This window comes from Euleptes europaea, chromosome 11, assembly GCF_029931775.1.
Source record: "Euleptes europaea isolate rEulEur1 chromosome 11, rEulEur1.hap1, whole genome shotgun sequence".
NCBI lineage: Eukaryota > Metazoa > Chordata > Lepidosauria > Squamata > Sphaerodactylidae > Euleptes > Euleptes europaea.
In genome coordinates this window covers 67,712,934-67,824,863 of record NC_079322.1, presented here as the reverse complement: position 1 = coordinate 67,824,863, position 111,930 = coordinate 67,712,934, and the positions used below count along the sequence as shown (strand labels likewise).

Genomic DNA, 111,930 nt, shown 5'->3' with positions numbered 1-111,930 from the left:
AACTCAATACAGATGAAAGCTTTGTCAATGACCCAGAGAGAATGTATTGAAGCTCCAGTAACAAGGGAAGAAATACAAGAAGCAATACTGAGACAAAAAACGGATAAAACACCTGGACCAGATGGAATTACTGCACTATTTTATAGAACTTTTAGTGACAATTTAGTTGGATTTTTTGGTTCACTTTACAATGCAATTTTGGACGAGGGAACATCCCCGGAGACTTGGTCACACGCATTTATATCACTGATACCCAAAGAAGGAAGAGATCCAGAAAAAACATCTAATTACAGACCTATATCGCTCTTAAATGTGGATTACAAAATTTTTGCTTCGGTTTTGGCATGTAGGATAAAGCAATTTATTAAGGATCTTATACATGAGGACCAAGCAGGTTTTATACCAGGAAGGCAAATAAAAGACAATGTAAGAATTTTACTAGATTCACTGGAATATTATGACCATAATATTCAACAAACTGCGGCTTTTGTATTTTTGGATGCAGAAAAAGCCTTTGATATGGTCTCTTGGAACTTTTTGAAACGGATTTTCGATAAATTGAATTTTGGAGATCGTTTTCAGAAAGGTATATCGGCTATTTATACCTCCCAACAAGCTAAAATTTTGGTTAATGAATCAATGTCAGATAACTGCCAAATCACGAAAGGGACTAGACAGGGATGTCCCTTGTCTCCACTTTTATTTTTGTTGGTGTTGGAACCGCTATGTGTGAAACTAAGAAGTATGGAGGACATCCGCGGGCTAAGAATTAAAAAACATGAATTTAAGTTGAGAGCATTCGCGGATGACCTACTGCTAATTTTGGAAAACCCAACACAGTCAATGAATATACTTCAGGAGACTTTGGATGATTTTGGAAAAGTATCAGGCTTTAAAGTGAATCAAGAAAAAACAAAGATAATATTTAAAAATTTATCGGAAATACAACAACAGGAATTTATATCATATACTGGCTGGGAGAAAGCTAACAAAGTTAAATACCTGGGAATTTGGATCACTGCAAAGAATAAAGATCTGTTAACCAACAATTACCTCAAGTTATGGGGTAAGATTAAAACTGATATGATTATATGGTCAAACAAAAAATTGTCATTAATGGGACGTATCTCAATGATCCAAATGAATGTCTTACCGAGGATGCTCTTCTTATTCCAAAATTTACCAATAATATCACAAACAAAATATTTTGAAACTTGGAGGAAAGACATTTCAAACTTCATCTGGCAAGGAAAAAAACCAAGGACTGCTTATAAATACTTGGTGGATCTAAAAACTAGAGGAGGTTTAGCACTGCCTAACTTTCAACTCTATGCTGAAGCGGTAGCTTTAGTATGGCTAAAAGACTGGATGAATTTGTCAAATGTACGTTTGCTAGACTTGGAAGGTTATAATAACTTAAGTGGATGGCATGGTTATTTGTGGTATGATAAAATTAAATTACAAGCAACATTCCGTAATCATATAATCAGGTCCTCTCTACTTCGTATTTGGATGAGATATAAACACATTTTGGAACCAGAAACACCGATGTGGATATCGCCCCAAGAAATGCTAACTTTGCGCCCACTTAGACCAGACAAATTTATTACTTATCAAGATCTAACTAATTGGGAAGGAAAGAAATGCTCACTAAAAGACTTTCAACTGCTTAAGGATGATTTACAATGGCTTCAATATTACCAAATCAAATCAGTTTTTGTACAAGATGCAAAAAAAGGTTTCTCTAAAGAAAAATCTCCTTTTCAAAGGATTCTACTAGACAATAATACAAAGCTGATTTCTAAAATGTATAATCTCCTTTTAACAATATACTGTGAGCAGGACACGATTAAACCAACTATGATCGATTGGGCTCAAAATGTGGGACATGATATTGTTTTAAATAAATGGGAAAGATTATGGTCTAAAGATTTAAAAGGAATAAAAGCACAGTCAGTGCGAGAAAACATCTATAAAATGATGTATAGATGGTATCTAACACCCAAGAAAATTGCAAAGATTTATAAAACGATGTCCCCTACTTGTTGGAAATGTAACAAAGAAATTGGTTCCTTTTATCACATGTGGTGGACCTGTGACAAAGCCAAAGACTTCTGGGACATGATTTATAACGAACTGAGATTAATACTACAAAAGAATATATCCAAAACACCAGAAATGATGTTATTGAGTATGATTCCAGACGACTTGGCAACACAAAGAACCTTTTTGATATATGCCACAACAGCTGCGAGACTGCTTTATGCAGCGAAATGGAAAGGGCTAGAAACTCCAGAGAAAAAAGACTGGATTGTTAAAATGTTTGAAGTGGCAGAAATGGCAAAACTCACAGCTATTCTAAATGAAGAAAATGACGTTTGGTTTTTGGGGGAATGGGGGGCGTGGATGCATTATTGTGAATATGAGTTAAAATTGGGAAGAATGGAAGAATATTTTCTAATCTGATCCAGAGGATTATTTTTGATTTTTTTTTTATATTGAATAAGCATAATTATATTTACTAACAGATTATGGTTTTTTATATATGGTATTGATATTTTATCAAGATTAGATTACCTATGACGGGAGGAACTTTTTATTAAGAGGCAGATAGAGGTGATGGGGAAGTCAAAAAATTTTCCATTTCTTTTTTTCTTTTTTCTTTTCTCTTTTTTATTATATGATATGGAATTATAACAACTTTAGGTTAGAATTGAAATTCGATATTGTTATAGATGTTGTTTAATGCAATGGAAAATTTCTATCATAAAACCCAATAAAATTTATATATAAAAAATAAAACAAAACGTATCGAACAGATTAATGTTAGTGGTAAATTAAGGGAGACATAAGCATCATTATACACAGCAGCATTATAAACGGGACGTGTGTAACAGCTGAGACATAAAATGAATTGATTGGTAAAGGATTAGGAAGAACATACACAAATGAGCTTGTAAAAGTGAAAGCATAAGATAAACTGAAATGGCTGTTCTAGGCTGCTGTTTATAATGTTAAGAACTTTTTTGGGGCAAAGAATGTAGGATAATGTTTATCTTTTAGAGGTGTCCATCACACACATCTTGGATCAAGCAATGGATTTCAGTTAGGTTTTTCAGCAGCACAGCATAGCTGTAGTTCAGCAGTTCAGCACAGCTCAGGGTAGTGTATATGGTTCTGCTCATTTCCATTCTATCGCCACAACAACCCTGTGAGGTAGGTTAGGCTGAGAAATAATTTCCCAGCAGTACCCAGTAAGTTTCAGGGCAAGGGGGGACTTACACTTAGGTCTCTCTGGGCCTAGTCCAATACTCTCTGCTACCTTGCACTAGCAATGAGGTGCAGGGGCTACACTGTAGAGCACGAGGTAGGAGGGTCAGCAGAAACTGGAGACCTCTCTCTGACTCTCGAGAGTCTTCTTGGATCCATACTAAAATTGTTTCAAGAAGAGTGCACCAATGGGGAGGAAACCAGCCACATAAATGTCTTATGGAATCTTACACTTCTCATAAAAAATATATATTTAAATCCATGTGAATTCCCTGCAAAATGTTTGTTTTATACACATATTTTTTGCATGAAATATTATCTGGTTGTGATGGATGAAGAACCTACGGAGAGCCAGCCATACCACATTTAAACTAATGAGACTGTGGACCACAAAGTGCAGATTCCCATCACTCTATTTCAAGGAATAGTTTTTGTACTCAATACTGTTGAAATTTGGCAGAACAAAATATGGGCTGGTGTCCTGGTGAAGTAAGTGCTCCCTTCATGCCATAACTTCTCTGATTAAGGCTAAAAAAAATTAACCAGGAATAATGACTAGCTGTATAAATAGGCAGGGTTTGCACTGAAGACTTCCCCAAGGTGACTAGGTATTTTCAGGTAATGCACATAAGGTCTTTTACTAGTCCTTATTTAGATATTACTTGATGCGTGTTTTTCCTTAGAGAAATCAGAATACTCAAGTACAGATACTAATAATAGTGAGTATCAAACCAATTTAAAAATCAACTAAACTGGAGAGCTGTTCAGTGTACTTGACCAACAAAAACTCTATGACATCACTTCCCTCCCCAATCCCAAACCTTACCGTCCCCAAGCTCCACCCTCCAGGTCTCTAGGAATCTCCCAACCCAGAGTTGGCAACTCTTAGCTAATGCCTAGGGTTGCCAGGTCCCTCTTCGCCACTGGCAGGTTTTTGGGATGGAGCCCGAGGAGGGCAGGGTTTGGGGAGGGACTTCATTGTCATAGAGTCCAATTGCCAAAGCGGCCATTTTCTCCAGGTGAACTGATCTCTATCAGCTGGAGATCAGTTGTAATAGCAGGAGACTGCCAGCTAGTACCTGAAGGTTGGCAACCCTACTAATGCCTCACCCACAGCCCAACCTAAAGTGGCTCTTCTGTGAATTCTGATACCGGGGGCGATGCCGGACTGAACACACTTCTTTTGTCTCTAGGTTTGAGGTGTGTCTGTGGGAAGTGGTATGCTTACAGAAAGCCACATTCTCCATCAACCCAAAGAGCCACATCGCTTATGAATGCCCTGTGTGCCACCCCATCAAATACACGTACAATAAGATATAAGTATTAATATTAGATGTATGACTGTATTTTTCATCACAGTACCTCTGAGCGTGTAGGCTTGTCTCTCCCTACACTTGTTGAAACTTAGCCAGCTCTTTGATATCTGGCTTGGAAGTCCGAGTTATGACACAAAGCAGCGTGCAAGACTTCTCCAGAAGTCTTTTTTGGATTAGATGTTGAAAGAAAAAAAATGCTTACCTATGTTAAAAGTTCAAATTGAAGTCTAGTGCTACAAGAGACAGGGTGGTTAGAACTTCTCTTTGTGCTAAGGGGGAGGGAATCATTTGCCATCTGCAAGTCCCACAGCAGCATTGCCCACTTTCCTGAAAAATGGGATGGGTGTCTTGTTGGGGAATGGTGCTCAGAAGGGTCACATGGAGCTGGCATGTCAGAGCATCAAATGTGGCTTCTGGGCCATCCAGTATCACTGACCTAGGGCCTTCCACTTGCCAACCCCTACTAGCTTTAAGGTTGCCAACCTCCAGGTACTAGCTGGAGATCTCCTACTATTACAACTGATCTCCAGCCAATAGAGATCAGTTCCCCTGGAGAAAATGGCTGCTTCGGCAATTGGACTCTATGGCATTGAAGTCCCTCCCCAAACCCCACCCTCCTCAGGATCTGCCCCCAAAACCTCCCACCAGTGGCAAAGGAGGACCTGGCAACCCTATTTAGTAAGCTGGAAATGAGATGGTGTCTTCTTAATTCATCAGGGGGAAAAGTGTGAAATGGCTTTTGTCCTCTAAACTCCCCTCAACATTGGGCAACAAGGGTGCGTGTGCTATTTTGTGTTTGCTGAAGCCTGTGGATTCTCTCAGCAACTCTTGGCTTGGGACACAAAACACCCTTGTTGAGCCTTGAACTAATTTGGTTGCACCTGAAGGAAATTCAGCACGGCTCAATTAAATGTGACACGAGATAAGAATAACTGAGCTCCATGAGGCCAAATGCCTCCTTTAAATTCATTTACTTCACCTCTGCATCTGTGGGATCGATGAACATCATGGGGAAGCCAAATGTGTGGAATGCATGGACACTTTTTCTTGAACGTCCTTCCTCATGTTTCAGTTGGGCCGATGAGAACCGGCTCTCTGTCAAAGAGCTGAAATGTCGCAAATCTCTCCGCTTGAGTTGAATTCTAGAAATCCCCATGCATCTTGCCGCCTCTGGCGTTCTGGTAACCCTTCAATTTATGAGGTAAAAAAAGTTCCCCCCGCAAGAGCGCCACAGTATACCCATTTATTATTTAGAAAAGACGTGGTCAGAGGCGACAACAGAAGTAAACACCGCCGGGTTCCCTTCTTTCAAGATTGCAGACATGGCACGCTTGTATTTATAAAAACCTGTCCGCTCCGTGTCTTTTCCTTTGCAATGGCTGAATAAGGACAGAAGGTTAAAGCAAGACACACAAAAAAGTCCCTTTCAGTTTATGCCTTTTATGGTGATTAAAAAGGGAGCGCGTCAGACTTTTTTTTTCTGGCCTTGTTCAGTCTGAATTTGTAGTCAGGACATAGATATTATAAACTGGTATTACACTAAGAATATTTACATAGCCCGTTAAAGTTCCAGTAATATTTATAATTTGATGTACTCGACTTTAGGTAGCAGTGTATTTTGAAGCATTATGTATATATCGGGCATGATGCACAAAAATAAAATTTTGATTTGAGATTGGGATGACCAGTTTTGATTACCCTGCATTGCAGCAGGCCTCTCAGAATTAGCAGCCGTTTGTGTTTGGTGTGAGGGAAAGTGTTTTGATCTTATCACAATCCTTACTGCCAGTTTAGTTTAAATTCGACAAGCCGAGGTGGCATTTTCTCCTTCACGGCAAATTAAAACAACATGCCAACTCAGCCCGAAAAGTCGAATTGGATTAGTTGATTCCGCTGTCGGTTGGGGACGAGATGCACAAAAGCATCATGACGCATTGGGGCGGCTGAACTATCCCTACACCAGTACACACAGCGGTCCCTAGCAAACCCCACCTATGCCTGGCATCAGATATACTCCTTCTACTGGCACCATGAATAGCGTTCCTGTCTAGAAAAAAATATGTCCTGTCGCTTTAATGCAGTGGTTCCCCACCTTTTTTTGACCAGGGACCACTAGGACTTTTTTGTTTGGTGCAGGGACCCTAAGGTTCAAAATAAAAATTCCGAGAATTTGAAAATAAACTTTAATCATAACTGTTAGTTAAACATTAAACTTAGAATAATATTTGAATATATATATTTTATAATAGAGAACTTTTAATTGAAAATATTAATTTATTATGGGTTTATAACTTTGTTTCGCGGACCTTAATTTAGTTCTCGTGGACCCCTGGGGGTCCACGGACCCCCGGTTGGGAGCCAGTGCTTTAATGGGATGCTATTTACTTCCATGTCATGGGAAGCTTTGCCAGCCCATTTCCACACATTATGCCTCTTTTAAAGGGACATTTTTTCTCCAGGCCTTTTGGCAATCTTAGGCCATTTATGCATGGTTGTTTTACCTGAGGGTCATTGCTCGCTGGACCCACACCTTCCTGTTGGGAATCTATGCACCAGCAATCTCCAAGCTCAAATCAAGTCCCCGCCCCTTCAGATGCTGCTTTGCAATCGGCTTACTTTGTAGTGCTTGCTGTGAGAGAACACCCCCCCCAAACCCAATTGCCAAATAAAGCATTTTAAGAAGGAAAAACAATAAAAAGGAGCACTCTGAAATAGGGGGGAGAAACCCAACCCTCATTTTTAAAAAGCCTTCTGCTCAGAAACAGCTCCCTGGAAGCAGGAAGCATTTGAATCCCTGTTTACACACTGCTTTGTAATTGGTGGCATGCTTTCTGTGGTAGAAACTAAGCTTGAGTGTCCCGCGCTTTGTATTATGCATGGGATTTTCCCCAGGCTGAGCTCAGGGGAGAGGTAAGAATTGGGTTAACAGAGGGACGGAAAGGTCTGGGATTTGTGAGGGCTGGCGGTGAGGTCAACTCTAATGGACGGAAAACTCATGCATAACTCCAAGGAACAACCAAGACAGATGGAGGCGAATGTGAAAGTACCCATGCATAAACCACCTTAGTGAAGAATAGGCAAAGCAGTTTTCCCACACATCCCCATAGACTGAAAAATAGAGCATTGTAGCTCCTGGCTGAAGAGGTTTTGCAGCTACCACTCTGTCACGGAAGCATTGCTAGAACTATGGCTGAACCAGCTGTGCTTGGGACGCCAATTATGCTTGTAGGTCACTAGGCTGGTGGGACCCTGGTGATCAGCATCAGTGCGGCATTTTACTGTCTTGGAAAAGCATCACCATTTCGTTCTGCTGGATGCAGAAATTGGGTATCCACCCTCTGATGTGGTAGCTTAAGCCATTTTATTTAGGTTGTCTCAAGAGATCTATGGCCTGGTTAGGCCTTGTCAGATCTCAGAATCTAAGTAGGGTCAGCTCTGGATAGGAGACCACCAAGGGAGTCCAGGGTTGCTATGCAGAGGCAGACAATGGCAAAACACCTGTGAATGTCTCTTGCCTTGAAAACCCCATGAGGCCGCCATAAATCAGCGGCAACTCAACGGCCAAAAAAAGGGGGTGTGTCTATATTTTCTGCAGCTGTTCAACCTCTCCTCTGTATTGAAAAGTGCCTTTCTCAGACACTACTGAAACCATCCCCCTCCCTAGTATTTCATCTTTATTTCTTCATGCCATGGTTGGGTACAATTCTTTACCCTTCTCTCCTATATTCCTGTGCTTCGTTTTGTTTCCAGATTTTTACAAAGGGCCCTCGAAACAGAATTTGGTGCATGCAGTAAATGCTAATAAAATACAATTTATGAAGAAAGGTTTAAAGCATGTTCCACTGGGTGAAGAAACCCCCCCTCAAAAGCTCTATGACTAAACCAGAATGTTCCTTTCTTCCGAAATAGTAGACTTGACAAGCAAACAACTTGAAATCCCAGACATATTTTCTTGTTGCTTATTCTAGATTGCATTTTTATGTTTCCACAATCCTCCAAATCTATCATTGTATCACTTAAAGAGTTCTGGTATGTTTTGATACTATTTTAGCTGTATGCAGTTTTGGATGTTGTTTGATCATATTTGTCTGACATATGATGGATCGTATTTTGGATAATTGGAGGTAAGGCAACATGGTATAGCCCCATCTCATCAGACCTCAGAAGCTAAGAAGGGTCAGTACTTGGAAGGGTGACCACCAAGGAAAACTCTGCAGAGGAAGGCAATAGCAAACCACCTATGCTTCTCACTTGCCTTAAAAGCCCCTTGTTGAGGTCACCACAAGTCAGCTGCGACCTGACATCAATTGCACACAAATTTTGGATAGGCAGTCCCATAATTTGTTTCATTGAGCATTCCTTTACAGGGTATTTTCTGTTCCACTGATATTTGCTGTTTCTCTGTTTGGCTTGTGACCCAAGTCCTGTCCCTGCCACGGATTGGAGAGGGGCTGTGGCTCAGTGGTAGAGCATCTGCTTGGCATGCAGAAGGTCCCAGGTTCAATCCCCGGCATCTCCAGTGAAAGGGACTAGGCAAGTAGGTGATGTGAAAGACCTCTGCCTGAGACTCTGGAGAGCCGCTGCCGGTATGAGTAGACAATATTGACTTTGATGCACCAAGGGTCTGATTCAGTATAAGGCAGCTTCATGTGATTTATTGTGTGAGGCCATGGGCTAAGTCTCCAGTCTTAGATTTCTATTTGTAATTTGGGAATAACAGAAACCAAAGGCACTGAACTGTCCAGAGGTCAAGCCCAGTAAAGATGGCAAAGTACTGTGCATATTAGAAGTGCAACTGAAATAATTAATTCCAGGGATACAGACATTCTGCAGTAACAGAGAAACACAGGTCCATTTGATGTATGACATGAACAAAGATGTGTATATTTTACATACAAAAATCAATAAAATTCTGTGCTAGTAACAGCTGAACTCTGCAACTAATTTATATATTTAAACAAATAAGCATATATTTACTAAAATATTTTGCCCTTTTTTTGTTTTGCTGCTGTAGGTTATGGGAAGTGTCAAGTGGGAAGCCAATATGGCATAGCGAGTCAGAGATGGGGCTCAACTAGATGGGATGGTAACCATTTTGAGACTGCCGTTTTCTTTCAAAAATGCCACGGAGGCCCAATCCTGAAAGCCTTCCCTGATGGTACGCTGGATTTATGGTGACCCAGGCAGTTTTTCCTTGGCTGAGCAGGCTTGTAAATGGCACAGGATGGGGGCGGGGAGACAGGTCCCAGTGGCAGTGGAGGTGATGGGCAGGGCTTGCTGGGTGATAAGGAAGCAGCCAGGAGACAGGGATGCCCTCACATCTCGTTGAGCCCTAAGACGAGGGAGTCTGGAGAGCTGAAATCTCCCAGTCAGCCACTAGATAATCTTGGGCCAATCATTCTTTCAGCCTAACCTACCACACAGGGTCGTTGTGGGGATAAAATGTGGGCAGCGTGGTGTAGTGGTTAAGAGCAGTGGACTCTGGAGAACTGGGTTTGATTCCCCACTTCGCCACATGAGCGGCAGACGCTAATCTGGTGAACTGGGTTTGTATCCCCACTCCTACACATGAAGCCTGCTGGATGACCTTGGGCTAGTCTCTCTCAGCCCCACCTACCTCACAAGGGTATCAGTTGTGGGGAGGGGGAGGGAAGGTGATTGTAAGCCAGTTTGATTCTTCCTTAACTGGTAGAGAAAGTCGGCATATAAAAACCAATTCTTCTTCTTTTAGGAAGGATGGATGAAAATGAGACAGATGAAACGACAGAAGAATTGTCCTCTAAGCAGTGCAATTCCGACTACAGATTTTTGCTTCTGAGACTTCACCAGTTTTAAAAGTGGCCTTACACTTTCACCTCCATGGTCCTTGCCTGACTGGGACCCATGCCCAGCAAGTCTGCTCAGGAAGTAGCAAACATGGCCCAGGATATGACCTGGCATGCATTGGTAGCATGATGTGATATCACTGTATCACTACAATAAGGCCAAAGTTTGGGTTTAGCTAAATCCAGGCAGGGAAGGGGGATCCTAGGCAGACATAATCCAGAAAAACAATCCGGAGTCTGAAACAGCAGGTAAAGTGGACCTCTGGAAGAAAGATCCAGTAAATCCAGATTATTTTCAGACTGAGTCACTGATCTCTAAACCAAAGGCAACCAATGCAAATTCATTAAAGATGTATGTCCTGGGGATGAATCTTGGTATTAAAACAAATACTAGAGCTCAGCTTTTTGAAAAAAGGTATTTTGCATTGCGCTGGGCCATCCCCATGTCCCGACATGTAGACAAAACAGAATATAAACTATACATTTTAGAAAATATCACATCGACTGAGCTATACACAAAAATCCATTGTCTAGTCTTTAGCTGGCTCCCACATGGCTTATATCACCGAGGTTTCTGTCTGAAGAGAAAACTGCGTTGCTGAATTACGATGCAATTGTGAAATGCTTTCTGAGCCATTTCTAGAAATGGAAGAACTGTGAAGTTTGTAATCTCGACCCATTCTTTGATTCAAACACCAACTCCGCCATTTTCTTTTCAGTTCAGCTTGTACCTAAATGTAAACAAAGCAAACAGGCAGGGAGATTATTAGTGTCGTGTTTGTAGCATGAAAAGTGTGCTCCGTTGGTAAAAAAAATAAAACCAAAGACTCTGGGAAGAACCGATAGCACTGGCGTCTTTATACCATGACAGTAATATTGTCTAAGGGCACTTTCACGCATGCCGAATAATGCACTTTCGATCCACTTTCAGTGCACTTTGCAGCTGGATTTTACTGTGTGAAATGGCAAAATCCACTTGCAAACAATTGTTAACGTGCATTGAAAGTGGATTGAAAGTATGACATATGAAAGTGCCTTAATCGTTCCTTTTGTGGAGGAACTATTGAGACATATGATATCGATAGGGGATCTGACCTCTGAGCCTGTTCTAGAACAGCCGCCACTGTGCCGGTGACCTGCTGAGAATCCCTAGCCCTTTCCCGTATTACCTAGTGTCATGCAAGGGCATCAGCCAACAGAGTTCCATGGAAATGGATGGGGAATTCCTATGGCTTGCTTCTTCAGCTGCAGTAGCAAAAGACTCGCACATATATCAAATAAGATGGAGGAAAAGATTAACAGGGAAGGCTCCCGAAGAATGACAAGCAATCCCCTATCACCTCCATTCCTAGAACCTCCCTACTTAGAATTAGTAAAGTACTTCAAGAGCAGTAAAATACTTCAAGAGCAGTTCTGAGAATACCCAATAGTTGCTGGAATCACGCTGTGAGCATTTTGTAATCAATGGTGCCAAACGTTGCAGAATTAGGTCAATAGGGTGCAACTATGCTTATTAATATCTAGGCAGGGATTTTTGACAAGGGCTACAAATGCGACAACCTTCATCAAAAAGGTGGGCTGCCTGCATCCGTACTGATTTGGTCAGTGTCCTGGGTAGCTTTGGGTTGGTCAAACACATGATATATCAAACAACACCCCTCACATGAACACATGAAGCTGCCTTATACTGAATCAGACCCTTGGGCCATCAAAGTCAGTATTGTCTACTCAAACCAGCAGCAGCTCTCCAGGGTCTCAGGCAGAGGTCTTTCGCATCACCTATTCACCTAGTCCCTTTAATTGGAGGTGCCAGGGATTGAACCTGGGACCTTCTGCATGCCAAGCAGATGCTCTACCACTGAACCACAGCCCCTCCTCTCGCTTTTATTGCTTCTGTTAGTAATTATCACAAGGTGGTAAATATAAACTTACTTCACTGTTCAGAAAACAATACAGGACAGCGACGACTAGGCCCTGTAAATACAAAATAGGAATGAGTGAAAACATAACAATAAACAGTATTAGTAAAAAAAAAAAAAATTGAACATGAGAAGGCTTACAAGTTACCTGAAATGATCCCAGACATAACTCGAAAATGATTTGATAGTTATGGGAAATGGGGATAGGAAAGACCGCAAACACCATGTAGTGAACTCCAAAAAGCGGGATAAGCAGCAACGTTGATTTTGCGAGTCTCCTGGAAAACAACCCGGAAGTATCAGAGCTCAGCTGAGCTCCTGTTGACCTCTGTTTGCAAAAACAGGCCCAGATGTAACCACAAAGCTTCACTCACTTGTACTGGGACTGTTCATTGCCTCCAACATCTGGTGATCTCAGTTTCTGTAGTAAAATTCTGATAATGCTAATGAAGAGTATAAAATTTACCTACAAAAAAAAGCAGCATTGTCTATTAGTAATTTCGTTTACTCCCCTTACTAAACCATCCACCAGCCAAGCTACAGCATGCTCTGCTTTTAAAGAAAAAACTTCTTATGGTATGAAAAGCAAGATTTGAACCCAGTAGCACCTCGGAGACAAACAAGATTTTCAGGGTATAGACCCGGAAATTATGCTATTGGGACTAATATCACCAACTACTGAGAAAGATACAATAGAACTATTCTACTATATGACAACAGCTGCCAGAGTTGTATCTGCGACAAAGTGGAAACAAGAAGAAACCCCAAAAATAGATACTTGGCAAGAGAAAGTGGCTGAATACGCAGTGATGGCCAAATTGACACATTTGCTGAACAAAAGACAAATGAAGAATGGCAAAGAAAATGGAAAGCTTACTATGAATACGTAAAATTGTAATGTTTAAAAATAGCAAACAACTCAATAGTTTAGTAACAATCTAACAGTATAGTATGATATTATAGCTACCATATTTAAGCGATATATAAATGACTAGTAAACTAATAAAATATGTAAACTAATAAAATATGTAAACAAGTAGCACAGTAACATAAAATTATAAGCCAAAATAATTAAGAAGTTCCCTTTCTCAAGTATTCAATGTAGGTGATACAATGAAAGGTTTTTTGGCTACCGACGAGTACTAACAAGTATATCTACAAACACAGATCTATAGTGAGGATAACCTAGAATAAATACTAACAGACATAAGATTCAGAGCTGAATGAGGCACAGTTGATTTTATGTTAGGTTTTTATGTCAGATTTTGTATTTATGTTATGTGTTACGTGTTATTTTATTGTTTGTATAACCTTATAAAGGTAAAGGTAAAGATCCCCTGTGCAAGCACCTGACCCATGGGGTGACGTCACATCCCGACGTTTCCAAGGCAGACTTTGTTTACGGGGTGGTTTGCCAGTGCCTTCCCGTCATCTTCCCTTTACCCCCAGCAAGCTGGGTACTCATTTCACCGACCTCGGAAGGATGGAAGGCTGAGTCAACCTTACCTTATAAGTTCAAATTTAAAAAAAAATTCAGGGTATAAGCTTTCAAGAGTCAAAGCTCCTTCAGCCCTTGAATCTAGCTCTTCTACTGTGGACCAACACAGCTACCCTCTGAAACTATTCTTATGGTATTTATGATAGTAAACATTTTGATAAGTAACAAGGTAAAAACTCAACTTCCTTAGCCTAATACATGCTCAGTTTTTATTCATAAAGAATCTCATAACATCAGCTGATCGTCGTCTCATGGTGCAGAGCCCACTGATGCACCTCTATGCTGGAAAGCATTTCTCCCTTGCAAGGCTGATTCCTGGTAAGTTTTTAGGAAGCTTGTTGAAACATTTTTATTCCACCAGACATTTGAAAGCATGGAAGAGATATTGTATGATGCTCTCCTGAACCACTACATCTACATTTTTATTAATTATATTTTTTGGGGGGGTTACGTTTCACTTTTTCCATTACAACAATGCTGCTGCTCTAATTCTAGAGACGGACATAGATAAATTATGGATAATTTCTAAATAGAAGAACAAGGAGATATTAGGTTATTGCAGCACCAGAGGAGCTTAAAGAAGGGTAAAACCATCAAGTGTTTTGATAAGAATATGGTGTAATTTATATTAAACATTCCAAGGAGATGAACGAAGAGGTATTCAAATTTTTAAATGATCTCTAACAAGTCAGTAGAGTTTAATCTTGCTTGTTATTTACAATAAGACTTTGGAGAGTTCTCATAGGTCAGGAGGGTGGACTACGTCGAGGCAGCAACCACCATAACCAGCATTTAGGAATGGGTTTTATAACTCTTGTTGTTACAGAATTGTTTAATTATCATGGCTTTGTATTGATTTTGAATCTATTGTAAGCCACCTTGGGGATCAAAAAGTCAGGGTAACAACATAAGAAAGAAATTAATAGTTTGTAACAACAGAAATGTCAAAGCCCTGTGAGGTTTTCAGCTCACAATTTTGCCAAACCAAAATGGCATGTTCGTGGAAACTTAAGAACAAGGAATAAGAAAAGAGGATGCTGGTAGATCGCATTGGTGCCAAGCTCTGGTAGTGCTTCCAGAGAACAGCCTGGTCCAGGACATCTCCAATTAAAAAGATCAGGGGAGGCTATAAGATGTGGACAGCACGAAGTGTCGAAGCTTGCCAACAAGGTGCCTGAGGCCAAAATGCTATTAGGAAATGTTTCTAACATGCTGATGCAGAGAGATGTTTGCAGCGTCAGATGTAAATAACTCAGCATGTTGTGGTGGTTAGAATGTCAGACTAGAAGTTGGGACATCTAGGTACTAGGGTTGCCTGGTTCCCGCCCCCCCGGCCACCAGTGGGAGGGGGGTAGGGTTGCCAGCTCCAGGTTGGGGTACTCCTGGAGATTTGGGGGGGGGGTGGAGCCTAGGGAGGACAGGGACCTCAGTAGGGTACAATGCTATAAAGTCTACCCTGCAACACATCCATTTTCTCCAGGGGAACTGATCTCTGTAGTTTGGAAATGAGCTGTAATTCCAGGGGATCCCCCAGTCCCACCTGTCGAGGCTGGCGTCCCTACTGGGTTCAAATGCCCAATCAGCCATCATGGTCACTGAGAGACCTTGGGCTAGTCACTCTGTCTCAGCCTGATCTATCTCACATGATGGTCGTGAGGACAAAATGCAGGGGAAACCCATGTATGCCGCTCTTAGCTCCCTGGAAGAAAGGTGGAATAAAAATGGATTGACCATTTCATAGTATTACCAAAGAACTAAGTGGCCATATAAATACAACCTCACAATGAGTCATTCATAATCCAGTTGAAAATAGAGGCAGAATTGATGTTTACTTGTGCGACTGGTATTCTGGCCATCAAATTTTATGGACACCAGTTTCCTGACAAAAATTGCCACCCATGAGTGGCTGAGGAAAACTTACAGGTGGCCACAAATTTTTCCCTACTGGGGGTAAAAGCAACTTGGGATTGGTGATTTTTATGAGAAAAGAGCACAAAGGGAAAGAGTTAAGTAACTCTCTCTTTAAACAACAATCCCCCCACCTCACTGTTGCATTTTGTTAAAAAAAATTAGTCAGGAAAAATCACATCTAATTCTGCCCCAACTACAGAAAAGTTTTATTATGAAGTGATAATGAACTAGCAGTTAACACTTTTTGGCAATTTTGCCTAGTTCTCACTAGCTAACATATGAAGGGAGTTACACAACAATTAATTTGGATACAGTGATAACTTTTGTGGATGGTATCGCTTACAGTAAAACGCTTGTTAAATCGTTAAGTTAATTAACTTACATGTGCTTCTTTAGTACATGGTGATTGTGCATTGCTATCTCACATGTTTCTCACTAGCAGCAGGTGGTGTGGTAAGTCAATGTGTGAACTGCGCCGCTTTAGTCTGTACATAGAATAGCTTTTCAAAAAAAAAACCCTCTCATTTTGTGGGAATTTTAAAATGTATTTTGTTGTTTTAATGTGTCATTCTTTTAAACTGATATTATACTGTCAGCCGCCTTGAGGCAAATTCATAAATGAAGTTACTAAATAATGAATGAAAACAATATACTTTGCCTAGATTAATGGAAGCATGCAGACAGGGTGTAGACGTAATAAGCCGAGAACTACTGTGCAAAGCTGAAGCATGAAAATAATTCATACGCAATGTTGAATTTACTTACTAAAATGGAAATTAGGATTGGTAATTTTATAACCCACCAAGGACCACTGTGCTCGTTGGTATCCCAGCAGCTATAAGAAACGGGGGGAAATAAAACATGTTACTCCTCAATTGTCCTGAAAGGGTCTATAATAAATAAACACTTGAGACAAACATTAAGGCACTGTCCTACAGTTCATTTAAGAGAATACATTAAAGTCTAGGGAAAATGAGGGGAAAAAAGATCAGGAAATGATAAAATTAAACTAGCAACACTAGAAAGATACAGCCACAGTTTTAGCATTTTTACTGGTGAAAGGAAGGGTTCTACTGGAATGTCTGGCAGGTATGACCTTGAGGTCACGGTGTCTGCACCAGCATCAGAAACTCCAGGCACTGATGTTTGTTCACATGAAGACCCTTCTCACACAATTTCAAGCAAGTGACTATCTGGTGGAGGTAGGGATGCCAGGCAGCCAATATAAGGGCTGTGGACAGGGATTTGGGGGGTGGGCGACACCGACTGCAGCATCGCATCACTTCTGGTAAAGTGACATGGGTAGCTCTAGGAATCACTGGAAACTATGGTTTTACCAGCGATTCCTAGAGGTACACTGCTCATGGCAGCGGGCAACAGGAGTGGAGGATGGGGAATTCCCCACCCTGACAGGGGGTAACCCTAGGTGGAGGGGAGGTGTGGATTGCACCTGTTTCAACATTTCTGTCACTAAGCTACGACTTTTCCCATAGTTACAGCTGAGTAGGACATAGTTTTTGTCTATAGTACAATGTTCAATATAGGGCAACCGATATTAACTGCTGAAAGGTTATGGTTCAGTTACCTGTCATTCTCTCTTCCCAACCTCAGTGCTCCAGAAAGTGGTTTCATATACAATTTTATGTTTCAAATAATGCTAACATTCTAAGAGTTGGTGACTTTGGGCAGAGGACAAGTGCAAAAATGTCCTGTAATAGCAAAATTTTGAAATTTGCTCCTTGTTTGGTACTTACCCAGTGTCCTCTAAATAGATCCTAGATATTATCCACATGATTATGAACACTGTAGGGATTCCTGGGGGGGTGGGAGACAGAATGGGAAAAGGAGAGCCATGTGGAATTATGATTGTGTAATGTAACAGATTAACAATGCAAAACACATTGTAGTGTATGCGAACTAACTGCAAAGCGTGGCAGATCAGCCTAAGATAAAGCACACAATTTTCAGTCACGTTGTTTGGCACAATGGCCTTTCTCCAGCAAAGGTTCCTTCCTAAGCATGGGAGGGAGTCAGCTGAGGGAGGGAGACGCAGGACAGATCTGTTAGATTAAGCATCTTTTCCTTGCCCGTTGCTTCTCCTCTTCCAATGGTTCCTTAGCCATGCCACTTTTTAAGATAGTCAACAGAGACTGCATTCTTAGATCAAGATCTCTGCTGAATGTCATCTGGTTTGCCTAACAGTATACCACAGTAAAACCATAGCAGTCTTTCTTCATCGATTGCTAACAGATATGCTCTGTTAAGAAACAGGGAAGATTGTTGGCTCCCTCTCATTATACAGTCGATTTTGGATGTGTATATACAGGTTGAGTATCCCTTATCCGGACTGCTTGGGACCAGAAGTGTTCGGTATTTAAGATCTTTCCGTATTTGGAAATATTTGCACATGCATCATGAAAGATCTTGGGGATGGGACCCAAGTCCAAACACGAAATTCACTTATGTTTAACATACACTTTATACACATAGCCTGAATGTAATTTTAAACAACATTTTAAATAATTTTGTGTACACTGAACCATCAGAAAACAAACTGGCGTGCTGCTGAGGGCCTGTAATGCCTGCATGCTGGCTCAAAAAGTCTGGTTTTCGGGTCAGTCCGGATATCCGATGTCCAGATAAGGGATACTCAACCTGTAGTAGTAAAGAACTGACAGCAGAAGGATGCTGTTGTCTGCGAAAACATACAGGAAGGAGTGGATACAATGCCAAACATAATTTTCTGGGATAGGAGAGGAAGATTCTGCAGCATTCCTTCCTTCACTAGACTTCATGTCCCTCCACCTCAGTTTCCTATACCATGACAGTCTTGCCTCTTCATTGGAACCAACAGCAGCTACAGTGAACACATGAATCTCCTTTATGTGAAGATAGACTATTGATCTATCTAGGGCTGGATTAAGTCATACCGAGGCGCTAAGGCTATGTCAACTTTAAGAAGCCTCACAGCATTACCAATTTTTGGGGTAATTTAGTTGTTTTAGAGGTTTTTTAAGGCCCTAAGGCATCGCTCACTTAGCTTGTGCATAAATATCTCTGGGTCTAATCTTATCCAGTACTGTGTCTGCTAACTGGCAGTTTCATACCTGCCCTACAATGGGAGATCCTTTAACTGGAGGTGCCAAGGATTGCATCCGGGACCTTCTGCATGCTAAAGCATGTGTTCTACCACTGAGCTACAGGCCCTCTCCACTACCCCAATCCCACATAAGTACTCAACTTGCACGAAGACTCCTATTCCTAGAACTATGTGCCCACGAATCCTCCAGGAGTCCTGTGCCCCTTCAGGAAGCTGGCCCAACAACCTGAACACCTAGGCCAACAGTCCATAAGTTGTAATTCAACAAGCAAAATGTCACCCACCAGGAAATCCACCAGGGATGTAATTCATTTTCTGGCTTTCTACCTCCCAAGACTGCAAAACAGCACCCTGGTAGGCCATAATACATGACAGTTGTTTGCTAGGATAACGAGGACCCCAAATAATGCACAGTTGGGTACAGAGAGAAAAAGAAACATGTATTGGATCTTCTTACCCCATCCAATAAGGAGATAGATGGTGAAGTGTCTGATTGGAGAGAATATGACCATGAGGAGGATGTGGAGATAAAGTCCTTCAACTAAGAGCCAATAAAAGTTGGCCATTACACAGTACTGGAAAAATATCAAGCTAGCCTTGCAGCCGATCTGGAAAGTTACAAACCACATATGAAACATTTTTGCAAAAGCAATCACCATAACACAGTAAATGGCTTCCTTTGTTGAAAACTAATTTTTGATCGATATAAACTCTGACATGAGAGGCTTCTTCTTTCATGAACTTTTCTATTGGTAGCCTATTTTTTGGTCCCGATTCAAAATATAACTTTTAAAAAAAGAGTAAATGAAATCTAAGGGCAAGTGCTTCTCAGATTCCATTTAGAATGATGAATTCGGTATGGTCTCTTAAAGCTGTGGCATATTATATTGTTGTTTTATGCCTGTCTCCCACATATCCTGTGCTCCTTTTAAGGCAAATATAATCCATGCGAAAAAACAAACAAACAGTAAACATGCCACCATCAATGAGGTTAGGCAGATAATATTCAGGACCACCAATTAACCTGGAGTAATTCAGTTTATAGAACATGCTGTCATATTTTAAAGCTAGCTTATTCCAGAGCTGTTGCACCAGCAGCAAAAATAACTCTAAGGAACGCACCATTCTGAATGTTCGTCCTGATTGTTATGTAACTAAACAAGGAATAGCTCCTCAGTGCAGGTCTGGCGTTTCCTGGACAAGACTGCAGCATGGTGGTTTATACCAGTTTATCTAAAGTGATACCAGCAGTAGGGATAAAAATTGCAGTCAGAGAACAAGCAAAACTCCTTTCTAAATTAGCTGGGGGTGGGGAGTCGCTCCTTTCTAAATTAATCAGCTGGAATCTAAAAGGTTCCTCAAATTGCTGTCACGGGGCTTATTCGTGGGAAATTGATCAGGCAATCAAATTTAATTAAGGGAAGGATTTAGGAAAGGACTGGAATAGCATGCTTTTCCTCCGTGCAGAAATGTTGGGTTTTATTGGTTCTACTGATCAAAGGAAGAGCATGAATGTCCAAGAAACAATATTTACCGTATATACTCGCGTATAAGCCGAGTTTTTCAGCCCAAAAAAAAGGCTGAAAAAGCCGGCCTCGGCTTATACGCGGGTCAATACGGGAGGGGAGGGAGGAGGGAGGAGGGAGGAGGGAGGGAGCAACTTACCGCCGCCATCGCTGCCGGGCCCATGCGGCTTCCCCCAGCCAGGAGCGCCCTGTGAGGGCCTCCTGCGGCCGCTGCAAGGCTGCGCGGCCGCCGCCGGGCGCACCTGGCTCCCCCCGCCCTGGAAGGGCCAGGGGAAGCCGGCAGCCGAGCGCTCCTGCCTCCCCCCGCCCTGGAAGGGCCAGGGGAAGCCGGCAGCCGGGCGCTCCTGCCTCCCCCCGCCCTGGAAGCCTCCTGTGGGGGGCCCGCCGCCGCCACCACCGCCTTCGCCGGGAGCCCTGTCAGGTAAGCCTGCGGGGGGGGAGGGGTTATAAGCCGACCCTCGGCTTATACGCGGGTGCCTAATTTTTCCCCATTTTTGGGGAGAAATTAGGCACCTCGGCTTATACGCGGGTCGGCTTATACATGGGTATATACGGTATGTGATGGTTGAGCAGGTCTTGGACAGCAGATTTGCTCAGAAGTGGCATATTATACAGTAGGTTATTTAATCTCTTAAAACAACAGTCCCCATACATTTGTTTCTTTACACGCACTAGTTTATCTTCCACCTTCTAGATATCTACCCCACTTTATCACTGTATATTTATTGGTGGTGGAAAGGGCTGTCAAGTCACAACTGACTTATGGCAACCCCGTAGGGTTTTCAAGGCAAGAGATGTTCGGAGGTGGTTTGCCATGGCCTGCCTCCGTGTGGGATGAAAGAGTTCTGAGAGAACTGTGACTGGCCCAAGTTCACCCAGCAGGCTTCATGTGGAGGAGTGGGGAATCGAATCCAGTTCACCAGATTAGAGTCTGCCTCTCTTAACCACTACACCAGGCTGGCTCTTCATATATTTATTACAACCATTTAATTCAGGAAGTGCTTTACAATTGTATCAATCTTCCAAATTCTGTAAAATGGGTCATTATTACTTTTATTTTTAAAACGGATTGCTGAGTTGGCAATTTGCCCAATGCCAGAGAATGATAGTGGTGGACCTCAATGACAGTGGTGGAACTCATTCCAATTCAACTCCAAGTCTCTATACCTATCTGGTACACCATCCTCTATTTTAGGCAAGTTCCAGTCATTCTTCCGTGTATTCCCTTTTGTTTCCCATATTCCATTAACTCTGGTTGGCTTGGTGGAATCTTCTTATAGTATCTGTCCCTCTATTTTATCTTGGCATCAACCTTCTCTACCTCCCTGTGAGTCTTCCAAAATCCCTTCTTATGCACTTTGAATTCTGGCTGGTTCTTTTCCTTGGCAGCTCAAGACCTTTGCCAGGTTACCTGCTAGGTCCACCTTATTTGTGCCTCCAGGTCCTATCTCACAAGCAGCATCAGAATTAATGCACCTTGTCTATCATCAATACGATGTTCCACGACCCCCATGCGACAGAGGTGGAGAAATATTTAACAACTGATTTCCTTACCAAAGACGGTTGTTCCTCTGGGCAATGACCTGGGCTGGTGTTGGAATAGAGGACCTCATCCTTGACTAAAACAGAGATTGCTCTTAGAATGAAAGACAGGAACAAATTCAAATGTATGTAGTTCCGAGTGCAGTGAAGTTTCCTACATGTAGAAAGACAGGAATTGTAGTTTTCGAGACAGATGTGCTGTTGAAGATTCTTTTGCTTAATCTATGAGTGTTTCATAGGGCAATTAAGTAATAACGCTGCCATGGTAGCCCTCTTTCAGCATTTCTTCTCTGCATTTAATTGATATGGGGCTGCACAATCTGTGGCCGTGAGTCACCTTTGCAAAACCTGCAGACTCCCTCTCTGCAAAAAAAAAAAATCCCCCTAAATGTTTTATTTAATTTTTTAAACAAAATATTTATACTCTGCCTTTATCTTCACAAACGGAACAGCAATAGCTACAGGACAGAGGCACAGTAAGTGTCCAGCAAATTAAAATACAGAGTTAAAAGCCAGAACATGGAGGTGTGTGTGTGTGTATGTGCCATCAAGTCACAACCGTAGGGTTTTCAAGGCAAGAGATGTTCAGAGGTGGTTTGCCATTGCCTGCCTCCACGTGGGCTGAGAGGGTTCTGAGAGAACCGTGGTAATGGCCCAAGGTCATCCAGCAGGTTTCACGTGCAGGAGTGGGAACTCGAACCCGGTTCACCAGATTAGAGTCCGCAGCTCTTAACCACTACACCATGTTGGCTCATAAAGCCTGTGTGTAAAGTGCCGTCACGTTGCAGCCGACTTATGGCGACCCAATAGGGTTTTCAAGGCAAGAATGTCTCACTGACATTCAGTTTTCTGTGTTCAGGCAATCTCTTTTTCCAGAGAGTCCACCATGCAAGCCCCCACTGGTAGTCCAAAATTGCTGAGCTGAGAGACAGGTGGACCATCTCAACTGCTATCTGTGGGAACTAGATCTTGTCAACCTGAATAGGGCTGCAATCCTAAGAACACGTTCCCAGGAACAAGCCCCAGTTAATAAAACGGACTTCTTTGTAAGCAGACCTGCTTAGGATTGTTTTCTTAAAGCGTCAACATTTTTGGTTCCCGTTTCAGGGTCACAGTGGAAGATCCCCCCATCTTCCTTATGTGCAATAAATCAAGAGAAGAGTAGGAGGAAGAAGAGTTGGTTTTTACATGCCGACTTTCTCTATCACTTAAGGAAGAATCAAACCAGTTTACAATCACCTTCCCTTCCCCTCCCCACAACAGACATCTTGTGAGGTAGGTGAGGCTGAGAGAGAACGAAGAGAACTGTGACTAGCCCTAGGTCACCCAGCTGGCCTCATGTGTAGGAGTGGCGAAACCAACCTGGTTCACCAGATTAGCGTACACCGTTCATGTGGAGAAGTGGGGAATCAAACCCGGTTCTCCAGATTTGAGTCCACCGCTCCAAACCACCACTCTTAACCACTACACCATGCTGGCTACATTACAAGAATAGTGGCACTTAAATTCATGCACCTGGTACATGTAAAGAAGTGGGGGAAACCCACCTGATATACAAATGGAACTAATATGATAAAGAATTTCCCCCAGAGGTTAAAAGGCATGCTTTTCTATGCACTGTCTCTAATCTGACTGGAAGTACTATCCAGGACCAAGATCCTTTCATTCTCAGATATGGTTCACACATGTATGTGTATCACTTTGTTTTCCATCACTTGATGATATATGTGAACCTTCTCCCTTGAAACCTACTGTGTTTGAAAGAGTGTAGCCTTCTATAACTAAAAGATGCATTTCCAGTTTCTTCATAAATTCTGCTTCTTTTCTTTGACTCCTTTGTCTTTGGCAAGTCTTCAGAAATCAAGACGAGATATGCAGAAATAATTGTCTCTTCCCATTTTCAGGAATACTTACCTAAAAAGGCAAAGAATTATACTTCCAGTAGTCAGAGCAACGAGAGAGGCGCTGTGCCCAAGTGTGTAAATTGATTTCACCAGAACATAGAAAGTCTATGAAGGAAAAGAAATGCCATTCGTCAGTGGCTAAGGAGGGCATAAATAAGGCATTCGCGAAGAGTGAACTGCTTTAAGTAAAGCCTAGATATTATGGTCAGAATGACATTTGTGTCTTCCATATGTAGATCCAATGATCTCCACTCTACTCATTGGAGGCATGAAAGACCTTCCCATTATGGTTTACCTTCCCATTATGAGTAATGGCCAGGCACACTTCAATGCACTTGGTGGTAGTTGGTCATTTATGCATGGGAGTTTTACCTGAGGTTTGTTGCTCGCTGGACCCACACCTTCCTGTTGAGAATCTATGCACCAGCAGTTTCCAAGCTCAAATCAAGTCCCTGCCCCTTTAAGTGCTGCTTTGTAATTGGCTTACTTTGTAGTGCTTGCTGTGAGAGAAAATCCCACCCCCAAAACCCAATTGACAAATAAAAAAGCATTTTAAGAAAAAAAAAGCAATCTGAAAGGAGGGTGGGGGGAGAAATCCAAACCTCGTTTTTAAAAAGCCTTTCTTCTGCTCAGAAAGAGCTCCCAGGAAGCATTTGAATCCCTGCCTCTTTACACACTGCTTTGTAATTGGCTGCATGCTTTCTGTGATAGAAACCATGCTTGGGTGTCCCGTGCTTTGCATTATGCATAGAGATTTCACCTAGGCTGAGCTCAGGGGAAAGGGAAGAATCTGGTTAACCGAGGAACGGGAAGGTCCGGGATTTGTGAGGGCTGGCAGCAAAGTCATCTCTAATGGATGAAAAACTGACGCATAACTCCAAGGAACAACCGAGACAGACCGGGGGCAAACGTGCATGAAAGTACCCATGCATAAACGACCGTTGTCTGAAGGATGGTTGGGATGGCGCAAAGGAAAAAGTTCCATTATGCCCTATGGGGACTCCCTGTCATAAACAGAGGAGATCACTTGCCCATTATGGAAGGTGGAAGAGTCTGAGATTATAGGAGATGAAAAAGGTTACAATAATTGAGACAGAAATATGCATGTGTGAAATAAGTCAATACAGCAGAACACTGGACACAGGGTTGCAAAGGAAATTCTTGAAAACAGAACAAATTAGGTAAAAGTTAATTTTTGTACTGACATATCTGCCAGCATTCCAGGCATAAATGTCCTACCAAATGTGCTACTAAAATGCTGAGCTGTCGTTTAATGCTATTGTGCTGGTTTGGTGGACTGCGAGCTCCATTTTATTGTGCTGGTTTGGTGAACTGTGCACTCCGTTTTAATCATTTACTTGACAGCATCTCAAATAAAGCTCTGCACATGAACGGTGGAAACAACTGACACCCCTGCATCTTTCCCTCTTTTCTCTCATGTTTCATAACAATTGCCTGTCCTTTTTCTCTTCTCCTGCAGTTCACTTTCCCCTGCTACAGATATTTATGAAAAAACAACAAGTTAAGTACACATGTTAAGTACAACACAGGACAGCTGCCAAAAACGGCATCCTAGTATAAAATCCCCCACCTTTACACGATAGCATCCTTGTATTGTATCGTTATCGTACGCACTCTGGAATCCCATCACTAGCCTACACCAGCAGAGGCGGGGGGTCATACAACATGATCCAACATGCTATGGGACAAAACTTGACACGGGGATGTCAATTTATGGTGGCAGCTCTGTAGTGTGTAGTACTACTGTTGACTGTATAATGATCCACCTTCTTCACTTATAGAACAGTGCATGCTGAGAGGAAGGAAGGAAGGAAGGAGAGTTGGTTTTTATATGCTGACTTTCTCTACCACAAGGAAGAATCAAACCAGCTTACAATCACCTTCCCTTTCCCTCCCTACAACAGACACTCTGTGAGGTAGGTGGGGCTGAGAGAGTGTGACTAGCCCAAGGTCATCCAGCTGGCTTTAGGTGGCGGCGTGGGGAAACAAATCCAGTTTATGAGATTAGCCTCTTCTGCTCATGTGGAGGAGTGGGGAATCAAACCCGGTTCTCCAGATTAGAGTCCACCACTCCAAACCACTGCTCTTAACCACTACACCACGCTGGCTCTCCAAGGAAGGAAGGAAGGAAGGAAGGAAGGAAGGAAGGAAGGAAGGAAGGAAGGAAGGAAGGAAGGAAGGAAGGAAGGAAGGAAGGAGGGAGGGAGGGAGGGAGGGAGGGAAGGAAGGAAGGAAGGAAGGAAGGAAGGAAGGAAGGAAGGAAGGAAGGAAGGAAGGAAGGAAGGAAGGAAGGAAGGAAGGAAGGAAGACTTCAAGGGGGAAAAAACAGGGATGCATGATGTTGGTAGAGACGCAAGTATATAACCACATTTTCCCCAAAATTAATTCTACAATTTTTCAATTGACAAACGTCCAATGATTGTTTTGGGCTCCCATGCTGCACCAGCAACATCTGAAGGAAACGGGTCACATGGACAGGGTCAGCAACATGCTTACTTTTGATAAGCCAGTAAGGTGCCAATTTAGGATAAGAGAAGAACAGACAATGGGCTAATAAAGGATGGCCACTGGGGCCACGTGTTTCCAAAAATACATATCCCTATGGTGTTAAGTGTTGCTAATTATCAAGTAAATGTAATGTCTATAATTGTGGGTGTAAAGCTGTTTCTCCTCCTATGAACACCTTCGTAGGATTGGGGCCCAGTGATTTGGAAGTCCTTCCAGACTTCTGCATGTTCTAATTTTTAAAATTATATATTACATTCTGTCTAAGAACCTTGCGGTGTTTAAACCAAACTCTGCTAGACTTCACTGAGCAGACTGTCCAAAAGTGCATTTATTTCACTTGTTTCTTATGGGAAAAAAATCTAGTCATGTGCAAGAGAGTCCACACAGCTTTCTATTAATATGGTTGCTGGCCATAATATGCTAAAGTTAGCTCGCTTGAGTTTTTGACAGGATGTTATTTCCACTTCAGAGCACATTTCTCACTTCTGTTTAACAAGACCCAAAAAAAATCGTTAGACAAAAGGTTAATTTGTTGCTGCAAGGAATATGAAGCCTACCAGAGTTTGTGACATTCAGATCGCTCTGGAGTGAGCAATGCAGTTTTTATTAAGAGCAGGAGAGAAACGGATTGACACTAAGCCATGGCCTGATACACCAAGTAGTATGATTGATATGATTTTACCAAGGACATCACCTTTCTGCCATTACACCCAGCTATTCAAAACCACTGCCCACAATAAGTAACACCTCCTATAAAGCTGTTTTATATAAAGCTGTCATATATTAAGCTATTTCATTATAGCATTCTTTACCTTGGGTGTAAGATTTTACAAATTAAATGTGGGGGAGGGGCTGCATGGCAGTTCTACGCCATGATTGGCCCAAGCAGAAATCAATACAGCTAGGCCAGAAGTGATACAGCACTGCTGTGGGTGGGACAACCACCTCCCACCCACTGTTGGAGATTTTTAAAGCACAGCTAGAAACAGGGCCTCAGGTCTCCCTTGGTCACTTATGCATGGTCGGTTTACCCTCCTTCATTCCCTGTTTCAGCCAGGATCAAAGTAACCCGGGTTGGGTCAAACTGTATGTACTGGCTGGAATGATCAGGGATAAAAACCAGTGCTAATGGAGGCATGAATAGAAAAGCAGTCTCCCAAGTTCAAATCAAGTCCCACCCCTTTAATTGCTGCTCTGTAATTGGCTCACTGAAGAACTATATAGACGAGATGAAAGGATAAAAGATTATTTCCAAGAAGAATCTTTTGAAGAAGAACCTACAGTTTTAGAAAGTGAAGTGAAAGCTGCATTGAGAGCTATCGGGAGAAACAAATCACCAGGAGCAGATGGGATATCAATAGAGCTATTCCAAGCCACAGAAACGGAGTCCATCAAATCTTGACAAGAATATGCCAACAGATATGGAAAACAAAACAATGGCCCACAGATTGGAAATGATCCATTTACATTACAATTCCCAAAAAAGGAGACATCAACTATTGCAGTAACTATTGGACCATTGCATTAACTTCTCATGCAAGTAAAGTGATGCTCAAAATCTTACAGCAAAGGCTGTTGCCATATATGGAAAGAGAAATGCCTGATGTTCAAGCTGGTTTCAGAAAAGGAAGAGGCATTAGAGATCATATTGCAAATATACGCTGGTTACTGGAGCATAAGAGAAAATTTCAGAAGAAAATCAGCTTGTCTTTCATAGATTACAGCAAAGCTTTTGACTGTGTGGATCATGAAAAGCGATGGCTGGTTTTAAAGGAAATGGGTGTGCCACTACATCTGATCGTTTTGATGCGCAACCTGTACTCTGGACAAGAGGCCACAGTTAGAACAGAATATGGAGAAACGGAATGGTTTCCAATTGGCAAAGGTGTCAGACAAGGATGTATTTTATCTCCCTATCTCTTCAATCTATATGCAGAACATATAATTACGAAAACTGGATTAGATTTAGATGACGGTGGAGTGAAAATTGGAGGGAGGAACATTAATAATTTGAGATATGCTGATGACACTACATTATTGGCAGAAAATAGTGAAGATTTGAAACGACTAGTGCTGAAAGTTAAAAGAGAAAGTGCCAAAGCAGGACTACAGCTGAACATCAAGAAAACAAAAGTAATGACTACAGGAGAATTACACAACTTTAAGGTTGACAATGAGGAAATTGAAATTGTTCAAGACTTTCTATTCCTTGGCTCCACCATCAACCAAAAGGGAGACTGCAGCCAAGAAATCAGAAGGAGATTGAGACTGGGAAGGGCAGCCATGAAGGAGCTAGAAAAGATTTTGAAGTGTAAGGATGTGTCACTGGCCACCAAGACTAGATTAATTCATGCCATCGTATTCCCTATTACTATGTATGGGTGTGAAAGCTGGACAGTGAAGAAAGCTGATAGGAAGAAAATAGATTCCTTTGAAATGTGGTGTTGGAGGAGAGTGTTACGGATTCCGTGGACTGCCAAAAAAACAAATCAGTGGATTATAGATCAAATCAAGCCTGAAATGACCCTAGAAGCTAAAATGACTAAACTGAGGCTATCGTATTTTGGTCATGTCATGAGACGACAAGAGTCCCTGGAAAAGACAGTCATGCTAAAAAAAGTTGAGGGCAGCAGGAAAAGAGGAAGACCCAACAAGAGATGGATTGACTCAATAAAGGAAGCCACAGCCTTCAATTTGCAAGATCTGAGCAAGGCTGTCAAAGATAGGACATTTTGGAGGACTTTCATTCATAGGGTCGCCAGGAGTCGGAAGCGACTTGACGGCACTTAACACACACATACAATTGGCTCACCTCGTGAGAGAACATTTCCTTCCCCCCAGACCCTTAAGTGGTAGAGAAAGTCTGCATATAAAAACCAACTCCTCCTACCCCCCACAATTTTCTCTGCCTTTAAGGAGTCTCAAATTGGTTTACAATCAATCCATCCTGACTATTCAGCACTGAATGGAATGCAGGTTGATGTTGTCTTATTTAATTCAACAAAGAAGAAGAAGAGTTGGTTTTTATATGCCAACTTTCTCTACCACTTAAGGGAGAATCAAACTGTCTTACAATCACCTTCCCTTCCCCTCCCCACCACAGACACCCTGTGAGGTAGGTGGGGCTGAGAGAGCTGTGACTAGCCCAAGGTCACCCAGCTGGCTTCACGTGTAGGAGTGGGGAAACAAATCCAGTTCACCAGATTAGCCTCCGCCGCTCACGTGGAGGAGTGGGGAATCAAACCCGGTTCTCCAGATCAGAGTCCACCGCTCCAAACCACCGCTCTTAACCACTACACCTGGTTAACACAGATATATACGTAAGCAAAAACCATCACTATTCAAATGCTGCATCTTCCTTCTACTCTGGACTAACAAGGTCCATGTCTTTAGAAAACCTGCTTGCCTTATGCAACACAAAGAACCAATAACAATTGTTTCATTACTTTGTTTCAGAGATAAGAAGTCTCACAAAAGTATTTATTCCAATGTTTGACTTCTCATTAGCATTTTCACTCTCCTACAATTCAAGTTTTAAAGCCAAGAATATGTAATTAAATATTCCATTTCTCCCTGTCCTAGTAAAGCAGAACATCAAGAATAATAAAGACACAGGATTTGACAGGGAAGACCTAAATCCATAGCAATGAGACAGGAAGCACCTCACTGTTGGATCAGCATGCTGGTGTAATAAACAAACTACAGCGTTGGTCACGAAACAGAACTAGGCAGGATGGCAGATCAGATCCTACACAGTACTGTTTAGCGACCATCTGAGATGGTGACAAATAAGCATTGGAAGGGGAAAAACTGGCCAACATTTTCCATAGGCTATATATAGGCATGCTTTGGAATGTATTTGTCATAAGAACATAAGAAAAGCCATGCTGGATCAGACCAAGGTCCATCAAGTCCAGCAGTCTGTTCACACTGTAGTCAGCCAGGGGCCTCTAGGAAGCCCACAAACAAGACAGCTGCAGCAGCAGCATCCTGCCTGTGCTCCACAGCTCCTAATATAATAGCCATGAATACCCCTCTCTTCCATGAACATGTCCACTCCCCTCTTAAAGCCTTCCAAGTTGCCAGCCATCGCCACATCCTGGGGCAGGGAGTTCCACAATTTAACTGTGTGTTGTGTGAAGAAATACTTCCTTTTGTCTGTTTTGAATCTCTCACCCGCCATGGAGCAATAGGCGGGGAGACAGTCTTAATTTGTTTCTTATCTTAAATTCATAATAAGGCTGCAGTTTCTATGCATTAATTAATCTAGTGTAATGCAGCGTCCATTGTTCATAGAGCTCGAAAATTCCCACGAGGCTGCAAGTTTTCTGAAAATGTTAACATCTCAGAAGAAATATATAACTGCTTAGCAGCTGGAAGAACCGGAATGTTTCCGGTGAGTTTTATTGAGAACTTTTGTTATTGTTAGCCTTTTAAAGTCCCTTAATTAATGAAATCCACACTTGAGGTTATTTTGTTTTTAAAAAGCTTGTATTTGTGTGTTTAATTAGAAAGTAGCCATTCTTTAAAATGGAAAAAGCTTTAAAAGCCTGCAGGCAGCTGCTAACTGCATATACAAGAAGCATGCTGGATTTTGACAGGTCGGAATGAGAAAGTCCAGAAGGGAGCTAATTTTAGTTGTTCTAGCTCACAAGAGAAACAACTCTCTGCCAAAAAGGTCTAAATGATCTATTTAGGAAGGGGGGGGGTGTCACAGGTACAAAGGCATGCACAAAACATGACGTATTCATGCTCTTGAGCACAGATACAACTAACTGCAGTTCTATACACATCCAAACCTCCTTTGCACATAAGCGCTTTTTTGTTCTTCCTTGTGGAGAAGGATGCTCCAGTACACACCAGATTCTCATGTGCACAGTATAAGGGAGTGGGGGAACCCTAGCACATGTGAACCATTGGAGCTGCATTGAAACTAATATATTTGTGGTCTTTACTTTTTAAGTTGCTCTGCCTTTCAGAAAATCAGGCTGTTGGTATAGTATACCACCTGCCATATTTTAAATTATTTTATATAGCAGCCATGTCATGATTTTTAAGGCAGCTGATCTTTCCCTTTTCAGAAGCAACTCAGACCAATCAATAAACTAGCTGAGCTGGCATACTTAAATTTTACCTGAATCCCGGCCTACTTGTTTAATGGGGTGGGATTGGTTCAAATCACTGATTTCTAGTTTAGCTTGTTATTTATTAGGGTATTATCAACCTTAATAGAGCCCCGTGGCCCAGAGTGGTAAGCTGCAGTACTGCAGTCCAAGCTCTGCTCACGACCTGAGTTCAATCCCAACGGAAGTTGGTTTCAAGTAGCCGGCTCAAGGTTGACTCAGCCTTCCATACTCCCGAGGTTGGCAAAATGAGTACCCAGCTTGCTGGGGGTAAAGGGAAGATGACTGGGGAAGGCACTGGCAAACCACCCCGTAAACAAAGTCTGCCTAGGAAACGTCAGGATGTGACGTCACCCCATGGGTCAGGAATGACCCGGTGCTTGCACAGGGGACCTTTACCTTTATTATCAACCTTAGTCCCCCCGCCCCAAGATCAAATATCATGTCACATTTTAACTTTGAACAAATGTTATTTGTACTCCATGAATTCCAAATACTGGATTTTCTTTTTAACTTGTATGTGACAATAGCATTTGCTTATTTTTTCCAAGAGTCTCTATTTATCTGTTTTATGTCTTCTGTTGTCCTCATTCACTGCTTAAAATGTATCTTTTATTAAATAAATCTTATTAAAAGTTTTTTTTAAAAAATATTCGCAGACCACAAGTTCTAGATTCTTAATCATACTCAGGCCTAGCTCTCACATGCAGCGAAATGAAGTTCCTGAGATGATGGAATGGAGGAAGGAGGCGGAAGACCCCTTTTGGGATGCTTCATTGTGTGAAAAGCTCCCTGCAAACAGAAAAGCAGCTCACCAAGCCAAGAGAGGTGGCAGAACCTTTTACCCCTGCTGTGCTGCTTTTCTGTTAGCACAGAGTCTTTTGTGTGAACATCTTTCAAAGCGGGAATCCAACACAGGTAGTCTGTAGTGAAACACATTCTACATCCTCACCTCTCATTGTTCAACATCTATAAACAAGGTGGCAGAGTCATTCCACAAATGACAGAGCATTCTGGATGTGGCATGCCCCTAAATTCACTAAAACCAACCAAACAAACAAACTCTTGCATGGAAAAGCAGTGTGAGAGCTGTGCTGCACCTTTCATCTTGATGAGCTAGTTTTCTTCATACAAGACACTTTTGTATGGGGGGAAGCTTTCAAAATGCAATTCTGTGCCTGTTGTCTGAAGCGATACACTCCAAACTCCACCCCTCAGTCTATCGCCTCATTCTGTGTAATGTATAGAACCCCGCTTGGAAAAATTGGCCATTCAAAAGCATGAGAGTGCCTCCTGAATTCCTATGTGCAATATAATGCCGGAACCCACACATCCCCATTCTGGTAAGATTCAAACGCACCACAGTCCATGTACACAGGACCTCACAGTAGACACAAACTGCAAGTCGAATGTTACGTTAGAAAGTAGATGCCTGAAGTGCTTCTGAAATCCCACCCACCCTGCTGAATTGCCTTTTGCGGTGACCCCTTTTAGGCCAGGGGGAATAACTACAGCCACAGTCCCAAGGGTAAAATCCCAATGAATTTTCCTGGAACCAGGCCCAATGGATTTCACCCACACAATTCTCTTCAGGAAAAAAAAAATTAGCGTAGTATGAAAATTGATAATAAGTTCTGTTATTTGCACTGAGGTCTCCTTTTCAAGTAAATTTACCCAATGTAATATTATAACATGCACGATCTATTATATACATGCAAAATGCAGGAGCATGCATGTGTTCCCACATACAATATGTGGTATGTGTATAAACTGGATCACACCAACTTTTCAACAAGTGAAAAGGGACCACCAACAAAGGCGCTCTCTCTCACACACCCACACACCCACACACAGGTGAAGTATCTTTTATCCAGAATGCTTGGGACTAGAAGTGTTCCGTATTTCAGATCTTTCTGTATTTTGGAATAGTTGCATATACTTAATGAGATATCTTGGGGGTGGGACCCAAGTCTAAAGACGAAATTCATTTATGTTTTATACATGTTTTATACACATAGCCTGAATGTAACTTTAAATGATAATTCTGTGTACATTGAATCATCAGAAAGCAACTTGGCGCGTTGCTAAGGGCCTGTGAGTAATGTCCGCATGTCATCTCAAAATGTTAATATTTCGGATCTTTCCATATTTTGGATGCCTGGATAAGGGATACTCAATCTTGCAGGGGGCATTTTGTTTTCCCCACTCCCACTATTTCTTCTTTCCTTTCCCCAAAAGCCCCCATAGCCTCTCCCCTTTCCCTGCTTTCTTCTCTCTTTAGCTAAGTTCAAGTTTGTTCAATTTTATTGCATGGGGCCAAAGGGCATTACAAAGATTAACAATAAAAATTTAAAAATACTATAAAACTGGGAGGCTTATCGCACCAGCAATTTACAGCATATTATCATCGTGCTCGGTGTGTGTGTTTTGGATGCGTATTCTTCATTTCCGATCGCAATGTGCCTGTTCAGACTGCTCCCAAGACGGCATATCGTCACATTGCAAGGAGGAGCGTGGGGGAGCACTGTGTCATGTCTACGTCGCTGATGCTTCCCCGCCTCCCCTCCCCTTTTTCCCCCACGCATGCACAATATCATTGATCAGAAGGAGCGCTGTACGCCATTAAGAATTGCCTCATTTGCACGGCAGGGAAACCCTAATCACAACCTATGCAGGCCTTCCCCCCAAAAAACCCCCCAAAATGAGCCATTCCTTGCACAGTGCTAATCACAGAGCTGCCCCTCAAGCCCACGAACCGTTTAAAAATTCCACTTCAAGGACATTCCATATGAGGGAAATGTTTGATTGGGACCCTGCACAAATAAAAATGGTTGATCTAATGTTCCAATGTTCCCGTGTTCCTTTGTAAGACCACAAGCACTTGGAGGGGGGATTAAGTAACAATAATAATTGGTGGATCCAAACGGGAGGGGAGGGGGAAGGTGGGATGGGAGGAGAAAGGCTTTTCATTGGGTGTTGCAAAAAAAGGGGAGGAGAACTGAATAGCGTATGTAACTGAACGCACCCCTTGGTTGCCGGTTTTGAAACGACATAACGAAATACATCGTGGTATAGGCGTTTTGGGGAAAAACAGATGTCTGGCGCTTCCAAAGCAATTCCAAGCCGAAATGGGAGGTAGGGCTGTCAATTCGATTTGTCCCGAACCGAAAAACAGCCGAATTTCCCGATTTGGCAGTTTTTAGTTCGGATGGTACCGAACTCAAAAAAGGCGGGAAAACGGGGAGCCGAATTCAGCGAGTTCATGGTGTTCGGTGAATAAATTTGGCAAATTCGGGTTCGGCGCAGCAGCATAACCGTCAGTTAGTAAGCAGCATTTCCCCCCGGCCAATCGGTGGCCAAGCTGGGTCTTCTTCTGGCCAATCAGTCGCAATTGAGTGCATGAGCCCAGCTGCTGCGCGGCCCGGCCAGGGAGAGAAAGAGAGAGTATCTGTTTGTGTGAGAGAGAAATCCCCGTGGGGGGGTGCTTGTGCACATTTGCTCCTTTCCGTGGCTGCAGGGGGCACATTTTGGGGGGTACAGCCCCCAAACTTTCAGCGTAGCTTCAGAGGAGCCTTCTTGCAAGAATCCCCAAGTTTTGTAAAGATTGGATCAGCGGGGGCTGAGATATGGGCCCCGAAAGGGGTCCCCCCTTAATGTGCATTTTTATTCCATTTACAGCACACATTCGCTCCTTTCCGTGGCTGCAGGGGGCACATTTTTGGGGGTACAGCCCCCAAACTTTCAGCGTAGCTTCAGAGGAGCCTTCTTGCAAGAATCCCCAAGTTTTGTAAAGATTGGATCAGCGGGGGCTGGGATATGGGCCCCGAAAGGGGTCCCCCCTTAATGTGCATTTTTATTCCATTTACAGCACACATTCGCTCCTTTCCGTGGCTGCAGGGGGCACATTTTTGGGGGTTCAGCTCCCAAACTTTCAGCGTAGCTTCAGAGGAGCCTTCTTGAAAGAATCCCCAAGTTTTGTAAAAACTGGATCAGCGGGGGCTGAGATATGCCCCCCCTTTCCCTATTGGGATGAATGGGATCAGCCGATCCTGTGTGTATCTCGACAGCGGCAAATCCAAGGCAAAACCTCCGGTGCTTAAATAGAACCATATTGGATTACCCAGTCCTCCAAGTCCCTCCTGATAGAACAGAAGACATCCACAGTAAGACCCCTTTTGGGGCTTTAATCTATAATTTTTCTCCTGTGTGTGTGTGTGTGTGTGTGGGGGGGGAAAGCAGTTTCTGTGAGTGGGGGGGAAGCCGTTCTGTCTGGGGTGAGTTGCCCCCTCGAGTCTCTCGCTCCCTGGTTTGAGGGGTTTTTTTCAGTTGTCTGTCCTCAGGTTTTCCCTCATTCATAAGATCGGTTAGGTCTATTTTGATGCTTGCTCAAAAATTGTTTTCAAATTGTGACTTAAAGAATGCATTTGCCTGGTCCTGAGTCTGATGCAAAAGGGGAAATTCCATCCCCTCCTGCTCCTTATGCTTAGCTAGCATGCCTCTGTCCCTTTCCATGGTTTGCAAACTCCCAGGCGTCAGGAGTTGCTTTGCATGGTTGCAAACGTGTTGCTTTGCATGGCTGTGTTGCTTTGCATGGTTTGCAAACTTCTTTGCACCTGCCCCACCCTTGCTCCCCGCAGCTCAGCTGTTTGTCGGGGCTAGGAGCTTCGAGTGGGCGGCAAGGTCTGCTAATTGCAAATGCACATTAAGGAGGGGGGATCCCTTTCAGGGCCCATATCTCAGCCCCCGCTGATCCAATCTTTACAAAACTTGAGGGTTATTGCAAGAAGGGTCCTTTGAAGCTACGCTGAAAGTTTGGGACCTCTACCCCCAAAAATGCCCCCCCGGAGCCGCGGAAAGGTGCGGTTGTGATTTTAATGGCTTGATTCGGCCGAATTTTCCCCCGAACTCCGGACCTCATGCCGAATTGCACGGACCCAAAGCGGGGGAGTTCGGACTTCGGCATTTCCCAAATTAAAATGGGCCGAATTTTGCCAAATCCAAATTTTACCGAATTTTTTTTCCCAACAGCCCTAATGGGAGGTCTGAGGTGCGATCTAACCTGGATAACACGTTTTTTAAATGTAGTATATACTGAGTGTGTTAGGCCCCTGGGTTGCAGTCAAATATTGTTAAAAGTTGCATTTTAGTAACAATTTAGGTCTCAAGGGGTATGTTTCTCGAATTCACAGGATCTTATTAGAATACTAAACATATTACATTTTTAAAATACAATTTAACGTTCAAGGTCGTCTGGGATCTGACTGAAAGTATAATGACAGAAAAACCACTCATGGCTTTGAATCAAGGCAGCAGAATTAAAGAAACCCAAGATAAGAGTCGGTTGTAAATTTAATCCCATGTTATAACGTTATTTTGAAGGACTGTCTTGATAGAATTCACGTTTAAAAATAAAAAATCCCGCTTCACATCAACATCATGTAAATGGTATTTGCAGTTCAATTCTATTCAGTTTTATGGCATAGGGCCTGGATTTTCTTTGCAGCTAAAGCAAAGAGAGCAACCTTACAAGAGACCACTGGCTCCGCATTTGCAACGAGAAGTAAAACTTTCTCCATCACAGTGCATAGGCCTAAATTGGCTAAAATTGTATCTCATTTTTTTTTTTGCCTTGGTACAAGGTATAATGGGCAGAGACCAGCAAATAATGGCAGAGGTCTTCAGGTTCTGAACCTCGCAAATACGCAGACGTTGGGCGACTGGTAGATGGTTATAATGTTCTTCGAGCCTGGCAGTTTGCGTGGTTTGAAAACGAATAGATGTAAAAGCTGATCGTAATTTTTAAAATGTAATCATAGACAGGTAGTGTACCCTAGAATGGCCTAATATAATTAGTTTATACCACAATGAGAATTGGATCCTAATATGATTTGCCTGTCGAGTGCTGCGTCATACCTATGTATCTGGGCCCTACAGTTAAAGTCCTTGGTCTCCTTAGCACCCATCAGACAAACTACCTTTTATCATCTCCCCATCTTCAGCTATATTTATTATTTACTTCATTTATACTTGACCTTTCTCCACACTGGGGACCCAAAGCAGCTTACATCATTCTCCTCTCCTCCATTTTATCCTCACAACAAACCTCTGAGGTAGATTAGGCTGAGCATGTGTGACTGGCTCAAAGTCACTGAGTAAGCTCTTACGTTACAGTAGGGTTTGAGACCTGAGTCTTCAAGATCCTAATTTGAAACTCCTAACACAGTGGCTTTTGTGGGATAGCTGATGTTGAACCGTGGCAAGCAGCAGGGCCTGGCTGAGTCATGCCAGTCAGGTGATAGCAAATCTCCCAGTGGTTGCTGCCTGGCCTAGCCCCAATAAGTCCCCGCTCAAAGGGCAAAATAGCCTTAAAAGGCCGTGCCCCCTCCACTGGCCTTTTATTGACAAAAACCAAGGCTTGAATGCTGGCAATACTAGTGTGGTCACCTAGCAACAGCCTCTGAGGGCACTCATCTCTTAAAGCTACACATGCTGCTTCTATAATTGGGGGTGGTGTTAATCCCCAATACATTTTTTCTTAGATTTCAGATTTTTCTGCAAATCTGGGGCTTTTCTCAGGTTTGTTAAAAAATGTTTTGTTGGTTCATGGCTCCAGTCCCTAGTTTTAAAAATCCACAGATGGGGGCAAGTTGAGAATTAGATATATTGATATATATAGACACACACACACAGGGTGGTTTGGATCTGTGGTGAAATTTACCATGATACCAGAAAAGCTCTGTACAGTTAAGTCAGCTGTGCCATTGACCCTGTTGCTTCGGCATAGACATAGCCTATGGGGCAAAACAATAAGCTCTAAAACATGCTGACCACCGTTCTGGCCTTCCTATTGTTTCTGTGACCAATTCAAGGTGCTGGTTACAATCCAAAAAATCTGGGTGGATAAGGTCCAACATCTGTAGGAGACTACCTCCTCTGTTGTTCAATTAAGATCTCTAAGACATAGTTACAGAAACAATGTTTATGCTGGCTTTCCAGCAGCTGTAGCTATGGGTGTAGCTCCAGCATTCATGTTTAATTGACTTTAATTGTTTATTTTAATTAATATTTCTAATATCACTGGCTTCCAGCTTGGAAGGGATTGGGAGGATTAGAAATGGAAAATAATCAAGCAAATCCAAAGGAACACTGCTGTGCATTTTCTGCACTGGATTTTTCTTTCCCATGGAATGGAAACATCAAGCACGTTGTAGGGAGCATTGTTCTTCAACTCTGTTGAACTTGAACTGGCTGTCTTACCGTGCTGCTCTCATCAATGTCTGTAAATCCACAAGCAAGCAGAAAATCTGGAAATATGTCTGTCCAACCTTTCCTCGTACACTTTTTGCTAATATTTCCTAAAAACAAAACAAAAACGTAATGCATCAACATCCGGCAGTTGTCCTCAGCAAAGTTTTTTACATAAAGCTCGCAGGACTTCTGATCCTCAGCTGGCTAGTTAGGAGATTGTCAAAACTTTGTCCATTTCCATTTATTTACTAGCTCCTTTGACCAAAGGTCTTGAGCTTAACCATAACAATAATACATAATACAACAACACATAATCAATTTACAACACCCAACGTATACTTAAGGTTAAGTCAAAACTTTGTCTCACCTGTCCAATTCAAAACCCTACAGCCTATCCACGAGCATTGCCCTTAGAGATATACTTTGTGCAAACCTGTGTGTGTGTGTTAAGTGTCGTCAAGTCGCTTCCGACTCATGACGACCCTATGAATCAATGTCCTCCAAAACGTCCTATCTTTAACATCCTTGCTCAGGTTTTGCAAATTGAGGACTGTGGCTTCCTTTATAGAGTCAACCCATCTCTTGTTGGATCTTTCTCTTTTCTTGCTGCCTTCAACTTTTCCCAGCATGATTGTCTTTTCCAGTGACTCTTGTCTTCTCATAATGCGATCATAATACGATAGCCTCAGTTTAGTCATTTTAGCTTCTAGGGCCAGCTCAGGCTTGATTTTATCTATAACCCACTGATTTGTTTTTTTGGCAGTCCAGGGTATCTGTCTAAAACCCTCCTCCAACACCACATTTCAAAGGAATCTACTTTCTTCCTATCAGCTTTCTTCATTGTCCAGCTTTCACACCCATACATAGTAATAGGGAATACTATGGCATGAATTAGCTTGGTCTTGGTTGCCAGTGACACATCCTTACACTTAATGTGCAAACCTATCCCCCAAAATCCCCACTACAGTACCAAATACCTACTCTAGATCACTGTGTATTGGGGCAGAGTGAGGCTTCAATTTATTGCAAAAGGCCCAGGTTGGCTGCTGCTCCGGAGGGCCCCTGGTCACCTGCAGCAAACCTGGCTGAGGCCCACCAGAACCAGCAGCACTGCAGCTCCACTTGACTCAACCTCGGCCCATCAGTGTCGCCGCTCACCAGATCCAAGTTGAACAGCCCCTGGGGTTCAGGTAGTGTCAAAGGGGCTGAACAGTTTGGAGTTTGCCTGGACCATTTTAACATCCCAATTCGCCCCTGCTGAGATGTTTGTCAGCAACAACCCAGAATGCTGCTATACAATATTTTAAAAATCACTCGGCGGGGGCTCTGTCGGCCTCCATCTTTTGAGAAGACTAATTTGCGGCTATAAATGTGCGTGATGGAAAGGTAATTTGAATAAAATTGTTGCCATAAAAAAAAAACACCTCTCATCCCTCTCCATCATTATTTAAGGTGATACTGCATGATCTATAGCATGGTTATAAAAACCTTCAGGGACAGATAACCAGCTAGGCAGATAAATTGACTATGGAGCAGCAACCCTTAAAAAAAAAAATTCTGCTTGTAATGGATTTTTAAAAAGCTTAGAGGAGGGGGAGCAGGGATGAGGGAGAAGTTATCAAATGCAGAGCATGTTGGAAGGTTTCCCCATTATCCTTCCAGAAGACACAAGGAAATTCCTTGGAACTCAAACATACCACTGGGCACTGGTCAATATGCGATACTAAAAGAAGCCTGCTTAACTACTGTGAAGTTGAGGGCCTGGTTCAGAAATAATCTGCTTAGGGTACATTTAAGTAGAGGTCCACACGACCTGTGAGCAGCCAATCCAGATGTAGTTTGCCAGGCAGTGCCAATTCTAAATCTGGGTGAGTGGGTGGGTAGATCCAGGGGCGATGCCCCCAGCAGGTCTCCCTATCTCAGTGAGCCCACTTCCATACCTCTGCTCATTCCCTTTCCCTTCTTCCTGTTGCCCAAAGGGAGGTGGACAGAGGTAGATGTTAATTCTCCTTACTCTGGTCACAGCGAATTCACTGGAAGGCCTGGTTCATACACGCAAGAACATGTATGAACCAGGCTTTCCAGTGAATTCGCTGTGCTGACCTGTGTTGTTGTTGAAGAAGAAGCAGAGGAAGAAGAAGAGTAGGAGTAGGAGTTGGTTTTTATATGCCGACTTTCTCTACCACTTAAGGGAGAATCAAACCGACTTACAATCACCTTCCCTCCCCCTCCTCACAACAGACATCTTGTGAGGTAGGTGGGGCTGAGAGAGCTCTAAGAGCTGTGACTAGCCTAAGGTCACCCAGCAGGTGTCATGTGTAAAAGCAGGGAAACCAACCCGGTTCACCAAATTAGTGTCTGCTGCTCATGTGGAGGAGTGGGAAATCAAACCTGGTTCTCCAGATTAAAGTCCACCACTCGAAACCACCGCTCTTAACCACTACACCACGCTGGCTCTCCTTGCAAACAGAAAACCAGAACAGGATGCAAAAGCTGGGTTAGAACCCTTCCTCCTTTTCTATCTAAAGCAAGATGCTTTTTTTGGGGGGGGGGGTTGATTTGGAATCCAGCACCTACAGTATGAAGTAGTGTGGTCCAACCCATCATTTCCACATTCTACCACCTGATTCTCCTGCATTTATACATAAGGTCCTTGTTAGTGCCTACCTGTAGCGAAATGACACCGTTAACCCTTTTTTAAGTGATGGTTCTGCCCACCTTGAGATACTAACAGTGCAGTCCCTTTAAGTGCCATTGCCTTCAGCGGACTTAGAAGGATGTAACTCTGCTCTGAACACATGAACACATAAAGCTGCCTTATACTGAATCAGATCCTTGGTCCATCAAAGTCAGTATGGTCTACTCTTACTGGCAGCGGCTCTCCAGGGTCTCAGGTAGAGGTCTTTCACATCACCTACTCGGCCAGTCCCTTTAACTGGAGATGCCGGGGATTGAACCTGGGACCTTCTGCATGCCAAGCAGATGCTCTACCACTGAGCCATGGCCCCTCCCCTATGCTTTGGATGGCAATGCAAGACTTATAACAACCTGAATTTCAGATGCGTTTACTTTCAATATATACTCAACACATCACCAAATTCAAAACAAACTCTTGTGAGCCAAATGATTTTGAAGTTCTTGACACTGTCACAAATGCATGAAGTTGCCCCACCCACCCCCTCCCCACAGTAAAACACTGATTCCCCAATATAAAGAACTTGAAATACCTGGTTTGCTGAAAAAATGGCTAAATAGCTTTGGACAAGGGACTGTCACGATTTCTCCAATTTCTGCAGAGTGCCAGCAAGTTATGTTATCCCAGGTGCCAACACATCCTGGAAGAATAAGTAGAAAGCATACCCTTGAGTAACATTAATTGTGTGTGTGTGTGTGGGGGGGGGGAAACCACTGAGCTGCTAATATCCTTGAGGCCAGAAGAAATAAGCCATTTACAGAAGGGGAGGAGTCATCCTTCTGCTCATGTTTCAGACCAGATGTGATTACTTCACAAGGAGCTACTGAATTCAAATTTATCAACAGGTTTAATTCTAATGAGCAGGAGTTAAACAGAATGAATACCTTTCTTGACCCACTAAAGACGTTTACCTAGTTATATTAAGCCATTTTATTGCCGATGACAGGTGTTTTGAATGGTCACGGTGTTAGTCTTGTATGCTTTGGAAATTTTGCATGGAAGCGTCACAAACATACTTTTTTTTTTCATTTCATGGCCTTTTAACCCACTCTTCACATGTCTTTCTCTTTTGGTACATGTGTGTGTACATCTTACTGACTTTATGCACCAGATGATGTGGGATCTAACTAGGGTTGCCAGCTTTGGCCTGGGAAATTCCTGGAAATTTGGGGGCAGTACCTATAGAGGGGGCAGTCTGGGGAGGAACTGCACCTAGAATCGATGATATAATACAGAGTTCGCCCTCTGGAGCTGCCGTTTTCTCCAGGGGAACTGACCTCTGTAGTCTGAAGATCACTTCTAATTCCAAGAGAATTCCAGGCCCCACCTGGAGGTTGGCAACCCTAGCTCTCGCCCATAAAACCTTATGCTTCAATGAATCCAGTAATCAAAACATTACAGGAAGATTTCTCAATAAAAAGACAATATATAGCCAACTGAGGGCAGTTTTACAAACCAATCACTGTAAATTCACCCCTTGTTTATTACCCTCAGGACCTTGTCAAGGCTATCTCTTATTTGCACTTTTGATTGCCAAATAAATAGGAAATTAAAGGTATCCCAGTGTAGAATAAAGAATATAAAATAAGTTTATATGCAGATGATTCTATGCCATCAGTAAAAAAACCCATAAAAAAGCAGTTTAAAAATTCTGATTGTTGTGAATATGGCTCAGTCTCAGGAGGATACCAGCTTAATAAATCTGAGCTGTTTCGATGTTTGAAAATATGTTTGTTTTCAAAAATAAAAGTTTATATTAAAAAAATCTAAGGTGGAAATCTTAAATATAGTGTACAAATGCCTATTTAGCCATAGACTTGTTTGGAAGGGCAAGAAAGTGATGATCGTCAACTTCTACCCCCAATCTCTTACAATTTGGGGAAAAGAACGGCCAACCTGTTTGTGTGGTCAAAGATGACCGAACCATGCACTGTAAGGCATTTCCTATCTCACTTTATTTCTATATTCCCATTCAGTGGGAACGTAAATATTCCCCCTTAATCAGAGCAGCTAAAAATACTCTTCTCTATGCACTGAAATGCAGGCACTATAATCAGAATAAACTGTACACATAAAAAAATATGTGTTATTCTATCCTGTGGATCTATTCAGCTAACCACAGTGCTTTCCTGCAGCTTTTTGTGCTACAGGAAAGTATCATTGCTAGCAGAACAGGTTTGCTATATATCCTGTTTAGGCTGCTTCAAAGAATCTGATCTTCAATGAATTTGAAACTTCTGGTCAGGACTAGGAAAACAGAAGGAACCAATGGGAATGGAATTGAAGCCAAGGAAACAAGGCTTAGGTTTGGACACGCACAGGATATCACAATTCCGAATACAACCTGAATCAAGATGGAGGAGGAGGAGAAGAAAGTAAGGAGAAGAAAAGGAGACGAGAAGAAGAAAAGAAGGAGAAGAAGAATAGGTTCTTAAATGCTGACTTTCTCTACCACTTAAGGAAGAATCAGACCGGCTTACAATCCCCTTCCCTTCCCCACAACATATACCCTATGAGGTAGGTGGGGCTGAGAGAGCTCGAAAAGAACTGTGACTAGCCCAAGGTCACTCAGCTTTGTGTGTAGGAGTGAGGAAACCAACCTGATTCACCAGATTAGAGTCTGCCGCTCATGTGGAGGAGTGGGGAATCAAACCCAGTTCTCCAGATTAGAGTCCACCACTCCAAACCAGCGCTCTTAACCACTATACCACGCTGGCTCTCAGAACAGTGCTGCTGGATCAGACCAGTAGGTCCATATAGTTCAACATCCTCTTTCGAGTAGTGGCCACCCAGCTGCCTTGGAGGACCGACAAACTGGGCACAGAAGCTTCCCTTCATGTTACCTCCTTTCACTGGCATTTAGACATTTGCTGCCTCTAAATATGGCAGTTCCTTGGAAAATCATGCCCAGTTCCACCCCAGAACCCCTTTTTGACTCCTGAGATTTCACCAGGAACTGCCTATACATTTTCAAGAACCTTTGACATCTTTTAAAAATATAAGCTAGGAGTCTTGAGTGTCAAACCTCTCTGCCAATCAAATTCCATGGCAGACACACAGAACATACCGGTATATCATCCTTCCTACAAACAGGGTTGCCAACCTCCAGGTACTAGCTGGAGATCTCCTGTTATTACAACTGATCTCCAGCCGATTGAGATCAGTTCACCTGGAGAAAATGGCCCGCTTTGGCAATTGGACCCTATGGCATTGAAGTCCCTCCCCAAACCCCACCCTCCTCAGACTCCGCCCCAAAAACCTCCCGCTGGTGGTGAAGAGGGACCTGACAACCCTACCTACAAAGCATATGAATGGTAATAAATGCAGACTGGAAAATAATATTCTGTATCCTGGATGATGCAACTTGTAATGCTTACAATTTGAAACATATTTCTAGCCTGATAATCAACCAATATTGGTTTGCTTATCTCCTACAGGAATTCTGCATCATCAACTCAAGTAGGAATTCATCCTTTGATGAGTACACTAATTAACAGGATACCTCGTTAATTATCTCCTTTGTTTGCAGAATTGATTTGTTTACAAAGATGATCATACAAACACCTTCATTATCATACCACTTATGAAACTGCCTTTATCTGTGTGCTGTTTAAATACAATAAACAACATTTAATGAGCGGTTTCAGCTATCGTATGTACTAGTAACAAATCTTTTGAAATCCCATTAACGAAAAGCTTACCAAGAATTACTGATTAATTACAGAGAAATACATCCAGTGCCTCCTCCAAGTATAGCTTAGTTTGTTTCTTTAAACCCTCTGGGTATGTTCAAAAATAATTTTAATTGTTTTATTAGTATCTCTTTTATTAGTATCACTGATTCAATACATTATGGTCCTTCCTATCTGCGCAACACAGGGAATTGTTATACTCAGAAAGCAGTACTGCAGCTTACCACTCTGTGCCACGGGGCTCCTGAATAAGGGTATAGTAAAATTGGAATCAATCAGGATGCTTTAATAAAGGTATAAACGCTATAGTATACGGCTATAGTATATGTCTATTGAATTAATTTCTTGTTTTTATTATATTGTCTTCTAATTTCTGTAATCAGGTTTTTGTACTTCTTATGTCATGTTTTCTACTGTTTCTATTGCACTGTTTTCTAACTTTATAAGCCAATACAATAACTTTTGTAATTGGATCTCTTCTACTAGAATACGGGGTCATCTGTTGAAGTTGGAGGGTGAGAGATTCAAAACTGATAAAAGGAAGTATTTCTTCACACAACACATAGTTAAATTGTGGAACTACCTGCCCCAGGATGGGGTGATGGCGGCCAACTTGGAAGGCTTTAAGAGGGGAGTGGACATGCTCATGGAGGAGAGGGATATTCATGGCTACTAGTAAAAATAGATACTAGTCATGATGCATACCTATTCTCTCCAGTACCAGAGGAGCATGCTGAATATATTAGGTGCTGTGGAGCACAGGCAGGATGCTGCTGCTGCAGTCGTCTTGTCTGGGGGCTTCCTAGAGGCACCTGGTTGGCCACGGTGTGAACAGACTGCTGGTCTTGATGGGCCTTGGTCTGATCCAGCATGCCCTTTTCTTTTGTTCTTAGTCCTATTGCATTGTTAAATTTTTTAATCCTCCTTGAGTTTCAGTAAGAAAGGCAGACTATAATAAAGTAACCACCTGCTCTCTCACTGAAGATTACACCTGGAGACAGGCCTCCTTTGTAGCCAGGCATGTTTATAAGGAAGCAAATTATCCTTCAGATACTTTATAAGGCTACAAATGGCCCCAGATCATTGCTTGCTTAACAGGGCAAAATTAGCACTTTGAATTGTGTTGAGAAACAGACTGATAGCCAGAAAAGCTCTGTAAGTACTGTGAAACACATTCCTTCCTATTGTTACCACTCAACAGCCTGACAGCTGCTTTCTGAAGTGTCCGTACTGTCTCCATAGATACCCCACATGTAACACATTGTTGTAGTCTACCCAATGGATAACTGAGACCATGTTTTTCTAGGAACTGGTGAAAAGTGTTTCATGCCACGGATGGTTTTGAGATGGGTATCTGCAGGGCTGGATCAAATCACAGCAGACCTCTACTCTAAGGTGAGTGCAACCCTAGCCAGAATCAAGTGTATCACCCAAATAGCTTGCTGTTCTCCAGATTTAGCTTTAGTTAATACCTCCTATCTCTCTCATTATTGAAGTCAGATGTCTGTTCAGCATTGCTATCACCTCATCTGGCTTTGATTGAAAAGGCAAAACAGAGGTATAGATTATCAACATATGGATGACGCCTCACTACAGATCCCTCAACAGTCTCCTCTAACAGGTTTCCGTAGATTTTAAACAGCCCGGAAGACAACACGAAATTCCTTGGCATAAATGCTGCAGGCAGTAGATCCAGAGTGTCACCCTCAGGAAATGACCTGCCAAGGAGAAGAACCACTGGAACATGATATCTCCACTTCCCATCTCAGACCATTGGGCCAGAAGGTTACTGTGATCACATGAAGCTGCCTTATATCCAAATCAGACCCTTGGTCCATCAAAGTCAGTATTGTCTACTCAGACCAGCAAAGGCTCTCCAGGGTCTCAGGCAGAGGTTTTTCCCATCACCTACTTGCCTAGTCCCTTTAACTGGAGATGCCGGGGATTGAACCTGGGACCTTCTGCATGCCAAGCAGATGCTCTACCAATGAGCTACAGCTCCACCCCTGATCAAACACACTGAAAGCCATTGAGAGGTCCAGCAGAAACTGTGAGGTCATATTGTGGTTTCTTTTCCTGGTGAAAGTCATCCAACAGGACAGTCTAGGCAATTTAAGTTCCAGACTGACCCAGAAGCCAAACTGCAATGGGTATAGATAACCCTACCTATAAGAGCCTGGGTGTGAGCAGACACTGCTTAACAGTCACCACTGAAGCTGGAGGGTGAGAGATTCAAATCAGATAAAGTATTTCTGCACACAACACATAGTTAAATTGTGGAACTGTCTGCCCCAGGATTGGGTAATGGCTGCCAACTTGGAAGGCTTTAAGAGGGGAGTGGACATGTTCAGGGAAGAGAAAGAGGGGGCTATTCATGGCTACTAGTCAAAATGGCTACTAGTCCTGATGCACACCTATTCTCTCCAGGATCAGAGGAGCATGCCTGTTATATTAGGTGCTCTGGAACACAGGCAGGACAATGCTGCTGCAGTGGTCTTTGTTTGTGGGCTTCCTAGAGGCACCTGGTTGGCCACTATGCGAACAGACCACTGGGCTTGATGGGCCTTGGTCTGATCCAGCATGGCCTTTCTTATGTCCTTATGTTCATTCAAAAACCTTTCCCCAAAAAGAGGATATTCACAACTGGAAAATAATTATCAACTTTGCAGAAGTCCAGAGAGGGCTTCATGGTTCAGGTGGTCTTATGGTTATCTCTTTCAAGGCATGTGCAGCCGGCAGTCTACTTTAAGGAAGCAGGAACTACCTCCCATACCCAACTGATCATCCTGCTTTCATCCATTTACAGAAACCAGAAACGTCTTAGAACTCAGAAACTATCTTCACCTGCTGCTTTGCTCATAAACATCCTAGTGGTGCCAGTGTGGTGTAGTGGTTAAGAGCGGTGGTTTGGAGCGGTGTACTCTGATCTGGTGAACTGGATTTGTACCCTACTCCTACACATGAAGCCAGCTGGGTGACCTTGAGCTAGTCACAGTTCTCTTAGAGCTCTCTCAGCCCCACCTACCTCACAAGGTGTCTGTTGTAGAGAAGGGAAGGGAAGGTGATTGTAAGTCGGTTTGATTCTCCCTTAAGTGGTAGAGAAAGTCGGCATATAAAAACCAACTCTTCTTCTAGTGTAGAATAGCAGAGTAGAATGTCTCTAGTGTAGAATGTTTCTGTCAGCAGAGGGCATCAAAAGCCAGCTTGAAACTGCTACCAATATGTTTGTGAAATCTGTTGTGATGCGCCATACAGGAACTATGAGTCAGGGAGGTTATGCACATTAAATCTGAAAGCCAAAAAGGCAGCAGAAAAAATTAATCAGCAAAAAAACCCATAATTCCACTTGGCTTCCCCTCTCCCAAAGTCACCACAGGGATCCCATTAAATTATAATGGGAAAAGAGGCATTTATGGGCCACTGGTGTTTCTTGCAAGACACTGGTGACCTTGCATTTAGTATTTTGAAAAAGCAATTAACATCTACCTTTGAACAGAATTAACTAACAGAGTTGTCAGAACGCTGAATTAGGATCTGGGAGACCAATGGCAGCTCTCTGGGTGACCTTGGGCCAGTCATCTCTTACTCTGACCTACCTCACAAGGCTGTTGCTGTGGGAATGAAAATTAGATGGGGAGAATGATGGTGTAAGCTACTTTGGGGATAAAAGTGGGGTATAAATATCTAAACAAATAAAAAGTTCAGGGCATAAGCAGATGTTTCTAAATGTCGTCTATTTGAGACTGAACTGAACAGAAGCATTTCAGACCAACTCACGACAAGTAATACTTCTTTGTGTCTTTTTTTAGTCTTAGTAAAATGGCCTTACGTGAATTTTGTTTTAGATTTTTCTTTAGACAAATGCAGCTACCTGGAACTTGCATCTGTCTTAATTTATAGTCAGTGAAATTTGATTTCAGAAGATCCTTAGAAACATTAAATTATAAAACTACTCAGTGCTGATGTATTCTACAATCAGTCGCTGGATAGTGACAAATAAATCTAACTTTCTTGTGGCATATCATTTACTGAATATGACAATGTATTTCACTAATGAATGCTTACAATATCAACAAGACTGACTTGTTGCTATCCTAAGCACTGTTACACTCTTTTAATCCCACTGAAGTCAGAGGGCTTAGAAGGATATAACTCTGCTTAGGATGACACTGTGAGTTGCTTTTAATTTTCTATGATAAAACATTAGGACCTAAAGATTCAAGAATAATCATGATCATTTAGAATACCATGTTCTAAATTCCTTGGAGGCAGGGATTACTAATGTATGAAAAAATATTTTTAAAGATGGTCTGTGCTTTTCTTAAAATTGCTTCTTGGCTTGTTGTCTTTGAACTCAGCCTTCTCTTTTCTTAATTTCCAAGAACCCACCCCTAAATTTCAAAGACCTGCTGAAAGAACGTCCTTGGCTACACAATCATTCCTTCCTGAAAGCATAAAGCATAGCTATTTGCCTCACTGTCCGAGATACTAAATTACTCTGTTTCTTGAATGGTCTCAGCCAGGGAAGAGACATTTGGTTCTTCCTTGAGGAGCAGGGGGAGGGCTGGTTAAGGACACATGAAGGAGTCAGGCTTGGAAAAAATGAAGAAGCAAGAAGCTGGGAGGGGGGAGATCTACAAATTCTAACTAAATGGGATAAGGATAGTTCAAAGCCACAATGCTCAATGGGTGTGAGTTTGGGCCAGTAACCCTCCCTCAGCTTGATCAGCAACAGGAGTATTGGTAGGCTCTGGTGCCCTTTGATATGCAATGTGTGTGTGTGAAGCCATCAAATTGCTTCCTACTCATGGCGACCCTATGAATCAATGTCCTCCAAAACATCCTATCCTTAACAGCCTTGCTCAGGTATTGCAAACTTGAGGGCAGTGGCTTCCTTTGTAGAGTCAATCCATCTCTTGTTGGGTCTTCCTCTTTTCCTGTTGCCTTCAGCTTTTCCTAGCATGATTGCCTTTTCCAGTGACTTGTGTCTTCTCATAATGAGACCAAAGTACAATAGCCTCAGTTTAGTCATTTTAGCTTCTAGGGACAGTTCAGGCTTGATTTGATCTAGAAACCCACTTATTTGTTTTTTTGGCAGTCCACGGTATCCATAACACTCTTCCAACACCACATTTCAAAGGAATTTACTTTCTTCCTGTCAGCTTTCTACATTGTCCAGCTTTCACACCCATACATAGTAATAGGAAATATTACGCCATGATATGCAATACTATGGCATTGATATGCAATACAATAGGCCATTGATACACTGAAAATCCATGTTCAAGTTTCTAATTTCTCCTTTACCCTTGCTGGTATTTTTTTTTTCAACCCTCAAAATACAGGATTAACCACAGCTCAAAAGTTGTCTGCCATCCATTGCTTCTGTGGGTGTTTCCTTGGAACTTGCAAATGAAGCCAACCTTACTGTGTTTGTTGAACAAAAGTAAAATTCCTTTGTATACACCAGTGGTTCCCAACCTTTTTTTGACCAGGGACCACTAGGACTTTTTTGTTCGGTGCAGGGACCCCAAGGTTCAAAATAAAAATTCAGAGAATTTGAAAATAAACTTTAATCATAACTGTTAGTTAAACATTAAACATTAAACTTAAACTTAGAATAATATTTGAATATATTTTTATAATAGAGAACTTTTAATTGAAAATATTAATTTATTATGGGTTTATAACTTTGTTTCGCGGACCTTAATTTAGTTCTAGCGGACCCCTGGGGGTCCATGGACCCCTGGTTGGGAACCAGTGGTATACACGATCTGAAATATTTAAATTCTTCACTGGGGCAGCCTTAAGCTTAAGCATCTTCAGCAGAGCTACACTGCCTTATGTACATTGTTTTCTTATGACACCCTACGAACACCTAAAATAAGAATTTCAAGCCAAGCTTCCTTTTTCCAGTTGATGTCAGGCCAAAAGCAGCATTAGCAACCTAACATACAAATACCCAAAGACAGCAATAAATCTATTAAAAAAAAAAAAAAAAATCTGGCAGCACTGATAATTATGCAGATACCGAAAAATGAGTAAATCTTTGGCTCTAATGGATGTGTAATTCATACCAGCAGCAAAGGACAGAAGAATAAATTACTTTTTTAGCTCCACTGTTGTGCGTTTGGGTCTGTCCCAAAGATGAAGGGCAAAAGACCATACTTTCCTCATTTAAGCAACATCGTTCAGCCATTTCCCATAAAAGTTATTTTTCTTCACACCCATACATTAAGACGGGTGTGGAAGCAAAGGAAAATAACTTTCTTAAAGCAACATCTTGTATGCACAAACATGCATGTTCCTTTTGGAAACTTTTTTTGGGGTACTACTTTTTATCCACTAGATAACCTTCAGGGTATTGGTTCAGGAGGGAACAATCCCTGCTGCCTCCCAAGAGTCAACCTGAAAAGCCTGCAAGTTGAAGACCAAGAGGATCCAACTATGAACATTTATTAATTGAAAGAAGTTACCTACAAGATCCAGGCTGAACTTAGGAAGTACACCAACATGCATACCTATTCTCTCTAGTATCAGAGGAGCATGCCTATTATATTAGGTGCTGTGGAACACAGGCAGGATAGTGCTGAAGTTGTCTTGTTTGTGGGCTTCCTAGAGGCACCTGGTTGGCCACTGTGTGAACAGACTGCTGGACTTGATGAACCTTGGTCTGATCCAGCATGGCCTTTCTTATGTTCTTGTGTTCTTATGGCTTGTTTGTGGGCTTCCTAGAGGCACCTGGTTAGCCACTGTGTGAACAGACTGCTGGACTTGATGAACCTTGGTCTTATCCAGCATGGCCTTTCTTATGTTCTTAACAACAAAGGGGGAAAGACTTAACCCTAACAACAGAGTTAAGTACCCAGAGGTCAAGAAAAATCAATATCAAAGGCCAAAGATTATACAAAGTAAAGGCTATATCAATACAAAATATGTATATATTTATTACAGGCTAAAATCAATAACATATATAAGGCTCTGCAACAGCCTGCCAAACCAATATATTCATGTAAACATACAACACAAAGGGACATCTAATTCTGTGATTGTATGTCCATTTTTGTTGTATGTTTACATGAATATATTGGTTTGGTAGGCTATTGCAGGGCCTTATATTTATTACAGGCTAAAATCAATAACATATATGTACGGATTTTGTATTGATATAACCTTTACATTGTATAATCTTTGACCTTGGATGTTGATTTTTTCTTGATCTTTGGGTACTTTATTCTGAACTTAGAACAGTGATGGTGAACCTTTTAGAGACCGAGTGCCCAAACTGCAACCGAAAACCCACTTATTTATCGCCGAGTGCCAATGCGGCAATTTAACCTGAATACCACCCCCAGAGGGGGCCCAGAGGGAGAGGCTAGGGTTGCCAAGTTCCTCTTCGCCATGAGTGGGAGATTTTTGGGGTGGCGCCTGAGGAGGGTGGGGTTTGGGGAAGGACTTCAGTGCCATAGAGTCCAATTGCCAAAGTGGCAATTTTTTCCAGGGGAACTGATCTCTATTAGTTGGCGATCACTTGTAATAGCAGGAGATCTCCAGCTAGTACCTGGAGATTGGCAACTAGTTCTTTAGTGTTTTCTCTCTACATATCAAGACAAATGGAAAGGTGTTTGGAGGATGGCTTGTGGGCACTTCAAAGGTGGAATAGGACTGCACGTCCCTCCACCCGCACAGACGCAGAGGGAGCCGGAGAGGCCGCTGGAGGGAAAGAAGGAAGGAAAGAAGGGAAGGTAGGGGGAAAGGGAAGGAAGGGAGGGAGAGAAAGAAAGAAAGAAAAAGAGAAAGAGAGAAAGAAATGGAGCGAGGGAGAGAAAGAAAAGTAGCGAAAGAAAAGGACAGAGGGAGACAGAGAAAGAAAGAGGCCATTTATGCATGGGAGGTTTTGCCTGATTTGCCACTCTCCAGATGCATATTTTCCCCATCCGGATTCTCAAGACTCTGCATGGGGACTTACTGATGAGTTTTGAGAATTTGGATGGGGAAAATGTGCATCTACAGAGCGGCAAATCCAAGGCAAAACATCCCATGCATGAATGGCCAGAGACAGGAAAGCCTTCCCGCTTCTCTCTCTCTCACACACACACACACAAGCCCCCCTCCTCCCTCAGCCCGCAGCAGAGAAGGGGCGCGTGCACGCAGAACAGCCCACAGCGCACGGGCGCCGGGAGACCCTTCCCTTCCTGCGGAGGCTCAGCATCCTGCCCCACTGACAGCTGCCCCTGCCCAGCCGGGCCCACCACCAGCGAGGGAGGGGAAGGAGGCACCCCAGAGCCTCCGCCTGACTTCCTGCCCCACGGCTCGCCAGCCACCAGCCCTGTCACTGCGCCCTTCGCCTGTGTACGGGGCTGCCCCCCTCCGGCCGCCTCCCACGTGGCCGTGGTGAGCAGCAGCAGGAGGAGGATCCCCCACCCGGCTGGGCCTCACTGCCACCGCCTCCATCCACCCCTTTCAGAGTGGAGCTCCGGCGGAAAGGAGGCCCGTCTGGCGCAGAGGGAAGGAAGGAGGGAGGGAGCCAAGCCTAGCTCAGCGCCCCTCTCTGCCTGCCTGGCTTGCCCAGGCCCCTAAGCCCCCCGCCCGGAGGGGATCTCCCACCCGGTCTGCCTGCCCCAAGGGGGGGATGCGGTGAGAGGCGAGCGAAGTGGGGCAGAGGGCGCCTCCTTCACGCCCACCGGCCAGCCATGCCCGTACAGGCCCAGAGGGCGCCGGAGAAGCCGCCAGCCATGCCGAGTGTGGGCGCCCGGCTTCTGTTCCCTGCTCTCCCACCCGCCTGGCCGGCCGCGCACGCTCCCTCCAGCGGCGGCTTCTGTGGGAGAGTCCGGGGGCCACCGCCAGTGATGTCGGAGGTTCCCCACCCCTGGGCTACAGCCTCACCATCTGGAGAGGGGCAGAGCCGGAAAGGCCAGAGGCTTCGAGGAACCGCGCGTGCCGGCAGAGAGGGCTACGCGTTCCGGAAGTGGCACGCGTGCCATAGGTTCGCCAACACGGACTTAGAAAGTACACAAAAAAAGATCCTCATCTAGGCCCATTCTGATGCGGGACCCAACTCCCTCAGAGTGAGTCTAGTGAATTGCAGCCAAACTGAAAGCAGCATGGATCTCAGGTTGCCAGCCTCCAGGTGAAGCCTGGGGATCTCCAGGAATTACAAGCCATCCCCGGTCTACAGAGATTAGTTTCCCTGGAGAAAATCACAACTTTGGAAGGCAGATTCTATGGCACTATACCCTGCAGAGGTCCCTTTCTTGCTCAAACTTCATCCTCCCCAAGCTCCACCTCCCAAATCTCCCAGAATTTCCCAGCATGAAGCTGGCAACCCTACCTAGATCTGTAGAGTCACAGTGCTGCAAAATAGCCACAAAGCTCAGTGGCTCAGTGGCAGAGCCTATGCTTGGCATGCAGAAGGTTCCAGGTTCAATCCCCGCCATCTCCAATTAAAGGGGCTAGGCAAGTAGATGATGGGAAAGACCCTGGAGAGCCACTGCCGGTCTGAGTAGACAATACTGACTTTGATGGACCAAGGGTAGGAGTATAAGGCAGCTTCATGTGTTCATATGTGCCAGGGGCAGAATTCTGGAGACCTGGCTCATGGGCTCAGCAGTGGGTACCCCAAAAGCAACTTCACATTTGAAGTGCAAATTATCATATAAATGGTCATAAAGCCATTAAGTTTGGCGTCTAAAATTGCCTAACTGCCCAACTGCAAGACACAATAACTCCCTTGCACATAAAAATGAATAGGAAGATTTGATAGGGAAACTAGTGCTTATGAAGGAAAGAGAGGAGAGAACCATTTCTAATGGGCAAGCTCTTCCACCTTCTCTTGGGTGCAGTTCTACGCGCACTAACCTGGGAGTAAATCCAGTGGGATTTCCTTCAGGGATCAGGATTCACAGGGTCAGGCTGCATATATGAAAGCACCAAGATAGTTCATCTGGATCCAGGCTTTGTGATTCTGACCCTGAAACCTGCCCTTGATATATGCCAATCAATGCCTTCTATTCATAAGAGCAACGTGACTACATTGAAAATGTGTACCCCCCCCCCCATTAAAAGGTACAATTTACCACTGGCTGAGCCACAGAAGTATTTGTATGCTCTATTAATAGAACTCATTAGGGAAAAGGGGGTCACAATCCTCGCCCTAATTTCCTGGCACTTTCAGCATCCTCTGAAAATGCTCACTGATGCAGCTCTTCGGTTTTGCTTCAGTCAGAAACCCGTTCAAGCCAGCTAATGTCATATTCTGTCTCCAGCTCAAACCTTTTATTTATTGTTGTTATTTCCTTGAGTTCTGGTTAGATTACTTTAAAAAGAGAAAGAGAAGCATTCCAGATCTTCCCCATCTTCATTGTTCCAAGGCATCACATTTTACGTCATACCTTTGGCCTAAAGAGATTTGTCTGTTCAGACAAAAAAAAGACTCTGGAAATTTACTGTTAGGTTTGTATTTCAGAATATTGGAGATGGTGGTAGCATAACATTTGGGATCTGAGAAGCAAGAATTTATGAGATATGCACACCGCCCCTCTACTTTAAAAAGCACTTCAAGTAAACTCCACTCATAAAGCAACAAAATGGGGGTCAAGGTAGGAAAAGACTAACACAACAAAGGCTACACATGAAGCAGCCTTATACCAAGTCAGCCCATTGGTCCATCAAGGTCAGGACTGCCTGCTCTGACCAGCAGAGGCTCTCAGGTGGAGGTCTTTCACATCACCTCCTACCTGAACCTTTTAAGAGAGCCAGCGTGGTGTAGTGGTTAAGAGTGGTGGTTTGGAGTGGTGGACGCTAACCTGGTGAATTGGATTTGTTTCCTCACTCCTACACACAAAGCCAGCTGGGTGACCTTGGGCTAGTCACAGCTCTGTCAGAGCTCTCTCAGGCCCACCTACTTCACAGCATGTCTGTTGTGGAGAGGGGAAGGTGATCGTAAGACGGTTTGATTCTTCCTTAAGTGGTAGAGAAAGTCAGCATATAAAAACTAACTCTTCTTCTTTTTCTAAGTGAAGGTGCCAGGGATTGAACCAGGGACCTTCTGCATGCCAACCAGATGCTGTACCACTAAGCCACAGCCCCTTCCATCTAGTGGATCCCTTCTGCAACCAATTAACAACGAAGAAAGGAAGATACTTTAAAAATAATATCTTCCATAATTCTGTCAGGACTTTTTGCTATTATGACCCATGGTTATAATGACAAATAACATGCTACAATAGGACTGCTGTGTAGCTTCTTTCCTGTCTGAAACCACACTGCACTCAAGACTCTTCACTGACTGTACAGAAGCGGCTTGAAATTCATGGCAGTATTTTCTAGGGCCTGTTTGTTTTAGTGGAATACTAGAGGTGTTAAACATCTCTTTGTAAATCTCTTGATAACTCACAGCCCATTCCTGAGATTTTGGCCGAATCTCGTGAGGAGGAGGCGTGACCTCGCCGCCAGCATAAGTGCGTCTAATCGTGGCACAAGATGCACTTACGCTGGCAGTGGGGCTCCTTTGCCGGCACAGTCTCTCCGCCGGCACAGTCTCCTCCCCGGCACAGTCAGTCTCGCTGTTCTCCATGGGACGAAAGGCCCCGTTTAACAAACAAACAAAAAAAACGCGAAAAGGCTTTTTTTTTAATCGGCGTAGGCGGAATGGCTTTAGGAGGCGGCTCGACTGCGCCTTCTCCTCGCCGTTCCCCTACGCCGATTCTCAGGAATGCACTGTTGATGCTTTCACAGGCTGAGAAGGAATTGTAACAGTGCAGTGGGCCTACAGCCACTGTGGTGGTGTTGTGGTCACAGTGCCGGACTAACACTGGGGAAACTGAGGTTGAAATCCCCATGCTGTGGTTGTGGGACTCTGGACCTACCATGCTCCATCTCACTGCACTGGTTTGTTGTGAGGATAAACCCGAGGAGAGGGAAACCATATATGCCACTTGGAAGAAGAGGGGGGATAAAATATAATAGAGAAGAAACCATGCAAAGCTATGCTGCAGCAGGATTTAACAAGATACGATCTTGGTGTCAGATCCCCAGGGTGGGGTGGGGGGGACTGCAACCTGGGTCTTCCAATAGAAGGCTCTGCCATTCAGACAGCGTGGAATCAGAGGAGTTTAACCTTCTCCATACTTCTCTGTCATTGCAAGGATCTTCCAGACCTGGAGCAGCTCCCACTGCAGCCTTCCAATCAACTTTATATAATCCAGGCCAAACAGATATCCTTGCCAATTAAAAAAAAAAACCCTACGAAGTGTTCTTTTTTGGTTCTGACTCATAGCTTCCACCCCAAATTTAATTCATTGCTACCTATCCACTATTCTTTTACGTTAGGGGAGAGGTATTTAAGCCCTTTGGTGTCTTTATTGTCTACCCACTGCAAAGACTGAAAGATCGCTTATTTACTCAGGGAGCAGATGGCCTTGTAAAGGCACAGACTTATGGAAAATGTCACCCTTCTCTGTTTGCTTTCTGATAGTCTTTCATTTAAAGCTACCCTGAAAAGAAATATTTGAGAAGTGGAGACAGAAAAGGAAAGCAAGAGGAAACAGTTGCCTCCGTCCAACATTTCTTCCTCTCCTAAAACTGTAACCTGTGCTCCATAATGTATCGAATCAGGGTTTTTTTTGTTTTTTTTTTAAGTCTGCTCCTCTGAATGACAGGCTAATTAGAATGATAACCAGAATGAGAGGGTCACACCTGCCCACATAGCCAAGGCTGCATTTAGATTTCACAATGGTGTCTCAGCACTGTGCAGGAACATAGCTTGTTGGCAGTGCTTGGACACACCCGTTCCTGGTTGGCTCACACTCTAATTTGCCTTGAGGTCAGAATGCAAGCATCTCAGAAAATGGGAGTTGGTTTTCTCCCCATCTGGCTCTCTGATTTTCCAAGATGTCTGCATTTGAACACCAAGGCAAACTGGAGCATGATCAAACCACAGCATGGTGTGGTGGTTAGGACGGGCGGACTCTAATTTGGTGAACTGGGTTGGTTTCCCCACTCCTCCGCATGAAGCCTGCTGGGTGACCTTGGGTACTCACAGTTCTCTCCGAACTCTCACAGCCCCACCTACCTCACAAGGTGTCTGTTGCGGGGAGAGGAAGGGAAGGAGATTGCAAGCCGGTTTGATTCTCCTTAAAAGGTAAAGAAAATCGGCATATAAAAGCCCAATTCTTCTTCGTCTTCTCCACAGGGCTCGATCGAGTTTCGCAAGCAGGAGGGCGAGAGAAGGAGGCGGTGAGAGGGAGAGGGCTGCAAACAAGCCATGTTTGTGCACAACACCGGCAAACCTGTTTAATTGGTTTTTGCGAGATCCAAATACAGCCCAAGACTGGGAGTCAAACTACAAACTGTATGATATGATACCTAATAGCCTTTTTTAAACAGCATAAGCAAATTCGGGAGGAGATTACTGGGAGCAGAGAAACAGCAGACAGGAGGTAATCAGAAGACCCTCCCCTGTAGCTTCTCTGTCGCCAAATGTCTCATCCCAAAACTGCTTTTTCAGTTGAAGGAAAGGTATCAGGGTTCCATTACACAAACATGCCTGCTAGGTGCTCTTTGCCTCTAGATGGGGTGGATGTACAAATCGGGGATACAACATGCTTTTGGGTCCTGTCCTTGTAAAAGTGATGGGGCCAAGAGAATCACTTTAGACATTCACCTTGTACTATGGTTAGGAACCCGCATGTATCCCATTCCCTGTACATCTCTTGACAGGTTAGCTTGCTTACACAGTATGTCTGTTTTTACCCACAGTCTTGATGAACTTGATAGAATTTAGCAATAAAATTTAAGAATCTTGTCCAATAATGTTGAAGAACAAAAAGTTCAGCCTGTTATGTTCCTAAATTCCACTGCAGAACTATGATGAAATTCCAGCACATGATTCTATGCAACATTACATCCTATCGGGTTCAGCATGCCTAAGGGTGAAAACAGACTTAGAATATGTGCAGAGGGCAGTACTGGCTGGAACAAACACTATCTGCCCTGACCACACATGCCTGCAAAGGCAGCTAACACACATCCAAACCATTTCCAAACTCAAGCGGCAATCCTAGGCACACTTATCCCGGAATACTGTACATAGCAGAGCTAGTGTGGTGTAGTGATTAAGAGCGGTGGTTTGGAGCGGTGGACCCTGATCCGGAGAACCGGGTTTGATTCCCCGCTCCTCCCCATGAGTGGTGGATGTTAATTTGGTGAACTGGATGTGTTTCCCCACTCCTACACATGAAGGCGACTGGCCTTCTGATTGTCCCTGCTCTCTTCCCCGCCCATCAACTGATGGGTGGGGAAGAGAGCAGGAGGGGAAGAGCTCGGTTGCCCTGGCTGGCTGGCTAGCGGGCCTTCTAAGGGTCCCCACTCTCTTCCCTGCCGGTATTTTTCCGTATGCCCCCATGTATAAGACGACCCCTGATTTCTTAATTTTGAGTTCAAAAAAATAGGGGCATCTTATAAATGGGGGCATCTTATACACGGGAAAATACAGTCAGTCGGCATATAAAAACCAACTCTTCTTCTTCTACTACTACTTCCTATTAGATATATGAAGGTCTGAGCTGTGCGTTTTCACCCTTCCTTCCGAGAAAAGGTGCGTGAGCACAGCAACCTCAGCACGCTTTCACTTCCTTCATACGGAAAGGAGGAGAGAGCCCTAACCCACAGCTTCTCTTAACACAAAACTCTTTTACACTGTGTTGTGCTGTATTTATGGACCCTCGTGGCTCACACCTGTTTTGGGAAAAGAGGGAGAGGGAAAATTAAGCTCAAGAGCGACAAGCGGCACAGAATGTAAACGGGAAAGAGATGAGGAGACCTCTGATGAACAAGGGTCGCTATATCCCCCTCAAATGTTATTTGAAATATCTGGGAATGTGACATGAAGGGTGCCTTGGCAGATATTTTGGTAAGACAACAGGCTACGGATGGCATAAACGGCAATCTCACTCACTACTGATTGTTAATCAATCAAGCAGTATACGCTGATGTCTGAGCCACTGCCAATTGTTTTTCACACACCAGACTGTCTTACCTTTGAAATCTGCTCTCTTAGAATTCTTTATCATTTCCATGCACCTTATTTCCTCTTCGTGGATCTCCAGCTGAAGTCTGCATTCTGGGTGAATACTGTTTACCTGTTAAATCAACAAAGGACCTGGTCTTAAAACACTGATTTTGCAGCAGGGGAAGCAGCCTCCAATTACAAAACAGGCCGAGTCTTCTATAGACACAGAACTAAGCTTTTCGAAATTTGCAAGGACTACGTTAAGCACCATGACAACTTTATTCTACCTTTCCTCCAGGCAGCATAGATGGTTCTCCCTTCCTCCATTTGATCTTCCCAACAACCCTGTGATGTAGGTTTCGCTGAGAGTGTGGCTGATCCAAGGTCACCCAGCAGGCTTCATGGCTGTGTGGCAGATTTGAATGCGTCTCCAAAATCTTAGTCCAATGTCCTGTCCACTACGCAACACTGGCCCTTAAGTACTGCATGCCCAGGACTCCTTTTTTGCTAAAAGTTCTTAGTATTAGTTACATAAGAACATAAGAAAGGCCCTGCTGGATCAGACCAAGGCCCATCAAGTCCAGCAGTCTGCTCACACAGTGGCCAACCAGGTGCCTCTAGGAAGCCCACGAAAAAGACGACGCAGCAGCATCGTCCTGCCTGTGTTCCACAGAACCTAATATAACAGGCATGTTCCTCTGATACTAGAGAGAATAGGTATGCAGCATGACTATTATCCATTTTAACTAACAGCCATGAATACCCCTTTCCTCCATGAATATGTCCACTCCCCTCTTAAAGCCTTCCAAGTTAATCAGTTTGGCATTTATTTCCACTCTTTTTAATGGGAAATCCTTTTCCAAATGTGACGCTCCTTTCCTTTTGGCATTTGGAAGCAGATGACGGAAGGGCAGGGCCAGTTTGTGCCTTGGGGGGATTGCGAGAACAGGGTGCCAACTTTGACTTTAACAGGAGGTGAAGGCTCGTGTTATTGTTGTTTAGCAGGAACCAGAAGAATGATGCAGGAGTTTCCCCATGTTGCACACTGGCTCCCCTACCACCACCGTAGCCACAAAAGATCAACTGCTCTGCAAGACTGCTAGATTCAAGTCCAGGAGCACCTTAGATCCCAACAAGATTTTTGGGGTATAAGCTTTCGAGAGGAGCCTTGACTCTCGGAAGCTTATACCTCAAAAATCTTGTGGGACTCTACGGTGCTCCTGGACTCGAATCTAGCTGTTCCACTGCAGATCAATATGGTGGCCCTCTGAAACTGTTCTGCAAGAGAGAGCCTGCAGTCAGGAAGGTGGGCCAAGACTCAGTACAGGAGCACCAAAAGTTACCTGGTCTCATGTTCCCGCTCCTTTGTATCCCTGCCTCGGTGGGAGATCAGTTGAAGAAGAAGAGTTAGTTTTTATATGCTGACTTTCTCTACCACTTAAGGGAGACTCAAACTGGCTAACAATCACCTTCCCTTCCCCTCTCCACAACAGACACCCTGTGAGGTAGATGAGGCTGAGAAAGCCGTGACTAGCCCAAGGTCACCCAGCTGGCTTCATATGCAGGAGTGGGGAAACAAATCCAGTTCACCAGATTAGCCTCCGCAGCTCAGGTGGAGTAGTGGGGAATCAAACCCGGTTCTCCAGATCAGACTCCACTGCTCCAAACCACAGCTCTTAACCACTACATCACGCTGGCTCTTTAAAAGAGTTGGTACACTCTTTTAAAGTTTTGGTTCAAGCCACTGTCCTCTTCCCCTCTTTCCTCCTGGGTTCCTTGCTTTTCTAGGTCTCATTTTAAAATTGTGAGGGTTTGTTTTTAAAAAAGGGTTGGAGTCATCAGTGAGTTGCTTTGGGAACCTCAGCCCATAAGAAGGATTCAAATGAAATAAGAGTAAATAAGCAAAGAAAGGAACAGCTGCCCATTCATAAATAAGACAAGATTTTTCACTTATTTATTTAATCAGGACATTCATACCCTGCCTTTGTGCCAATAGTTTGCACTCAGTATTTTCTCGACAGTGTGAGGAGGTGCTGAGAAAATTTTCATATACAGCCATTTCTGTGTGCCAGAGCAGCATTGTATGGATTAACACACTTATGATTCTTACAGCACACTGAAGAGGGCTTTACGACACGGCATTGATTCTAGATCTCCATTTGTGCAGTGGACCTGTGGGGTGCAAACACTTACCATTTTATGTGGAAGAAGCCTAATACTGGAAGTAACCAGTGCTTCAGTGCACATTAATTCACACTCTGCTTGGCAGATTCTTCTATAGTGCGTAATGTATAATGACCTCTATCTTTGGATTTGATGAGCACATTTTGGATGTTTGGATTATATGTAGATGTTGAGTCTGTGTAGCATCTCAATATATTTTGGGTGAGAGGATATTTTGCTTGGCATCCTGTTCTTTCCCCCCCATATGTAGCATTTCTGTGTGCCAGGCTGTTGTTAAAAAGAACATGCGTGTCAATCCTAAAATGCACAAGAGGAAGTACTATTATTGTGGCTGTATCTTTGAAAATATCTGCAGAAGCAATTGTGCGGTCGACAAGTGCAGAAGAAATTGATTACAGCTTGCAAGAGAGCTCACCTTGCAGAGGCATGCTGAATGGGGAGTACTGACCCCATGGGCTGGTCCCATTTTACCATTATCACATCACTACTGCAGGGCTCTAGTAAACCTGCTGCTGATTTGGTTATGTTAACAGACCCTATTACATAGGAGATTGAACAAGAAGAGTGAGCTCACAGAAAGGGCTAACTCTTCTCCACCAGGTGCGTTTAACCCAGGTGCTCAGCCCTGCGCATATGATGGCCTGATACATACAGTTCTTTCTCCTCAGAAAATAAAAAATCCGGGGCATGGGCAAAGTTTGCTAGAATTGGGCCACTGTGTGTAGAAGAAGAACAGTTGGCTTTTATACGCCCATTTTCCCTACCTTTTAAGGAATCTCAAAGAGGCTTACCATCGCCTTCCCTTCCCCACAACAGACACCTTGTGAGGTAAGCGGGGTTGAGAGAATTGGGAGAGATCTGTGACTGGCCCAAGGTCACCCAGCAGGCTTCACATGGAGGAGTGTAGAATCGAACCCTGTTCTCCAGATTAGCGTCCGCTGCTCATGTGGAGGAGTGGGGAATCAAACCCGGTTCTCCGGATTAGAGTCCACCACTCCAAACCACTACACCACGCTGTACATACATCAATATAATACACGTGACCGATAAGCGGGGGCATATGCACCCCGCCAACAATGTGCCAGGGGTCTGACCCTCTGGCTGTAAAGCTTGCTTTGTACCATTGATTTGTAGCCCCCCTCTCTAAAAGATGGATCCTCTTTTTTACTGAGTTGCTGGGTCTGCCGGAAGCTATGAACCAAGGATCTCTCACACACATACACAAATCACACCTCTAGATCCACAAGCCTAGCCAAACCTCTGCACAGATAACCTGCCAGGGGAAAATACAAAAAAAACATGGCCACCATAGGAAGTCTGACTACATCAAATACACCTTATCGCCCCGTGTGCGCTTCTTTCCTCACAAATTTCCAATGGGTATTCTACCTCCTGGGAGGGAAGGTGGGATGTTATAGTCCTATCTTGTCATATCTCAGAAGCTAAGCAGGGTCAGTGCTTGGATGGGAGACCCCTGAGGATGGCTCTGCAGAGGAAGGCAATGGAAAACCATCTCTGCTTTCCACTTCCATTGGAAGCCCTTTACTGGGATCACCATCAGTTGCCTGCAACTTGACGGCATTTAAACACTACGATGGAGATACTTGTTTTGAATAATAAGATGGTCAGAAATATTTCTCACTCAAGAAGCTTTTAAAAATACAACTTAAAAGTTTTATTTGTCTCTTTTTGTGGGATTAAAAAGTTTTATTTGTCTCTTTTTGTGGGATTAAAAAGGTTAGAAATTCTTCATAACAGGAAATGCAGATTGTAACAGAATAACAGAACTGAGAAGTCTGAGATGATTAACCATTTGAGATAACAGATAACCATCTCAAACGTCTCAGTTCTGTTATTCTGTTATAATCTACATTTCCTGTTACGAAGGTTATCCTGTTAAAGGTTTTTCCTGTTAAAAAGGTTATGTAACCTTTTTAATGTAAGTTAAAGTGATATATTGTACTTCCAAATATCAAAGCGGTTCACATACAAGTTAAACCTTTATTTTCTACCAAGAGTGACTTCTCTTGGCAGTCACTGGTTTGTTTCTTAAGCTTTTTTTTTTTACACCTTCTTAAACTTAAGCTTCTTTCTTTTTTTACACAGTGGTTCTTTAGTTGTATGAGTTAGGAAAACTAACACACTTCCCCAGTTTCTCTCTCAAATTTGCCAGGGATCACTTGTTTTACAAGAGCTATTTCCCATTAAACTCTTATGAATCAGAGCTGTTTTTCCTAGATTAGATTTTCCTAGATTTTTCCTGTTTTTCCTATGAATCAGAGCTGTTTTTCCTAGGTTATCAATCTTGTCCTGATCCCAAAACTCAAAATGTGTTCCTTTTTACTCCTTGAGGAGAATCCTCCACCAGACAGCTTATAGCTCACACAGCTGTTTTCAAGCTCTGCCTGTTAACCTCTCTCTCAGTCAACTGTCAGTTCTTAACTGTCAGAGTTCTAACAGCTACTCTCAGAATTCTATACAAACTCCCTGTCAATCATAGGCCAGGGAGGGCGGGTTATAAATCACAAAATAAATACATTAAATAAATAGGGGTTCCATGACTGGGACAACTCTAGAATGCAACTGTCCATCACAAATACATATTCTACCTCCTGTTTGTCCTGCTGATAATGGAACTACACACAGATGCAGTTATGCGTAGTGCCAGTGAACCATAAATCCCAATGTAATCATTCGCTGAGCATCGTCTAAAAATATTATTCTTTTTCTACGTTCAAATTACATGGTTTAAATGTACTATAAACAGTATTTTAGTAAAGATAGGGGATTAAAAACAAGGATACTTCTCAAATCTGTGGTCAAAAATAAGATGTTCAAGACTCTTTTTCTGAATGTTCTTTTCACATTACTTTGTGGAAGAGTGCTCGCGTTCTAACAAGTGAACCGGCTGAACATCCATGTGCTTGCAAAGAAATGGAGGGCCTTAAGATGCTAAGGGATCTCATGCCAGACCCTGAAGAGGACACTCACCATCCTGCATGTCTGGGATTCACACTGGCGAAAAGACTGTTTTGGTTAAGTGGGGGATACAGATCAGTGCTACATACTGTTCCACACAATTAGATGAGTTGCAGTCGTTAAGATTCAAGATTCATAAAAAGTAACTTGGAAAGATACAAGAGCAAGCAATTTGGCAGAAATCCCAAAGTTCTGTCATGCACCATTTAGCAAGTTTGGCTAATAATAAATGGTTTCTGACAGGGGCAGTGAACAAGCCAGAGATCTTCTTGTATATCTCCACTCAGTCCCGTGAATTAAACAGCTATTCCATAATTTGCATGAACTACTTTGAAGTACTAGAAGGCCTGATCCTAGAGTCTGTTAAGCTGGCAAATAAACACACAGGATCTTACTAGGTGCAGCAAAGGAACTGCCAGAGCAACGGCGGGACCTGTAATTTTGTACTAGCACTAAGCGTACAGGTGTTTTGCGCAACAAGAGTCAGTAGGGGCGGTTTACCTGCATGGTCATTTCAACCACCTTGGAACCAGGCAAGGCAATAAAGCAGTTAATTGGGATCGTGAGCAATACAAAGCACTGTAGGACATTCCAGTCGCCCTAGTTCCTTGATAAATGCTACAGTCACAGCTATCCACAGGACTGTGGCGCTTGTTAGGAAGATAAAAAGTTTTTAAATAGCTGCTAATCTGGTTGGCAAGTGAAAATCTCTTGCAAGTGAGACGGTGGGGAAGCTTTACAAAAAATTAACAATACTTCGTGCTTATATAGCACTATCGGCATGCGTAAGTTTACAGGTTATTTTGCTGTAAATGTGCAAAAGCCCTGTTGCATTCAAATCATTATCTCCATTTTACAGACACATGGAGGCTAAAAGAGAGGTTTCTTTGCAAGATTGAGTTACCCGTTGTCCAAACAAAAGCTGAGAGCTGGTGCAGGGGTCATCATTGGACTGTTAAGATTACTAGAAGGGAGACCGAACGTTTGAATCTCTGCTCTATCTTGGGAAGTCTACTGGGTGATCTTGGGCCAGTCGCTGTCTTCCAGCCCAACTTACCTCTTACAAGGTGGCTGCGGTGATAAAATGGAGACAGGAAGAACGTTGTAAGCTTCTTTGAGTTCCCAGTAGGAAGAAAAGAAGTGTAGAAATATAAATAAATAAATAAATAAATAAACACTTTAATTGTTCCATGAACTACAAAGAAACACATGGGATAGTTGCTTACTCCACTCTCTTGTTCAGAGACTGCCATACGATAATTAAAATAGTTAAGGATCTGCTTCTCTGGTAGTATATCATGAGTCTGTCTAACCCAGTACTGTCCAAGGGTTCAGGCACAAAGTCTTTTCCAGCCTTGCTATCTGGGATACTTCAACAGGGAGTGCCACGGACTGAGCCAAAACCTTCTACGTGCAAATCAGTGTATCAGGGTTGAATGATGGCCTCCTCTTTAGAAAGTTAAAAAGAAACAGAAACCTTCTGGTCATTGTCTCTTAAGGTCCATTCTGTTGTGCGGACAGCATGAAAATTATCTGAACCTCATTCCATGGACTACCATCCAGCAATATAATAAATTACAAAAGCAATCCACCCTGTCCAATTCCACGTTCCTAAATCTTCGCACACTCCTTGGCACACCTGGGACACCTAAAACTACCATGGAACATTTCCTTAGATAAGGAAAAAAACCTGTTCTACTCCCAGCCCTCAGCTACTTATAAATTGAGGCTTTGGGACATTTTTGCTCACACATTAGATGCAGCAGACCCAGGTTTGCATTCCACAGGGCGTTTCTGTCAGCCCATGCTCCTGGACAAGCTTGCCTCTAACGTAACCACAGAAATGCGTTTGCATTCACAGTTTACATTTTTAGGAGTATTCATCGGTTTATTGACAAACAAAATGGCTTCTAGGCTTCCAGTGAACCTCCTTTTGATGGAAGAGGCACAAGGAAGGAAGGCAGGCAGGCAGGCAGGGTTCAAGTTTTGCAGAGCAGAATGGTATGATACCAGCCTTGGTGCAATGCTATTCTCTACTCCAGACTTTGCCCAGCAAAAAAAGGGAGCACGTTTTCATCCTTGGTGCCATCCTGAATCGCAGAAGGTTTAACTTGACAAGATGCTGTTGAGACTCGTGATTCTTCCAGCAGTTTAAACAGGTAACAAGTTGAGTGGGGCCCTGGTTTGGCTCAAGCCAGGGTGGTGTAGTGGTTAAAAGCGGTGGTTTGGAGCGGTGGAGTCTGATCTGGAGAACCAGGTTTGATTTCCCACTCCTACACATTAGTGCTGGAGGCTAATCTGGTGAACTGGATTTGTTTCCCCACTCCTACACATGAAGCCAGCTGGGTGACCTTGGGCTAGTCACACTTTCTCAGCCCCACCTACCTCACAGGGTGTCTGTTGTGGGGAGGGGAAGGGAAGGTGATTGGAAGCCAGTTTGAGTCTCCCTTAAGTGGTAGAGAAAGCTGGCATATAAAAACCAACTCTTCTTCTTCTTCAAGATGTGGGGATGAAGGAGTTTCACCACATGGTTTTGCCAATCCAAACCATCATCACCACTCCCCACAGGCTATTAGCGGCCCTGGAAAGGCAAAACTAAACAAAGCCAGGCATCCTCTATTTTCTTTTACAAGGTCCAGAAAGAAACGTTTTGTTGGTGAAACCAAGCATGTGGTTGTGGAAAGATTATCCCCCCCCCACTGCCAAAGCCACAGCAAGTTCCTAAGAAAGAAGATGGTTTTATAATGCCGCTTTTAAACTGTCCAACAGTACTTAGCAAAACAGCTTAGGTTCAAAACATCACCTGAGAGCCCAAATGGGAGAAAGATGGCAAAATGAGAGCTACACCCATCATAAAAAGCCTAGAAGGCATGAGAAAAGCTGAACGGCCTTGCAGTGTACGGAAAAGAAGATAATGGAAGGTCTTGCAAGTAGTTTTCAAATATTTAAAAGGATTCCATAACAAAGATGACAAATACTAAGAAGACCAGAAGCAAATCAATTTTTAAACAGTAGGCAAAAATAACCGGAAGAGCGCTCCAGGTAATAGAAGTGGTTGGTGAGGAAAGGCAGTGTGGTATAGTGGTTAGAGTGCTAGAGTAAAACTAAAAAGACTTGACTTTAAATCCTTACTCAGCCACCAAGCTCACTCCTATGCAAAGTTAATCCAGTCTCAACTCACTGATTTGAAAAGGCTTAGACTAGGGCAGTGGTCGGCAAACTCATTAGTCAACAGAGCCAAATATCAACAGTACAATGATTGAGATTTCTTTTGAGAGCCAAATTTCTTAAACTTAAACTATATAGGTAGGTACACTGTTTATTAACTTAATAAACTTTAATTAAAGTTTTAAGTCTTAATTAAACTATAGGTACACTGAATAAAACTTGATATCATACTTAATAATTATCTTATTTATTGATAAAAATTAAATTGTAAGTAAGGTATCCATAAAATTAAATCATGACAATGACTGACAAACATTTAATGTGAACAATGGCCTTGCATCACGTTTTATGTTCCCGCATTCAAAAAATTGAATGCAAGGAGACATAAAACAGGGACAAACAAATTCGGCTGCTTTCCCTGCCAGGTAGAATCACTGCCCGGCCCTGGCAAGGAAAGCAGCGGCAGCACCTTTTCCTCCCCCACCCCACCCCCCTCTCCCCCCACCCTTGGCTGGCGTTTGAAGCTCACCTCCAAGCAGCCTGCTGCCTGGATCCCTTTAAGAGGGGAGTGGACATATTCATGGAGGAAAGGGGTATTCATGGCTATTAGTTAGAATGGATACTAGTCACGCTGCATACCTATTCTATCTAGTATCAGAGGAGCATGCCTATTATATTGGGTGCTGTGGAACACAGGCAGGATGGTGCTGCTGCAGTCGTCTTGTCTGTGGGCTTCCTAGAGGCACCTGGTTGGCCACTGTGTGAACAGGATGCTGGACTTGATGGGCCTTGGTCTGATCCAGCAGGGCCTTTCTTATGTTCTTATCTCCAGTTGAAGGAACCAGGCAAGTAGGTGATGGGAAAGACCCCTGCCTGAGACTCTGGAGAGCCGCTGCTGGTCTGAGCTGACAATACTAACTTTGATGGACCAAGGATCTGATTCGGTATAAGGCAGCTTCGTGTATTCAAACCTGGTTCGTTGCCACACATGTGCCTTGTTTCTCACTTTGAAGGAATCCTGGTTGAAAACTCACTCTGGTTATCTTTATCTAATGAATGCAATTGTGCAGATTAAACAATGGTAAGCCCCCCCCCCCACACACACACACTGGGCTCCTAAACAGGGTTTAAGCAGGCTTAGAAACCTGGTTGGGGCAGGGGGGAATGAACTTGGGGTCAATCTGTGCACCAGCATTTGTACATCACAGGTAACCAGAACTAGTTTAAAACCATGATTCCTTCATTGCACTCCAAGCAGAAAGGAAGGGGGAGAAAGAGGAGCAAAGCATACGCACATGCATGAGAATGGCAGGTTTGCGCACAATCAGACAAAGTCGCCCAGATAAGATGTTTGAATGCAGCCATGGAGGAAATGCAGGAAAGAAAAAGGGGGGGGGATGTAATATGGAAGTTCTTGCAAACCTTTACGAGGTTTGCAAAGAAACAGCCAGGCATCCATCCATAAAGGCTATTTCATGTTTAGGGATCATCCCGTGTCAGGATTCCCTAACATGTGAGGCTTAAACTGCCAGTCAGCTGAACAAAACTGTAAAAGCTGGACTGGCCAGAATATGCCTCTGACTGGAAAATCACTTTCTACACTACATAATGCACATTCATACAGGATACTAACAGCATGAGAGACGCTCAAAAACACCTTTGAGTATCACATGTGGAAAATGTTCCCAAAAGAGGAACATGCTTCCAAAGGGGTCAACTAGAGGAAATGTCAGAGATCTATGATTGAATCTCAATAATCAATTAATAGTGGCTGCAGAGGATGTGGGACTTGAATTGGGACCTTCTTCCCCTGTGTAATTTCCCCAATGAAAATGACACCCAATCCCCAGCCCCTCAGAGATTATAGCCCCCCTCTTCCCCAAAAAATGTAGAGGTGACTTCAATTTTCTCTACTTAGCAATTAGCAGCTCAGGAGGGATTTGATCAGAAAAATAGAACAGGAAAAAAGTTCTAAAAAGCACATTCCCTGGCATCATGATCCCCTCCCAAATCAGGAACTACTCCACCACTACACAGTCCGTTCACACAGTGGTCAACCAGGTACCTCTAGGAAGCCCACAAACAAGACAACTGGGGCAGCATTATCCTGCCTGTGTTCCAAAGCACCTAATATAATACTTGGATGGGAGACCACCAAGGAAGGCAATGGGAAAACCACCTCTGCTTCTCCCTTACCTTGAAAGCCCCTTGCTGGGGTTGCCATACACTGGTTCCGACTTGATGGCACTTACATACATTAAGGTACATGACATTTTCTCTAGGCTTATTGGCAACCCTACATCTACTACAAATTTCTTATTATCAAAGCTGGCCACAGTCTTTCCCAGCCTTACCATCATTTCTCCTCAGTCCTGCTTATAAACCTTGTTCTGCAACCTCCATGACCCCAAAGTAGCCTGTTCTGTGCATTTTCCCTCCCAGCCGATATGCTAGGGACACCCTCACAGAACACCTGCACAAGGCCCCTGTCTCCCCCGCCTCAAAACTCACCTCTTCCTATTGCTTAACATTCTGGTCTCTCAGTTGCCCCTGTAGGCTGTTGTTGCCACATGAGAAAATATTACTAGGTTCAAGTGTTAAGCCTACAATCTGGGATGCACAGGCTCAAGTCCGCATTCTGCCATAAAGCCTGCTGGGAGACCTGGGGCTGATCACTTTCTCGCAGCCCTGGTAAGTATTTGGATGGGAGACCACCGAGGAAGTCCAGGGTCACTACATGGAGGCAGGCAATGACAAACCACCTCTGTGTGTCTCCTTCCTTGAAAACCCTACTAGGTCACCATAAGTTGGCTACAACTTGAAAGCACTTTCCACCACCAACCTTCCAACTTAAGAACATAAGAAAGGCCATGCTTGATCAGACCAAGGTCCATCAAGTCCAGCAGTCTGTTCACACAGTGGCCAACCAGGTGCCTCTAGGAAGCCCACAAACAAGATAACTGCAGCAGCATTGCCCTGCCTGAGTTCCAAAGCAACTAATATAATAGGCATGCTCCTCTGATCCTGGAGAGAATAGGTAATACATCATGACTAGAAGAAGTAGGTAGGTGGGACTGAGAGAGTGTGACTAGCCCAAGGTCACCCAGCAGGCTTCATGTGTAGGAGTGGGGAAACAAATCCAGTTCACCAGATTAGCCTCCACTACTCATGTGGAGGAGTGGGGAATCAAACCACTGCTCTTAACCACTATACCAGGCTGACCAGTATCCATTTTTACTAGTAGCCATGAATAGCTCTCTCCTCCATGAACACGTCCACTCCCCTCTTAAAGCTTTCCAAGGTGGCAGCCATCACCACATCCTGGGGCAGGGAGTGCCACAATTTATGTGTTGTGTGAAGAAATACGTCCTTTTATCTATTTTGCATCTCTCACCCTCCAGCTTCAGCTGATGACCCTGCATTCTAGTATTATGAGAGAGGGAGAAAAGCTACTCCCTGTCCACTCCATACCATGCATAATTTTATAGACCTCACCTTAAACGCCTTCTTTCCAAGCTAAACAGCCCTAAACATTTTAACAGCACCTCATAGGGCAGCTGCTCTAGTCCCCTGATCATTTTGATTGCTCTTTTCTGCACCTTCTTATACTTTGAAAAAGTATAACAAGCAGAAAGATCTGTAAGACCGGCAAGGTCATAAGTGAACTAGAACAGCTTTATCATGAAGAATCACAAAGCAGCTACTTCAGGCAATTGATTCCAGAGAGGCGTCGTATTTGTGCTTTTGATCTCCACATTTACATCATTTTCCTAAGAAGTTCCAGTTGGGTTTAGTGGATGTCAATATCACTAAATATCTGCTTCAGGTGCACTTCTGCGAACACGTCTAAAGCTTGCAAGGATGCTAATCCAGGACGCATGACATTAGCTCTGGATGTCCTGGAAGCACCGCCAGGGGTGGGTCTCGAATGCTGAACTTCCCAGAGTTGCAGAGTTCCCATATCGTACCTGTCTTCTCCCTACCTGGACTCACAATCGCTGGGAGGGGATTTTCCTATTGGGGGAAAATGGTGCATGGGGCAGCCCCATAGCGGTCTTTTTAAGGATTTAAATAACACATTCAGAGATCCGGCAGCAGATCTCCTATGGAATACACAGTGTGTCACGCCATCAGCCGTTTTGCCTGTTCCAAGTTGTTGAAATACAAATATAGAAGCGCAATGCTAAATGTGGACCTACTATACTCCGACCTGAATGCTTAACTCTCTTTTACTCCAAGCAATATACACTTAAATCGGTTAATATCAGTTTTGCTTAAGAAGAAGAGTTGGTTTTTATATGCCGACTTTCTCTACCACTCAAGGGAGACTCAAACCAGCTTACAATCTCCTTCCCTTCCCCTCCCCACAACAGACACCCTGTGAGGTAGGTGAGGCAGAGAGAGCTCGAAGAGAGCTTTGACTAGCCCAGGGGTGGGGAACCTTTTTCCTGCCAAGGGCCATTCACACATTTATAACATCTTTCGGGGGCCATACCAGGTGTAGATCTCCCATGGGGGGGAGAGGCTAGGGTTGCCAGGTCTCCAGCCACCACCTGGAGGTTGGCAACCCCAGGGGAGGCCACCCAGAGAAGGCCTGCAGGGCGCCCCCACTCCCCCCTCCCAGGTGGGAGGGCAGCCAGCGGTGGGCCCCAGAAAACAAGGCGCCAGGGGGGCGCAGCCCACAGTTGATTGGCAAGGGAGGAAGGAAAACAGAGAAAGAGGGAAAGGGAGGGATGGAGAAAGAGAGAGAAAGGGAGAAAGAAATGGAGAGAGGGGAGAAAGAAAGAAAAGGATGGAGGGAAAGAAAAAAAAAGGACGGAGGGAGACAAAGAAAGAGACAGAAAAAGAGGGAGGAAGAGAGGGAGAGAAAGGAGAAAGAGTGACAGAAAAAGAGGAAGAGAGAAAAGCCTCCCACCCACACACACACACCCGCACATGCCGGCCTGCGTGACCGGGCCCCAGCCACCCCACCTCCCCCGCCCACACACACACAACCGGCGGCACACGGAGCACCAAGCAACCGGCCCCCAGTCTCCGTGCACTCCCCCCCCCGAGCTCCGCGGCAGGATTCTCGGAGCTCCCGAGGGCCACAAAAAATGTCCTTGGGGGCCGCATACAGCCCCCGGGCCTGAGGTTCCCCACCCCTGGACTAGTCCAAGGTCACCCAGCTGGCTTCGTGTATAGGAGTGGGGAAATGAACCCGGTTCACCAGATTAGCCTCCGCCGCTCATGTGGAGGAGTGGGGAATCAAACCCGGTTCTCCAGATCAGAGTACACCACTCCAAACCACCGCACTTAACCGCTACACCATGCTGGCTCTTAAAACCACAGCTCATCGCAGTAATACTTTGAACTCCATTTTTCTTCACTTGATTCAGAGGAAAGGGTGCATGCACCCCCTTCCCCCCCATGCAGAATACAACCGTCATCCCTAGTGTAGCTTTCATTCTAGCAAGAGCACATGGACAAAATTATACCTTGTACTTGGTCCATGCAATTTATCACACTCCAGTTTCCTACTCAAAATCATTCAATGCATTTTTACTCCAGTTGCAAACGCACATCAAAAGAGTTGAAAAATTCCAATTTTTTTGCTAGTCTTTCATCATCTTGATTTTGAGTAGGAAAAGGAGTTTGATTTATGCCGAGGCAAATCAGTCTTTAGTTCAGTTTAGCTTAGGAGACAGTGGGTGTTAAGTGTCATTTAGTGTCAAGGAGAGACAGGTTGTCAAATCCTACTCAGCCGTAACTCATCACTGGGTGCTCTTAGGCCAGTTGCTTGCTCTCAATCTGGTGCATCTCATGAGGTTGTTTGTTTGGGTAAAAGAAGAAGGGTTGGTTTTTTTATATGCCAACTTTCTCTACCACTTAAGGCAGAATCAAACCAGCTAACAAACACCTTCCCTTCCCCTCCCCACAACAGACACCCTGTGAGGTAGGTCTGAGAGAGTTCTACCAGAGCTGTGACTAGCCCAAGGTCACCCAGCTGGCTTTGTGTGTAGGAGCGGGGAAACAAATCCAGTTCACCAGATTAGCCTCCGTCACTCATGTGGAGGAGAGGGGAATCAAACCCGGTTCTCCAGATCTGAGTCCACTGCTCCAAACCACCACTCTGAACCACTACACCACGCTGGCACAGAAAAGGAGAACAATATATGCTTAAGATTGCTAACAAGCCTGAAGAAAACGGTCCAGTCCCTTTAACAGAGGCTTAATATGTGGAAAGGGGCAACTAAAGCGCATGAAGATAAATAATAGCGGCTTGTAAATAACACCCCATTAGGACTCCATTAAAAGGACAGGGCATGTTTTCTCCAGGCAGTTGGCAACCCTATGCAACCCTATACTACCCAGAGCTTCTTGGAAGAGGCATGGGATAAAATAATAAGAAATACTGCAACGTCATAATAAATAAATTAAATTAAAAATGCAATGTCTAGGTAACCAATCTGGGTGAAAAGCATCAAAGGCTCTGAGAAGCAGCCCATTTTTTATTTACAGAGTAACATATAGTTGATTAACACTGTCTGCTTGGGACTGACCGACTCCATTAGATTACAGTGTGGAGGTTTATGGAAGCGGGGAATACCTCCAAGGAATTTGGGAGGAAGTCACACTCAGTACTTCACACCTGTCAGTAACAAATCCCACAGAGCAGGGAAACGTGTCAGACTCTTCCTTCCCTTATTCTCAAGGATGTGATCTCCGCAACAGCTCCTCTCCAACCAAGAGTGAATGATGGGATTCCCTACCCTGTTTCAGGGTACAAATTCACTATGAAAATCAGGATCCGCTTTCCCTCCCACAAGAGTCACAGGTTTAACAAGCCAAGTTGCTTAAAAACAGTTACCCTGTAAACTCTTCACCACTGTCATGCTGGCAACCAGGATAATTAAAGATGGTATTCCTCTTCCAGAAAAGAGCAGGAAAAGAGGAAGACCCAACATGAGATGGATTGACTCTATAAAGGGAGCCACAGCCCTCAATTTGTAAGACCTGAACAAGGTTGTTAAGGATGGGACGTTTTGGAGAACATTGATTCATACGGTTGCCATGAGTCGGAAGCAACTTGACAGCATTTAACACGCACACAGAGGAATTGAACCTGGGATCTTCTGCACCCAGAGTGCAGAGTGGGTTCTAGATCAAATCAAGCCTGAAATGACCCTAGAAGCTAAAATGACTAAACTGAGGCTATCGTACTTTGGTCACATTATGAAAAGACAAGAGTCACTGGAAAATCATGCTAGGAAAGTTGAAGGCAGCAGGAAAAGAGGAAGACCCAACAAGAGATGGATTTACTCTATAAAGGGAGCCACAGCCCTCAATTTGCAAGACCTGAGCAAGGCTGTCAAAGATAGGACATTTTGGAGGACACTGAGTCATAGGGTTGCCATGAGTCAGGAGCAACTTGATGGCAATTCACACACACATTCCTCTTCCTCACACTTTCAAAGCAAGGCAATGGGTGAAAAGTGCAATTCTAACTAATTTTAATTTTATTTATTTATATGCTGCCTTCCCACCTGATCAGGGTCCCCAAGGCAGCGAACATAAAACAATTAAAACATCTGCTCAATTAAAAAAACAACACTGAAAATTACAAAATAATTCAATAAAAACTCATAAACAATGTGAGTGACAGCGAATATGGAACCAGAGGACAGTACTTATTTCAAAATTAACACCAAGTACACTAATACATTTGACACACGGTGCGTCACTTACCAGCCAACCTTTTGGCTCCCTGTTCCAGTGGTCACAGAAAGTCCTAGAAGAATGCCTGTTGCTGGTACATTTTTCACAGTGCCCCCATTTTTATTTACTTCCATTTGTACCCTGCCCCTTTCCCCAATGGGGACCCAAAGCAGCTTACACCATTTTCCTCTCCTGCGTTTCATCCTCACAACAACCCTGTGAAGTAGGTCAGACTGAGAAAGCATGGCTGGCCCAAGGTCGCCTCGCTTTTCACGGCGCTTGCTCCTTGCTCTTCCATGCTCATCCCCCTCCCCCACAAAACCATCCGAAATGGTACAAATTTCTAGTAGGATAAGGATCAAAAGCCTAGTGGTAACAAAAAGGCTGCCCCAGGGAGAAAATCGGGACGGGGGTGTCAGATTTAAGAGAGGGGTGAGAAAAATCACTCCTGCATCCTGAAAGCCACTGGGTGTCTGACCTGCTCGCGCAAACAGCCCTCAAATAAATCAGGCGGGAGCAGTAGCGGAGCGCACTGCACTCTGAACGCGCTCAGGGGCTACTCTTCCCCCAGCTCGCAGGTAAGGGCGCGCGGTCCGGGGGCCGAGGTGTGTGTGTGTGTCAGATTTAGGAGAGGGGTGATAGGAGGTTTCGCCCTGGATTTGCTGTTCTGTAGGTGCACATTTTCCCCATCCGAATTCTCCAAAAAATAACACACACACCCGTGCCGAGTTTGGAGAATTCGGATGGGGAAAACGTACATCTAGAAAGCAGCCAATCCAAGGCCAAACCTCCGGGGCATAAATGGCATCAAGCCGACCTGCCTGCGCAAAGAGCCCTCGAATAAATCCTTTTTTCCTTTTATCCCTTAGAAGCTCCTTGATCAATTGATCTTGAGCAGCATATATCTAGTGTTGCAGGGATATAAGGACTGAAACAAATCTTGCCACTGACAATGTAGCCTTGGGGTCCCTATCGCTTAGTAAAAAAGGCATTATGTCTGTCACAGAGGCATTGGATTTGTATATTAAAAGGGGGGAAATATAGTGCGATCGAAGTTCCTCGTAAAAGCGGCATCCCGAAAGGGCATGGGCTAATGAGTCCATAGAGCCAGAGGAGCCAGGGCAGATCCTGTCTGAGTATGGGATATTCAGAATTCTGCCCTGCATTACCATAGAGGGGTTCGCATTCAATCTAGCCAAGCAAAAAGCTCCACAGAGACGAGGAGTTGTCAGATGATATGTATCGGCAGGCAGACCACGTGGAGGGGCTATTCCGAAGAACTGGGATGAACAGACGCGACGAGCACGAAAAGCAGTGCCGTTACAGGGCGAAAACGCACGGTCGCTTGGTCCTCCTTTGATCCCTGTTTCAGCCAGGACCGAACGCACATTAGGCGCAACGCATGGGTTAGATCCTGGAGGAATCCGGGCTGAAACAGGGATAAAAGGAGGACAAAGCGACCGTGCGTTAAATCACTGGTTCCCAACCAGGGGTCCGCAAGAACTAAATTAAGGTCCACGAAACAAAGTTATAAACCCATAATAAATTAATATTTTCAATTAAAAGTTCTCTATTATAAAAACATATATTCAAATATTATTCTAAGTTTAATGTTTAACTAACAGTTATGATTAAAGTTTATTTTCAAATTCTCAGAATTTTTATTTTGAACCTTGGGGTCCCCGGTCAAAAAAAGGTTGCGTTAAATCGAGCTCTTGAATGCGCTTTTTAATTTTGGCGAAAGCTTCAGACCGCCAAGAAGTCCGTCGGGAGCGGAGCGCGCCGCACTCTGCACGCGCTCAGGGGCGGCTCTCCCGGGGGCCCGAGGAGGGGCTCCGAGGACCCCCCACCCCCCCACCCCGAGAACGACTCACCAGCCCCAAAGTCCAGCAGGTGGAGAGGAGAAAAGGCGCAAAGTGGCGCATCCCCGCCGGCGGGATCAGCAAGCCGGCGAAGGCGGGGGGCTTCCTGGGCGGCGGAGAGGACCCCCCGGCAGAAACATCCGGAGCCCTCCGCCCTCCGTCTCCGGGGCGGCGCCGCACACGTGGCCCGGGCCCCACTCCCACGAACGGGGCTCGACGGTCAGCTGCAAACCCGCTGCCGCCCGCGACGCCTCCCGGCCGGCACTGGCTCTCGTGGCGCTGCGCAGCCAGCCCCGGACTCCTCCTCCTCCTCCTCCTCCTCCTCTCCCACCCCCGCCGGCTTTCTGCCCCCCCCCCTTCTCAGGGGCTCCCTCCAGCGGCTGGAGAATTTGAATGGGCATCTAAAGCAGTGGTTCCCCAAGTGGGCAGTACCACCCCTTGGTGGGCGGTGGGATCACCTAGGGGGGCACCGAGAGGCAAGGGGGGAAGCGGGGGGGGGGGGCGCGCTAGTGGTGGGCCCCTTCCACTGTGCGGTTGGTAGGGGGTGATGGGGTGGAGGTGGGGAAACCAAGGGGAGGGGGCCCGAAAAGCTTGGGAAGCGCTGATCTAAAGAGTGGCAAATCCAAGGCGAAACCTCCCGTGCCTAAATGGCCAGTGTCCGATCAGGGATGTGCTAAAACGAATGACAAGTCAGCCCATTGGAAGCAATGGGAGAGGCGGCCCAACCCATTGAAGATACTGGGAGAAGGGTTGGCTTGCATTGACTCCATTGAAAGACATTACCGCACAAACAGAGTTGCAAAGAAAATATGGAATGGATTTCCTAGTAAGGTTTCTAAACTGTTCTGAGGTGGGGATGACAGCCCCCCAAGGGGACTGAAAGCCCCTGGGACCCCCAGAAGTGTTCTTGGGTGGGGATGACAGCCCCTGGCATGCCCAGAAGTGTTCTGACGTGGTGATGACAGCCCCCCAAGGGGACTGAAAGCCCCAGGGACCCCCAGAAGTGTTCTGAAGGGGGGATGACAGCCCCCCAAGGGGATTGAAAGCCCCTGGGACCCCCAAAAGTGTCATTCGTTTTAGTACATCCCTGCCCGATCAAGTCCAGCAGTCTGTTCCCACAGAGGCCAACCAGGTGCCTCTAGGAAGCCCACAAACAAGACGGCAGCAGCAGCAACATCTTGCTTGTGTTCCAAGGCACCTAATATAAGAGGCCTGCTCCTCTGATCCTGGAGAGAATAGGTATGCATCATGACTAGTATCCATTACAATTAGTAGCCATGAATAGCCCTCTCCTCCATAAACATGTCCACTCCCCTCTTCAAGCCTTTCAAGTTGGCCGCCATCACCACATCCTGGGGCAGGGAGTTCCACAATTTAACAATGTGATGTGGGAAGAAATACTTCCTTTTATCTGTTTTGAATCTCTTGCTCTCCAGCTTCAGCCATTGACACTGCGTTCAAGTATTATGAGAGAGGGAGAAAAGCTTCTCTCTGTCCACTCTCTCCATGTGTGTGTGTGTGTGTAAAGTGCCATCAAGTCGCAGCCAGTTTATGGCGACCCCTTATGAGGTTTCATAGCAAGAGACTATTAGAGGTGGTTTGCCAGTGCCTTCCTCTGCATAGCAACCCTGGTATTCCTTGGTGGTCTCCCATCCAAATACTAACCAGGGCTGACCCTGCTTAGCTTCTGAGATCAGACGAGATCAGGCTGTACCATGCTGCCTTCCCTCCTCCACGCTCTCCATACCATGCATAATTTTATAGATGATGTCAGCCTTAACCTACCTCACAGGATTGTTGTGAGACTCAAATGAGGTAATCCCCCCTCCCTGCCCTGAGCAACTTGGCGGACAGATGGTATAAATGTGCTGAATCTATGTGATGAATGGTAACTGTTTTAAAATCTGTTTCACAGTTCTTTGCTACACTGGATATTTGTCTAATATTTAAGTGGCCTAAAAGTTGAGTTTATTCTTCTCTGCCTCGTTCGGAGTGTTCTCTTCCCATTTTTTCAAGAAAGTCCATCCACTGGGCCACACTTCCCTTTGCCACAGGACTTGGCATGAAGCCCTAGCCTATGCATGTTCACTTGGAAGTAATGTCCATTGTGTTCAGTGGGAATCCCACCCAGATATGTGCACAGGCGAGTGCAGTTTCTTGCTGGAACTTGCATGCAGCACCAGGACTGAGCCCAAAATAAATTTAATAGTAAAATAAGGGCATCTATAACATCTGTGCAGATAGAGATTGCTTTCCCTTCATCACTCCGGAGCAGCGTAATTGACTGTCCAGGGTGTGGTGCTCACTTTTTCCTGTGTCTGCTGAATGTCCGGCTCAGCTCAGCAAAGATTATAATTGCTTCTCATGCCACAGTGAGGTGCTTTGTGCTGCGTGTGAAATTTCACCTTTGGGCCCTCATTAAAGACCAGAAGCCGGAACCCATCCAAGCTCCGAGTCGCAGGCCACATTCACCGGATTGAAAACTAATGAAGGAATCATCTATCATTAAAAGACCTAACGTTCTTTAAGTTGGTCGTAGAAGTAAATCTGCCCTAGAAAACAGGGGGGTGGGGGGTGGAACTGTGCACAGATTGTTACCTGTGCCGGTGTGAACACACGAAGCTGCCGTATACTGAATCAGACCCTTCAGTATTGTCTACTCAGACCGGCAGTGGCTCTCCGGGGTCTCATGTAGAGGTCTTTCACATCACCTATTTGCCTAGTCTCTTTAACTGGAGATGCCGGGGATTGAACCTGGGACCTTCTGCATGCCAAGCAGATGCTTTACCACTGAGCCATGGCCCCTTTATGTTTCTTCTGTTGTGTTTGAGGGTACGCTATTCAACATTAGTCACTAAATGGAAGTGTTTTGAGGAGAAAGAGTGGATCTGGAGTGGGTAATGTGGGGCCTGATTACAGCATACTAAGGCCCTAAACCAAGCATTTTGAGGCAGGGTGGTGGGTGCAACTACAAAATGGCTGCTCCAGGGGGTGGAGCCAAGCCCACGGGCATGCCCACGAGAAAGGGGGATGGAGAATATAAACACAGAATAGACAACTGGGGGGGAAGGGTGCTCTGCTACTCCCTGCCCCCCCAGTACCTCACAGCTTATCTGTGGGTCCTGTTTACAGGATCCCAGATCCTTCTGCAGTAAGCCGTGGGGAGGATCCAAGTGAAGCCCCTTTCTTTGTATGAAGCCAGACAGTCACAGGTTCTGGCCAGGGTTGCCAGCTCCTGGTTTGGAAATTCTTGGAGATTTGAAGGTGGAGCCTGGAGAGGGCAGGTATTAGGGAGGGGAAGGATCTCATCAGAGTATAATGCCATAGAGTCCACTCTCCAAGGCAGCCACTTCCCCCCAAAGGACCTGTTCTCTGTCCTTCGGAGAGCAGTTGGCATTCTGGGGGATCTCCAGTCCCCGCTTGGGGATTGGCAGCCATGGGTTCTGCCTTCAGAATGACCCCACCTACTTTCCTGATGTAGGGGCCTGGGGATGCCATGTTGGGCAGCCCTGCTCTAAGTTGCGTCAAGTTTAACAGGCCCCATAGGTAGGGTCACCAACCTCCAGGTACTAGCTGGAGATCTCTTGCTATTACAACTGATCTCCAGCCGATCGAGATCAGTTCACCTGGAGAAAATGGCCACTCTGGCAATTGGACTCTGTGGCATTGAAGTCCCTCCCCAAACTCCGCCCTCCTCAGGCTCCACCCTCAAAACCTCCCTTCGGTGGCGAAGAGGGACCTGGCAACCCTACCCATAGGATTACCCAAAAAATGTCAGTATTTGGAGGGGACTCATCATTCTAAACTGTGCCTACGTAGCTTGCATGTAAATCCAACTCTGGAATCCCGGCTTGTCTTCATCTTTGTGATTTAGTAATCGGATGACTATGCTTCTTGGGACTTTTGCCAGAGGCGGGGGAGAGAAACACGCTTTGAATCCTGAAAGGCACCGTCAGGAATCACCTTCTTCATTGTCTGTGGTTCATTTTTCTGGCCACCAGAAGAGTAATGCCCGATGACTTGTCTGAACAAAGCCTTCTTGAAAATGCCACCCTGCAAATACATAAGATTGGCAATTGCCAATTCATTAGCCTTCTCTGTGGTGGCTGGCTCCCACCCTGTGGAACAGCTTGCCCGAAGAGGTCAGGAAGACTCCCATACTTCTACCATTTCACAAAAATGTATGCTGGAATAAGTGAATGCATCTGTCAAAGCCGGCTCCGGCTCACAAAAGCTCCCACCGCAGTACATTTCTTATTTTTTAATATGCCACAAAAATCTTTGTTATTTTGACAAGTTAACTCGCATTGTATGAAGAAGTGCTTTCTTTTGGCTGTCCTAAACTCTACTCCTAATCTGTTTCAAAGGGTGACTCTGAATTCTAGTACGATGAAGGACAGAAAGCGAAATTCTTACTTTTTTGTTTTCTACAAATGCACAATTTGAATGCCGGCTTCGAACGGGATAGAGGGCGGGATATAAGTCCAAAATAAACATTTCCGCAATGCTTTGCAAATGTTCAAAGGAAACTAGAAAGAAGTGTAGACTGTGCGCAAAATGCTCACTGGTCCGTATGGAAGGGCCCAGTGGTATTGCTGACTGTGTATGCTTATTCTAGCAGGACTTGACTGTCATAAAAATCCCCATGATGTCGACATTCACACTTTTAACAAATTAATGAGGCATCGTTGTGTTTGCAATGGCCAGGTGCCAAGGCACTTAATTTTATTCGGATTGGAATATCTATCTTTTAATGCAAACACATTGCATATCTAGGGGATGTCAGTTGGTCTGCTCAAGAATGCTATTTTTACTGCATTTTTCTCAAGCAGACCGGCCTTTTACCAGGTATGGGAGGGCAAACAGATTATATAAAACGGTGTGATATATACAAAGCTGCCGTATATTGTCAGACCACTAGGCTATGAGCACAATACTATACGTTCTTTTTCTTTTTGCCTCTGAAATTTTTCATTTTTATGAGGCTTTGGAGGGATAAAATCTCATGTGGAAAAGAGCAACCAAAATGATCAGGGGACTAGAGCAACTGCCCTATGAGGAGCGGTTAAAACACTTAGGGCTGTTTAGCTTAGAAAGAAGGTGGTGAAGGGGAGACATGATAGAGGTCTATAAAATTATGGATGGTTTGGAGAGAGTGGACAGGGAGAAGCTTCCCCCCACCATAATACTCCGGTCGTGCTGGTGTGTTTGTGGGTGGGTGTTTGTGGGGGCTGTGGGTGGGGGCCCAGGGGAAATGGTGCTGATGTGGGCAGTACTTTTAAAAAATGTACACCTTCCCATCCATATGGCATGTAAACTCAGATGGACTGTGATCATTATGGAAAGACTGTAGTAAAGAGGCTTGAGAAAGTTAAGAACAAAGCTGGGGGAAAGCCAGGGGAGGAGACATTGCGTGGGTGCTCCCAAAAACAGCGTTCCGGTTTTGAAGTAAAGGCAGAGCAAAACATCCGTATGGAAGCAGCTTTCGCTCTGTTTTGCTTTAGCTTCCATGTTACTTCTTGTCATCCTGACAGGAGATTCCAATTTCCTGTCTTGAATATGATCTAATCCAATTAGGAAAACTATTTACTTTTTCAAAGAAATGCACCTGATAAACCGGTTCTTGTACACAGTTGTGATGTCAACTTTTACTTCTGTCAGGGTGAAAAAAACCTGCTACTTTAATTTAAATAATGTTCATTTCCGTAACGGATTACCTAAACTGTTTGTTAGACACACAAGAAACATCAGAGCCAGCTTTGTTCCCTTGGAGAGGGAATATTAAAAATACATTTAGCTAAAGGAGTTAGCTGAATGAGATTTTATCCCTCCAAAGTCTCATAAAAATGAAATTTCTCAGAGGCAAAAAGATATAGCAGCGAACACTGACGTAATGAGGGATGGAGGTTTACGCTAGAGTCTCTCCAGTAAAGTATGTACAAGTGTAATTTTGGGACTTAATGGTGTTTGGTGAATGCAGCCATCATAGCTAGAGGGAAACTAGCTAGAGAAACCATCATAGCTAGAGAAAAGCTCCTTTCCAATGAAAGAAGATGTAGCATGTACCCTATGGAAAATCGGGACCAGTCTTTATTTAGTATTAAACAATTCTTTAATATTAAACAATTTCAGGGGTCGAGAAAGAGCCCCTTCCACCTTGCCTAATGTGTGCCCAGCCCCATTCCTTCCTTCTTATTCTATCACATTGCTTCTCTGTGATACTACAGATAGTAGCCAATAACACAGGATGAGTATGAAATGTGTGTGTGTGTTAAGTGCCATCAAGTTGCTTCTGACTCATGGTGACCCTAAGAATCAACATCCTCAAAAACGTCCTATCTTTAACAGCCTTACTCAAGTATTGTAAACTGAAGGCTGTGGCTTCCTTTATAGAGTCAATCCATCTCTTGTTGGGTCTTCCTCTTTACCTGCTGCCCTCAACTTTTCCTAGCATGACTGACTTTTCCAGTGACTCTTGTCTTCTCATAATGTGACCAAAGTACAACAGCCTCAGTTTAGTCATTTTAGCTTCTAGGGTCAATTCAGGCTTGATTTGATCTATAACCCACTGGTTGTTTTTTTTTTGGCAGTCCATGGTATCCGTAACATTTTCCTCCAACACCACATTTCAAAGGAATCTACTTTCTTCCTATCAGCTTTCTTCATTGTCCAGCTTTCACACCCATCCATAGTAATAGGGAATGCGATGGCATGAATTTGAAATATCTGGCCCAATTATGGATGCTGATTTGGTTTAACATAAATTGTTGCATTCGTTGGGGAGATCTGCTGTACAGACACAGCAAGTAAGAGCAAATCCGAAGGCCTTTGAAAGTCAATCTGGATTTACTTCACTGGCAGCGTATAATGGATGCTTTGTATGTATCTTTACAAGAGAATCATTAATAGATACCTAGTATCTGATGAAGGGAGCTTTGACTCTTGACAGCTTATTATACCCTGGAAAATCTTCTTTCTCTTTAAGGTGCTACTGGAATCGACTTGCTCTTCTACCAGCAGAGCTGCCCACCTGAAACTACCTCATTTCCAGTTCTTGCTGGACTCTCTCTCTCTTTCTTTTTCTCTCTCTCTGCTTTTCTACTCAATTGGATATTTTGCAAATAAGCTTGATGCAGAAAATGTAGTCTGTTGTTAAGACTTCACCGCATAAAGTCTTTGTCCACCTGCTTGATATCTTAGTGCCAAGAGAGTCTTCTTGGGAGCTAATTACAAGCATGGCCCTTGAACCCACAAGAGAGTGGGCGTGACTAGGTATTGCAGTCTCCTCTTAAAGAAACAAACAAATATATCACACAGTGTTTGTAGTGGCGTATTTGCTGGCTAGATAAATTGTTTTTCTTTGGGGAGGCAAAATGCTAGAAATGAAAATTCAACCTAAATCATTCTGTGTTTAGAGATTTTTGCACTTTGTTTACCAGTTTTTATCCAGCTAGATTTGTTAGACTCTGTTCTGCACAGAACTCCCACGCCTTGAATAGCTGAATGACAGAGAGATGGTAAGCAGATGGATCCTTTTTTTTTTTTTGGTGCATTCTTACATGGGAAACACACTGCCTGTGGAACTTCTGTCTGCTCTAGAGAAAGGAACTTGAAGACCCATAAAGCTGCCTTATACTGAATCAGACCATTGGTCCATCAAAGTTAGTATTGTCTACTCAGACTGGCAGCAGCTCTCCAGGGTCTCAGGCAAGGGTCTTTTACATCACCTACTTACCTGACCCTCTTAACTGGAGATGCCGGGGATTGAACCTGGGACCTTCTGCGTGCCAAGCAGTTGCTCTACCACTGAGCCACAGCCCCTCTCCAAACTTAGAACTCTAAGGCAAAGAACCATACCATGTCTCCACCAGAGCAGGATTCCCCCCCCCTTAAGGTCTTTGAAGCAAGATAAAATTCATTTCCTATGTGTAACATTTGATGGTGTCCTGTTGAATTTTCCTTTCTTCCTAGCCAGCTCTCTATTGATTCAACACCAGCCCAGCAAAATGCCACCATCTTCTCAAGCTTTAACTGTAAATCCAAAGGCTAGAACATTATGGGGAAGAAAAAAAATTAAGACAAAAAGTTTTGCTCACAACCACTACACCATATTGTACTCACAATATATTATGGGTACAATGCAAACATGTTTTGGCAGTTTCATAAAGTTCTGGTTGCTTCATTTTTTGGTATCATTTTAAGAGTAAATATAAAAAACAGGATTGCTAGGTCTGACTTGGTTTCATAGTTTTAGCTGCATTCTGTAGGGTCTGTTGGGAAGGAGCAAAATTTCAGGGTGAAGGAACACAACTAAGAGAAAGGCTGTCTTCTGCATAGCTTGAGAATCTCTACTATTACCTCTTCCTCCAGATCCATCAGACTCAACCTTTGATCCACTAGTTATAGTCCTATATCCTGGCGGGTTATGACCTCTGTCTCCAGTACTACCTAGTGTATCTAGTTCCCTGCAGCCCATCAAGTAGTTACTGGAGTCATTGTATATCTGGCTATGTATTTGGCTGCAAAGAACCTGAGCTTAATTATAAATAGTTCTTTATAGAATAAGTAATTTGGGTCAATCTGATGCACATATTATAACAATACACTTGGCTACTGATTTATTGGAAAGCTCCATTTAAACACCATGATTTATGATTGCATTAAAGAGGATGGAAAAGGAAATCGACTCTTTTCATTTGGGAGATTGGGGGAATATATATTTATATTCCTATCTGCCAACACAAATGGAAGAGTTACTCTTTGCTCTGAAGCCAAGACAGTTGTTAGTTGATAGTATCATGCTGCCCTCTTTGTTTAAACAGCTTCATTGAGAATTGGTTTGCTTTGCTCTGTGCATTTAATAGATAAAGCAGATAGGGGCTGCGGCTCAGTTGAGGAGCCTCTGATTTGGATGCAGAAGGTCCTGGGTCCAATCCTGGCATCTCCAGTTAAAAGGACCAGGCAGTAGATGATAAGAGACCCTGGAGAGCTATTGCCAGTCAGAGTAGACAATACGGACCTTGATGGACTAATGGTCTGATTCAATGTAAAGCAGTTTCATGTATGTTCAAAGCAAAAAAGACATGGTTGTGTTTGTCTGTTTATTTAATTAGGATTTTTTAATGTTGCCTGTTCTCATTCTTGCTCGAGGCCAAATACAATTAAATTCATTCATTCATTCATTCATTCATTCATTCATTCATTCACTCTTTAAATTTCTATACCACCCTTAAGGCTAGGAGTTATTTACAATACTACTGTAATATTTAAAACGTTCCATGAAAAGCAAGATTAAGAACATACAATCTATCCATAAAATGGAAACAGACCTTTAAAAAGCTGATAAGATAAAACCCCTAATTAAAAGCCTGGGTTAAAAATGTGTTTTGGCTTGGTGCCAAGGAGGAGTAGTAGTTGGTTTTTATATGTTGACTTTCTCTACCACTTCAGGAAGAATCAAACCGGCTTACAATCGCCTTCCCTTCCCCACAACAGACACCCTGTGAGGTCAGTGGGGCTGAGAGAGTGTGACTAGCCCAAGGTTACCCATCTGGCTTCATGTGTAGGAGTGGGGAAACAAATTCAGTTCACCAGATTAGCGTCTGCTGCTCATGTGGAGGAGTGGGGAATCAAACCCGGTTCTCCAGATCAGAGTCCACCGCTCCAAACCTCCACTCTTAACCACTATACCATGCTGTAAAGTCGAGCATCAAGGGGCAGGGCATTCCAGAGGTGAAATGCCACCACAGAAAATACCTTGTCTCTATTTGCCATCCGCCTCCCCTCTGAAAGTGGGGTCACAGAGAAGCAGGGGTTGACTGGCAGGCTAGATAGTATAGGAAGAGATGGGCCTTAGTATTCACTGTGTTCGCTGTCAGAAGTCTTGGGGCCAAAGCCGTAAGTTGGCTCCCTTCCTAAGTGGTTAAGTTCTGTGACAAAATTAGGACCATGTAGCAGCAAGAACAAAAACATTATATAATTACACTTAAACTCCAAAGAGAGATCTTCTGAAAACTCTTTTCTTCTCCTTATGGGTGAAACTGAACAAATCTTCTGTTACATTTTGATTAAAATTCTGTAGGGCAGCAGCCAGGTACCAGATCAAATGGATGGATTTGCCAATTTGTCCTATCTGTTGATCACCCCTGCTGTACAATGTGCAGGCCCTTCTTCCGAGGAATTACCATTTCTTTCTATGTTCTGGGTGTTGTGGCGGCAGCGGTCTTTACCCCTTTTTTAAACATTCACGTTTCTGGAGTTTTAGGGTTATTTTAATGGAGCTCCTTGGGTATGCTCCTTATGAGCGACGGGGACTCTGCTGACACCTATAAGGGCTTGCTGATGAAGCTGGTAGTCTGCAAGCAAGCAATAAAATTGGGTCCTGAAACACACTGGTTTCAACAGGATTCATTCCCTGTTGGTCTGTGGTCTCCAAGTCCAACTGTTCCTAGCTCCAAATGCTCTAAGAGTCCTTTATCAAGGGGAGTGCTAACCTTCTCTCCTTTCATAGTCCGTTAATCCAAAGTTTGAAAAAATAGGTCTCCATATTATATGTATATTACATTGTGATGAGGCTGCATCGGTACACAGAAATTTTTTTTTGCAACAGCTAGAGAGCAATCCCAAGCAGGTCTACTCAGAATCCTACTCAGGTTTAGTCACTGGGGCTTACTCCCAGGAAAGTGTTTTTAGGACTGCACTGTGGATGTAGTAGACTGTGGAGAATTTTTGTTAAAGCTTAACATTCTTCACATTTCTTTCAACATATGGAATGACCGGAACCAGAAACCTGAACCCATATTTTGCAAATCTAATATTCCTGAGATAAATACCCACTCATGTTTTCCGTTTCCATGCAACATCCTTCCATAATAGGAAGACAAAGCCTGCATCGTTCTCTTCTAAACAATCCAGACAAACATCCATAAGCTACGGAAGAAGAGGGGGGAATAATGAAGAGCACAAAGGAGCTATATGTCAAATTGCAAAAATATAATTGGATTGGTAGCCAGAAGGGGGAGAAATTTCCATGATGTGAGATGAGCCTCTATTTTCAGTTTCCACTCAAGATAAAAGAGAACATTACAAGTTTTAAGTACTATTTTCAGTTTCCACTCAAGATAAAAGAGAACATTACAGGTCTATAAACATAATTACACCTATATTTACCTCAACTGCGTACTGCAGGCACACATCTAAGGAGATTTCTATTTGTTGCCTAGACTCTTGACATCCCCGACCCCATTATTGTCTGTCTGTCTGCATTACATATCATGTTGTGTCTATTTGGAATGTTTATTTTATTTAGATATTTGTATCCCACTTTTCTCTCTGATGGAGACCCAAAGTTGCTGGCCCCTGAGACCCGGAGGATGCTGGTCCCTCAGGATTTGGGTTCAGACACGACAGTCAGGAACCAGAATCCACAGTTCTGTCCACTGCCCTCATTGTCTTGCAAGCTCCAAGCAAAGAAGACAGAAGATGACCCACAAGCCCACCAAGCAATATCAGAAACTCTGAGGCTCCAATGCAGGACTTATGCCCTTTTAAATTCTTGCTAACACTCAGCTAAGGGATGGTGCATATTTGGTGCTCATTTTGTCTGGGAGCTCTCCCAGGTCCTGGAGATCTTGACTTCTGCCTGCTATCTGGATCTGGTTCCCTGGAATCTGGTATCTCTTGCCTGATGGCAGCTGAATTGTACTGGCTGACTCCTGTTCCAGCTATGTGCCATTAAAATTCTTTTAGCACCCCATAGTAAGCAAGAAGGAAAGGAAAGGAAGCTCTATGTTTTCCCTTCTCCTTTTCCAGTACACGTAGAAGAAGAAGAAGAAGAAGAAGAAGAAGAAGAGTTGGTTTTTATGTGCCGACTTTCTCTACCACTTAAAGGAGAACCAAACTGGCTTACAATCACCTTCCCTTCCCCACAAGAGACACCCTGTGAGGTAGGTGGGGCTGAGAGAGCTGTGACTAGCCCAAGGTCACCCAGCTGGCTTCATGTGTAGGAGTGGGGAAACAAATCCAGTTCACCAGATTAGCCTCCGCCACTCATGTGTAGGAGCGGGGAATCAAACCCAGTTCTCCAGATCAGAGTTCACCACTCCAAACCACCACTCTTAACCACTACACCATACTTAGCTTCTGAGATCTGATGAGATCAGGATAGCCTGGGCCAGGGCACAAAAAGAATAGGACCATCGTTTTAGAGCAGGGGTGGGGAACGTCAGGCCCGCAAAATCATTTGGTCTGGCCCTTTGTGGGTCCTGGCAGATCTCTAGCTCATAAGGATCTAAGATTGGTGATCCGCATCCTATCGTGGACAAGAATAGCCTCTATTCAAGGTAGATGTGAGTTTGTTTTGCTGAGAAAAGGAACCTTTTTCTCCCCTTGCAGAAGAGTCGTTAGCTATGGAGCTGCTAGGACTGCCCAAGAAACTGTGTTAACCCTTTCCCATCCGGGCCATGGTCAGCTAATTGATAATTCTGTATGGCTCACGAATGATGTTATAAATATCCAAATGGCCCTTGGTGGAAAAAAGGTTCCCCACCCCTGTTTTAGAGAGTGTTAGAGACCGTAGTTTTAGACCTTTTCTTAGGTCTATTCAATAAGGCTTCCTCCTGGAAATACTGGGAAAGTATTTTTAGGATTGCACTGTTAATATCTGAAACTCTTAGGCAATTGTTTTCCCCACCCCCATTTTTATTGTTTATTGGATAGACTATATTGTTTTTATTTCATTGCCCTCTAATTTTATAATCCAGTTTTAGTGCACTGTTTAGTGTATGTATTATACTGGTCTTTATTGCATTATTTTAAAATTCTGTAATCTGCTTTGAAGCTCAGAGTAGGCAGACAATAAATGACATAAGTAAATAAATACATGAAATAAAATTTAAAACCCTCTGCTCTTCCTGCAGCAGTGACTTAGGGCTGAAACAAACGTGATGAGTGGCAACACTTTCTCCAGAAGCATTCCACGTGTGCCCCATCCTATTTACATGCACCGAGGGGCTGTGGCTCAGTGGTAGAGCATCTGCTTGGCATGCAGAAGGTCCCAGGTTCAATCCCCGGCATCTCCAGTTAAAAGGACTAGGCAGATAGGTGATGTGAAAGAGCCGGGAGAGCCACTGCCGGTCTGAGTAGACAATACTGACTTTGATGGACCAAGGGTCTGATTCAGTATAAGGCAGCTTCATGTGTGAGCATGCCAGTCTGTCCATTTGTACGTAGCATTTACCCTCCAATAATTGATGGCTGGGGGGGTCATGTTGAATGAGCATCCACAAAAAGGGGTGGGAATACCGGTTTTAACAGCAAAATATTTGTATGGGGGGAGAAACGCAGAACTTTCCTCTGCCTGTTGCTTAACTCCTGGTAGCCCCTCTCCTCGAATGCTTTTTCCTCTAAGGAAAGCTGACTTCTGGTGTCAGAACTTATCTGAGGACAAGAGCTGCAGGGAAGGAACCTGGAGACAAGGGGAGGATTTTGCACTCCTCGAACACATGTTACTTTTCACAGTCCAAAAATGATGCCCTCCAAACAAGCCAGCTGCCTTCGCGTGTCGTTTTGGCCTTCAGTTCTCCCTAAAACTACCTGGGGAATTTTGAGCACGTCGACAAAAAACTGCATACCTTTCACTGACCAACCCTGTGTTTTTGAGAAGGTTATAGAAATAAAAATGCAATTTGTCAACATAGACTGAATCTGGATTTCTCCCCAGTCTCACTAATCTCAAGTATTATGCAGCGCATTAAATCCTGAAATTTGAAAGCCAAAAACTTGTAGACTTTTCTGATTCTAAACAGGTGGCTTCTTTCTTCTTTCTGTGATGGCTGAGGCCAAGAAGACATGATTTGGACTGAGGTGTTGGATGAATGTCTGACAAACTTACTGTCTACGTTTGCTAGTTTGTTTATAAAGAGCAATGGGATTTCCATGCCAGAATAAAGTGAGAGGTATTTTATGAGGCTTCTTGCCTCTGTGAAGAGCTTGAGCAAGTGCTGGGATTCTGAAAAACATTATGTTATATACACCTTGCCCTTCCTCTGAAGAACTCACAAGTGGTTTACACAGGGGGAAGGACTGTGGCTCAGTAGTAGAGCATCTGCTTGGCTTGCAGAAGGTCCCAGATTCAATCCCAGTTAAGGGGACTAGGCAAGTAGGTGATGTGAAAGACCTCTGCCTGAGACCCTGGAGAGCCGGTCTGAGTAGACAATACTGACTTTGATGGACCAAGGGTCTGATTCAGTAGAAGGCAGCTTTATGTGTTCATGTGTTCACTGTCATTAGCCTTCCAAGGAAAAACAGACAGACATCCCATCTGACAGAGGCTCAGATGATGATTTCAGATGGATAGCTGTGAAGTCTCACCACTGTGAGAAGACAAGAGTCACTGGAACAGACAGTAATGCTAGAAAAAGTTGAAGGCAGCAGGAAAAGACCCAACATGAGATGGATTGACTTGATCAAGGAAGCCACAACTTTCAGTTTGCCAGACCTGAGCACGGCCGTTCATGATAGGATGTTTTGGAGGTCATTCATTCATGGGGCCACCTTAGGTTGGAAGCGACTGGTCTGAATTTTGACATCATTTTGACATAGTTTGTAGACCTCTGCTGGTTCACCAATTTCCTCCACTCAACTGTAGCCAAACTAGATTCCCTTTGCATTTGTGGTGAGTGTTAGGGACCACTATAGTAACCTTATGTGTTTCCTTCACAGGCGTTCTGTTTTCCTGAATCCCATTACCCAAGCGCTCGGTGGTCACTCAGTGGCCATTCCCTACAACCCTTACAAAATAGTGAGAGTGGCCAGATTTCTGTCCACCTCTCAACTCAGCCTAACAAGTTTCTGAGGTGGTTTATCAATAATTTACAATAGTTTGTTCACCGCCCTCCAACATCTCAAGATTTAGTGACATAACCCAGTACGTAAGGGTGATAACATACAGAGAAAGAAAGGGGGGGGGAATCAACCAGTCCCCAATATGGTGCCTGTGGTGCCATGGCAGCAGCTGGCATCTTTCCTGGCACTCACCAAGTGTTTTTAGAAAGTGGGTGAGGTCAGGTGGGGCTCCTGCCCAGCAGGGTTTCTGAGCGGCCACTGGCAATTTGATTAGCTATGCAGATGAAAAGAGTGTTAGTTTTATTCTCACTCTTTCATCTTTCCCGTTACATTTTTTTAAAAATTACTCCTCTTGCTCCCTGTATTTGGGCTTCCTTTATGTGTGTGTGTGTGTGTTTGCCTCTGCCCTCTGTGGTGGCCAATTTGTGGTTGTCTACGCTTCTTGCAGCGGGCATTTTGTGGCTGTGCCCACCACCCTATGTCAGAATTCCAGAGGTGCCCACAGGCTCAAAAAAGGTCGGGGAACCCTGTTAACGTTAACATACTGGTTTTAACTTGGCTAGGTAACAGATGGATGGCCAGTGGGAAAGCATTACGAGACCAAGGTGCCACTGAAGAGAAGGCCCTGCCTGTAGTAAACACTCACTTTCAGAAGGTAGGGGCAACATACGACAGGGCCTCCAAAGAAGTCCAAAGTCGCCATTTCTTTATAAGATACAAAGCTGTCGTCAAAAGGGTGGGATGGTTCTAGCTGACTGTGTGTAACATCAGCCTGGGGCTGACGCGTAAACAATCTTCCCAGAAGATTCTTTCATTTAGCTCTGGTGAAAAACTTCACATGTTCATTGATGGGCAATGGCTTTCCTGAAATGTGGTGTAAAATTGGAGAGCACTGTGAAAGCAGCAGATAAAGATGATAAAGTACTTGGAATGTAATCAGGCTGAAAAGGCTGATGGATCTGAACATTCATAGTCTAACTGAGGAAAAAATGAGTGGGATTTATTTGTGCAGGAAGATAATGATCTTCACATATGTGGTGGGCCTCCAAGATTTCCCCCCTCTGTTTAGGAACCGCCAACAGCAATCATATATCCATCACTGGCTTGAGCAATGCCATTTCTTCATCATAATAGCTTTTTTTCCTGTGTTGATAAACAATCTGCCTACTCCTAGGAAACCAATGTCTTTTCTCCTTTTGTTCTCACCTCTACCACTTCCAAATCAAGGCTCCATATTATGTATTGTTGATAGTGTTTGTCAGTACGACAGGTCTCTCTCTTCTACTTCCTCCTTGATTAGGATCGAGTGTATTGTTGATGCTAGCATTAAAAACTATCAGCATTTATTGCTGGTTGCGAGCTAGCTCCCTAATCTCCAAACCACAATAAACACACCATCATCACTAATAGCTAAAGAGCCAATCCACTTCCCGCAGAAGACGAAAGGGCATGTTCCACCCGGTGCGTGCTGCCTCCTTATCTGTTTCTCTGCCAGATAGTGTCCCAGTCAAAAAGAATAGATGGGAAAGCATTTTCCTATTGGCCATCTATTTTAAAAGATAATCTAAACTTTCGAGTTGTTAAATTGGTTTTATAGGCTTACCATCATCTGTGCTGTCGATCTTGAGGCTGGGAGTACTTTATTTATCAAGGACTTAAGAGCCCCATGGCGCAGAGTGGTAAGCTGCAGTACTGCAGTCCAAGCTCTGCTCACAACCTGAATTCGATCCCAACGGAAGTTGGTTTCAGGTAGCTGGCTCAAGGTTGACTCAGCCTTCCATCCTTCCAAAATGAGTACCCAGCTTGCTGGGGGTAAAGGGAAGATGACTGGGGAAGGCACTGGCAAACCACCCCATAAACAAAAGTCTGCCTAGTAAACGTCAGGATGTGATGTCATCCCATGGGTCAGGAATGACCCGGTGCTTGCACAGGGGACCTTTACCTTTTAAGACGGGGAAATTACTACACCTCTGCCACCATTCCCAAGCTAGAAACAAGGGGCTGCCTCAGAGGACTGTTGTGAGTATAATGCAGAAACACTGTGCACATTAGAAATGTGCTGTCTCTCACTAGGGCCCCACTTCTGTACTTACTAGGAAAGTTAATGCAACATTACATGTGTTTAAAGTGCTCTCAAGTCGCCACCAACATATGGAGACCTCGTAAGGTTTAAATTTTTTTAATGTAATTTATACCCCATCCTTTTCACAGCCAAGCTGGGCTCCGGGTGACTTCCAAAAATAATACATAACAATATTAAGGCAAGAGACCAACAGAGGTGCGTTGCCATTGCCTGTCTCTGCATAGCAACCCTGGTATTCCTTGGCGGTCTCCTATCCAAGTACTAAGCAGGGCTGATCCTGTGTAGTTTCCAAGATCTAACTAGATCAGGCTAGTCCGAACCAACCAGGTCAGGGCAATGCAATATGAACCTGGTACTGATTATTCTAAATTTCCTTTGTGATTCCTGGATGGTTGTTGTGGGGAATGTTGTCCTTGTATGTTTTCCTCCAATTTGAAACAAGCAGGCTTCCACACATGAACACATGAAGCTGCCTTATACTGAATCTGACCCTTGGTCCATCAAAGTCAGCATTGTCTACTCAGACTGGCAGCAGCTCTCCAGGGTCTCAGGCAGGGGTCTTTCACATCACCTACTTGCCTAGTCCCTTTAACTGGAGATGCCGGGGATTGACCCTGGGACCTTCTGCATGCCAAGCAGATGCTCTACCACTGAGCCACAGCCCCTGTATGTCCCCTTCCAATTCTATGATTCTATAGAAACCAATTGGCAAAAATGAGCAACAGTCTGTTCCAGTCCCCACCCTTCAACTGAAATGAGGAAGGTAAGGGCAGGGTTTGCTGTGGTCAGCGGAAGGGAGGGCCAGCTGTCTGCACCAGCGGGTGAAAAGGAGGGACAAACCAAGAGGACAAAGAGCAAAGGTGCAGACACAACTTTAGGCTGCATGCTGAGCACAAGGGTTATGGAGGCACCAGGGATAAGTAGTGGAGCATCTACTTTGCACATAGATGGTCCGCGGTTCGATCCCCAGCACCTCCTGTTAAAAGGCTCTGATAGTAAGTGATGTGAAAGACCTCTGCCTGAGACCCTGGAAAGCCACTGCCTGTCAGAGTAGTCAATACTGACCTTGAGGAACCAGTGGTCTGATTCAGTATAAAGCAGCTTCGTGTGTTCCATGAATCTGGTTTTGTCAGGCTCACTTAAGTACTAGTTTGCTTCTTTAAAAGTCACACGCACTGGACTTTTGTATCTTGGGCTCTAGCCCAAATGGATCTTCATAAGATAATAAATATGTTTTCAACACACAAGAAAGTGAAAGCATGAACCTCTAGAAATAAGTTGACATGGTGAACCCCCCACAGCATAGTTACTTGATAACTCAGCCTTTTAAAACAGTCCATGCATACTTGGATTGTGAAAACCCTTATACTGACCTCCAGTCTTTGTGGGGGGAGTCTAAAAGCTTCATTTTTTAAACAATAGGCTTTTGCCCCCTTGTTTCTGCATGGCCTGGATCCTCTGGGGACAAGAAAGGGAAAAGCCTACGCTCTGTGAGAAAGGCTGTTCTCGTGCTATTTACAGGCTGCCTAGAAGCAGAAATTGTTCAAGCGCACTCAAGAAAGTCTGTTCTCAGACAACTGTCGATCTTATCAATCCAGGCTTAGAAAAGTAACATCTGAACTATGGCAGCCCCTAAAACTTTTTGAGATGCTTTTTCTGAATCATTTGGATCAAACAATTGATCGAAACTCAGTAAAACTGATTCAGAATTCCAGCCAACAAACTGATTCTAGCTTCCAATTAGTTTTTTTTAAATGTAGGTTGTTAGTGGACATGCCCCCTTGTTGCTATAAATAGTGTTTTTCACTCTTTCTCTGTTCAGGGATTACTTCCTACACCAGCTCACTTAAAAAGGAACCACAGAACATTGTTGAAAATTTGAGGTCATGTCCTAGGCATGCAGAATCTATCTTTGTGTGTAAAATGCTGTCAAGTCGCAGCCAACTTATTTTCTTAATCCAAATATTTTATTTACATTTCAATAAAACACAAAAAACACACTCAATACAGTACAATACATAACACCAATACAAACTTAACAGTACAATATACCAATACCTTCTTATCTGGGTGAACATACAATTAATTTCTTTCTTTATTCTACCTTATAATATGAGATTCTAGATATGATGCTGTTACAAAGTGCCCCTATACTGTCACTCAAATCATAGCATATGTTTTATTTCTGTCTCACTACGATAAGCTAAATATCCATCTATGACTTTAACCCACTTGTGTATATTCGAAAGCATTATGAAAAACTGGTCTTTTATGTAAACATTTCATCTCTGAATATACTTTTGCTCTTTACAGAAGGATTTTAACCAAAGTTAAATGTTATCTTCCATATAATGCGTGTAAAATTTTCATATAGTAGCTGAATCCAATCCAATCATATAACTAAACCGTTTCTATTTACACCGACTTTACCAAACATATGAAAAAACCATTCCCATTTTTAAAAAACGAAACTACAGCCAACTTATTGTGACCCCCCTTACGGGGTTTTCAGTTCAAGAGACTAACAGAGTTGGTTTGCCAGTGCCTTCCTCTGCAGAGCAACCCTGGTAGTCCTTTGGTGGTCTCCCATACAAATACTAACCAGGGCTGATCCTGCTTAGCTTCTAGATCTGATAAGATTAGGCTAGCCTGGGCCATCTATCTACCTGCCATATTTTACTTCCAGTATATCTACTTTCCCTTTCTGTATATCTACTTTCCAGCCCCCATTTCATTCTCACAGCAAATTAATTAAATACGTTCTGTGCTTCCATGTTTACTTTAAAGCATCTGATCTTAGACATAAGCAGGTGGCGAGAGACCAAGATATTAAATAAGTATATAAATAAGACCAAGTCCTATGAGGAAAGGTTGAAGGAGCTGAGTATGTTTAGTCAACCCAGAGCTGGCAATCCCAGTTGCTTTTTATCTCACCTCCTTTTCATTTGCCGGTTCATTTGTTTCTTTGGTGCCATTTTTACTCCACATGCCCTTTATATGCAATTGACACAAAAACAGCATTAAACATTGTATACATTGAATAGGAAGTATTCAGTACGTTGGAGAGGGGGATCCAGCATTTTTTTCTTCTAAATTTTATTTATTTTTTAATTCAAATATGGGATACAAAAAGGGAAAAAGGGAGGGGATAAGGGAAATCCATCTGATGTAAACAAGCACGGTTTTGGTCTCATAAATTCAAAAGCATTTTACATTTTCAAACTATTAATTATCAAGCATTTTCATTGATCTAGTATGTTTACATTTATGTGATTGTATATTCTAGTTTCTTATAGTATATTTATCTATTAATCCGCTAACATATAAGTATAAAATGGTTGCCATTTCTCGTTAAACCTTTCTATTGACTCATTGTAAGTAGGATTCGTCATAAAAGTCATTCTGGCCTTGTTTGCATAGTCGTGCATTTTGTCTTTCCATTCTTCTATGTCAGGTATAGACATTTGCTTCCAGGTTCTTGCCAATATTACTCTTGCAGCTGTTGTGGCATATCTGAACACATCTCTGAACCTCATGGGTAAATCAGGTGGTGTTATACTTAATATTTGGGGTCCAGTCTTATTTTTATTTTAGTTATGTTCTGTAGTTCACGTTGAATCTTCTTCCAGTACATTTGTAGTCTGGGTCAGGTCCACCAAACATGACAGTGAGAACCATCTGTCTCTTGGCATTTCCAGCAAGCCCCTTTTTTTCCCTTCGAGGTGGCCATCCGAGAAATCATGTTGGGCTTCATATACCACCTATAGAACATCTTGTAACAGTTTTCCTTCACTTCTTGACTTGCAGTGTATTTTAGTTCAAGAGTACAAAGTTTTTCCCATGTTTCCATCATGACCATCTCACCAAAATTTTGCATCCATTTAATCATGTTTATCTTAACTTGTTCTTCTTCTGTATCATACTTCAGGAGTAGTTTGTAGATTTTTCCTAACAAATGATCATCACTCTCGGTTACAATTGACTCAAATTCTGTTAATTCTCGGAACGACCCAGACTGTAGACAGTCTCTTTTTAGGTTGGATCTCAGTTGGAGTTATGTCAGCCAGCTTATCTTTTCGAATCTTGTAGCATTAATAAACTTTTGATCTCTCCTGTAGATTCTACCATATCTTAGGCAAGATATAAAGGAGCTGGCCTAAGCAGGTCTACTGAGAAGTAAGTCCCATTTTATTCAATGGGGGTTACTTCCAGGAAAGGGTTGCCATGTCCCTCTTTGCCACCGGTGGGAGGTTTTTTGGGTGGTGCCTGAAGAGGGCGAGGTTTGGGGAGGGACTTCAATGCCATAGAGTCCAATTGCCAAAGCTGCCATTTTCTACAGGTGAACAGATCTCTGTCGGCTACGGATCAGTTGTAATAGCAGGAGATCTCCAGCTAGTTCCTGGAGGTTGGCAACCCTACTGTAGGCACAATCCCCTGCCTTGACTTGAATGCTCCATCTGTACTGTTGGAATAATAATGCTGACCAATCTTAAAGGTTTGTTATAAGGCAATGCTGAGATAGTGAATGTCAAGTGTTTTGAACTGAGATTGCATCATTATGAAAACAGACTGTACTGCTATATGCGGTACCTCGATGGTGAGATCTGCTGTGTGTTGACCAGCTTGCGGAAATGAAGCACGACCGACCATTAACCAAAGTCCACTTACCATCTGTGGAAATCATGGATTGTGATGAATGAGCTGTTATTAAAATCTTAATTTTGCAGGTTTTTTATTAGCAGCAATTGTAACGGGGGTTACGTTAGAGAGCTTTGTTTTGAATACTACAATGCTAATAAAAAGGTCATTTTTTAACCAAAACAATGTGGGGGTAACCTTTTTGTGCCTGAATTCACTCAAATGGCAACGAAGAGAGGTTTATAAGAAATAGTAAGCAAAAGGGTTTTACTTGGAATATGTCAAAATGTTGCCTATGTTGAATATATTTTTACAGGTCATAGGAAGACAGAAAAATACATTGTTTTTGTGAAGTCATAGAGTTCCATGTGAATAATTCAGATTGACTACTTGTCACAGAGGATTAAATGCCTAGCTAGCCTAATTGACGGCCAAGGCTTAACTAGTCTGAGATATCACTGAACATTAAATATACTATACAGCTATAAGTATTTGACTATAGTGTGACACATTGGATCATGTTGGGCAATTATACACAGTTCAACTATCCACCCCAACAACCCATACATCTGGTAGGAGATTTAATTCCCTGACTACAATGATGTACATAAATACTGAAGTCAGTGTGGAGGTAAAAGGAATCAGGTATTCCTGTACTTCTCTTGTTTGTGAGTGTGTGTACAGTGCCGTCAAGGGCTGGCTGACTTATGGCGACCCCAGCAAAGGGCTTCCTTAGTTCCTTGGCTGCAAACTGTTGATAATAATACTGCCCACCTACCAGGAATGTTGTTAGAATCACTGTGATAATGTTGTTAGAATCACTGTGATAATGCCAACCTCCAGGTACTAGCTGGAGATCTCCTGCTATTACAACTGATCTCCAGCCGACAGAGATCAGTTCACCTGGAGGAAATGGCTGCTTTGGCAATTGGACTCTATGGCATTGAAGTACCTCCCCTCCCCAAACCCCGCCCTCCTCAGGCTCCGCCCCAAAAACATCCCGCTGGTGGCAAAGAGGGACCTGGCAACCCTACCTACTCTGACCGTTACACCACACTGTCTCTCTCCCTCTCCTCCAGCATGCAACCCAAAGTATTGTGAGTAGGGAACTACTGCCTTCATCTCAGGGGAGAGGGAGTAAACTTCTGAATTCCAGGTGCCCCGGCCTCTCTGCCCTGTTGTTGGGCCTCTAGAGGAACTGGTTGGCCACTGTGTGAGACAGGATACTGGACTAGATGGACCACTGGTCTGATCCAGCAGGGCTCTTATATTCTTATGAGAGTGTAGCGTGAGCTGCACACGCAAGATTGTCCTCCCCCACCCCCAAGATTTCTGGGCAAAAAACATTGGTCACGTACAAAGATCTGAGCTGGGACCAAACAAAAAAGGTATAAATCTCATCTCTCTAGCTATTGGTCTTACTTACCTTAACCGCTCTGATAAGTAAAAGTACCTGCAAAACTATTTGCGTGTGTGTGTGTGGGGGAGGACCATGCCCTAGCAGTCTGCCTTTACTGAGCTTTAAAGTAGCAAGAACACAGCAAGAAATCAGAAAACACCACTAGCTCCATCACATTTGAGTTTGCTAAGGAAACACAAGATTTATAGGCAAGACTGGAAAGGTTAGAGTGTTAGACCCATTTGCTGGGTGATCTTGGACCAATTACACATTCTCAGCCTAGCCTAGCCTACCTCACAGGGTTCTTGTGACGATAAAACAGAGAGAGGAGAATTATGTAAGCTATTTGGAGTCCCCCCCAGGGAGAAAGATGGGGCACAATAAATAAATAAATAAATAAATAAATAAATAAATAAATAAGGAACAGACTGCCAGAGGATATACAGAGGGCAAACTTTCATACTGGCGCATTTCCATCACGCCTGCAAAACAGTTCTTTTTCTTAGGGCCTTTTTAGACTGGTTAAAGCTTGAACAGTGGGCACTGAGAAATTTTTATTGGAAATTTTAATGTTTAATGTATTTGCTTTTTTTGGTTTTTAACCATTTTATGTTTTTAGATTGTTTTCTTTTTCAGCCACTTTACAACTGAATCATCCTAAACTGGAACAACATTTCAGAGCTAATATATCAGCAAGATTAAATAATAGGACATCCTTATAACAGATAAACATCTTTCAAAGACCAGCTTGAAGGCATATTCTGCTTTTAAAACTAACAAAATTACATCAGGGATGGAAAAATTCTTATTCACTTCAGGTTTTTTTTTTGGGGGGGGGGATCTATGTTCTTCCAGTTAAAGTGGGGGAAAATAAAACACACACTCTTCTGGTTTTGTGTGTACGTATGTCTATTAGTGAGTAAGTGCCCTTCTGACAGATTTACGTTCTAAAAACAGAGGAACTTTTCATGTTTTGTATGACTAATTAGAGTCAGAAGGAACTCAGTCCCTGGAAGGAAGTTTATTGCCATATATCTTTGTGCCATTCCAGAACTGAAGTGCATATGGGAAGAGCTTTTGGATAAAGTTGATCATAACAAAAAGGTCATCCAGAACTCTGAGTTGTTTGCTTTGCGTCCAGCATTCAGCCTCATGAGTGGTAAAATGAGTCATAAGGAGATGGCCCATATCACAAATCCGTAGAAGTTCTGTTGAGTGTCGTTCCTGCAGAGTGAACGGGACAAAACCCAGACTGGGACAGATCAAAGAAGGAATTAGCAAATACGAAGACACCAACTATAAACAATAAATCCAAGTAATTTAGAAGCCAGTGATAGAACGAGAAATGGGAACAGTTCCAGGAAAAGGTTCTTGAGAATGGGTAAAATGATGGCTTGTTGAAGAAGAAGAAGAAGAAGAAGAAGAAGAAGAAGAAGAAGAAGAGGAGGAGGAGGAGGAGGAGGAGGAGGAGGAGGAGGAGAAGGAGGAGGAGGAGGAGGAGGTGGTGGTGGTGGAGGTTTTTATATGCTGACTTTCTCTACCATTTAAGGAAGAATCAAATCGGCTTACAATCACCTTCCCTTCCCCTTCCCACAACAGATGCCCTGTGAGGTAGGTGGGGCTGAGAGAGCTCTAAGAGAGCTGTGACTAGCCAAAGGTCTCCCAGCTGGCTTCATATGTAGGAATGGGGAAACCAACCCGGTTCACCAGATTAGCGCCTGCTGCTCATGTGGAGGAGTGGGGAATCAAACCCGGTTCTCCAGATTAGAGTCCACCGCTCCAAACCACCACCACACCATGCAGGCCTTTAAATGTAAAGGGAGCAGGTCAAGAGCAAAGATATGCCTAAATATACGGATTAAAGTGTTAGGGTTGCCGTCTTTCATACTGCTCCTACTCTGGCGCTTTCAATAGAAGCCTCATTCACAGTCTCAGCAGGTGAAGCCTATCCTAGTATGGAGATCAACACATGAGAAAAGGTTCCCTTGCTTAATTTCTGGGCATCAGGCATTCAGGAGCCATTCGAAATGTCGGCAACTCCAGTGAGGGATATGAAGTGATCAAGCAATCAGATCAAACAGAGAAGGAGAGTGAGGTTTCACTGATAAGAGAACAGAGGTGAAAGGGGGGGGAACCCTCCCACCACAAGTCTGCATTAAAAACAACAACCCCAAAGTAAATATTTTCTAAATATGCCAGAAATGCTTCCAAAACTGCTCTTGCTTTCTGGCAGTGGACCTTGACAACAGATAATTGTTAGATATTTTCTCACTGAGAGGGAAGAATAAGCGCAGCCTCCCAGAAGCCTTCGGTCCTTTGGTTAGTGAGGATTGAAACCGCCTAGCCCCTCACTTCCACAGCCGCTGGGCAAGGCTGACCAGTGTAGCAAAGGGAGGGGCTGTGGCTTGGTGGTAGAGTGTCTGCTTGGCATGCAGAAGGTTCCATGTTCAATCCCCGCCATCTCCAGTTAAAAGGGATCAGGTTGTAGGTGATGTGAAAGACCTCTGCCTGAGATGTTGGAGAGCTGCTGCCAGTCTGAGTAGACAGTACAGACAGTGGTAGACCAAGGGTCAAGTAATTCAGTACAAGGCAGCTTCATGTGTTCTCCCAGGCATGGAGGAAGGAGCAAACTCCCTGGAACTGGAGTTCATGCTGAGATCTCCCCTTGTTGAGAGGGATGGGATGTAACCATCCAGGGGAAAGGCCTGTGGCTCACTGGTAGAACATCTGCTTGGCATGCAGAAGGTCCCAGGTTCAATCCCTGGAATCTCCAGTTAAAGGAACCAGACAAGTAGGCTATGTGAAAGACCTCTACCTGAGAGCCTGGAGAGCCGCTGCCGGTCTGAGTAGACATACTGACTTTGATGGACCAAGGGTCTCATTCAGTATAAGGCAGCGTCATGTGTACAACCATCCAGGAGCCCTTAGAATTCTGACTTTGACCCTATTGTCCTTCTCTCAATCTAATTTTTCAGACAAGCCCCCTCCCAAAGCTGCATACATGATATCCATCCTACTCCATTAAATCTATTTCCTTATAATAATGCTTAGCACCTAAATGGCACTTTCAATATTCAGTATTTCACGTCCATTATCACAGTGATTCTAACAACACTCCTGTTAGGTAAGCAGTACGATTATCTTCAAGTGTGCAGCCAAGGAACTGAGGCTAAGAGAGAGTCTGGTCTGCTTAAGACCGACCACCGAGGGAATTTATGACAACTGTGAGAGCTGATCCAGCAATCTTCTCTTTATGTTATCTATGATGCTACACAGCACACCTCAGGGCCCAACTATGGTTTATACCATGAATCTGGGTATCCAAAGCCTGCTGGCTGGTTTTTCTGAAGCAGCTTCAGGAAGGAATTTTGGACAGGCTTGCCAACCTCCAGGTGGAGCCCTTGGAATTACAACTGATCTCCATACCACAATGATCTTCCCAGGGAGACTCATCTGTCTCCCTTGCCTTCTGCAAATGGGTGAAGACTTTTTTTGTTTCATTTAACATACTCCCAATGGCCCTCCTTCCTGGTTCTGGTAATGTTTCTTTATGTGTTTTTATTGAACTGTATTATACTTTTAAGTGTTGTTCTTAAGTGTTCAAACGTTTTAATACTTTTATGTGTGCTGCCTTGGGGACCCTGATCGAGTGGAAAGGCAACATAAAAACGTTTTAAATAAAAAACAATAAATCAGCTTCCCTGGAGGAAATGGCAGCTTGGGAGGGTGGACTCTATAGCATCACTCCCCTGCTGAGTTCCCTCCGCTCCCCAAAATGCATCCTCCTCTGACGCTGCCCCTAGATCTCCAGGAATTTCCCAAGAAGGAGTTGGCAACCCTATACGGCTCGAGCTTTCCTCCTCTGTGTTTGTAACCCAAACCACACACACACACACAAGTACCCACAGGAGGAAAGACATGGGTACTTACATCTTTCACCTGTGGAAAGCAGTAAGGGCAGTGCTATTTTTTTAAAGGTGTGATTCTGAGCACACAAATGGCTTTAGGGAAAGGTCAGGAAGACCCTCCCCATACTGCTAGAGTTCCTTCACTCCAACTTATGGCCTTCTGCACCTTTTCATTAAAGGCTGCTGGGGGGAGATAGCCCTATCTGCCATGCAGAATCTAGTTGGCGTTTGGGCTACTGCAGTCTCATTTACTTCAGCGTGGTGTAGCGGTTAAGAGCGGTGGACTCTAATCTGGAGAACCGGGTTTGATTCCCCACTCCTCCACATGAAGCCTGCTGGGTGACCTCAGGCCAGTCACAGTTCTCTCAGAACTCTCTCAGCCTCACCTACCTTACAAAGTGTCTGTTCTGGGGAGGGGAAGGGAAGGTGAATGTAAGCTGCTTTGAGACTCCTTAAAGGTAGAGAAAAAGCAGGGTATAAAAATCAATTCTTATTTATTTGTATTCTTCAATTGGATCGAAGCAGCCTGTGTGCTGGATTTCAGCCATACGCCGTTGGATACTGCTTCAGAAACAGTTGCTTTGAGAGTTGTCTGTAACTGATCTCTAAACTGGAGTCACCTCACCTGAGGGAATATTACTGTATCTCTAGCAATGATGATGTTTTCGGGGACATATCTTTTAAAAAAAAAGCTACTTCAGTGCCGATCTAGATGTTTTAAACTCTTCAGTTGGCTATGTAATTCACAAATGGCTTTTTGGACAATTACTCGTTCTGTCTTGGCCTTTAGCCTATCTTGCATTTTTCTTCATAGCTAAGCCACAGTAACAGGCAAATCAATTATACATTAACATTTAGGAGAGAGGCTATTTCCCCTCCATCCTTTCCCCTAACTGAAGTACGTTATTTCCCCTAGAGAAATTCCGTTCTGTCTAAGAAATTAAGGCTTTTAACTAAAGAGTGATTCAGCGGTCAGAAGGAAAAGGAAAACTAGAACAAACATCATCTCGTGAAATGAATTTGTTCCCTCAGCATAATCCTATTCACGTTCTGCCATGCAGTCATACATCACGTGAATCCTCTGGTGCCCCGAATAATACAACAGAAAGAAATGGTGTTATATGAAACACAGCAGAGTCTCAGGTAGATGAAGGTATCAGTGTAATCTTGAGAACACACCCTTGAACAAGAAGTAAAGAGTGTTGTGTGAGGAGCTATCAAGAGGACATTTTGTAGAAAGCCCAACCGTGTGATGGAGAGAAAATGTTTGGACAAAGGAAGGTTAAGAGGCTGGGTTAGTGTTGAAAGCTGGCAGAAACTGAGTACAAGAGAGAGTAGTGTTAAGGAAATAATGCATGGTGATGTGAATTATATACAACGCAGTGTATTTGCCATGCCAGGAAATGCTAGAATCTAGCCTCTTAACAAGAATAGAAGGAGGCTGCAGGAATATACATTGGTCCGAAACAAAGTTCAAAACCCAATATTCACTTAACAGGAGCAACCAAACTGACACAAAACCATATGCAAGCGTTTGAGTTCTCTTCATCACGCTAGATTTAAGGGAGAGGGAGGGAGATAAACACAACTTTCCAGCCATAATGTCTGTAGGATGCTGTCTTCAAAGGACACAGGTTGTGGCTAGCTGGTATCAGATTGTGCCCCAGGCATGCTGGAAAGAAGAAACAAAAACTGGAAGCATCCCATTGAAAATACCAAAAAAAAAAAAAAAACCCCAAAAAAGCAGTTGATTGAACACCTCCATTTCCCAGCTTGGCTCCTGCTAGCATGCAGTTCAGCTCAAACTTTGCCCCTGAGGCACCTTTGTGATTACAATGAAGTTCCCTGCTGGTTTTGCACTTGGGATGCCAGCCTCCAGCCTCCTGACAAGCATTTGGATGGGAGACCCCCAAGGAATACCAGGGTCACTATGGCAAATGGCAAACCATCTCTGAATGTCTCTTGCCTTGAAAACCCCACCAGGGGTCAAATGTGCCTTGCTGGCAAACACAGAAATAAATACAGGGCTTTTTATTAACATGTTTGTATACACACACACATTTTCAGCCAGATGGAGGTTTTTTCTGTTGACTCGAATGGTTACAATCTCACCCTTAAATTACTAAAAAACAATATGAAGATTTCCATTTTGCAAGGCATGAAATAGGTTCCCCTGTGCATTCACTTTTGATTAGGGCAGCAATTGAAAATTTCTTATCATAGAAGTGAAAACAAGACAGTGTTCTTTGTGTTTGTGCCTTGACGCAAATAAATATCCTGGGTCAAAATTAACTTCCCTGAAATGTAAACAGAAGGGTTGGGAGAAATCGTTTAATATATCTTGATTTTGTGAAATGTCAATCTGACCCAAGCACAAAGGAACACTATAAAAAAAGTGATTGGAAGACAAACAGTCAGGAATTGCCCAGTTAGGTGAAGTGTTGGATTCAGTTCTTCTCAAAACAAAAGTCTTTGCTGGTTTCCAAGACAGTTTTCATTCGTTTTAGTGCACCACCAAATTCTGATGAAAGTCAGGGAAATTGTTGAAATGTATAGCCAAAGTACATATACACAACCCTTTTCCATTCAGGTCTGATATGTAATTCTCATTTTACACCTTGATTTATTGGTATAAAGCAGTGATTTCCTGCATACCACAGCATTTGTGATATAAATGCTGCCATTCACTCTAATATAGACATTCCTTACATGACCCCCAAAAAGATTTTCCTTATGGGTACAGTAAAGCCGCTCTGATATCAGAAGGAGAGACACACTAAAAGACTACATGGGAAAAATCTTGATTGAGATTTTTGGGCCTTCACTGAAGAAGCCTTAATGGACTTAAGATTTAGTGGATTCTTATGGAAATTGAGCAGGGAGGATAATTTTAATTTTTTAAAATGGAAACAGCATTGGCAAAAGTATCACAGAAAGAGACCAGAGAGTACTTGGTAACCTGAGATTTTGGTGGGGGAGTTCTGTGGTGTGGTGGAAATTACTGGGATGTTCCAAGCATGACTGGAAAAAAATATTGTAAAGGAAAGAATAATATTCCAAAGCTACTTATCTCACAGAGATAGTGGCATTTTAAAAAAGGTAAAGTTAGAAGAAGGAGAAGAGTTGGTATTTATATGCTGACTTTTTCTACCACTTAAGGAAGAATCAAACCAGTTTACCATCACCTTCCCTTCTCCTCCCCACAACAGACACCCTGTGAGGTAGGTGGGACAGAGAGAGTGTGACTAGCCCAAGGTCACCCAGTTGGCTTCATGTGTAGGAGTGGGGAAGCAAATCCAGTTCACCAGATTAGCCTCCATCACTCATGTGGAGGAGTGGGGAATCAAACCCGGTTCTTGGGATCAGAGTCCACCGCTCCAAACCACCACTCTTAACCACTACACCACTCTGGCTCTCTTAGATTCAATAATGGAGGATTTTGTTGCCAATAGTTGTGGGTGGACTTATCTAGATCTTGTTGCACTTAGTGAGTGTGCCTCTTGATGCAGATGAGGCCACTGTTCCACCTAGGGATGCCAGCCTCCAGGTGGGACCTGGGAATCCCCTGGAATTACAGTTCACCTCCATAGTACAGAGATCAACTCCCCTGGAGAAAATGGATGCTACGGAGGGAGGTGGACTCTATGGCATTGTACCACACTGAGGTCCCTGTCCTCCCCAGGCTGTATCCCCAAATATCCCAAAGTTTCCCAACCTGGATCTGGCAACCCTACCCCCATCCCCCGTGGGTGGCCAGGGGGGACCTGGCAACCCTAGTTCCACCCCACTGACTAGCATTCCTCTCACTCCCCTCAGACAGCATGTACTACCTAGAGGCAGCTGGTGCCTCTCTTGATAGGGTTGCCAGGTCCCTCTTCACCACCGGCGGGAGGTTTATGGGGTGGAGCCTGAGGAGGGCGGGGTTTGGGGAGGGGAGGGACTTCAATGCCATAGAGTCCAATTGCCAAAGTGGCCATTTTCTCCAGGGGAACTGATCTCTATCGGCTGGAGATTAGTTGTAATAGCAGGAGATCTCCAGTTAGTACCTGGAGGTTGGCAACCCTATCTCTTGAAGGTGGGTGCAGAACTTGTTCTCACCTTCTCTCAGGTTTGCCAAGAACGTATAGAAAATGAGAAGAAGGCCAGGGGTGATTCAAGGGGAATAGCTTGCTGATTGCCTTGCCTTTGTGGTAGAGTGAAGTTTCTTTTAGTCTATGCGTTACATTCTATACAATTCAAAGTGCTGGTTCTTACCTTTAACCTCCATTAAAGGCTTGGGGCCAGGGTACTTGAAGGTCCGCTTCTTCCCATAAAGTACAGTCCCCCAGCGAAGATCTCCCTCACAAGCCCTGCTTTCTGTGCCCCCGTAGGTGAGGTGTGAGTGGTGACTGGAGACAGGGCTTTTTTGGTGGCGACACCGTGACTGTGGAATGCCTTGCTTGGCTCCTACCACAGTCTAGTTATTGTTGTTGAGTGCCGTCAAGTCGCTTCCGATTTATGGCAACCCTGTGAATTAATGACCCCCCCCCAACATCCTATCGTTTACAGCAGTGGTTCCCAAAGTGGGCAGTATCACCCCCTGGGGGGCAGTGGGATTACCTAAAGGGGCACTAAGAGGCAAAAGGGCAGCAGGGGGGCACTAGAGGTGGGCCCCTTCAACTATGTTGTTCACTAATTTACAATAGATCAAGCTATGGCACCATGCTGGCAAATTTGGTGGAAACTATCAGAATTCCCCACCCCACCCCAGACTTTGAAGAGTTGGTACCACTGGATCAAGTTCATCAGTTTCGCTGAATAAATTTCGGCTAAAAAGTTTTAATTTGATTTTGAACAGATGTGCAATTAATTGTTACTGCTTTGAAATTTTATTGTTATTATCTTCTTTAGTGAGTCATGCAAACCCCTATTTTGAATAATGCTTTTTATAGGATTGGGTAGGGGGTGTTGGGGTTGAGTTTGTGGAACCAAGGGGGTGGGTAGCCCAAAATGTTTGGGAACCACTGGTTTACAGCCTTGCTCAGGTCTTGCGAACTGAGGGCTGTAGCTCCCTCTCTGTTAGGCACCAGGCCAAAACATTTCTTTTTACCCAGGCTTTTAGTTAAGGGGTTGACCTCTAAAAACTGTTTTTACAGTCTGCTTCTAGCCTGAGAACTGTTGTATAAGACTCTTCTAAAAGTTGTTTTATACCATTTTATGCTCTTGCTGAGTTTTTAATTGCTAACGACTTTTATGAATTATGTTTTACCTTGTAAGTCACCTTGAGCAGGTTCTCTGGAGGGGAGGCATAGACATTATCTGAATAAATAAAATAATAGCCTACACCCCTACTAGCCACTGTTACCTTGGTGCAAAAACAGTTTTGGGAGCCAGCGTGGTGTCGTGGTTAAGAGCGGTGGTTTGGAACGGTGGACTCTGATCTGGAGAACCGGGTTTGATTCCCCACTCCTCCACATGAGCAGCGGAGGCTAATCTGGTGAACTGGATTTGTTTCCCCACTCCTACACATGAAGCCAGCTGGGTGACCTTGGGCAAGATATCGCTCTGTTAGAGCTCTCTCAGCCCCCCACCTACCTCACCGGGTGCCTGTTGTGGGGAGGGGAAGGGAAGGTGATTGTAAGCCAGTTTGAGTCTCCCTTAAGTGGTAGAGAAAGTCAACCTATAAAAACCAACTCTTCTTCTTCTGTACTGGGCGAATACATATTAAGAAAATGGACACATTCACACAGAATATGAAGCCACAAAATGTGCCCCGGCAACGTCTGTAAATCACAATTTTGTTATGGCGCAATTTATCATGACACTTAGTCATCTGCAATGGGCAGTTACAGGGGAAGAAACAACCAGCAAAGATGATTTGGGTGGGGATGTTCTCTGGTGTTCATAAGACATATTTTTGGATGAATTATGTCCATACGATATCAAGTTAATCCTTCAAATCCTTTGGCAAAATAAAGGAACAGTGTTTCAAAAGGAGAACATATGAATAAGAGTTTAAGCATTTCATGTTGGTAGATTCTAAGAAAGCCAGTTAAATAACCTAATCTAAAAACCATATCCTCACTGTTACTGGCATATTCTGCCACAATGCGTGGATGAATGGAAAATTACATGTGTGTGTGTTAAGTGCCGTCAAATTGCTTCCGACTTATGATGACCCCATGAATTAATAACCTCCAAAATGTCCTATCGTTAACAGCCTTGCTCAGGTCTTGCAAACTGAGGGCTGTGGCTTCCTTTACTGAAGCCGTGGCTTCCATCTCACGTTGGGTCTTCCTAGCATTGTCTTTTCCAATGACTCTTGGCTTTTCATGACGTGACCAAAGTATGATAGCATCAGTTTAGTCACTAACTCACCCATATTTTTAGGGTTGCCAACCTCCAGGTACTGATAGAAAATTGTGTAAAGCTAATCCCAACAGGGAAAATATTACAGTAACGCAACCACTCAATACGCTAATAAATTTTTATAAAGTTCCACAAGTAATCAATCACTACTATATCTTATCTACACATGAACCTGAATAAGAATATCCAATCACACACTACAGTATTACAATGGGGTGTATCCAAGTATTCCAACACAATATAATTGCAGTTTAATAAATAGTTTAATAAATAGTTTAATAAATAAATTGCAGTTTAATAAATAGCCACACCTCACAACCTCACAATTAAGGAAAAGAAATAGATGTAAAGAAAACACCCTGAATAATGAAGGGGGAAAGCGCTTTGGGAAAGAAGTACTCCAGCTGTAGTCCTCTGTGATTTAAGTCCTGTGCTTGAAGGTGAAATAACGATCGTTCTGTTCTAATCAACTGTAACTCCAATTTCAAAAAACTTGTAGGATGTTAGGATCAACTGTAATGTAACATTCCTGCCAAGGACGTACTTCGTGATAGGAGGTTTTTCGATGCGGTAGCGTGGATCCTATGAGCCGCTTGCTGAAAGGATGCACTTTGAAAGGTTGCACTTTGGATGCACTTTGTTGCAATGACCAGCTGGATGTTGCTGGTCAAGACAAGATCCCGGTTCTATCTTGTTTCGATAACTTCCTCA

General features: G+C 43.7%; 1 protein-coding gene and 1 non-coding gene across 2 annotated transcripts; both read right to left on the bottom strand.

The window, feature by feature from the left end:
- Window positions 1–10,849: 10,849 nt before the first annotated feature.
- On the bottom strand, window positions 10,850–78,062 carry VIPR2 (vasoactive intestinal peptide receptor 2). The gene is made up of 13 exons (XM_056857122.1): window positions 78,012–78,062; window positions 60,136–60,238; window positions 41,939–42,046; window positions 38,721–38,818; window positions 23,822–23,916; window positions 21,920–22,061; window positions 19,297–19,447; window positions 17,494–17,554; window positions 16,505–16,574; window positions 12,705–12,796; window positions 12,479–12,608; window positions 12,344–12,385; window positions 10,850–11,142 (listed from the first exon to the last, which is right to left on the bottom strand). The coding sequence occupies exons 1-13, from the start codon at window positions 78,060–78,062 to the stop codon at window positions 10,969–10,971; spliced, it is 1,317 nt and encodes a 438-aa protein (XP_056713100.1). The 3' UTR covers window positions 10,850–10,968.
- A 10,405-nt stretch (window positions 78,063–88,467) lies between these two features.
- Window positions 88,468–88,514, bottom strand: LOC130484903 (U6atac minor spliceosomal RNA). The gene has a single exon (XR_008933713.1). It is a non-coding gene; the product is annotated as a U6atac minor spliceosomal RNA (small nuclear RNA).
- Window positions 88,515–111,930: the final 23,416 nt, after the last annotated feature.

What these genes read in the sequence shown, in the direction of transcription:
- VIPR2 (XM_056857122.1), bottom strand. Translation starts at nt 78,062, where the DNA reads ATGCGCCACTTTGCGCCTTTTCTCCTCTCCACCTGCTGGACTTTGGGG. An exon ending in CCATTTTTTCAGCAAACCAG is followed by an intron (nt 38,819 to 41,938) that starts GTATTTCAAGTT and finishes TTTTGTTTTTAG; the next exon opens with GAAATATTAGCAAAAAGTGT. An exon ending in TATGTCTGGGATCATTTCAG is followed by an intron (nt 12,386 to 12,478) that starts GTAACTTGTAAG and finishes TTGTATTTACAG; the next exon opens with GGCCTAGTCGTCGCTGTCCT.